The sequence below is a fragment of the Aquarana catesbeiana genome, linkage group LG01, assembly GCF_042186555.1.
Source record: "Aquarana catesbeiana isolate 2022-GZ linkage group LG01, ASM4218655v1, whole genome shotgun sequence".
Classification (NCBI taxonomy): Eukaryota; Metazoa; Chordata; class Amphibia; order Anura; family Ranidae; genus Aquarana; species Aquarana catesbeiana.
The window spans coordinates 651,740,139-651,884,317 of record NC_133324.1 but is presented as its reverse complement, the minus strand read 5'-3'; the positions used below and the strand labels follow the sequence as shown (position 1 = coordinate 651,884,317).

Sequence of the window (144,179 nt, the reverse complement as noted above, 5' to 3'; positions counted from 1 at the left end):
TAAATCAATCATTCAAAGAAGGGACTGTACCAACCTCCCTCAAGCAAGGCATCGTCAAACCCCTGCTAAAGAAACCCAACCTCGACCCTAAGGACCCTAACTGCCACAGACCAATAACAAGCCTCAACACCATCTCCAAGATCATGGAGAAAGCAGTAGTACAGCAGCTACAACGCCACCTGGACACAAACCAACTCCTGGACCCTCTGCAATCAGGCTTCCGCCCGGGCCATGGCACAGAAACAGCGCTCTTCAAAATATGGGACGACGCCCTCGAAGCAGCAGATGACGGAGAATCATGTCTCCTGGTACTGTTAGACCTCAGCGCAGCATTTGATACAGTGGACCACAATACTTTACTTGTCCGCCTCTCAGAAGTGGCAGGAGCTACAGTTCCTGCTCTAAAATGGTTTGCATCCTACCTAGAGAATCGCTCTCAGATAGTGAAACTAGGAACATTCACCTCGGAAACCCGGGCAATCTCCTGCGGAGTCCCTCAGGGCTCACCCCTGTCACCAGTGCTATTTAACATCTACATCCGCCCACTCCTCAATATCATCAGGGAAACGGACCTCTGCTTCCACTCATACCCTGATGACACCCAACTCCACTTTCGCATCACCGGACAAAAAAAACATCATCAGCAATTAGAATGTCTCACTTTGATAGATGACTGGATGACCATCAGCTCCCTCAAACTTAACTGTTCAAAAACACAACTTCTTCTCCTACACGCTAACAAAAATTCCAAAATGAAGACTCCGTGGACACCTCCCACCATCCTCGGACAGACCATCTCTCCAAGCATCAAAGCCAAGAGTCTCGGAGTCATCTTTGACTCAGGAATGACAATGGATGCTCAAATAGGATCAGTAGTTAGCGGATCCCACCATCTCCTGCGCCTGCTACGTAGACTCATCCCCTTCATCCCAGAAGAGGACAAAGCGGCAGTTGTGGGAACAATCATCAATTCCCGACTCGACTACGCAAATTCGCTCTATGTAGGACTACCCCAATATCAGCTTGCGCGCTTACAACTCATCCAAAACACGGCGGCAAGACTGTTAACAGGAAAAAAACCCTGGGAATCTATTTCCCCATCACTAAAGTGCCTACACTGGCTAACCGTAAAGAATCAGATCACATTCAAGACCCTTTGCCTCACCCACAAATGCATACAAGGAAATGCTCCGCTATGTCTCCAGGAGAAAATAAAACACTACACACCTAATCGCAGTCTTCGATCAGCTAACCAAAACCTCCTCATCATCCCCAAATACCGCTACAAAGCAAAGGGAGAACGAAGATTTGCAGTCCAAGGACCTCGACTATGGAACGCTCTTCCAACCCACATCCGCATGGAAGAAAACCATCAGGCCTTCAGGAAAAAACTAAAGACCTTTCTTTTCTAAGAAGCCGGCAACAGAGAACGCATTCTAGCGCCTTGAGGCGATTCAGTTCGCATTTGCAGCGCTCTACAAATCTTTCATTCATTCATTCATTCAGTGTACACACTTGGGTGGACTGCCAATGCAATGCTCTGTGCTCCAAGTCAACCTTTTTTGAAGCCTATGGCTCTAATCAGGTGCTTCAATAAAAACACCCCCCACCGCTGTAATTCAGGTGCCCGGCGTCTGAAATCTATTCATTCTACATAGAGGGGGTGGCGTGACAGAGGGGGCGGTGCCTGTGCACCCTTTATGGATGGGCCTCCCCTGTCCAGATCACTTCCAGGTCCCAGCTCTGCCACTACGGAGACCTCACAGAACAGCAACAGTCCCCAAGGCTGCCTCAGGGACAAAAGCCCACTGGGGCACTATTTATCAGCTTCCCAGCCACCATCTGGGCAAACCTCCCCATTGATTGGCTAGTTCCTGATCAATATTCAGGCTAGTTATTTGAATTCTCCCTCCCTAATCTCTGGAAACTTCTAGAGGTGGGGGAAGCAATTAAACTCCCAGCCTGTGAAACCCTGAACAGAACAGACTTAACAGTCATTGCTCCCTTGAGTGCAAAAGAAACCAAAAACTAAATGTACCTAGCATCCTACACTAGGAGGGTGCTACACTTGAAAAGGTCACTTTCTGTTGGTACTGCCTGATGAATGCGATATAGGTTATAATTTCTGCAGCAGCCATGAAGCAAAGCATTTAGGCAGTGGCATGTGTACAACATGGTCTGACAGCCTTTGCAGCCCTTTCCAGTTCTTAGGCTGTTTATAAAAGGTTGAATTAGTTATACTGGGATCATGGTTGAGGCTATGATCAGAGGAGAGATATGGACCCCAGATCTCCCCAAAAAGAGGAACTGTCACAGCCCTTGCTATCACAAGGGATGTTGTTCATTTTTAGGTTGCGTAATTTGGCACCGTTCCACAGGCATTCGCAATTTAAAGTAACTGTAATAATAAAAAATAAAGCATGACATGTTAGGTATCTATTTACTTGACACAACATCATCTTTTATATTTTACCAAACAATTAGGTATTATATTGTGGTTTTGTGCATTAAAATTCATTCAAGTGTTCATTCAAGTGTATTTTTTCCAAAAAATGTGCACTCGTAGAACTGAATATAATATAAGTATATTATAATGTTTACTGGTTCTAAGTAGTGTTTTTAGCAAAAAAAAATATGATTTTTTTCATGTAGGAGAGAAATGTCAGAATTGGAACAGACTGAAACTGGTTAATGGGGGTGGTAAAACCACACCTCAGACGCCTATTTTTACCACTGCATTACATTATCAGTTGCTAAAAGAGAGCACTTCTGTGTGCAAATCTCATAGTACTTTTCACTATGATTCACTAATGGTAGTACTGTCTATGTGAAGGAAACAAAACAATAATAGCATTTCCTCAGGCTGAGAATCTTGGAAAACATACAATATCCATTGAAATAATACTTCATATTTGGCACTCGTGAAATGAAATACTTGTCAGCATGGATTTATTACAGATGCTGTCAAACAAATGTAGTGCTTATCTGGATGGGCTTTTTTTTCTGAATGCTTCATTTTGCATGCAAACACAACCCCACTGGAATACATCTGTTTTGAGGTAAACCATTTGTTACATATTCTTAATCACATAGCATAACTTTGCAAGCAGATGCTTGCAAAGGGTTTTTCTTTGTTGTGTGTTTATTTCATATGTTTTTAATCATTGTAGTTTTTGCTTGTTGCTTGTTTATATTTCTTTGTGTAACTGAATATTCGAGGATGAGTATATTTGCATTGCTAACTAATGTTTGTCTGCCTGAGGTAATACTCCTTGGGAGGTAAGGTTTAACATTGCTGGTCAGTTTTTCCTGTGCTTTTGAGGGAAGTAATACCCTCTACCAGGGCAAACATATAAAAAGGAGATGGAACCGCCCCTCAGGGACGCCGTAATTAGTAGGGTGGCCAAAGGTTCGGTTCCAGATCCCCCAAATTAAAGGAACAAGATGTTGCTAAAAATGTCAACTGTTGTACCTCTTGTGGGAGCCCCGTGGAGGTTCCAGGGTAAGGACTCTTGCTTACTAAGGACTAATGGACTCACCTATTCAAGCAGCACTTAGGCCCCTTTCACACTTGTACATGTGGCACCCTGGTGTTTAGGAAGGGTTGGTAACCAAGTTAGTCTGCCAGGTAGTAATTGTCCTGGCTAATTGTTAGGAGATCCACTGATTCCCCCCTAATTCTGGAATTGCTGCACTTTTCTCTTTTGTCACTAGGTGGCATTGTGGCTTGTGACATTAGATTGACAAGGGCATTGCAAGGACAGATTATGAATGGATGGTCTGTCTCAGCCAATGAGCAAGGGTTTCTTTAAGCCCCTTAGCCTGCTGGGGGAGCCTATTTATTTGGGTGGAGTCAGGTGATCGGGGTTCTGTGCCACCTGGGCGGCTGTCTGGGTGGACATGTGTTATGTCATCCTGGGCTGCTAGGCCGGAAGCCTGAGGCCTATCCCGGGGACACCTGGCTGCTAGGCTGCCTGAGGCCTATCCGGGAGCAGGAGAAGCAGCGTAGGGTTGGGACTGCAGGATTGGAGCCCAACCGAGTTAAGAAGGTTCATCTGGATGGGGAACCAGTTGTGGTCGGAGGTAGAGTGGAAGCTGTCGCCACTAAGGGACCATCCACCTTGTTACCGGAGACTACTATGAGTAAGCTGAAGCAAGTACCAGAGCAGTCTTCTCACCAGCCAGGGATGGTGAAGAAGTGGGAAAGCATCAGCAGGTGCCAAGCCAGAGACCCAGCAGGATAACGGGGGGTGACACTTGAGGAGTATACAGTGGGATAGCTGTGGAAGAGCTCAGGGGATCCAATGATGACTGGGATCTAGAAGTCTAGTGAGAGACTGGGAGCTCAGTGAGTGAACATCAACAGTGGGATAATGTGAGATAAGTAAATAGACTGTTCCGTGTTACCAACAGTAATAGATAACTACTGTTAGTGACTGTTACAAGATTAGTTGCCATAGGTGACAGTGGCCCTACCTATACAGAAGTGTTATCCAGCTGGAGGCCTTCCACTGTATAGCTGTCAACCTATAGAAGTCTCAGAGTCTGCCAATTACCATTGCATTTACTCAAGGGTGTCCTGGCCCTAACCCTCTCCCCCCCAGTTCTGTTAAGAGACAACAAATCTCTGTTTGCATTAAAAAAGTGACTGGCGCCCATCATTCTTCTTGCATCACACCCACCATGCCTGTTAACCCACTCTACAGGGAAGGATGTCAGCTCTCCCTAACCCTTGAGGTCATCATTAGTCCTCTTGGGCCCCGGGACCATCCTACATACAAGCTGAAAGTTGTGTGACTTTAACACAATTTTGCGCCACCTTTTATGCAGCTTGAAGCAATGCCTGTGTAATCTTGAGGTCTGTGGACCTCAAGTCACATTAAAGTCGGACCAAAGTGGTGCAGGGACTACTTTGAAGTCGCTGTGACTTGACGTCGCACAGATATGAATGGTACTCATTGGAAATCATGGGGTATGACATGTCATGTGACTTTGCAGTCCCAAGTTGCAGGACAAGTCACACAAGTGTGAAAGGGGCCTTAGGAGCATCAGAATACTTACTAAGGGCACTTAGAAGATCATGTACAGTAATGTACATGTGTTGACTGTTCATTTGTTACACCTAAAGAATATTTACAGTTATTCAACTTGGCCTAGTCTAAAGGTACTTGAGGACAACCTTAAAGTGGTGCATGCATGTATGGCATGTCACAAAGAACTGGGCTTTAAAAGGGGACAAGACAAGATAGAGAAGGTACAGTACAAAGGTCTAAGATGCATTGAAGATATTCAGAGAAGGTTATATTGCCATTGCTAATGACTATTGTATAAGTGTATAAGCAACCAGCCAGTCATGAAGCGGTGATTTGGCAAAGGTGACAGAAGGCCCTGGTAGTGGAGGAACTTGTGTGCTTAGGCTGCTTCCCTAACAATTAGAACCTCAATATTGGGTCTGACGTTGTGGCTTAGGGCAACCTAGGGCCCTAGGGACCCAGCCCGAGAGTGCCAGGAGTTGGGGTGAGGTCTCAGAAGAAGAATATACACAGGTTTAGTACAAGAGTTCAGCATCCTAGTATTCATGAGAAACATATGAACTGATGTCACTGGGAGTGAGGGGATTGCTTACTGGCCTGGTGGAACCCGGTGCAGGCTCAGCAGTACTGGCTCAGAAATGAAGTGTATAAGAAAACTTTTATCACGAGTGCATAGAGTGTAATAAGGAACTGATATTTGGAGTAAAAATGTAAAGAGTGCAGAAGTTGGGTCACGGATTGCAAGGAGTTATTTATGTATACTTGTGGAGAAGCATTGCTTTTAAGTTGGAGTGCTGACTTTGTTGTTTGGCAGCCTCAGCCTGCCTTTTGGGGGGACCAGTGAGTGCTTTCTCTGAGTCCCCACTTGGGCGCAGTAAGCCCCTCCCAGAACCTTAAAAATATTTAAAAATTGCAGCCTACCTTACACTATTCTGGAACCTCCAGTACTGTAAAACCCTTTTATGCAGCGTACACGCGGTCGGACTTTTCGGCCGGACTTGTCTGACGGATGCCAACGGACCAAATCCGGCGGACAATCCAATCGTGTGTGGGCTTCACCGGACCTTCAGCGGACTTTTCCAGTCACAAATCTGATGGATTTTAGATTTGGAACATGCTTCAAATCTTTACATCGTAACTCCGCCGGACCCAGAAATCCGCTCGTCTGTATGCTAGTCCGACGGACAAAAACCGACGCTAGGGCAGCTATTGGCTACTGGCTATCAACTACTATTTTATTTCGGTGTACATCATCATGTACAAATCCGTCGGACTTTGGTGTGATCGTGTGTAGGCAAGTCCATTGGTTAAAAAGTCATCGGAAGTCCGACAAAAGTCCGTCGAAAGTCCGTTGGAAAGTCTGTCGAACAAATCTGGTCGAAAAGTCCGCCCGTGTGTATGCGGCCTTAGTTCTCTTTGTTTATGATGGGAGTGGGCAGCTGTGTTTGCCATAATTAACTCTGACAGTACTGTGCAGGTGGATCCTTATTATCAGCTGTAACAAGATTTGACTACTGTGGGGGTTATTTATTAATATTATTAATAAATGCAGAGCTGATTAGGTTCCAGGTTTTGCCAAATCTTAATCGAACAAGCTGAATTTAGAAGTTATATATAGAAAAAACCCTGCGCTACTCAACAGTGACAAAGAAGTAGGGATGGGCTATCTGTTCGAGTCAAACATGAGTTCGACTCGAACATTGGCTGTTCGCCCGTTCGCCGAACAGCAAACAATTTAGGGTGTTCACAGCAAATTCGAAAAGCTACGGAACACCCTTTAAAAGTCTATGGGAGAAATCTAAAGTGTTAATTTTAAAGGCTTATATGCAAGTTATTGTCATAAAAAGTGTCATAAAAGTTAGAGACCCGGGTCCTGCCCCAGGGGACATGTATCAATGCAAAAAAAAGTTATAAAAATGGCCGTTTTTTGGGGAGCAGTGATTTTAATAATGCTTAAAGTGAAACAATAAAAGTGAAATATTCCTTTAAATTTCGTACCTGGGGGTGTCTATAGTATGCCTGGAAAGTAGCGCATGTTTCCTGGGTTTATAACAGTCCAAGAGCAAAATGACATTTTTTAAAGGAAAAAAAATTCATTTAAAAGTACTAGCGCTAGTGCCGGCTAGTAATGAATTGTCGGTCCCGACAATACACATAAAAGTCATTGAAAGTCATTGAAGAATAAAAATGTGTGGGAGGGGTCCCCCAAAATTCCCTTACCAGGCCCTTCAGGTCTGGTATGGATATTAAGGGAAACTCCACGCCAAAATAAAAAAAAAATGGCGTGGGGTTCCCCCAAAAATCCACACCAGACCCTTATCCGAGCACGCAACCTGGCAGGCCGCAGGAAAAGAGAGGGAACGAGAGAGCGCCCCCCTCCTGAACCGTATCAGGCCACATGCCCTCAACATGGGGAGGATGTCCCCATGTTGATGGGGACAAGGGCCTCATCCCCACAACCCTTGCCCGGTGGTTGTGGGGGTCTGCGCGTGGGGGGCTTATCGAAATCTGGAAGCCCCCTTTAACAAAGGGGACACCCAGATCCCGGCCCCCCCCTATGTGAATTGGTAAGGAGTACGTTGTACCCCTACCATTTCACAAAAAAAAGTGTCAACATGTTAAAAAACCACAGGAGACGGCTTTAGACAAGTTCTTTATTAAAAATAAAAAAATAGAAAATAAAAAAGAGATTCCAGCGATGTAATCCAATAAATTCATGCTCCTACCCCAGCGATGTAATCCAATTCTCGATCTCCAGCGATGGATGATCTCCAGCGAGGAACACGCACAGGATCCTGCCTCCACCAGAGGCTCCCAGCCAATGACGCGGCGCCAGCTTGACAGCTCGTATGTAGCTGAGGGTGGGGCCACCCGTCACGTGACCTTGCCCCCCTCTGACAAGGGGAAACGTCGGGGTTTCCCAGTGACATTTAATGTGTGATGTGACAATATAGTAATAATGTAATGTGACAATATAGTCTCGAATGACCTACACAGCAAATGTATTCACTTATGGCACAGCTGGCTGAGGCTCAGAAGTCCAGAAACTATACAGGACATTATAAAGAGAAGACTTATCAGAAGATTTAACAATAGCGCCTTGCAAAGTGCTCATGAATTGCAAATGCTTATTGATGATTATTCCAGGTACACAACTACTTATCTGATGAAACACAAGAATGATGCACTCACCAAGCCTTTGTTGAATGAACGTCAGAGTTATTTACAGAAGAAGCTGAATAAAATTTGACAACGCACATGCTGTTGATAAGGGTTGTTGAAAGTACAACGGCATAGTTGCTATTAAACTGATAATACTGTATGCATTATACCTATCTATCCCGGAGGTGGCACTGCAGTGTTATTATGTGTTATTCTATGGTAATGTGATCACAGGATGTTCTGTCTATGTTCAGTGTAAGTACTTGTATGCTCCTTGTTCCTATTCCATGATGATAAAGACATGTTCTGATATTTCTCTATGACAGTAAAGTATTCTCTGCATCCAAGAAGCTTCCAGTGCAAGATTTCAATACTCAGCTAATAAGGATGATGTTTGTTAGACTTTACAATCACTTTAAGAGAGGAAAAAGGGAGATCATATGTAATAAATCTAGTTTAAAGATCAAACCTCAAATTACCTCAAACCTCAAATTACATTTGTCCTCAGTCATTGGGAAATTAACAGACTCATGCTGTGTTTATGAAAGGATTGATGTCCCACTCCACATTTACACCATGTGGAAAGTAGGACCTCAGTTCATAAAACCAGAAGGTCACCAATCTGGAAACCTCCCTTAGGTTAGAACCCAATATGTATTTCTCCTGTGGATCACAGGAGTGCAGTTAGTTCTGCACTTCTGTGACACGCTTACAGCAGACAGCGGGCTGAAGTCCGGCTGCTTCTGCCCCCTCCACAGCCCAGCGCTGAGCAGAGAGTTGCTGACTGATAGTTACCAGCTCCCTGCTCAGGGAGCTCTGTGAACCGAGCGTTCAGCAGTGTTAGATCCCTTGGTTCTCAGTCTTAGAGGTGCTGGGGGACAGATGCAGTATCGGACCGATGCGGCATCCACCTAGGTACTGTAAGTATGATCATTAAATAAAAAGAAAAACCATACTTTTCTTTTAACATAATGCACATTGTAATAGGACAGTCTGGAGTATGCCATGTGCAGTGTTTAGAGAGGTCATCCTACAATACAACCCATTGCACTCATTACAACTCATATACTTTATGTCCTCATATACTTTAGATCTCCGATTAGTGGATCAGCACATTGTCATTTATCAGGCTATAGGAAGATCTGCATATCATGGCCACCTGCTTCCTATAATGTCCCAGTAAATTTAATTTGCTTATGTTTTGCCTTCCCTGGTTTTTCCTTTAGCTTATCATTAACCACTTCAGCCCCAGAAGGATTTACCCCCTTCCTGACCAGAGCACATTTTACAATTTGGCACTGCGTCGCTTTAACTGCTAATTGTGCGGTCATGCAATGCTGTACCCAAACGAAATATGCGTCCTTTTCTTCCTACAAATAGGGCTTTCTTTTGATGGTATTTGATTACCTCTGCCATTTTTATTTTTTGCGCTATAAACGGAAAAAGACTGAAAATTTTGAAAAAAAATGATATTTTCTACTTTTTGTTATAAAAAAAATCCAATAAACTCAATTTTAGTCACACATTTAGGCCAAAATGTATTCGGCCACATGTCTTTGGTAAAAAAAATGTCAATAAGCGTATATTTATTGGTTTGCGCAAAAGTTATAGCGTCTACAAACTAGGGTACATTTTCTGGAATTTACACAGCTTTTAGTTTATGACTGCCTATGTCATTTCTTGAGGTGCTAAAATGGCAGGTCAGTACACCCCCCCCCAATGACCCCATTTTGGAAAGTAGACACCCCAAGGAAATTGCTGAGAGGCATGTTGAGCCCATCGAATATTCATTTTTTTGTCTCAAGTTATTGAATAATGACAAAAAAAAAAAATTTACAAAAAGTTGTCACTAAATGATATATTGCTCACACAGGCCATGGGCATATGTGGAATTGCACCCCAAAATACATTTAGCTGCTTCTCCTGAGTATGGTGATACCACATGTGTGAGACTTTTTGGGAGCCTAGCCGCGTACGGGGCCCCCGAAAACTAAGCACTGCCTTCAGGATTCCTAAGGGCGTAAATTTTTGATTTCACTCCTCACTACCTATCACAGTTTTGAAGGCCATAAAATGCCGAGATGGCACAACCCCCCCCCCAAATGACCCCATTTTGGAAAGTAAATACCCCAAGCTATTTGCTGAGAGGCATGTTGAGTCCATGGAATATTTTATATTTTGACACAAGTTGAGGGAAAATTACAAACTTTTTTTTTTTTTGCACAAAGTTGTCACTAAATGATATATTGCTCAAACATGCCATGGGCATATGTGGAATTACACCCCAAAATACATTCTGCTGCTTCTCCTGAGTATGGGGATGCCACATGTGTGGGACTTTTTGGGAGCCTAGCCGCGTACGGGGCCCCGAAACCAAGCACCGCCTTCAGGATTTCTAAGGGCGTACGTTTTTGATTTCACTACTCACTACCTATCACAGTTTTGAAGGCCATAAAATACCAAGATGGCACAAAACCCCCCCAAATGACCCCATTTTGGAAAATAGACGCCCCAAGCTATTTGCTGAGAGGCATGTTGAGTCCATGGAATATTTTATATTTTGCCACAAGTTGCAGGAAAATGACAAACTTTTTTCTTATGCACAAAGTTGTCACTAAATGATATATTGCTCACACAGGCCATGGGCATATGTGGAATTGCACCCCAAAATACATTCTGCTGATTCTCCTGAGTATGGGGATACCACATGTGTGGGACTTTTTGGGAGCCTAGCCGCGTACGGGGCCCCGAAAACCAAGCACCGCCTTCAGGATTTCTAAGGGCGTAAAGTTTTGATTTCACTCCTCACTACCTATCACAGTTTTGAAGCCATAAAATGCCCAGATGGCACAAAACCCCCCAAATGACCCCATTTTGGAAAGTAGACACCCCAAGCTATTTGCTGAGAGGCATGTTGAGTCCATGGAATATTTTATATTTTGACACAAGTTGCGGGAAAGTGACCATTTTTTTTTTTTTTTGCACAAAGTTGTCACTAAATGATATATTGCTCAAACATGCCATGGGCATATGTGGAATTACACCCCAAAATACATTTTGCTGCTTCTCCTGAGTACGGGGATACCACATGTGTGGGACTTTTTGGGAGCCTAGCTTCAGACAGGGCCCCGAAAACCAATCACCGCCTTCAGGATTTCTAAGGGCGTAAATTTTTGATTCACTCCTCACTACCTATCACAGTTTCGAAAGCCATAAAATGCCAAGATAGCACAAACCCCCCCCAAAATGACCCCATTTTGGAAAGTGGACACCCCAAGTTATTTGCTGAGAGGCATGGTGAGTATTATGCAGCTCTCATTTGTTTTTGAAAATGAAGAAAGACAAGAACATTTTTTTTTTCTTTTTTCAATTTTCAAAACTTTGTGAAAAAAGTGAGGTCTGCAAAATACTCACTATACCTCTCAGCAAATAGCTTGGGGAGTCTACTTTCCAAAATGGGGTCATTTGGGGGGGGGTTGAACTGTCCTGGCATTTTATGCACAACATTTAGAAGCTTATGTCACACATCACCCACTCTTCTAACCACTTGAAGACAAATCCCTTTCTGACACTTTTTGTTTACATAAAAAAATTAAAATGGTGGGTGTTTAATTTTTTTTTTTCACACAGTATTTGCGCAGCGATTTTTCAAACGCATTTTTTGGGGAAAAAACACACTTTTTTAAATTTTAATGCACTAAAACACACTATATTACCCAAATGTTTGATGAAATAAAAAAGATGATCTTAAGCCGAGTACATGGATACCAAACATGACATGCTTTAAAATTGCGCACAAACGTGCAGTGGCAACAAACTAAATACATTTTTAAAAGCCTTTAAAAGCCTTTACAGGTTACCACTTTAGATTTACAGAGGAGGTCTACTGCTAAAATTACTGCCCTCAATCTGACCTTCGCGGTGATACCTCACATGCATGGTGCAATTGCTGTTTACATTTGACGTCAGACTGACGCTTGTGTTCGCCTTTGCGTGAGAGCAGGGGGGGACAGGGGTGTTTTTTTTTTTCCTTTATTATTTTTTTTTAATCTTATTTTTAAACTGTTCCTTTCATTTTTTTATTTTTTTAATCATTTTTATTGTTATCTCAGGGAATGTTAATATCCCCTATGATAGCAATAGGTAGTGACAGGTACTCTTTTTAAAAAAAATTGAGGTCTATTAGAACCTAGATCTCTCCTCTGCCCTCAAAGCCAGACCACACCAAGATCGGTGTGATAAAATGCTTTCCCAATGGCGCTGTTTACATCCAGCGAAATCTAAGTCACGAAATGCTCGCAGCTTCCAGTTTCTTTGGCCATTGAGATGATTGGGGCCATTCTGGTCACTGATCATCTCTATGGTCAGATGGCCGAATCACCGGCCGCATTCTCGGGTTCCCTGCTGGGACAGGAGAGCCAGAGAAAAACCATGGAAGATGGTGGGGGGGGGGGTCATTCCCTCCCACTGCTTGTAAAAGAAGTCTAGAGGCTAATTAGCCACTAAAATTGCTTTTATATGAAAGCCAACCTCTGGCTGAAAAGAATGATACCAAGATTATACCTAAACCTGTAGGCATCATTCTGGTATAACCACTCAAAGTCCAGCAACATACCAATACATTGCTGGTCCTTGTTGGGCATATATTGTAAACTTTTTTTTCATGCAGCCTGTGGGCTGAACGAAAAAAAGATATTGATCGGTGGGTATGCCCACCATTAGAATACCTCCCTTCATCCACCCACTTCTAATGATGGGCATACATGCGCCGTTTATATATGCCGAAGCATGGGGGCATCCTCCTGCAAAAGGTAGGAGCAAATCGCTCCTCCACCCACTGCTGCCCCCACGCTTCGGCATATATGCTGAAGTATGTAACTGTGGTGGTGAAATCACCTCCGACAGCGCTGGAGTCACGGCTTTATGTATCGTGGGAGCAAACGCTGTTGCTGTCAAGATAAATAAATCCGCACTGCAACTGAATGGCATACCTGCTAAGCAAATAATGGTTAACAATAAAACAAAGTAACATTACAGTATAACAGTAAGACTTACCATACCTGCAAAGCAAATAAAAAAAAAACATAGTAAAAAATAAAACATTTAAACGCAACCTGTGCCTAAAATATATATATGCCGAAGCATGGGGGCATCCTCCCACAAAAGGCAGGAGTGATGTAATCGATGTAATTACATCACTCCCGGAGTCTTCTTCAGCCGGGCATTGAGAGCGCATATGCTGCTGACGTCAGCGGCTGCATGCATAGTGAATATCTCCTAAACCGTACAGGTTTAGGATATATTAATTTTAAAAAAAAATCTACAAGTGAGGATATACAACCACTTTAAAACTCCAGCCTTATCTTCAGTCTTGCAAAGTTTAGACCCTTGATATTTCACCAAAGTCCCCAGTGGAGCTCCTAAAAAAAACTGTAAAAAATAATAAAAAATACAATATTAAAAAAATAAATACAATGAAATGGTAAAAAATACAAAAATAGAATAACAAACATAAAAAAAAAAACAGACACCAGTGTTGGAACTACCAGGGTCGCAAAGGTCGCACTTGTGACTGGGACCTAGGGTCCCGCCACTGTGGGGGGCCCCACTGCAGAACATGAAAGGGTCCTACTGGGGAACCGTAATATAGCATCCCATGAAGGGATTTAAAGGGCTGGGGGTCAGCCTAAATGGTTCTATTTACATCTCTGGCTCCTCCCACTGATGTTTCCCTGAAGACAGGCTGGGAAAGAGCTGAGTCACATGACAGCTGTATATCGATTATGAAAAAGGTACTTAGATTTTTTTTTTTTTTTATTAAAATAAATACAATACCATCATCCATATACAGTGGATATAGAAAGTCCGCACACCCCTGTTAAAATGTCAGGTTTCTGCGATGTAAAAAAAATGAGACAAAGATAAATAATTTCAGAATTTTTTTCATCTTTAATGTGACCTATAAACTGTACAATTCAGTTGAAAACAAACTGAAATCTTTTTGGTGGAGGGAAGTAAAAATAAAAAAAAAATAAAATAATATGATTGCATAAGTGTGCACACCCTTAAACTAATACTTTGTTGAAGCACCTTTTGATTTTATTACAGCACTCAGTCTTTTTGGGTATGAGTCTATCAGCATGGCACATCTTGACTTGCAATATTTGCCGACTCTTCTTTGCAAAAACACTCCAAATCTGTCAGATTGCAAGGGCATCTCCCGTGCACAGCCCTCTTCAGATCACCCCACAGATTTTCCTTGTCAAAAGAAGTTTATTGAGTATACAATGTTATAAAGATACATAAAGTAAGTTTACAAGGATCTATAAAGTAAGCTCATTGTTTTACAGTAGGGATTATATAGGTAAATATCATGAAATTTCAAATATTAAACATTGGGTTCACGTAAACCTAAATTAAAGATATATATAATTTCCTTAGTTACTTTTGTAGGTATTTAACCACTTGACAACTGGGCACTTAAACCCCCTTCCTAACCAGACCAATTTTCAGCTTTTGGTGCTCTCACATTTTGAATGACAATTACTCAGTCATGCAACACTGTATCTTTATGAAATTTTTGTCCTTTTTTTCACACAAATAGAGCTTTCTTTTGGTGGTATTTAATCACTGCTGGTTTCTTTATTTTTTGCGCCGTAAAAGAAAAAAGACCGAAAAATCTGTAAAAAAATACATTTTTCTTCATTTCTGTTATAATATTTTGCAAATTAGTAATTTTTCTTCATATATTTTGGCCAAAATTTATACCGCTACATATCTTTGGTAAAAATAACCCAAATCGGTGGATATTATTTGGTCTTTTTGAAAGTTAAAGAGTCCAAAAGCTATGGTGCGAATATCTGAAAATTGATCACACCTGAATTACTGACGGCCTATCTAATTTCTTGAGACCCTAACATGCCAGAAAAGTACAAATACCCCCCAAATGACCCCTTTTTGGAAAGAAGACATTCCAAGGTATTTAGAAAGATGCATGGTGAGTTTTTTGAAGTTGTCATTTTTTCCCACAATTCTTTGCAAAATCAAGGTTTTTTTTTTACTTTTTTTTTTTTCCACAAAATTGTCATATTAGCAGGGTATTTCTCACAGACCGCATATGCATACCACAAATTACACCCCAAAACACATTCTGCTATTACTCCCGAGTACGGTGATACCACATGTGTGAGACTTTTACACAGCGTGGCCACATACAGAGGCCCAACATGCAGGGGAGCACCTTCAGGCGTTCTGGAGCACCCAGGCCAATTCTGACATTTCTCTCCTACATGTAAAAATCATCATTTATTAGCTAGAAAATTACTTAGAACCCCAAAACATTATATATGTTTTTTTAGCAAAGACCCTAGAGAATACAATGGCGGTCGTTGCAACTTTTTATCTCGCACAGTATTTGCGCAGCAATTTTTTTAACGCGTTTTTTTTGGAAAAAAAACTGTTTTGTACTTTACAAAAACCAAAATAATAAAGTTAGCCCAATGTTTTTGCATAATGTGAAAGATGAAGTTACGCCGAGTAAATAGATACCCAACATGTCACCCTTCAAAATTGCACGCGCTTGTGGAATGGCGCCAAACTTTGCTCCTCAAAAATCCCCATAGGCGACGCTTTAAAATTTTTTACTGGTTACATGTTTTGAGTTACAGAGGAGGTCTAGGGCCAAAATTATTGCTCTCGCTCTACCGATCGCAGCGATACCTCACATGTGTGGTTTGAACACCGTTTTCATATGTGGGCCGGACTTACGTATGCGTTCGCTTCTGCATGCGAGCACACAGGGACAGGGGCGCTTTAAAAATTTTTTTTTTTTTTTATTGTTCATTTTACTTTATTTATTTTAGTTTGATGCTTTTTTCCAAAAAAAAAAAAATTTTGACCACTTTTATTTCTATTACAAGGAATATAAACATCCTTGTAATAGGAATATGGCATGACAGGTCCTCTTTACAGTGATATATGGGGTCAATAAGACCCCACATCTCACCTCTAGGCTGGGAAGCCTGAAATTAAAAAAAAAAAAAAAAAAAAAGATCCTGGCTTCGATCGTAGCGGTGAGTCGGTAGAAGCACCACAAGGCGGCGGGAAGGGGGGACGTCCCCTCTCGCCTCCCGTAAGAACGATCAAGCAGTGGAACAGCTGCTATGATTGTTCTCATGGTGTAGGGAATCGCCGGCTGAAAAAGCTGATATCTGAATGATGCCTGTAGCTGCAACCATCATTCAGATATCTCCGCACAAAGTCAAGGACGTTGTATGACGGCCGGCGGGCGGGAAGTGGTTAAAACGCTTTTTTTTTTTTTTAACACAAAGTTGTCCATTTATACAATATTTCTACCACATAACATGTACATGCCAAAAATGACACCCCAAAATAGATTCTCCTACTCCTCCTGAGTACGGCGATACCACATGTGTGAGACTTCCACAGCCTGGCCACATACAGAGGGCGAGTACAGCTGAGCATGGCTCAGCATGGCAGGGTATGGCGGGGTATTGCGGAGTATGGCGGGGTATTGCGGAGTATGGCGGGGTATGGCAGGGTATTGCGGAGTATGGCGGGGTATGGCGGAGTATGGCGGGGTATGGCAGGGTATTGCGGAGTATGGCGGGGTATGGCGGAGTATGGCGGGGTATGGCGGGGTATGGCGGAGTATGGCGGAGTATGGCGGAGTATGGCGGGGTATGGCGGAGTATGGCGGGGTATGGCGGAGTATGGCGGAGTATGGCGGGGGCATGGCAGAGTATGGCGGGGGGCATTGCAGAGTATGGCGGGGGCATTGCAGAGTATTGTGGGGGCATTGCAGAGTATTGCACAGCATTGCAGAGTATTGTGGGGGCATTGCAGAGTATTGCACAGCATTGCAGAGTATTGTGGGGGCATTGCAGAGTATTGCACAGCATTGCAGAGTATTGTGGGGGCATTGCAGAGTATTGCACAGCATTGCAGAGTATTGTGGGGGCATTGCAGAGTATTGCACAGCATTGCAGAGTATTGTGAGGGTATTGCAGAGTATTGCACAGCATTGCAGAGTATTGTGGGGGCATTGCAGAGTATTGCAGAGTATTGTGGAGGTATTGCAGAGTATTGCAGAGTATTGTGGGGGTATTGCAGAGTATTGTGGGGGTATTGCAGAGTATTGTGGGGGTAATGCAGAGTATTGCACAGCATTGCAGTAGTGAGGGATGGCTGAGCATGGATGGATGGATGGATGGATGTCTCTGTGCAGCACTGTGGGCACTACACATACAGCCCACAGCGCTGCAGACATCCATCCGTCCCCCTCCCCGCTCACAGTGTACCGATCGGTACACAGGAGGGGAGGAGAGGAACCGGCGTCATCAGATGACGCCGGTCTGTTTACATGTGATCCCGCCGTCATTTGACGGCTCGATCACATGGTAAACGGCCGCGATCAGCGGCCATTTACCGGGATCCGTGATGCGCCGGGTCCCCTGGACCCGGCGGTCACGGATGTGTTCGGGTGCGCGCCCCAGGGGGCGCGCAAGAGGGGAATTCTGGGAGGACGTCATAGTACGTCCACCCAGAGTTATCCAACCGCCCTGCAGCCGTCATTCGGCTATGGGCCGGTTGGTAAGTGGTTAAATGATTTATACCTACTATACATATTGTTTACAAGTAGAGTGTATATAGGTCAAATAAATTCTGATAATGAGCTTTAATCGTAAGGTGGAGAAAAGGAAAGAGAAAGAAGAAAAAGGGTTGAAAGGTAGAGGTATGGTCCACAAGGTTGTCCCGCACGTCAGTTTATTATTCTTTTTAGTTCTCTTTGAAGCCTTAGAATGGGTGTCTCTGTAAGTCATTTAATCTGTTACCATGGCAACAGGACAGAGTCATTGAAGTTTGACAGGAACTGTTGTTTTATCCAAGGATGCCAAAGTTTTTCAAATTTTGGAATTTGATTTTGATCGATGGCTACCATCTTAGCATGGGACATTGTATTATTCATTCTGTGAATTGTTTCTGCTAGTACCAATGTAGGAGATTTCCATGCCTTGGCCACTGTTTGTTTTGCAGCCGTTATACCCCACAGATTTTCAATCGGATTCAGGTCTGGGCTCTGGCTGGGCCATTCCAAACATGTAATCTTCTTCTGGTGAAACCATTCCTTTGTTGATTTGGATGTATGCTTTGGGTCATTGTCATGCAAAAAGATGAAGTTCCTCTTCATGTTCAGCTTTCTAGCAGAAGCCTGAAGGTTTTGGGACAATATTGACTGGTATTTGGAACTCTTCTTAATTCCCTCTACATTGACTAAGGCTACAGCTGAAGAAAAACAGCCCAAAAGCATGATGCTGCCACCTCCATGCTTCACAGTGGGTATGGTGTTCTTTTGGTAATCTATAGTGTTGTTTTTGCATCAAACATATCTTTTGGAATTAGGGCCAAAGAGTTCAACCTTGGTTTCATCAGACCATAACATATTGAAATTGTAAAATATATATATATATATATATATATATATATATATATATATATATATATATAAAATTATAAAAATAAAAACTCAAATCTCTGCCCCACTGACACTGTCCATTGCCTTACTGACATCATCTTCTGCCCTACTGACACTGTCCACTGCTCTACTGACTAACTCTGTCCATTTTAAGGTAGGCTAATGCCGCGTACACACAAGCAGACTTTATGGCAGACTTAGTCCGGCTGACTGGAGTCCGTCAGATAATTCAGTTGTGTGTGGGCTCCAGCAGACTTTTTTTCCCCAAAAGTTCGACGGACCTAGAAATGAAACATGTTTCATGTTTAGTCCGACGGACAAAAATCGACGCTAGGGCAGCTTTTGGCTACTGGCTATGAACTTCCTTGTTTTAGTCCGGTCGTACGTCATCACGTACGAATCCGTCAGACTTTGGTTGATCGTGTGTAGGCAAGTCCATTCATTCGGAAAGTCCGTCGAAAAGTCCGCCGGATCAAGTCTGCCGTAAAGTCCGCTCGTGTGTACGCAGCATTAGTTTATATTTTTACAGTGACATTTGATTTATTATATTTTTCTAGGTTTTCCTTACTATTTAGTTAGGTCTTGCTGAACTCTCTTAGATTGTAAGCTCTAAGGAGCAGGGCCCTCTGATTCCTACTGTATCAAAGTGTATTGTATTTGTACTGTCTACCCTCAAGTTGTAAAGCGCTACGTAAACTGTTGGCGCTATATAAATCCTGTATAATAATAATAATAATAACTCTGATGATATTTGATCTCCACCTCTCAAAGATTGCTTACACCTGCCCTAGTGCAATGTTACAAGTTATTTACATTCCTGAGATAAAGGCATAATATTGCCACACTGATACATGGTTTACTTTTAACTTAATGACCAGTGCAGAGTTCTTCTCGTTTTTGTTTTGTACGTTCTTAATATATCGACTGCCTACTCCATTGAATAAATAACAACTTTTTGTTCTATTTACTTCACATATTGACTGAATTTGAGGTATTTACTGCAAATTCGAGATTTTACTTTCATGAATTGACTTTTCATTATTGCATACTATATTTGCAAAAAAACAAAAAACAAACATGCAATAACCATTAGTAAATTGATCCCTGGGTGTAAACTAGAGGGGCTGCAGGTGTAACTGAATATGCTCCAAGAAAGTTCTCAGTACTAGCTATCAGTGGTGGCAGCTGGTGGATTTTTTTTGTGGGGGGCAGCAGACAACCACCAATCCCCCCACCTTGAGCGGCCCACAACTACCCCCCCCCCCCCGAGCGGTACATAACTATCCACCCCCCCAAGCAGCACGTCCGGCACTTACCCCATTGTGGTGGGTGGCAAGCAGCATGTAGCGGCTCTGCTACGCTCCGTGTCCTGACCTCCATGGTGGCGGGTGGCAGGCAGCGTGTAGCAGCTCAGTTCAGCTTTGAGTTCTGTCCTCCATGGCGGTTTCCAGCTCCTCCCCTCCTCCTCCTAGGTGTCCAAACATTGAATGATCATTCACTGTTGTAACACACCTGGGTGGGATCGGAGCCCATTCTCTGCGACCCGAGCCCACCCTATAATGAAGCCCCCTCCACATTGGAATCCATGGTCCAGTGTCCTGAAAGGGGCCGGACGCATGGATAGGGGAGGCGGTGAGTGACGGGGGGGGTGACGCCCGTGCTCCCTTAATAGATGGGCTGCCCCTGCTAGCTTTCTTCCATTAATTTGAAGAGCCAAGACCCGGGTCATGTAATACTTGTATTATTCTCAATATGGAATTCAAAGTTTTTGCTATCAAATCTGTGTTTTTGGATGACTGATACAAAGTAATATAGTATTATGGTTTATCTGACATTTCTGAAGAAAGAAAATCAGGCTTTGTTGGTTTGTAAAAGTTTAATGCCCCGTACACACGAGCGCATTTTCCATCAGAAAAAACTTGGATGGTTTTTCCGAGGGAATTCCGCTCAAGCTTGCCTTGCATACACACTGTCACACAAAAGTTCTCTGAACTTTCGACCGTCAAGAACTTGGTGACATACAAAATGAAGTTCAGTGCTTCCGAGCATGCGTCTTATTGTTTCCGAGCATGCGTAGGAATTTTGCGTGTCGGAATTTGTACAGACAATCGCATTTTCGGATAGGAACTTTTCCCAAACGAAAAATAGAGAACATGCTCATGGCCCCTTCTTTTTCTAAATGAACACAGTGAGTAATCGGTACCGATCCCTCACAGTGTCCATTCATAACTGAAGCTTAGTAAACTGTGTTCTTCTTGGTCATTTACTCTGTGCAGCTGAGGCTGCAGAAATGAAAATTGAGGACCATGGGGGTTATTTACGAAAGGCAAATCCACTTTGCACTACAAGTGCAAACTACAAGTGCAAAGTGCACTTGAAATTGCACTGAAAGTGCACTTGGAAGTGCAGTCGCTGTAAATCTGAGGGGTAGATCTGAAATGAGGGGAAGCTCTGCTGATTTTATTATCCAATCATGTGCAAGCTAAAATGCTGTTTTTTATTTTCCTTGCATGTACCCCTCGGATCTACAGCGACTGCACTTCCAAGTGCACTTTACACTTGTAGTTTGCACTTGTAGTGCAAAGTGGATTTGCCTTTATTAAATAACCCCCTATGTCCTCAATCACTTTCTCTGTCTTAAAAGTGAGGCATGACATTTCATCAAAGTTCCCCAACAGGGCTGTTAAAAAATCTAAAAAAGAATACAAAATAACATTGTAAAAAATAATACAAATAATAAAATTGTAAAAGATAATAAAAAACTACAGACACCATCCACTGCTCTACTGCCACCAACCAATGCCCTAACAATATTGTCCACTGCTCTACTGACACCATCCTCTGCCTTACTGAAAACATCCACTGTTCCACTGACACTGTCCTCTGCCCTGCTGACAAATTCCACCGCCCTACTGACACCGTCCACTGCTCTACTGACACCATCCTCTGCCCTACTGACACCGTCCACTGCTCTACTGACACCATCCTCTGCCCTACTGACACCATCCACTGCTCTACTGACACCATCCTCTGCCCTACTGTCACTTTCCACACACCGTCACACTGTCCACAAACCTCACATACAGGGTATTTACCAAATATGAGATATTAACTGCAAGTTCGAGATTTTACTTTGATGAATTACACATCAGATGAGCTGCAGCTGTGACTAGGAATATGCTTAAAGAAAGATCTCAGTACTAGCTTTCCTGCATTTACCTGAAGAGCCAAGGCCCGAGTCATGTAATATTATTCTCAATATGGAATTCAAAGTTTTTGCTATCAAAACTGTGTGGTTTTTGAATGACTGATAGAAAGCATGGGAAGGTACACCAATATAGTATTATGATTTATCTGACATTTCTGAAGCAAGAAAATCCGGCTTTGTTGTTTTGTAGAAGTCTAATACTCAGTGGAATGGCTGGGAAAACCTGAGAAATTCGATATAACAAAGAGGTTTAAAAAAACATGTAATTTACTCAGCTTAGTTTTCTAATCTAGCAGGACAGCAGATGTTCTATGAATGCTTTTGTAGTACTGACCAAACATGTATTGATCTATTTGTTCAATGCACTGCTTCTCCAACATATTTATGCTATGTTCATATCTCTCAAATATCAGTGAAGTTTTACAAACATTTTGATTGATTTGGATTGATTGTATAATCTGAAAGCAAGTCTTCTCTGTTGTGCAAAGGATCTGGTATGGAACCTCACACATTTTTGTTTGCTTTTTGAGTTAGGCATTCCCTTAAAATCCATACAAGACTAAATGGTCTGGTATGCATTTTGAGACATCTCTACATATTTTTTTCATCCTTTCTGTAGGATCACTACAGCAAAATTGAAATTTACAAACAAATACAAAGAGACATAGTTTAAAGTGATTGTAAAGTCCGCCCTCTCCTCACAGGATTTGATTGACAGTGGCAGGAGCCAATGGCTCCCACGGCTATCAGCAAAGCCCATGAGAGCAGGAAAAGAGGAGAGAAGACCTGCAGCTGGGCAGAGCGCTGCATTAATAAAAGACCCAGGTAAGTGTTGGGTAGGGATAACAGGAAGTGCAAGATTTTTTAATTAAATGCAGAGAATGCATTAGGGTACAAAAAAGACCTTTAGTGTTAGAACCACTTTAAATTGCAGGTAAATTACATTTCATTGCAGGCTATAATAATAATAACAGACAGCACACACCTTAATTGTTAGTGCTTTAATAAAAAGCATTGCTGTCAGCCAAACTTAATTTAAAAAAACATTCTTCTGCACTGGTACATGTTCCTCAGGGCAGTGCCCACTCCCAAATGCTATTTTTTGATAACCCTTTGCCTATTAGCCCAGAAAACAGGCATTTTTCATTTGAAAGATTCAGATCATATCCATTTCAAAGGGGTTTGGGTTTGGCTTCCAAACCCCTTTGAAGTTTGTAAGACCCCACTCAAACTGAACCCAGGCTCATCCCCAGTGGCAACATAAGGCATACTCTAAAGCCGGCCATAAACAGATTCAAATTTGTCTGGTTCGGCAGGAACCAGACGAATTTTGATCTACACTAGGTTACCAGAAGTATTGGGATGCCTGCCTTTACAGGCACATGAACTATATTGGCATATCAGTCTAATAGGGCGTACACACGGTCGGACTTTGTTCGGACATTCCGACAACAAAATCCTAGGATTTTTTCCGACGGATGTTGGCTCAAATTTGTTTTGCCTACACACGGTCGCACAAAGTTGTCGGAATTTCCGATCGCCAAGAACGCGGTGACGTACACCACGTACGACGAGACTAGAAAAGGCCGGTTCAGAACCAAGCGCGGCACCCTTTGGGCTCCTTTTGCTAATCTCGTGTTAGTAAAAGTTTGGTGAGAGACGATTCGCGCTTTTTCAGACTCGTGGCTTTCAGATCGTTTTCTGCCGTTCAGTTTGTGCTTGTGGGTTTGTATCTGCTCTTCAGTGCGTGCAGTCAGTTCATTTCGGAGTTTTCTGTGTGATCTTGCCTGCTCGTTGCTGTTTTTCAGGTCGCTCTTCACAGGCCTTGCTGTTCTTCAGTGCTTTCTGTTACTTCGTTCTGAGCAGCCGACCGTTTTCTAGCCATGTTTATGCGTACTCCTCGTAGAGTTCGTGCTGTGCGGGGGCTTGGTGTTGGGGTCCTGACCTTGACACAAGTCCAGTCCATGAACAGGGTGGGGAGGAGTTCATGGACCAAGAATTGGTTGCTTCAGCGTGACCAGTTCTCTCATATGCTTTTGCTCCGTGAGATCCGTGAGAATAATCCTGATGATTTCAGGAACTTTCTCAGGATGACGGACCCCGTGTTTCACCGTCTGTTGGCTTCGCTGACTCCTTATATTAGCAGGCAGGATACCTGCATGAGGCAAGCCATCACTCCGGAGCAGAGGTTGGTCGCTACCTTGCGGTATTTGGCCACAGGGAGAAGTCTGTAGGACTTGAAGTTCTCGACAGGCATCTCCCCCCAGGCTCTGGGTATCATCATCCCAGAGACCTGTTCTGCCATCATACAGGTCCTACAGAAGGAGTATATGAAGGTAAGATTTTTATCCTTTTATATCACATTTTATTGTTTTTAATGTTTGATAATATATTGTATTTCTTTCCTCATTCCCTAATTACCATGATTGTAATATGCTGTGAATGTCCCCTTTGTCCTCATGCATGCTGGATTTTTATGTAATTATTATTTTCGGTCTTTCATACATATTTGCCCTTCAATAACCTCCCCAGCATGGTGTCTCTTGGCCCTATATTCACCTCATGTAGTCACTTAACAATGTATTTTATCTGCTCCATAGTAGTGCTTTACCCCAAACACCCCCTAAAATGTTTGGTAATGTTATTTTTGATTTAAATTCAGGCAGAGTGCCAGAGGCTTTTTTTTGTGGTGTCCCCAAACAATTTTTAGTAACCCTCCTTCCCCCAACTGCTAAGTCAGCTGATCCCAATTCTCTATCCTCAATCATCTATCTGCTGACTTTGCCAAACCCATACACACTATACCCATCTCTTTAGTGCTCTGATTTATGAATGAATTCCCCAAAGCATGTAGTGCAAGGGCCTGCCTGTATACTTTCAAATGGTACTGTTTCAAGTTTTTGTAATAGCAGAATGTCCAAATGTCCTCAAATGTGTACAGTGTGTATTTATATCTTTGTATTATGACACTTCTTACCTGTCCAGTGGGCTGCCAATAGTGTAACTAAGGAGGGGCTGTTCCAAGTAATACCCTGTATTTAGGCATTCATCTCTCAATGAAGTGAAGAGGGTTACCTGTCCAAGAGTTCCCCCCCCTATAATGTTAGAAATGGCCCATGAGAGGGGTGGAGGGGGAATATGATAGGTGTACCTTATACTTTGGCGTTGTTAAATTCCCCTTAATAAATGCTATCTGGAGGTTGCCCCATAATGTTTGTGTATAATCTGCTTGCCATGTTTCTGTGAAAAAATAGTAATGTTTATTGTTTTTTCCTCAACAGTTTCCTTCCACGCCACAGGAATGGCAGACTGTGGCCTCCCACTTTGCCCAGCGGTGGGACTTTCCTAACTGCGGAGGGGCAATTGATGGGAAACACGTCCACATCGTCCCACCACCCAACTCGGGGTCGTACTATTATAATTACAAGGGGTTTAATAGTATAGTGATGTTGGCGGTGGTGTCGGCTAATTACGACTTCTTGTATGTGGACGTGGGGAAGAATGGCCGGATGTCCGATGGTGGAGTGATCGCCCAGACGGAGTTCTACAGGTGTCTCCAGAATGGCAGCTTGGACTTGCCAACTCCAGAGGACAATGTGGAAGGTCTCCCATTTGTGTTCGTTGCCGATGAAGCGTTTGCGCTGGGGGACCACCTGATGCGGCCATTCCCAATGAGGACCCTCACCCCGGAACAGAGGGTTTTTAATTACTGGCTGGCCAGAGCCCGAAGAGTGGTGGAGAACACATTTGGAATCCTGGCCAGCCGGTTCCGACTATTTCTGACACCCATCCATATGGCGGAGTATGAACTGAACCATATAATACTGGCGTGCTGTGTTCTCCATAATTTTTTAAGAAAACATTCTGCCAACTATGCTGGCTCAGTTGGGCCAGAGGCCGGAGTCCTACATCCAACAACACTGACGGCGCTTGAAAGCGGCCGTCCTGGCTTGCCCTCCCTGAGTGCCCGTGATGTCCGGTTACGATACCTGGAGTTCTTTGCGGGTAGGGGGGCTATCAATATGCCAGACAATATGTGAAGCCTTTTTCAAATAAAAAAAAAAAAAGAAATTCTTTGAGGACATTTACTGCTTGTGTTTGTTTTAGCTGACCCTGACAGAAATGTGTGGAGTCCAGAAAATGTCGTGATTGTGTAACCGTATTATACAAAGCACTGTTGGCTGGTATTTCCTAAATGCAAAAACACATTTCACTCCAAGTGCACTTGCAACTGCACTGAACCTGCACTTGTAGTGCAAAGTGTATTTGCCCTTAGGAAATAACCCCCACTTTTGCATAAAACAGCTATTACATCACCCCAAAAGTGTTGTAGTGTTGAGACAATAATCCACACATTCTTGAGTAAGCCACTTTTTTATACCTGCACAATCACATGTGCATTTACCAAAGGTTTTTAAAACAAAGCAACATGTTTGTTGTATAACAATTTTTGCAGTAGCATTATCAAAAATCGAAATATCCATTTCAGATAAAACAGGCCTGTGTAAAACCAACAAGAAAGCCAAAAAACTTGAACTTACAAAGTTCACATTATGTAAAAGCTGAAGGCTATATCAGACATCAGTATTTAGGAACTGGGTTTGATATAGCGTTCAGATGGGGGGAAATCACCCCTGGAAAAGCCAAATTTGGAAGATGCACACAAATTTACGAATGTCAACATGTGCTATATGCCATCAGGGGGGATCAAGGGACGTGTATTGGGGGAGCAAGCCCTTCCTCAACGCTACTTTATAATTGAGGAAGGGGTTGCACCCCCAAAACGCGTCCATTGATCTCCCGTGATGGCAGATAGCACATGTTGGCACACTGTGTGCATCCTCCAAATTTGGCTTTTCAAAACATTGCAAAAAATTTTAAAAGATTGGACCACAATAAAACAAGTGATTTTGTGGGGTTTAAATTCGCCCCAAAACATCAATGATGTTATTATTTTTTATAATAACATCATTGATTTTTTGCTGGATGTTTTGCAGTTCAGCATTACACCCCATGATCTCCCCGATCAGGATCTGGGCACTTTCAGAAGTAAAGCGTTCTCTATCCCTCACATCACGATCACCTAAAAAGAGATAAAGAAAAAAAAAAAAGGTCTCAAAAATCTGCCACCATCCATCTCGTTTACCTGAGCCTGTGGTCGCAGACACTCACCTGTTGTGGTGCCAATCTCCACCACATCTTCTTCTTCCTCCTGCTCTTCTTCTTGAGTTGTTGGCATTTCACCTTCTTCCAGAGGTGGGGGGTCTGTGTTCTCCTGGGATGAGGGGTGTCCTCCGAGTCTTTTCTCCCCTATGTAAAACAAAAATGGTAGAATTAGCACACAGATATTTGATGGCAGAACTAGAAATAGGAAACATTGCTTGGAAGTGGGGTACAATTGTCTATTTTAGCCAAGTTCCAAGATGTATATTTTTTATTGGCCTTTGTCAAGCTGCATTACTTTACCTGTTTGGTACAAGCTTCACAGATGTAGCCCCCCTATAGTATACACTGGAGCACCTGTGTGGCTCCCTAATAAAAATGGTGTTCTGGGGTCCCACACTAGTGCTCCAGTGTCCAGATGTGAAAACAGCTGCTCAGTGTCCTCTCCTTACACACAATCTAGTTTGCATTTCATTCTAGTAACAAAGCCATCTACACAACCCAATTCTTTGAAGACAAGTATAGGGCCTCAAAATGCTGGCCAAATGCATATGGGCTAAACAATGGTATTTTATAGTCCGAAAGAAAAATGTGTGATCCGAACGAATAATGTGCCCATGAACATGAAAGTTGCCATTTTAAACTGTACAACAGTTCCTAAAAGCACATGGAGCAGCACGAACGTAATAAACATAAAGAATAGGAACACAGCACAACTACTTACTTTTTTGCAGCACTCTCCGGATCTTTCTGTACTGCTCATGTTCTCGTAATTTCAGGTCCGACCACCGATTCCTGAGCTGATCTTTCGATCGTCGTACCCCGAATTTCCGGTGCAGACTCCTGACCACTTTCGCCATGATCTTGGCCTTTCGGACATTGGAGTTGGGGTAAGGCCCATACTTTCCATCATAGTCGGCCTTCTTCAGGATGTCCACCATCTCCAACATCTCCCCAAAGGACATATTTGAGTCCTTTAATCTCCTTCTGGATCGGGACATTTCAGGCTCTGGCCTTTCCTCCTCCTCCTCCTCCTCATTGCTCCAATTATCACGATCATGCTGTCTATCCGCCATGTGCTCTTCCCCCACTGCGCCGAACGAAAAGGGGCGGGGAACAGACTAGAAAGAACGTCGGGGGCGGGCAGAGTTATACGCATGCGCAGTGTGTATAAAGCGTAACACACGTTTGTCTTACGTACGATCTGTGAGCGGAGGAAGGAGCATCGGAGACGCCGATCATGCTAACGAAGGTAGGATCTAAACTTGGGCCTATACTGCTTCGAAATGGAAGCCTATATTGTAACAAGATTAGGGGAGTTTGGCCTGACATTAGGGTTTGTATTGTGTTGTGCATTGCAGAGAAAATGGATGGGTTCAACGACCACAATTTCCTGCCCCTGTTCATAGACAAGTACAGGGAGCTGCCCTGTCTGTGGCAAGTGAGACACCCCCACTATAAAGACAAACAGAAGAGGCAGGCAGCGCTGGAGAAACTGCTGGACTTGGTGACGCCGGTGGTCCCCACGGCAACCATCCCCTATTTAAAAGCCAAAATTGGTGGCCTGAGGAGCACATATCTTAGGGAGCGCAAGAAGGTCACGGATTCCCAGAGATCCGGAGCTGCAGCAGAAGACGTTTATGTCCCCAGGCTGTGGTACTACGAGAGACTGCGATTTCTGTCAGACCAGACTGAAGTCAGGGAATCCCTCTCCACTCTTCCTTCCACTCTTCCTTCCACCCCAGCTGAGGCTTCCGATGTCCAACCTGGGCCTTCCAGCCAGGAAGAAGTGGAGGAGCCCAGCTGGAGTCAGGTATAGCATTCTTCTACAGATTTCAGGACAATAAATAAATGATGTTTACTAGATGTTATTATTAATCACTAATTGCTGATAAAAAAAAGTGTTTTACATATCAATAGACAGTAGTGGGCACCCAAAATTGGGACAAGAATGAAAACTGCTGGGCTCAGAAGGATAGTCTGTTATATTTGTTAACATTGAATTTGCAGCAGTCAGGAGGTGAAAATTGTGTGTGATTGATGACTAAAAATCTCAAACTATGTCCCTTTTTCATACACAGGAAGACCTCAGCCAGGAGGAGGTTGTGGAATGTGGCAGTCAGGAGGAGGTGGGGATTAGTGGCAGCCAGGAGGAGGCGGGGCTAAGTGTCAGCCAAGATAAGCCTGGGACCAGTCGCAGCCTGACTGAGTCTCAGGTTCCTCCCCTCCGCCTGCCACATAAACGAGCCAGGAAGACGACTCCGAGTCCCGTGCAGGATTCAGCATACAGGCTGATCCAGGAGGCTTCTGTGTCCCTCAGAGCCTTCCCCGGTCCTGAAGAGGCCTTTGCCTGCATGGCTGCCACAAAATTGCAGGGCATGCAAGAGGGTCAACGCAGGCTCTCTGAGGACCTGATTTATAAAGTCCTACGTAAGGGGTTGAGTGGGGAACTAACACCCAAGACGGATGTCATTGAGATCGACGATCCTCCTCCTCCTCCTCCTGCTGCCACAACTCCACCACCACAGCCACAGCGTGGAAGGAAGCGTGGAAAGAAGACCAAAGAGTGATGACCCTGGGTTCAGTCTGGTCTGACAGAAGATGCAGTCTCTCGTATGACCACAGCCTGGGGACACAGATGTCATCTGCTGCTTTCCGGATCTCTGGGACTTCTGGACCAGACTGCACTCCCATAGATAAGGACTCCTCAGGCCACCAATTTTGCTTTTAAATAATTGATGTCTGCCCTGGGGGTCCAAGGCTTCACCCACTTCTGAAGTTTCTCCAGCGTTGCCTCCCTCTTTGTTTAGTTGTGAGCTCTTAATAAAATTTTTTAGGTAAATTCTACTCTCCTGTGTGTGTTTTCATCCAAAAAGGACAGTTTGTTGGTGACGATTCAGGTACATTTCTAAAGTACAATGTGAAATTAACAAGGGATAACAACACGAAACAATCTCCTACAGATTAAATAGAACAACATATCAATGGTGTTGTGGGAACTTGTCACAAAAAACACACACAAACATTTTCGGGAGTACAAATCAAAATCACCAAAAAAAAAAAAAAAAGAGAAACACAAAAAAAAATCTACATTAAAGACAAAAAAAAAAAATAAAATATAAAAAAAATGTTGTCAGATGTGAGAAATCAAAATATATTGAGGGAATCCAGATAAATAGTAACAAAATAAGTTTGTGAGAAGTGTGTGTGAATATGAGCAGCAAAACGACTTAATTCTTGTCACATTATAAAGAAGAAGAGAGTGCGCTGTATTAAACCATTTTTAACATTGCAGCGTGACGAAAGTGCTGTATCCATTGCGAACGCTAAGTTTACCAGAACGAGCTGTCCCGTCTCTGAATTTCTTCTGAGCATACGTGGCACTTTGTGCGTCGCAACAGGCCACACACGGTCGGAATTGACGCGATCGGATTTTGTTGTCGGAAAATGTTATCTCCTGCTGTCCAATTTTGTGTGTCGGAAAATCCGATGGAAAATGTCCGATGGCGCCCACACACGGTCGGAATTTCCGACAACACGCTCCGATCGGACATTTTCCATCGGAAAATCCGACCGTGTGTACGGGGCATTAGTCCGTAGGGTTCATTGAGTTGGCCCACCCTTTGCAGCTATAACAGCTTCAACTCTTCTGGGTAGGCTGTCCACAAGTCTTAGGACTGTGTCTATGGCAATGTTTGACCATTGTTCCAAAAGACAGAGGGACTATATGCATGTATATATGCAGTGTGTTATTTCTTTTAATGTAGCAGGATAAAGATGCACAGGTCCATATTGATGCACAGGGCCAGTCCTGTAGAGCCTGTGTAATGACGTTCTGCCTACAGCCGCCCTAAAACATGCATTAGAAGAGGCAGCCGTATGAAGTAGGGCACCAGTGATAAAGAATTGAACCTGAGAATGAAATAAAGGAAATAAACAGGGCCTGAGTTTATTAATGTTCAGTATTGTGTCATGAACTCTCAACGACTTCTTGTGGTAGTTTGCAGAGTAATGTGTAACTGTTTTATAGCCATTTGCATCTGATAACACAGGGGTAGGCAACCTTTTGTGCACAGTGTGCCGAAAAATGTTTTCAAAGAAATTGAGCGTGCCGCTTTTATAACAAAAAAATGTCAACTTCACACTCTCAATCACAAAAAGGATTTTTTATAAAGTAAATGTTATAAACTACTTTAGTAGTGAGAAATTAACATCATGCACTCTCACCTCAGATCAGCCCTAATTCCTGCAACTCCACACTTCAGATCAGCCCCAATTCCTGCACCTTCACACCTCAGATCACTGCCCCCCCCCTCCCCCAAATCTGTTTCACCTCTGTAACCCCTTGCACATCTGCCCCACCACTGTACACCCCCTGTACATCTGCCCTACCACTGTACCACCCTGCTCATCTGCCCCACCAATGTACCCCCTTTCTCATCTGCTCCACTGCTGTAACCTCCTGCTCATCTGCCCCACCAATGTCCCCCCCTTTCTCATCTGCCCCACCAATGTTCCCCCTTTCTTATCTGCCCCACCACTGAACCATCTTCTCATCTGTCCTAACACTGTAACCCCCTACCTCATCTGCCCCAGGACTGTACCTCCTGCACATCTGTCCCACTTCTGTTCCCCCTGCTCTTCTGCCCCACCACTGTATCCCCCTGCTCATGTGTTCCACTGATATACCTCCTTTCTCCTCTGCACATCTGCCCCACCTCTGTACCCCCGGCCCCACCACTGTAACCCCCTGCTCATCTGTCCCACCACTGTACCCCCCTGCTTTTCTGTCCCATCGATGACCCCCCTTCTCATCTCTCCCACCACTGTACCTCCTGCACATCTGCCCCCACCACTGTACCCCCTTCTGTCCCACCACTGTAACCCCCTTGCTCATATGCCCCATCAATGTACCCCTTTTCTCATCTGCCCCACCACTGTACCCCCCTGCACATCTGCTCCAGTGCCAAATCCTTCTCATCTGTCCTAACACTGAACCCATCTGCTCATCTGCTGTACCACTGTAACCCGCTTTCTCATCTGCCCTCACCAATGTATTTCCTGCACATCTGTCTCACTTCTGTACCCCCTGCTTTCCTGCCCACCACTGTACCCCCCTGCTCTCCTGCCCCACCAATGTACCCCCCTGCTCTCCTGCCCAACCACTGTTCCCGCTGCTCTCCTGCCCCACCACTGTTCCCCCTGCTCTCCTTCCCCACCACTGTAACCCCCTGCTCTCCTTCCCCACCACTGTAACCCCCTGCTCTCCTTCCCCACCACTGTAACCCCCTGCTCTCTTGCCCCTCCACTGTAACCCCCTGCTCATTTGCCCCACCAATACACCTCCTTTCACATCTGCTCCACTGCTCTACCCCCCTGCTCATCTGGCTCACCACTGAACCCCCTTCTTATCTGGCTCAACACTGAACCCCACTGTCAGGAAAGGGTCCGTCCGCTGGTAAGATCTATCATTTGGCGTGCAGTACTAAGGTCCACCAGCAGGTGTCTCCTGGCAGTTTGGAACTGTCAGGGGAATCTTTCCCTGCTGGTGTTATGTCATCATTTGGCCGTAGTACTAGCGTCCACCAGCGGATGGATCCTGGCAGTATGGAGCAGACAACACTCCCTACGCTCAGGTGTTACATGAAGACAATTATTGTCAGTCCCATAAATACCCAGCAAGCCCTCACATGCTTGTCTTGGTATCTCTCTCCTTGAGACCTGACCTTGTTCTCCTGTTACCCGATCCTGAGCCTGCATCTGACCTTGTTCTGTGCTTATCCTGACCCGGACCCTCCTGTGTTCCTGTACCCTTTCCTTTACCCTTCAGCCCGATCCATCCCCTCCTTGTCCTGTTGGTTACCAGTCACTCATCTTCTGATCTTCCGTGTATGACCTTGGCCTGGCTAATGTTTATGTTTCTGGAACATCCCTTGTCTTTCTGCTGATGTGCTGTGTATGACCCTGGACTGGCTGACATCTGTGATTCTAGTACTGCCCCTTGCTGTATATACTGTTGTTGTTGGTGAGTTTGTTGGGTGGGTTGTGTACTGTTTGTATTTTCTTATTTATTACCTATCTTAATAAATATCATTACTATTCACTTTTCATGCATTTTTGGTTATCTCTGTGCAGTCCACACAGTCTGGTCTACTAACTCTTCTGACACCCTTGCTCATCTGACTCAACACTGAACCCCCTTCTCATCTCTTACAGCACTGTACCTCCTGCACATCTGCCCCACTGCTGTACCCTCCTGCTATTCTGTTCCACCTCTGAACTCCTCCTGCTCATTTTCCCCACCACTGTACCCTCTTCTCATCTATGATATGCAGAGTGGTGAAAAGAAGCAAAGATGAGACACATCTACCTGTCCTGGCACACTCATCCTGCTGATCCACCTCTCGCATCCAGCCCACATGCTTGTATGTAATGTATGTGATGTTACATACAAGATTCTAGAATGGATGCACAATGATGAGCTCAGGTCAGGGGCATTTTATGAAAGCAGAGGGCCTGTGTGCAGGATCATAAGTTGGTGAGAAATTGGTTGGGTGTGATTTTCATTGCACTGAATACTGGCTCTGGCTTAAAGGGACACAGAGTGCAGGGATTCAGTAGTAAGTGACGGAAAGGTTCAGGAATAATTTCAACAAAGTTCCCAGAAGCTCAACAGTAATTTCACAAACTGTCACCTGATTGTGGTTTTCTCAATCACAGTAAAATCCCTTCTATGAGATTGGTAGTGGCAACCAAGCGAGTCATCTTCCTCCAGATGGTGGATGGGGCTAGTAGGACTATGATTGGCTTTAGCAGTGGCCAATGACAGTCCTCCTCCTCCTGGAAACAGGGACTGCCCCCCCTACCAGAACTGCACCCAATCTCTTCCCCATCACAAAATCTGATGATCACAGCTACAACAAAGTTAGAGAACCAAACAATGTTTCCCATCTTTTACAATGTGTGGGGGCACAGTGCTTCCCCCTCAATGCAGGTACGGCATGGGGAACACTGAAATTGGAATGCATTAGTGTCTCACTGACACTTCCCTGCGCTGCTCTGCTGATGGGGAGGGAGTCGAGTGCCGGCAAAAGGGGCCTCGTGCACCGCTTGTGGCACCAGTGATGGGGGTTGCCTACCCCTGTGATAACATGTCATAGGTTATTCTTAGGGATGAGCTTCGTGTTCGAGTCGAACCCATGTTCGACTCGAACATCGGCTGTTCGATCGTTCGCCGAATTGCGAACGATATGGGCCGTTCGCGCCAAATTCGTGTGGCGCGTCACGGCCCATAATTCACTGCGGCATCGCAGTGCATTGCTTGCTGATGATTGGCCAAGCATGCACTATGACCCGCATGCTTGGCCAATCACAGCGCCGCCTTAACAGAGAGCCATAATTGGCCAAAGCCAAGGAGGCTTTGGCCAATTATGGCTCAGGGGATTTAGTACACGCCCCACACTATATAAGGCCGCCTGCACGGCGGCCCTGTGCAGTGTGTTCCGGTGTGCTTAGAGAGAGAGAGAGACAGTGTCGTTTCATTTGAGTTAGCTAGATTAGGCAGGACAGTCAGTCAGTTAGCTGCACTTAAAGTGTATTGTGTATATATATGCATCCCAGGTGTTGCATATATATATATATATATATATATATATATATATATATATATATACACTGTATTCAGTTTAGCTAGATCCGTTCCTGTTATCTTCTAGACTATTTACATTTAGTGCAGTGCGTCCTGCTCACAGTGTTCAGCTAGATCCGTTCCTGTTATATTCCTACTGACAGGCAGGCTTGTCTTGTTACAGTATTTTGAAGAAAATTACTGGTGTTCTTTTGATCCTATTAGTACCACAGTCAGGCAGCTAGACTATTTACATTTAGTGCAGTGCGTCCTGCTCACAGTGTTCAGCTAGATCCGTTCCTGTTATCTTCTTACTGACAGGCAGGCTTGTCTTGTTACAGTATTTTAAAGAAAATTACTGGTGTTCTTTTGATCCTATTAGTACCACAGTCAGGCAGCTAGACTATTTACAGTTAGTGCAGTGCTTCCTGCTCACAGTGTTCTGCTAAACCTACAAGTTAGTGGGGTGCGTCCTGCTCACAGTGTTCAGCTAAACCTACAAGTTAGTGGGGTGCATCCACCTCACAGTGTTCAGCTAAACCTACAAGCTAGTGGGGTGCGTCCTGCTCACAGTGTTCAGCTAGATCCGTTTCTGTTATCTTCTTACTGACAGGCAGGCTTGTCTTGTTACAGTAAATACAGCTACCTGAAGAAAATTGCTGGTGTTCTTTTGATCCTATTAGTACCACAGTCAGGCAGCTAGACTATTTACAGTTAGTGCAGTGCGTCCTGCTCACAGTGTTCTGCTAAACCTACAAGTTAGTGGGGTGCGTCCTGCTCACAGTGTTCAGCTAAACCTACAAGTTAGTGGGGTGCGTCCACCTCACAGTGTTCAGCTAAACCTACAAGCTAGTGGGGTGCGTCCTGCTCACAGTGTTCAGCTAGATCCGTTCCTGTTATCTTCTTACTGACAGGCAGGCTTGTCTTGTTACAGTAAATACAGCTACCTGAAGAAAATTGCTGGTGTTCTTTTGATCCTATTAGAACCACAGTCAGGCAGCTAGACTATTTACAGTTAGTGCAGTGCGTCCTGCTCACAGTGTTCTGCTAAACCTACAAGTTAGTGGGGTGCGTCCTGCTCACAGTGTTCAGCTAAACCTACAAGTTAGTGGGGTGCGTCCACCTCACAGTGTTCAGCTAAACCTACAAGCTAGTGGGGTGCGTCCTGCTCACAGTGTTCAGCTAGATCCGTTCCTGTTATCTTCTTACTGACAGGCAGGCTTGTCTTGTTACAGTATTTTAAAGAAAATTGCTGGTGTTCTTTTGATCCTATTAGTACCACAGCCAGGCAGCTAGACTATTTACAGTTAGTGCAGTGCGTCCTGCTCACAGTGTTCTGCTAAACCTACAAGTTAGTGGGGTGCGTCCTGCTCACAGTGTTCAGCTAAACCTACAAGTTAGTGGGGTGCATCCACCTCACAGTGTTCAGCTAAACCTACAAGCTAGTGGGGTGCGTCCTGCTCACAGTGTTCAGCTAGATCCGTTCCTGTTATCTTCTTACTGACAGGCAGGCTTGTCTTGTTACAGTATTTTAAAGAAAATTACTGATGTTCTTTTGATCCTATTAGTACCACAGTCAGACAGCTAGACTATTTACAGTTAGTGCTGTGCGTCCTGCTCACAGTGTTCTGCTAAACCTACAAGTTAGTGGGGTGCGTCCTGCTCACAGTGTTCAGCTAAACCTACAAGTTAGTGGGGTGCATCCACCTCACAGTGTTCAGCTAAACCTACAAGCTAGTGGGGGGCGTCCTGCTCACAGTGTTCAGCTAGATCCGTTTCTGTTATCTTCTTACTGACAGGCAGGCTTGTCTTGTTACAGTAAATACAGCTACCTGAAGAAAATTGCTGGTGTTCTTTTGATCCTATTAGTATCACAGTCAGGCAGCTAGACTATTTACAGTTAGTGCAGTGCGTCCTGCTCACAGTGTTCTGCTAAACCTACAAGTTAGTGGGGTGCGTCCACCTCACAGTGTTCAGCTAAAGCTACCTCTAGAAGGTTGGTGGTGTTCTCATACTACAGGCAGGCAGTTGATTTTGCTAGCTGCAGTATCAGTACATATATATATATATATATATATATATATATATATCCCAGCTTAGTGCAGCTACAGGCCATTAGTATGTCTGGAAGGCCAAGAAGGAGAGGCAGACAGTCACAAGCCAATAAGAGAGGGCAAGCAGGCTCTGTGTCTAGTGCTGGTCGTGGAGACGGTGCATCCTCATCAGCACGTGGCCATGGGACACGCTTGGCCTTTTTTTCGGCAGCTGGCCATGTTGAGCCGCAACATGCGGAAGACTTGGTCGAGTGGATGACCAAGCCGTCCTCATCCTCCTCATCCTCTCTCACCCATGCCCAGGGTACTTTGTCTGGCAAAGCAGCGGCCTCTTCCCTCGGCTCAATGTCATCAGTGACTCCTTCCCTAGCCCCACCATGTCCTCCTGAGGAGTCCCTCGAACTGTTTGACCACAGTGTTGGGTACATGCTCCAGGAGGATGCCCAGCGTTTGGAAGGCTCTGATGATGATACTGAGCTCGATGAAGGCAGTAACACGAGCACGGACAGAGGGGGTGCCCAAGAAGGACAGCAATCTGCCAGTCATGCTCCCCCTGCTGCAGCATACTGCCAGGTTTGCTCCAGTGATGAGGAGGGAGGGGATGATGAGGGCACTGACTCAACGTGGGTGCCTGATAGGAGAGAGGAGGAGGAGGAGGAGGAGGAGGCGGCACATCACCAACGAGGCAGGATGCCCTCCAGGGGCCAGCCTAAGGGCAGCACATTGACTGCATCACACCCCAAAGCTCCACATGTGCAGGGCGCTGCAGTCTCTGCGCGTTATTCCAAAAGTCCTTTGGTATGGGCCTTTTTTGAGACGAGTACATCAGATCGCACCGCTGCTATTTGCAACATATGTCTCAAGCATATGGCCAAAACATCTCCCGCTTGGACATCACTTGCTTGACCAGACATATGTTGACCTGCCATGCAGTTCGTTGGCAAGCGTATCTAAAAGACCCACACCAAAGAACAAAGAGGACCTCTGCTTGCTCCTCATCAGCTGAGATTTCCAACCCCACTAGACCTTCAGTCCTCTCTGAGACCTGCACTGAGAGGAATGAAGGTGTAGAATTAGGTGTGTCACAGCCACGTACTTGTGGGCAATCTGATTTTGGTACACCGACGTCAGATTGTACCAGGCAAATTTCCCTGCCCCAGCTGCTGCACCGCCGAAAGAAGTTTGCTCCCAGCCATCCACATGCCCAACGGTTGAATGCTAGCTTGGCAAAATTGCTAGCACTTCAACTGCTGCCTTTTCAGTTGGTAGACTCTGCTCCCTTCCGTGAGTTTGTGGAATGTGTGGTTCCTCAGTGGCAGGTACCCAAACGCCACTTTTTCTCACGGAAGGCGATTCCGGCTCTCTACCAGCATGTGAAAGGCAATGTCCATGCCTCGCTGGACAGGGCGGTCAGCGGTAAGGTGCATATTACCGCTGACTCATGGTCCAGCAGGCATGGACAGGGACGTTACCTAAGTTTCACCGCGCATTGGGTGACTCTGCTGGCAGCTGGGAAGGATGCAGGACAAGGTGCAGTAGTGTTGGAGGTTGTTCCGCCACCACGCCTCCAAAATGCTAATGATTGTGACACACCTCTCTCCTCCACCCCCTCCTCTTCTTCTTCCTCCATGGCCTCTTCCTCGGAACCAGCGGTGCTCCGTAGTCGTTCAAGGGGCTACGCAAGTACGCAGGCCAAAAGATGCCATGCGGTGCTTGAGCTGGTGTGCTTGGGGGACAGGAGCCACACTGGGGCAGAGGTTCTGTCAGCTCTGCAGGGGCAGGTTCAGAGGTGGTTGACGCCACGCCAACTTAAGGCAGGAATGGTGGTTTGCGACAATGGCACCAACCTCCTCTCTGCCCTCCGACAGGGACAAATGACCCATGTGCCCTGTTTGGCTCACGTCCTTAACTTGGTGGTGCAGCGGTTCTTGGGCAGGTACCCGGGCTTACAGGATGTCCTGAGGCAGGCCAGGAAAGTCTGTGTGCATTTCCGCCGGTCATATAATGCCAGTGCTCGGCTGACGGACCTCCAAAAGGAGTTTAACCTGCCCAAGAACCGCCTAATCTGTGACATGCCCATCAGGTGGAACTCAACGTTGGCCATGCTGCAGTGGCTGCACACGCAGCAGAGGGCCATCAATGAGTATCTGTGCGACTATGGCACCAGGACAGGGTCAGGGGAGCTTGTTTTTTTTTCCCCACGCCAGTGGGCCATGATCAGGGATGCATGCACTGTCCTGTCACCATTTGAGGAGGCCACGAGGATGGTGAGCAATGACAGTGCATGCATCAGTGACACTGTCCCCCTTGTCCACCTGTTGGAGCACACGCTGCGTGGAATAATGGACAGGGCACTTGAGGCAGAACAGAGGCAGGAAGAGGAGGACTTCCTTAGCTCTCAAGGCCCCCTTTATCCAGACAGTGTTCCTGCGTGCCCGCCGATCACACAGGAAGAGGACGAGGAGGAAGAGGAGGAGGAGGAGGAGGAAGATTGTGTCAGTATGGAGGTGGAGCCTGGCACTCAGCATCAGCAGCAGTCTTTAAGGGATCAGTCCCAAGAAACACATGGACTTGTACGTGGCTGGGAGGAGGTGGCTGCGGACCATGTCGTCCTTAGTGACCCAGAGGACTCCGGACCGAATGCCTCAGCAAACCTACGCTGCATGGCCTCCCTGATCCTGCAAAGCCTGCGTAAGGATCCTCGTATTCGTGGTATCAAGGAGAAGGACCAATACTGGCTGGCAACCCTCCTTGATCCACGTTACAAGGGTAAGGTTGTGGACCTTATCTTGCCATCGCAGAGGGAGCAGAGGATGAAACATCTTCGGGAGGCCTTGCAGAAAGGTCTGTGCAACGCGTTCCCAGAGACTGGGAGGTTACAAACTCCTGTTTCTGGACAACGTGTTGCTGAGGCTTCGGTCAGTCAAAGAAGGAGCGGTGGAGAAGGTGGCCGTCTGACCGATGCGTTCAGACAATTTTTTGGTCCGCAGCCCCAAGGTATGATCGGTTCCAGCAACCATCGCCAGCGTCTGTTTTACATGGTGCAGGAATACCTAGGGGCAAGATCAGACTTGGACACCTTTCCCACCGAAAATCCTCTGGGTTACTGGGTCTTGAGGATGGATCACTGGCCAGAGCTTGCACAGTATGCAATTGAGCTACTGGCCTGTCCTGCATCCAACGTTCTTTCGGAACGCACATTCAGTGCTGCTGGAGGCGTGGTAACCGATCACAGGGTGCGTCTGTCCACTGACTCGGTCGATCGACTGACCTTCATAAAAATGAATGAGTCTTGGATCACCACCAGCTACCAAGCACCTGATGCTGATGTAACCGAATAATTTTTTTTGAAATCTCAGATCCCTTCAAAGACTGCCTATGCTGATGCTGAGTGACTATCCCTGAGTAATTATCCTCTTCCTCCTCAATCATCACGCTGATAGCTTGTAAGAACATTTTTGGTTCTGGGTGCCACCACCAGTGCCTAAGGCACAATTTTTCAGCCCCTGTTTAACAGGGGCGTGTAATTACGATTTTTGATGTAATACTTTGCAGCAGGGCTCGTTCCTGCATTCCAACTAGAGTGTCTGTGAGGGGTTGCAGTGTTGTGGCACCAGCACCAGTGCCTAAGGCCCAATTTTTCAGCCCTTGTTTAACAGGGGCGTGTAATTACAATTTTTGATGCAATACTTTGCAGCAGGGCTCGTTCCTGCATTCCAACTAGAGTGTCTGTGAGGGGTTGCAGTGTTGTGGCACCAGCACCAGTGCCTAAGGCCTAATTTTTCAGCTCCTGTTCAACAGGGGCATGTAATTACAATTCTTGATCTAATATTTCACAGCAGAGCCCTGTGAGGGCTTACAGTGTTGTGGCCACAGCAACACCTAAGGCCCAAATTTCTGCTGAGTATATAGGGCAGGACCCTACTTTCAAACAACTAACTTACAAACGACTCCTACTTGCAAACGGAAGGAGACAACAGGAAGTGAGAATAAATCTACCCCTAGGAAGGGAAATTCTCTCCTGTAAGAGTTAATATGGGAAAAACATTTCTCCTTTCCACTGATGCTTTCCAATCCATTGGGACAAAAAGTGAGGTGAAATCTTCTGAAGAGGAGGAAAGACAGCAAAACAAATGTCACAGGGGTGATAACCCTTCCCTATGTTTTCCAAAAAGCTTAAAAAAGATTTTTTGGCTGGAGCTAAACACGTTAAAAATGTACCCGTTCAAAATTACAAAGAGATTCTACTTAACAACAAACCTACAGCCTGTATACTGCTGTTCAGAGTATATAGGGCCTGGTGGCCCCATACATGTCCCCTGGGGTAGGACCCGGGTCCCCAAACCCTTTTTAGGACAATACCATGCAAATTAGCCTTTAAAATGAGCACTTTTGATTTCGAACGTTCGAGTCCCATAGACGTCAATGGGGTTCTAACGTTCGTGCGAACTTTCGGTCCGTTCGCAGGTTCTGGTGCGAACCGAACCGGGGGGGGTGTTCGGCTCATCCCTAGTTATTCTGTGCATGCCAGAGGTCATCCTGCACCAGAACTAATTTTTATGCATGGTGTGGCTACTTTAGAAACGTGTTCTGCCTATTTTTATAATGTCTGTTGACCAATTATGCATGAGCATTCTACACTGTATAAATACCTGTCACAAAGCATCCATTGGCCTTTCTATGGAGAATGCCCATGCACGCGCACATGTTAATAAATCTACTTTCTGTAGTGTGTGCCTCGAATGCATCTCAATGGATGACTGTAATTGGCGGCAGCAGGTCCCAGGAATGCCATTACACAGGCTTTGCATGCTGCATGGCCCCCGTACGACTGTGTGCATGGAGCTTAACAGATCTTGAATTTGTTTGAAATGCTGTTTGCTTATATTTAAATTTGAATTCATTTTGAATTGTGATTTGTTTGAATTCAAAATGAATGGCACCACAAAGCATAAGTATGAATCAAGTCTTAAAGTGTTACTAAACCCAGAAACCTGCATTCACTATACCTGGTCTCCCACAGTACACAGAACATGGAAATGCTATAGCTTTAGTAAATATAAACTGCTAAATACCTTTTCTCATCAGCAGTCTTGTGACTTCTATCAGTGTCTGGTTAAAGCTTGTAGGAGGAGTTTTCATACTACCATCACTGTACTATAAGACTGCAGGACCCCTGACCCTCTGTCTGGACAGTGCTGATTGGTGCTGTGCTGATCACATGCACTGTCATGGTTATGCAATAGAGTTTTGTCTGTCATCTTACCTGTCTCCATGTGTTCATCTCTAAAGACCAGCTAAATCTCACCTGACTGCTTTTATAAACTCTCCTCTAGCATTGCTCCACCCCAGCTCCTATCAGAGAATTCTATATTAACCTTTGCACTGTAGGCCAGCCCTGCTGATCAACCTTTGTGTGTTTTGGCTTCCTGTTCCTACCTGCCATGTGCTCTACGTTTGTTTCTGTTACCGACCTTGGCATGTTCTCAACTATTCCTGTCTGCTCGTGACCCTGACCTTTGGCGTGTCCCCGACTATCCCTGTTTGCCTGTGACCCTGAACCTTGGCGTGAACTCTGTTGTCCTTGTTTGCTTGTGGCCCTGACCTTGGCTTATTCCCTTACTATCCCTATCCTCCTGTTGCCTACTGTGGGTGTGAGCTGGGGGACCCTGGGGGTCGCAACCTGGAGCCAGTTGCAGCCCAGTCCATCCTCACCACTAGAGGCTCTGGTGAACACCTGCTGGCTCTTAGACTCCGCGCCCCAGGGAATTTTATGCTCTAACCCCGGTGGGATCCGTGTTGGTGTTCCAGCGGCCCTGCCTTCCTTACCACCCTGACTCCCATCCGCAGCAGTCAGCCGTAGGGTCCACTACCTTGTGGTGCACTCCTGATCCCAACGGTGTGCATCTGTCACCTAGCCTCAAGGTGACCTGACATGCACTCTCCCAAGAAAACAAAAAAAACAACTCTCTAGCAATACACACCAAACTGAGCATATGCAGCTTGTACCCTACCCTCTGTACTGTCCGGGATGAGTCAGGGACAGTGGAAAAAGGGGAGGATCAGAGAAGACAGGATCAAACAGAGCCTTTTTACACAATGTGGAGGTTATACAGTGAGTATAACAAGCATGCTTAAGGCATATACAGACTGATTTTACTGTTGTGGGTTTAGTAACACTTTAAGGGCTGATTCACACCTCTCTGGTGTGGTACATTTTTGTAACATGTGCGGTAGTGTGTTGTAGTGCCATTCATTATAAATGACAACACAATTCCAATTCACATGCATTGCAGTGCACCACAACCAATGGTAATGCACTACAATGTGTTGTGGTGCTCTGCATTGCCAAAAATGGTGGATGCATGTCAATTGTTTGCACATTTTGGCGTGTTGTCTGCCTTAAGTGCACCCTATCGTATGTGCGTTAATGCAATGTGCCAGGACACCAAGGTCTGAATGGCCCCTAAGCCATTTTGGTTGCAGTCTGGGTATGTTTGAATGGGAATGCTGATTGTTGCTTCAAAGTAGAACTCCAGGATTTATTTTTTATTTTTTAGATCGCCCCTCCTGTATATAAATATATTGACAACATACAAAAAAAGAATGCTCAGAATGTGAGAGTGTCATAATGCAGCGGCGTCAGTATAATGCACACTGCATATACCACTTCGACCACACATTGTAAAAAATGGAATAATCTGATTTTCAGCTTCAGTGAACCCTTTATCTATAGGATTTTCCACATTCTTTTGACTTTTTACATAGTGATTTTTTTTTTTTTGAGAAAGAGACTTGCACAAAGTGCAAGCATAGTTGTAATCATTTACTTACAGCAGGAGCAGTAAGAGTGTTACCTTGTACTAAAGCAGTAATAACATAAAGCTGCTAAAAAAGAAGCTGCACATTGAAGACTTCTGATTGAAATGGATACCACTGGAAAAGTAAGAGTATTTTTTTTTATAAACAGTTGCTATTAAAATTGAAATAATGTTTGTCAGGCGTTTGACTGTTACCATGCCTGTGTGACCATGTGGCATTATCTAGGTACACATTTATGTAACGTGGCATGTGCATAGCTGTGAGTTTTACATGCTTTTCATTGGGAAACCTATTCTTTTGAATGGGCTGCCCAGTGCACAGAAAATGCACTACAGAAGTGCATGTACCATTAATTTTAAACTCATTGCACCAAAATGAATAGTAAAAACTTACTATGCACTGTGGTGCTACAAATGCACATGCAATACCAAGTTGTGAGGTCCCATTAGGAATGAATGGCACTGCAGCACACTTACAATAAAAACATACGTTCTGTGCATTGCTTGAATGCATGTAATTTCATACAAGTTCCCGCAGTGCCTAGATGCGATTGAGCACTTAATCTGTACTCATGCATGAAAAATGTGCTAGCAAGAAAATGTCTCACTGCCTATAGCAATCCGAGAGAATCCTTGTTTTTGTTTTTAAACCATGGGCTGTAGAAATGACATTTGAAAGCTGATTGGTTGCTAATACATTTTTACACTTTTCATACCTAGATACCCATAGAGTTTAGATACAGATACAGAAACTCGGAAGCAGAAAGAAATTGTATCTGGTGTAATAGTGATAGTGCATAGATACCTCAATACCGGGCCAATTCTGACACTTCTCATATACATGTAAAAATCGAAAATGATTTAGAACCCCCAAATATTATATATTTTTTTTTTTAACTAGAGACCCTAGAGTATAAAATGGTGGTCATTAAAATATTTTATGTCACACGGTATTTGCACAGCGGTCTTTTAAAGGCAATTTTTTGGGGAAAATTACAGTTTAACCTCTTGCTTACTGGGCACTTAAACCCCCTTCCTGCCCAGGCCAATTTTCAGCTTTCAACGCTGTCACTCTTTGAATGACAATTGAGCAGTCATGCAACACTGGGACCCAAATTACATTTTTATAATTTTTTTCTTTTAGTGGTATTTAATCACTGTTGGGTTTTTTATTTTTTGCTAAAAAAACGAAAAAAAGACCAAACATTTTGAAAAAAACGAACAGTTTCATAGTTTGTTATAACATTTTGAAAACAGGTAATTTTTCTCCTTCATGTGCGCTGATGAGGCGCCACTGGTGGGCACTGATGGGTGGCACTGATAGGCGGCACTGATGGACACTGATAGGTGACACTGATAGGCAGCACTGATAGATGGCGCTGGTAGGCATTGGTATGTGGCACTGGTGGGCAATGATAGGCAGCAGTGATATGCACTGGTAGGTGGTAATGGTGGGCACTGGCAGATGACACTAGTGGGCACAGATGAGGCAGCAGCTCTCCCTGTTTGGGACTGATGTCCCTCTGATGGAAGGCGGTGATCGGCTTTTCTTTTTCTCCTCACGCTGTCAGCGTGAGAGAAAAAAAAGCTGATTACTGATCTTCTGTTTGCATCACGTGACCAGCTGTCATTGGCTGACAGCTGATCACGTGGCAAGGGGCCAGGATCGGCCCCTTACTCCGATCTGTGATCTGCCAAATTTCATTGACGCACTAATCACAGAGCGTGCAGTGCGCTCTCCGCAATCTTGGGAGGACATACATGGACACCCTCCTGGCAATTAAGGCCTGCGCTGTAGCTGTCTTTCGGCTATAGCGTGGGCGGGAGGTGGTTAATGATTAAAAAAAAAAAAAACAGTAAAGTTAGCCCAATTTTTTGTTTAATTGAAAGATGATTTTATGCCGAGTAAATAGATACCTTACATGTCACGCTTTAAAATTGCGCGCGCTCATGGAATGGCGACAAAATACGGTACTTTAAATTATCCATGGGTGACGCTCTAAAAGCCTTTGCAGGCTACCAGTTCAGATTTACAGAGGAGGTATGGTGCTAGAATTATTCCTCTCGTGGTGATACCTCACATGTGTGCGATCACTGTTTACATATGCGTGTGGGACCGACATGTTAGTTTGCCACTGCGTGTGAGCATGGGGTGATAGGGGCACTTTAAAAAAAAAAAAATATTATTATTTTTACATTGTTTTAAGAAAAAAAAAAATGTGGTCACTCTTATTGCTGTCAAGAGGAATGTAAACATCCCATTTGACGGCAATAGCAATGACAGGTACTCTTTATAAAGATATGGGGGGTCTATTAGACCCCTCATCTCTCCTTTGGGTTCCAATGCAGCCGCAGTAGCAGCGGTAGCGGTGGAAGGGGGCTGGGAGTGGGACCCTCTTCCGACACCTGTAAAGGTATTCCAGTGGCTGCCCAGTCGCTCGGCAATACTTTTACATGTATTTTACATGTCTGTCTGTTGCCTGCTAGAATGTGTTTATTGTAAATAAGTCTAGTATGGGATCGAAGAGTCATTAGATCCCCATTGTTGTTTGTGTTAATTAACTCTGCTATTGTGTGAAGAAGAGTTCTGTGTTGATTTGTGATAATGTTGATTGTGTTTTCTGAGCTACAAGATGGCCAGTCTGGCCTAAAGGTCATGACTGAGTCATCTAGGCTGTCTAAAGAGATTAGTTAAATAGCCCATGTTAATTAGGTTTCTGGTCACAGGTGTATGTTCAGAGTAATATGAGCAGGAGGTATGCACCTCCTCTTTTACTGTATAAAAGAGCCTCTATTCCTTTCCATAAAATAGATTCCTGGTTGAACTTACATACAGCATGCCTGGTGTTAGTTCTGAGCTATCACAACTGGATTAGAACGGCACATAGCTGTAGTTCAATTCCCGGAGCATCGGATGACCGAACCATCAGACGTTGCAATCTGATTCAATAGCCACAGAGGAGTGTCAGGAGAGTGGAACCGAGAGAGCAGAGGCTCGTTACATTGGTGGCAGCAGTGGGATTTGCTCTCCAGTTACTGGGACACTCCAAACCAGCCTGCAGGAGAGCCTAGCTGAAAGACTTACTTGAGAGCCGTGGAGGGAATGCTGGGATCGTGCTTCCTTGCCGTGAACACATCCAAACCATCACCTGTATCCAAGGTCCAGATAGCAGGAGAGGAGAGGTACAGATACCAGCCACAATGGAAGAGGAATTCAGAAGGAGGTTGCGAGAGATGCAGATACAGCACAGAGGACCAGTATCAGAGCAGGTCCTGCTAGGATGGTTTGATTCTATCCGCTGCGAACTCTGGAAGGAAGTGCTAACCCGTGAGCAGCGAAACCAGGGAAAAGTTCTCCCCTCCATCCATGTAAGGTACTGGTCATAGTATGAAGTGCGAATGCTGTTATTGGGGGAACAGCCAAACCAGGAGTGGACAGCTGAGTTAAGCAGGCTGATCCGGGCAGAAATGCGGTTGGACGAGAGCTACAGAGCCCTCCAGTGGTATGTAGCCCAAGTGTGCCCGTGGACAGCGGATGACAGCCCCACAGAAGGCTTTGACTACGATGGCCTGGGATTGTTGTACTGGAGGCTGTCCAGGGACCCTGACTTTGGGAGCGATCGGGAGTGGCGTTTGGAGGAAATAATGGAGCACAGAGAGCAAAGACTGAATGTCTCGGAAGTGCACTGGGCACAGGAAGATTTGGAGTTTCTGGCCGTTCAGGAATGGGAGCTTGAGATGGCCTACAAACAGCTGCTAGACTCTGCTCAGCAGCAGGGTGGGGCTCCCTTTGCCTGGGACTATCAGGAAATACCAGTTGACAACTCTGAAATCCTGGCTGAAGAGTCGACAATGTGGCAGAGTAACAGTGTGCTTTGCCAACCTGCCCCCGCAGCTATGGACATGGAGGTCTTATGGTGGATGGAGCAAGTGCTGACTGACCTTGATGAACCTGTTTCTGCATTGGATGATCTTGGATGGAGGAATGTGCCTGTCCAGCAGAATGCCAGAGAATCGGCAGTGGAAAATCTGGAGATTGCTATCCCTAAAGCTGAAGTGCTGACAACTGCCCAGCACTGATAGCATCTTCTGGGTTTCCACGGAGGGGAGATGGTGAACCTTTATCTCCAGACACGAGTTGCAGAGACAGAGGATTTGATAGACTTTTCTGCTGAGGAAGAACAACCTGGTGAGCCTCCAGCAGAAGAAGAGCTGTTATTAGGGCCAAACTTCACTGTGCTCTGCCCAGCACCAACAGAAGTATCTGTGGAGTTACAAGGAACTTCCCCAGCTGAAGCGCTGGCAACCAGACAGAGGGTCCAAGATCTCTGCCTTACACCTGCGGCGGTTCCGGAGGCTCAGGGTGAGAAGGAGGTGGTCACTTCCCAGCAGCAGATCAGGATACAGGGGGAGTAGGGAGAGGAGGTGTTCGTCGTCCCTCCCCAACAGTTGGCCAGGGTGGAGGAAGTGGTCTTTCCTCCCCAGCAAAGATCCGTGCACCTGGGAGACAGTACCACAGACATATCGTCTCAACATGAGGAAATGCAAAAGGAAGCAGCCAGCTCACCTCCCCAATGGCAGTTACACAGTTTGGGAGTGGAGGAAGCCAGCCTCCTGCCCCAACGGTTAGCCAGAGCGGAGGATGTGGAGTCCCCAGCAGAAGGGCTGGCAACCGGGCAGAGTGCTGGTGGCCTCTGCCCTCAACTAACAGAAGAGGGAGTTCCTGTGGTAGTGGATGGGACTTCAGTCTCCACTTGTATACCCCAGGGATTCTGGGCGGCCGGCCCAGATCACCAAAAGCATGACGGAGTGAGCCCAGTCACCCTGTCTTCTCTCCAGCGGCTGAAAAGACTCCAGGGAGAAGGGCCAGTCCAGGCCTCTCCCCAGCGGCGGGCGTGTTCTCTGAGAGAGGCAGAGGTTGGCTGGGTAAGTAATGCTCTGTTTTGGACAATTTATTTGTGTGGATATCAGCATTGGGGGACTGGAACTATGGACTAACTTTGGAGTCAACCCGTCTGGGGTCTCCTCCTGTGTTAGTCTCCTGCCAAAAGGGGAGAAATGTGACAGACCTAGCCGGGAGAGAGACTTTTGGAGGGGACTGAATGCTAGCCTCTTTCCGATCGATCGCGGGCCCTGGCATTTGGGGGAACGGTGCTCTTTGTGAGCTGTATGCCCGAGGACCCTTGAGGTGGTGTTACTTTGGATTCAGGTTCATATCCCCCCAAGAGACACAGACTCTGGGGACCCTGGATTTGCCATATTAGAAATAGTGGCTGATTCATATTGCTGGGACAAATACTGTTAGGAGATGCTGATGTCAATTCCAGCCACCTCTCTGTCTGTTGCCTGCTAGAATGTGTTTATTGTAAATAAGTCTAGTATGGGATCTAAGAGTCATTAGAACCCATTGTTGTTTGTGTTAATTAACTCTGCTATTGTGTGAAGAAGAGTTCTGTGTTGAATTGTGATAATGTTGATTGTGTTTTCTGAGCCACAAGACGGCCAGTCTGGCCTAAAGGTCATGACTGAGTCATCTAGGCTGTCTAAAGGGATTAGTTAATTAGCCCATGTTAATTAGGTTTCTGGTCACAGGTGTATGTTCAGAGTAATATGAGCAGGAGGTTGAACTTACATACAGCCTGCCTGGTGTTTGTTCTGAGCTATCACAACTGGATTTGAACGGCACATAGCTGTAGTTCAATTCCCGGAGCATCGGATGCCTGAACCATCAGACGTTGCAATCTGATTCAATAGCCACAGAGGAGTGTCGGGAGAGTGGAACCGAGCGAGCAGGGGCTCGTTACAGTCAAAAGTACCGACCCGCCCTCCTCCCCTCATGTCTGACAGCAGCTTTGAAGGAGACAGCTGGTTCATAACGGCAGCTTATCTCGACTGTGAACACCTTCTACAGACAATACGTGGCAAGAGGAATGCAGAAACGGTCTTTCCGACGGACTTTCGACGGAGTTACGATGGACTTGCGAACGACCGGACTTACCCACACACGAGCGGACTAAAGTCCGTTCAAAAGCCCTAAAGTTCGTTTGAACGTGATGACGTACGACCGGACTAGAATAAGGAAGTTGATAGCCAGTAGCCAATAGCTGCCCTTGCATCCTTTTTTGTCCGTCGGACTAGCATACAGAAGAACGGATTTTTCGACCGGACTTGTGTCCGTCGGAAAGATTTGAAACATGTTCTAAATCTAAAGTCCGTCTGATTTTCGACAGAAAAAGTCCGCTGGAGGTCCAATGAAGCCCACACATGATTGGATTGTCCGACGGATTCGTTCCGTCGGACCAGTCCGGTTGAAAAGTCTGCCCGTGTGTACACGGCATAAGTGTGTGAGTTTGTAATGTCTTGCTGGTTGGGGTGTGGCAGAGGACATGGGTGATGTTAGTAATAATGGTGCCCAACAATGGACACCCAAAGACCCCCTTCTGGTTGCACTGTTGAATTTGTTTTATGTTATGTTAATATTATCTTTTTTATTTTTTTTTTTATAAATAAAATGGCTCCTGTGGCTGTTTAACCCCTTCCCGCCGACCGTACGCACATATGCGTACTCGGCTTTCCGGGGTTATACCAGGATGATGCCCGCAGCTGCAGGCATCATCCCGGTACCGTTGTTTTCAGCGGGCGATCGGCTACCCGAGTATAACAACCGATGCGGCTAAAAGCCGCTCGGCTGTTATACCGGAGGAGCGGGAGGGGACATCTCCCCCCTCCCGCCGCCTCCCGCCGCTGTTACCGGGCCTCCCGTGCGATCGGGAGGCCCGGTGTCCATTCGGCTGCCTTCGGCGGCTGGGGGCGGGCTGGAACAAAGCTGTGAGTGGCTTCGTTCCAGCCTTCTAATTGTAAACGCGGAAGCGACGTCATGACGTCACTTCCCGTTTACTCGGCTGCCAATGGCGCCGAATTTAAAAAAGTACACAGTATTCAGAATCGCCGTTTTCAGCGATCTGAATACTTTGAAGTGTAAAGGAGGGATGGGGGGTCTTTTAGACCCCCCATCCCTCCATAAAGAGTACCTGTCACCACCTATTACTGTCACAAGGGATGTTTACATTGCTTGTGACAGCAATAAAAGTAAAAAAAAAAAAAAAAAATTTTTAAACACAATTTATAAAAGTACAAAAATAAATAAAATAAATAAATAAAAAAAAAAAAAATTTTTAAAGTGCCCCTGTCCCCGCGAGCTCACGCAGCGAAGAAAACGCATACGGAAGTCGCGCCCGCATATGTAAACGGTGTTCAAACCACACATGTGAGGTATCACTGCGATCGTCAGAGCGAGAGCAATAATTCTAGCCCTAGACCTCCTCTGTAGCTCAAACCTGGTAACCGTAAAAAATTTTTAAAGCGTCACCTATGGAAATTCATAGGTACCGTAGTTCGTCGCCATTCCACGAGTGCGTGCAATTATAAAGGGTGACATGTTTGGTATCTATTTACTCGGCGTAACATCATCTTTCACATTATACAAAAAAATTGGGGTAACTTTACTGTTTGGATTTTTTAAAATTCATGAAAGTGTCACTTTTCCAAAAATTTGCGTTTAAAACACCGCTGCACAAATACCGTGTGATAAAAAATATTGCAACAATCGCCATTTTATTCTCTAGATTCTCTTCTATAAAAATATATATAATGTTTGGGGGTTCTAAGTAATTTTCTAGCAAAAAATACGGATTTTAACTTGTAAACACCAAATTTCAAAAATAGGCTTAGTCATGAAAGGGTTAAACCCATGTTGTTCAGTCTCTGTTATTATTTAAAAAGGTTATTAGCGGGACCAAGGTTGTCAAATAATTTCATCATGAGCAATACTAATTGTTTTATATATTTTATAACAAAAAGTAAGGAAAACTGTTTTTAGTTAAGCATTTTGGCCTTGTTTCCCCTTTTTCTAGTAAAAAAAAAAAACAGTGACTAGTAAATGCCACCAAACAAAAGCTCAATCTGTCTCAAAAGATAGTATCAAATTCTTTTGGACACACTGGGGTTGATTTACTAAAGGCCAATAGACTGTGCACCTTGGAAAGTGCAATTGCACTCTGCAAGTGCAGTTGCTCCAGAGCTTAGTAAATTAGGTAAAACTTCACTTTGCAAAGAATACCCAATCAAATGCAAGGAAAATAAAAAAAAAACAGCATTTTTGCTTGCACGTGATTGATTGATGAAAGTCAGCTGAGCCTCTGCTCATTTACTAAACTCTGGTGCAACTGCTCTTGCCGTATGCAACTGCACTTTCCAAAGTGCACAGTCTTTTTGCCTTTAGTAAATCAACCCCATAGTGTCCACAAAGTATGGTATATATACAGTACACTGGAATTTAAATTTTTTTTTTTTATACTAGAGTTGATCAGCAACTTATAGTGGGACTGTGATAGTGCGGCAGATAATCTGACACTAACTTACACTGGGTGGGAACTGACTAATTGCCACTGACATCACTTTTTCATTTTTATTGCTGCACTTCAAGCTTAATTAAAATTACTGCTCCTGAAAAAAATATTGTTTAAAAAAAAAAATTATATTGATACATGTCCCCCAGGGCAGCACTCAGACCCCCATACCCCTTTTATGACCAATTACTTACATATAAGCCTTCAAAATGGGCACTTTTGATTTTTCCTGTTCGGCTCCCATAGACTTCAATGGGGTTCGGTGTTCGGATTAGAACATTTCCCCTGTTCAGGAGTTCTGCTGCAAACCAAACAGGGGGGTGTTCAGCCCATCCTAATTTGGAAGTTTGTGTAAGGTTATAGAGAGCATTATACTGAGGGTTAGTGTTATGGCTGCAGAGTGTCGGTTTGAGGGAGCCTTAGGTTAAAGTAGAACTATGTGCAAAACTTTATTTTTTCATTTTGGATAGCGTAAGGAAGGGTAATTACCCCTGTCAGATTTTTTTCACCATCTCTGTCCCATTGTGGAGATCTCCCTTCACTTCCTGTCCTATAGCCAAACAGGAAGTGAGAGGATATCTCTGCAAATTAAAGGAATTTTTAGGGGACCCCCAGACCACCAGAACTAGTGTCCCCCATTGGAAGATTTACCATCTATTACTTTTCTGGGGACAACCCAAAAATTGTTTTTTTTTTTTACTTTCACTTTCAATGATAATGGTAAACAGGACACATAGAGCGGGTGAATCCCCTTAACAGGGGAACAGACAGCAATACAAACTGACAGGGGCTCTAATCCCTCTCCACTCTGACCAAAACAAAAAAAAAGTTTTGCCTAAAGGCATCTCTCTCTGTATCAGAAGCTTTGTAACCAAAATTACCAGCATCAAATTTCCCAAGGCCAAGAGCTAATGTAATGACATTTCATAGTTTGAAAAAAGTTACTACTGTAAAATCTAATTATCCTACTTTATTTAAATCAAGTTTTAGTGAATGAAAAATGATCCCCAACCCTCTGGGGTTCTTCATTCATTCTTGGACATTAGACTGCCAATGTTTTGTCACATTCTACAACATACACATGCACATTCTGTATAGTTAACATTTATAACTATTTGATAGCTACATATTTTAGATTTTCTATAGACTTTGATCTTAAGTTACCGGTAGTTAATCATTTCATAAAATATACATGTCTGTACTTAGCTACTCGAAATTATCAAGATTTAAAAGAAGATTGGAACAAGTAGATAGAGATTAAAGCTACCTTTTGCATACTTTTACTATGCTGTGGCTAGTAGTAGTTTATCACAACTGTCAGCTGGAGTTGCTTTGTAGTGTTGAAGATGTTGAAGATATTTTGCTGCTTATCCAAGCAGTGTCTTCAATGCTAATGTGTGTCATAAACATATCCAGCATTGATAGCTACAAAGGTAACTCACTACTATGTCCAAAGTGCACTGCCTATTTGCCTTTAGTAAATCAACCCCACTAACTTTCACGCAAACTAATCAATATGCACTTATTGGGATTTTTTTTTTACCAGACATGTAAGCGAGTACATTTTTTAACAACATTTTTTAAGAAATTAGATTTTTTTCATTTTTTTATTGGATATGTTCTATAGCAGAAAGTAAAAAAATTCTAGTTTTTGTTCAAAATGTTCGATCTTTTTTCATTTATATAATAAATAAATAAAAATAAACCCAGTGGTGATCAAATACCACTAAAAGAAAGCTCTATTTGCGACCGTGCAATTACCAGTTAAATTAGTGCAAAAAATAGCCTGGTCATGAAAGAGGTAAAATGTTCAGGAGCTGAGCTGGTTAAGCATGTGGTTAAATAGCAGAGCTATTGCCTCCTGTAAAAATGATCAGATAATGTCCGTGTACCAATTTTTTAAAAGCCAAATGTATATCAATTACATACTGCCCACCAGTAACTTTTAAGTAGTGACTAATGTAAAGTTGTGATTACAATGGTAAAATAGATATAAATCTATAATCTATAAATAGGGGAGACAATCCCTCGGGGTCTCTTCTCTATTTTTTTTTCAGGTCCTGCCATTGATTTGACAAAATGCAAGGTCCAGGTCACAGTGGTCCACGATGCCATCTAAAAATGCTACATTACACGTTAACAAAAAACACTTGAGGGGATATTTACCTTCATCAGAAACAGATCTATAGACACCACCTGTCCATTGCTTTAGTGTTTATCAGCCAAATTATGTCCTAGGAAGATGCAACCTTTTAATAAATCAGAGTTGAATATGCCATATAGGCAAACTAAATTTATTAGTGTCTGTCCTTAACCTCTTCACACCGACATAACATATATATATGCGGGCCCACTGCACTGTTTTTTTTTCTTGGGGCTACATATATGCATTTCAACCTCTGTGCTGGGAGCTCCCTGCACAGGGCACTCTCAGCACAGAGCCTTGGGCCCCGTACTAACGATCAGCTTCTACTTGGCTAACAGAGTGGTCAGTCACCGTGAAGCCTGCCGCTGTGTTTCTCTCTCTGTGAATGGAAAGGGAAGATAAAATGGGGTTGATTTACTAAAGGCAAATAGACTGTGAACTTTTGCAAAATGCAGTTGCACTCTGTAAGAGCAGTTGCACCAGAGCTTAGTAAATGAGCAGAAGCTCTGCTGACTTCTATCATCCAATCACATGCAAGCACAAAAGATTTTTTTTTAAATTTTCCTTGCACGTGATTGGGTATTCTTTGCAAACTGAAGCTTCACCTCATTTACTAAATTCTGGAGCAACTGCCCTTGCAGAGTGCAACTGCACTTTGCAAAGTGCGCAGTCTTTTTTTCCTTTAGTAAATCAACCCCTAAGTATCTTTCTCTTTCCTTGCAGATAGAAAAAAAAGTGTATGTAAAAAATAAATAAATAAGGTTGAACTGGATGGACTTGTGTCTTTTTTCAACCTGACTAACTATGTAACTATGTAACTATGTAAATCAATCATAATAAAAAAGAAAAAATACCTAGATCAAGGTTTGATCTAGGTCAGTGCCAGATTAGTGTTCGGTTCAAGTAAGGATGAAAGGTAAAGATCAAGTTCAAAGGTCAGGATCAGTATATTTTGTACAGGATTTGTTTTTTTAATTACCGGTAGTATCAGTGTCAGTTATTGTCAGTGTGTTTTAAGTAGGAAAAAAAAAAGTAAAATGTGCACTATTGCTTCTGGGCTGTACTACAGGTAAAAACAACAAATAAAATACACATATCGCTGCATTTGTCAGGAGCAGGAATGTTTATTTGGGGTTGTTCTTTAGTGTTAGGTTATGGTAGTAACCAAAAATATACAGCTGCATTTAAAAAAAAGATTTTTTTGAAAACTATTTTGGGCCAGTTTTCCTTCGATAATAAAAAACAAAATCAGGAAATATCGATAACCAAAACCCAATTTTCAGAAGTTAGAGCAGTCTTGTGACTTCTATCAGTGTCCAGCCAAGCACTGGTTAAAGCTTGTAGGAGAAGTTTTATGTCTGTCCTATGAGATTGCAAGACCCTTGACCCTCTGTCTGGACAGTGCTGATTGGCCCTGTGCTGATCACGTGCAATCTTCCAAGAAAAAAAACCCCTCTCTAGCAATACACACCAAACTGAGCATGTGCAGCCTGACTCCATATACACTGTGTTATCAGGAAATTACCAGGGGACAGTGATAGAAGGGGAGGATCAGAGAAGCCAGGATCAAACAGTCTTTTTACAAAATGTAGAGGATGAACCCCTTAGGTTCCACAGTGAGTATAACAAGAATGCTTTACTGCATATGCAGACAGATTTTACTGTTGTGGGTTTAGTAACACTTTAGGATTTGTTTTACCCTTAGGCGTGAAGGGGTTAAGGACAGCATAACTATAACTTTCCTGATTGTCTCCAAAATTTATGTGGGATTTACTTAGCAATACAACTTGGAAAGTAGGTTCACAAAAAAATGGAATATGCCTTCCATAGATCTGGCAGTTTATTATCTCAATAAGAATCTTACCTGTCCAGTGAATAAGGTGATGTTTAAAGATGCCTCGAGCAAACATCTGTGGGCACTATTTAAGGCCTCATTTGACCTGGTGTGGGCAGCTTTACAGCGGCAATAGCGGCTATAGGAATCTGCCAAAACCTTAAGGTTTGTGCTTGATGCACGATGAGGGAGAAGGTTTATTCTAGTGATACAGAGATGAGCAGAAACCTGGAGAATTCCCCACGTGTTCACTTTTTGTTCCATCTCAACCAAGATATTGTAGTAACATCTTTTTGACTTAACCCTCACATGACGGTGGACAAAGCTCTACACACCTTGGGTGTATCCTATCAGGTGTTACCCGAAGCCGACTGCTGCTATTCAACAGTCGGATTACCTCTGTGATTCCTGAAGACCCAAAGAAGGGTCACACAGCTTCTAAATCTACCAATTCTCGATAAAGAGTACTATGTATTTCTTAAACTTATGTCCTAAAGGGTGAGGTTCCACCTTTCCCAGTGAAAGCTCATTTTACTAGGAATGCTAGTGCCTTCCAAACTATTCATCATCAGGCTTCAGTAGCTGAAGTTTGTAAAGCTTCTAGTTGGTCTTCAATTCATATTTTTACCTAGTTTTACCAACTAGATTTACATACCACCGATGCTTCCTTTGGTCGGTGTGTTTTGCAGGCGGCCTTGTGAGGTTCTAACTCAGTCGGGCTGGTTGCCACATTGCCCTCGCCTCTATTTATTGGTTTGGGATGTCCCTATAATTGTGAATATGAAGATGTTTTGTGTCCCAGGATGTACAAAAAAGAAAGTTGGATTTTTGGTATACCTGTAAAATCCTTTTCTTGAAGTACATTGTGGGATCAGGAATGCAATGCTCAGAATTGAGAGATCAGGAGCATAGTTGCCAACATTCCCAAAACATTTTTAGGGACACTTTTTTTTCAGAAAGCCAGTTTAGGCAGAACTGTGTGCAAATAAGGGGCATGACAACCATTTTGTGGGCGTGTCTGAGCAAAAAAATATAGCAGTGCGCAAATCATAGCTTCAGTTATGTAAAATAGTGGGTGTGGTTTAATTGGGGTGTAGTTAAATAGAGTCTGAGATTCTCTTGGCCCCCCCATGCAATTTTGTTCTCCATCCCAAAAACAAAACACATATGCCACGTACACACGATCGGACATTTCGACAACGAAATCCTGTGATTTATTTCCAACAGATGTTAGCTCAAACTTGTCTTGCATACACACGGTCGCACAACTGTTGTCGGAAATTCCGAACATCAAGAATGTGGTGACGTACAACACGTACGATGAGCCGAGAAAAGTGAAGTTCAATAGCCAGTGCGGCTCTTCCGCATTTTGTTGTCGGAAAATTTGAGAACCAGCTCTCAAAATTTTGTTGTCGGAGATTCCGACAAAAAATGTCCGAAGGAACCTACACACGGTCGGAATTTCCGACAACAAGCTCCTATCGAACATTTGTTGTCGGAATGTCCGATCGTGTGTACGCGGCAATAAACTTGTCTCAAAAAACGAATGTAAACATGAAGAACTGGTTCACACTCACTGATTGGTTGGTAGAAGTTACAGTACATCATTACCGCTCTCTGGTTGCTAGAGATTACTGCAGTTAGTACAAGAGACTGTCAAAGACTGCAGACATGGTACAGAGGCTGCAGGCCTCGGTGTACTACAGAAGAGGGTCAGAGACTGCAGGGCATAGTACAAGAGAGGGTCAGAGACTGCTGGCGTGCTACAGGAGAGGGTCAGAGATTGCTGGCGTACTACAGGAGAGGGTCAGAGACTGCTGGCGTACTACAAGGGAGGGTCAGAAACTGCTGGCGTGCTACAAGAGAGGGTCAGAGACTGCTGACGTGCTACAGGAGAGAGTCAGAAACTGCTAACGTGCTACAGGAGAGGGTCAGAGACTGCTGGCGTGCTACAGGAGAGGGTCAGAGACTGCTGGCGTGCTACAGGAGAGGGTCAGAGACTGCTGGCATGCTACAGGAGAGGGTCAGAGACTGCTGGCGTGCTACAGGAGAGGATCAGAGACTGCTGGCGTACTACAAGAGAGGGTCAGAGACTGCTGGTGTACTACAAGAAAGGGTCAGAGACTGCTTGCATACTGCAGGAGAGGGTCAGAGTGCTGGCGTACTAAAAGAGACTACATAAGCAGCATGCAGAAACTCATTATTTGGTGCAAAACACCTCATAAAAAGGCAACAGATACTACAACACAACCAAGTGTATAATAAAGTGCAAACGTGACTAGTGCAAAAAATATGCAGCACAGTAATGACAATAATCATTAGCAAAATAAATCAGTCCATAATAAGTGAAAAGCCCATGGGTGAAGTAAATCAATCCATCCAGAAAGTGCCCTATGCATATGTAAACAGATAGGAGGATCCGTCACCAGCAGCACCCTCACAGGCAAGCCTCTTACCAGATTCACAGGACCATAAATTATATTGGTCAAACAAGCAAGGCAGCTGGGTATCCAAGGAGGGAGAGCGGCCGTCAATGGATCACAAGCCTCATATGGTGAATCAAAATAGTCATAAAAAGAAAACTACTATAGTGAAGCCCATCAAAAATGCAAAGTGTTTTTTTTTTTTTTTTTTTTAATTAGCAACAATTACCTCAATACAAACGGTAAACAGCATATAAAGTGCCGATAAAAAGTGCAGCAGGCTGTCTGCTCATGTAATACCGGCGTACTTCAGGAGAGGATCAGAGACTCCTGGCGTACTACAAGAGAGGGTCAGAGACTGCTGGCGTACTACAGCAGAGGGTCAGAGACTGCTGGCGTACTAAAATAGATGGTCATAGACTGCTGGCGTATTACAGTAGAGGGTCAGTGACTGCTGGCATACTACAGTAGAGAGTCAGAGACTGCTGGCGTACTACAGTAGAGGGTCAGAGACTGCTGGCGTACTACAGTCGAGGGTCAGAGACTGCTGGCATACTACAGTAGAGGGTCAGAGACTGCTGGCGTACTACAGGAGAGAGCCAGAGACTGCTGGCGTACTACAGGAGAGAGCCAGAGGCTGCTGGCCTAATACAAGACTGGGACAGAGACTTCAGGCATAGTACAGGAGAAGGGCAGCTGTTTTGGCCCCACAACAGTGACTGGGCCCAAGGCAGCTGCCCCTTTTCCCCTGTGTTAAAGACGGTCCTGAATCATATAGGTTTACAACTACATACTTTAATTTGGGCAAACTGTAGCTTGCAGGACCTGGCTGGTACAGGAACAAAATAGTTCTCCTCTACACATCTCCCAATGGCCTTTGAATTCCGTGCTTCATTGCCTTGCTGAGACCTGAGAGTAAGCAAGGGACAAGGGACAGACATTAGACATCCCCATGAGATACAGAGCACTCACCCCTGTTAATAATAAACCCCCAAACAACGAAAACTCCCCCATTACAGCCATTAGTCCCCATAATATGTCTGTCCCCTCTTGCACCTCTCCACATGCTCCCATGTTCAAATCAAAAGGTCAAGGCGGGCTGGTGAGAACACCCATGGCTAGCCACGCCCCCTCACTAGTATTAACCAATCACGCAAGAAGAAAGCACCACACAACTTCTTGCAAATGGAGGAGGTAGGGGGAAGATCTGGCTCGCTGTGTAAAAATTAACCTCTGTGTTACCCCCCCACAGCGCCGCTTTATTTTGATGGGATTTACTGTGGCAGACTTCCGTTGTCTTGGACAAAGTCCATCAACATGGGGACAACGTGCCTTGGGGTGGGGGGAGCAGAGGCCCAAAGGGCCTGGTATGGACTGGGGGGGACCCCACGCCTGCATTTTTTTGCTCGGCATAAACCGTTCGCCCAACACTATTTGCAGAAGTTGCTGAAAGCTTGCTGTTCAGACTGCTCTTACAACACTTACAAAACAGAAATGGAAGGCACGCACACAAATAAATAAATCAATAATGATAATTCATTCAAATCCATGATATATTGCACATTCATTTATATTTAGTCAGATGAATACAGGTGTAGGAACACATAAGCAAAAAAAGGGGATGCAGGATTGATAAACGGGTCAAGCCATGTCTCACCTCTACATGCCTGAAGTAGCTACGGGCGGAGAGGGGAAGGGGTTTGGGCACTCAGAGGTGTCCAAAAACCACATACTAGGATCACCCGACCGGAAACTTCAGAATTGCCTGGAACGGGGGAAAAACCCCAACAGACGCCAGAAGGATCATCCCTGCTGTAGTGCGCCGATGAGCGAACACACAATGTCACACAGGCACCTTACCAGACCCCAGGGAACCAGCTCAGTGCCAGGGGGATCCACTTCCTGGAAACTCAGGAAGACTCTTCATGACAACAAGTGACATCACTTCCGGGGCGGGAGCAGTACAACGGTATCCCCATGGACATGAATGGGCAAAGATAGATGGAAGAAAAAAAATAACAATAAACTTTGTTAACCACATGCCTACCGGGCCATAGCCCGGTTGGCTTATTCCATGGACACCCTCCCAGAATCTTGCTCTCGCACCCAGGAATATCCGTGACCACTGAGTCCCGAGGACCCGGCGCATCACGGATCATGGTAAATGGTCGCTGACAGCGTCACGTCCGGTTCTTCTCTCCCCGCCCCCTCTCTGTGAGGGGGGCGGGGAAACCCGTTTACGTAAAGAAGAAGAAGCCGGAGGAAGATGCCGGGCAAGAAGACCGGAGGAAGAAGCGGAGGAAGATAGAGGAAGAAGCGGGGGAAGAACAAGATGGAGGAAGAAGAAGAACTCCGAAGGAAGACCAGAAGAGGATGAAAGAAGAAGCGGGGAAAGAAGAAGACATTAATAAAGGTATTGTCAAAAATGTCTATTGTCTTTTTTAACATTTTTTTACACTTGTTAAAGGGGGCTTCCAGATTCCGATAAGCCCCCTGCCCGCAGACCCCCACAACCACTGGGCAAGGGTTGTGGGGATGAGGCCTTTCTCCTCATCAACCTGGGGACAAGGTGTTTTGGGGGCTACCCCAAAGCACCCTCCCAATGTTGAGGGCATGTGGCCTGGTACAGTTCAGGAGGGGGGCGCTCTCTCATCCCCCCTCTTTTCCTGCGGCCTGCCAGGTTGCGTGCTCGGATAAGGGTCTGGTATGGATTTTTGAGGGGACCCCACGCCATTTTTTAAAAAATTTTGGTGCGGGGTTCCCCTTACAATCCATACCAGACCTGAAGGGTCTGGTATGGATTTTAAGGGGGACCCCAACGCCATTTTTTAAAAAATTTTGGCGCGGGGTTCCCCTTAATATCCATACCAGACCTGAAGGGCCTGATATGGAATTTGGGGGGACCCCCACGCATTTTTTTAAAAATTTTGGTTTGAGGTTCCCCTGTGGGAGAATCCCATGCCGTTTTTATCAATGAACTTTTATGTGTATTGTCTGGGACCAACAATTCATTATAGCCGCGAGTAGTATTAAATTACTTTTTTTCCTTTTAGAAATATAATTTTTCTGTCAGAAACATGTGCCACTTTACAGGCATACTATAGACACCCCACAGGTACGAAATTTAAAGGAATATTACACTTTTATTATTTCACTTTAAGCATTATTAAAATCACTGCTCCCGAAAAAATTGACGTTTTTAAAACTTTTTTTTGCATTGATACATGTCCCCTGGGGCAGGACCCAGGTCCCCAAACACTTTTTATGTCAATAACTTGTATTAACCTTTAAAATTAGCACTTTTGATTTCTCCCATAGACTTTTAAAGGGTGTTCCGCGGATTTCGAATTTGCCGCAAACACCCCACATTGTTCGCTATTCGGCGAACGAGCGAACAGCCAATGTTCGAGTCAAACTCATGTTCGACTCGTACATAGAGCCCATCCCTACTCAGCAATACTCATCCATCCATCCATCCATGCTTAGTAATATTTATCCATACTCAGCGATACTCATCCATCCATCCTCAGCCATACCCAGCCATCCCATTCATACCCACTCAGCCATACTCAGCCATACCCAGCCATCCACATTCAGGGCTCAACCATGCTTAGCCATCCTCATCCACGGCTCATCCATGCCACTACAGTGCCTCAAAGTGTAATAGGTAGTCAAATTAGATTTGGCATTTATGCTCCTAGAACGCCTGATGGTGCTCCGTGCATGTTGGGCCTCTGTATGTGGCCACAATGTGTAAAAGTCCCACACATGTGGTATCAGCGTACTCAGGAGTAGTAGCAAACAATGTGTTGGGGTGTAATTTTGCCATGTACATGCTATGTGTTGTATAAATGGACAACTTTGTGTAAAAAAAAATTAGTTTTCATTTTCTTTCCACATTTTCCAAAAACTTGTAGAAAAAAAAATGACATCTTCAAAAGACTCGACATGCCTCATAGATTATACGTTGGGGTGTTTTCTTTCCATAATGGGGTCATTTTGTGGGCATTTTTATTGTCCTGGTGCTCCAGGGCCTTCAAAAGTGTAAGAGGTAGTCAAGAAATTAGATGTGTAATTTATGCTCCTAGAATGCCTGATGGTGCTCCCTGCATGTTGGGCCTCTGTATGTGGCCACGGTGTGTAAACGTCTCAAACATGTAGTATCGCAATACTCAGGACGAGTAGTAGAATGTATTTTGGGGTGTAATTTGTGGTATGCATATGCTGTGTGTGAGAAATAACCTAATATAATAATTTTGTGGGAAAAAAAAGAAAAAAAATCTTGATTTTGCTAAGAAATGTGGGAAAAAATTACAACTTAAAAAAACTCACCATGCCACTTTCTAAGTACCTTTGAATGTTTACTTTCCAACAAGGGGTCATTTGGGGGGTATTTGTACTGTCCTGGCTTGTTAGGATGTCAAAAAAATGAGATATGCCGTCAGTACTTCAGGTGTGATCAATTTTCAGTGATTGGCACCATAGCTTGTAGACTCTATAACGTTCACACAGGCCAAATAATATACACTGATTTGGATTATTTTTTACCAAAGGTATGTAGCAGTGTAAAATTTTGCCAAAATGTATGAAGAAAAATTACTAATTTGCAAAATTTTATAACAGAAACAAAGAAAAATGTATTTTTTTTTACAGAATTACCGGTCTTTTTTCATTTCACCAGCGGTGATTAAATACCACCAAAGAAAGCTCTATTTGTGTGAAAAAAAGGACAAAAATTTCATATGGGTACAGTGTTGCATGACTGAGTAATTGTCATTCAAAGTGTGAGAGCACCTAAAGCTGAAAATTGGTCTGGTTAGGAAGGGGGTTTAAGTACCCAGTGGTCAAGTGGTTAACCGCTTGCCGACCACCGCACGAACATTTATGTCAGCAGAATGGCACAGACAGGCAAATGGGCATACAGGTACATCCCTTTAAATTTGCCGCTAAATGGTCGCGTAAACCGCCGGCAGCGTGCGCGCGACCCTGCCGCGAGCTCCGTGTGATCATGGGGATACCCGTGATCGTCTCACGGAGAGGAAGGACGGGGAAATGCTGATGTAAACAAGCATTTGCCCGTTCTGCCTAGTGACACTGACACCAATCACAGCTCCCGGTGATCGGGAGCGGTGATCAGTGTCATGTCACATGTAGCCCACCCCCCCACAGTTAGAATCACTCCCTAGGACACACTTAACCCCTGCAGCGCCCCCTAGTGGTTAACCCCTTCACTGCCAGTCACATTTACAAAGTAATGAATGAAGTAGTGAATGGTCCCAAAATAGCGCCAAAAGTGTCCGATGTGTCCACAATAATGTCGCAGTCATGATAAAAATCATCGCCACCATTACTAATAAAAAAAAATATTAATAAAAATGCCATAAAACTATCCCCTATTTTGTAGACACTATAACTTTTGTGCAAACCAATCAATAAACGCTTTTTGCGATTTTTTTTTTTTTTTTTACCAAAAATATGTAGAAGAATACGTATCGGTCTAAACTGAGGAAAAAAAAAGTTTTTTTATATATTTTTTGAGGATATTTATTATAGCAAAAAGTAGAAAATATTGCGTTTTTTTTTAAATTGACGCTCTTTTTTTCTTTATAGCGCAAAAAATAAAAACCGCAGAGTTGATCAAACACCAGCAAAATAAAGCTCTATTTGTGGGGAAAAAAGGACATCAATTTTGTTTGGGAGCCACGTTGCACGACAGCGCAATTGTCAGTTAAAGTGGCGCAGTGCCGAATCACAAAAAACGCTCTGGTCTTTGGGCAGCCAAATGGTTCGGGGTGGAGTGGTTAAAGAAATTTTTTCAAAAATTAAATTTAAAAATTTTAAAAATAACAAAGAATTCTCAGACAAAACTGGACCACTAGGAAATAGTAAATAAATAAAAAAAAAAAATTTAAATGTTTTATTGTGATGAATTTTGCCCCCCTTCCCCCCGCAGCTACTTCAGCATGTAGAGGTGAGACGTGGATTGACCCATTTATCAATCCTGGATCCCCTTTTTTGCTTATGTGTTCCTACACCTGTATTCATCTGACTAAATATAAATGAATGTGCAATATATCATGGATTTGAATAAATTATCTTTGTTTATCTATTTGTGAATTTTTTATGGAGTTTTTTGTTTTGGATATAGGTTTTTGATATGGATTTTGTTGTTTTTACATCAGTGCAACTATTTATATATTATTCTTATTATTTTATTTTTTTCTGCCCCTTTTGAGAGCATGGCTCTTTTTGACACACAATTTTTAATTCCCTATAAAAGCGCTTGCCCATGGTGTACGAGACTAGCCTAGCTCTTAGGATGGGGGTGCGCCCCCGAAATGCGTTAGCTGTACCCCATGTTCTGTGCATGTCCTTGCACTGTGTTTATGGCCTTTTGTCAGTTGCATTTTGTGAGTACTCACTTTTATACAAAAATGTGTTATTATTAAATTATCTCTGGTAATGTACTAGGTGTGCGTGCCTTCCATTTCTGTTTTCCTTGTAGTTCCTTTCGGATTACCCCATCTGAGGAAGGCAGCATCCACCCAGTTTTGGGATACCATATATACCTTTCACACCACCATTTTATCTGACCTCTGTTACTCCACACCCTGGAAGACCTATTTTTGTATCACACTGCTCTTACACAAACTGATGCAAATAGACTGTGCACTCTGCAAGTGTAGTTGCTCTCTTTTTTTATTAGTAAATGTGAATGTGGTGAAGCTTCACTTTGTAAAGAATACCCAATCAGGTGCAAGGTAAAAAAAAAAAAAACATCTTTGCTTGTGCATGATTGGATGATGGAAATCAGTAGAGCTTTAGCACATTTACTAAGTTCTGGGGAAAATGAGTGCAACTGCACTTGCAAAGTGCACTGCCTATTTTTCTTTAGTAAATCAACCCTATAATGTTTACAATCTGTCCTTGACATTCAAAAGATCAACATATATCAAAATCTATTTACCTATGCCATTTACTGTTAACTGCATTTATTTATGGTTATATTACAATTTTCCAGGTTATCAAATGCAAGGCTGCTGTATTATGGGAGCCAAACAAACCTCTTAGCATTGAAGAAATTGAAGTTGCTCCACCAAAGGCTCATGAAGTCCGGATAAAGGTAAAATATATATATATATTTTTTTTTTTGGAGGGAGGGGTCAATTAGTTTGAGATGTTAGCATGTTATATATTTGATGCTCAAAATTTTGAAATGGAAAATTTGGCACATGTAAAAAAGTCTTATGAAATTGAGGTTCTATAAACACTGTAGCCCTGAGGCTGGATTAAAATGGTATGAAACCCAAAACCAAAAATGTAATATATTGGAACTTACTAATCATTAGATGTAGTGGCTGCATTGGGTTTTATTTGTAGCCTCCCTGGCGGTTTTCCCGAGTGTGGCTCGGGGTTAAAATTCAGGACCATTAGCGGTAACCCCGAGCCACACTCGGGATTACATCGCAGGATCCTGGTGTGGCTTTACTTACCTTGTCCCCGGGATCCTGCGATGTCCCCCGCTGTGTCTGCGGGCTCCGTCCTCCTCCGAAGCCTCTCCGTGCCAGGCTCCGTTCCCTGCGAGTGGCGCGACGCACGGGGGCGGAGCCTGGCGGCAAATTCAAAAAAGTGTAAAATCATAACACATACAGTACTGTAATCTTACAGATTACAGTACTGTATGAAATTATTTCACATCCCTTTTGTCCCCAGTGCTTTGTCCTATGCCCTGCATGCAGTTTTATATTATATATACTGTTCTTTCTGCCTGGAAACTGGAGATTGTCCATAGCAACCAAAAAGTGTCCCTTTACGTCAAAAGTGGCTTTAGACCAGCTAGAAAACAGCGATAGTAAATTAGAACACTTGCAGAATTGAGCGATAGTGAATCGTGGGGAAATTTATTTTATTATTAATTTTTTTTTTTTTTTTAATTATTTATTTTTATTTATTATATTATAATTTATGTTTTTGTGTTTCAAACTTCATCATACCCGGGATATCTACTAGACTCTTGTTTGGACAGATTTAGGTGTGTTATTGTTAAGAATTACAGACCTACAATATAAAACGCCAAATTTCCATGCAAAATAATTGTACTGCTTTCAGCACCTAAAATCCGAAATAATCATACCGCCAGGGAGGTTAAGGCTTTCCCTCTGTTTTTATCTGGTAATCTGGCCACTAACACACCTGCACTCTGGATGAATGAGCACAGCGGGCACATTTGGACAGCAGCATTCTCAGTCTGGAGGAAGGGGAGTGTAAGATGTATTAGCAGATTAAAATACACTAACAAATTGAAGCCAAACTTCAGCTAGCACTTTATAAGCAGCTACAGCAAGCATTTCATTTTCCTGTTGGGATAAAGGTTTTCCATGAATAAATAAAGGCTGATCACTGTAAACACCCCTGACGGTGTTAAATGGTTTGTTTTCAGTCTTAGACAGTGCTGCTTGGTGTACCATATAAAAATGAAACAATCTCTATGTCATCAATCAACATGTGAAAAAATCAATAAATCAAATACTGTAAATAAAAAATATCTCTACCAACATATGTGTACAAAATTCATATAGTCTGCTGATCCCTGCTGAGCAGGCGGATGACAGGTCCATGTCTGCTCCACCGATGCAGAGCGGACACAGACACAGCACGCTCTCCTTTATGGGTGGTCACATGTAAATGGATCACCTGTCCATATACACCCGACTTCCATCCGATCTGCTGGACGGAAGGGGAACACATCCCCTCCATCTATTCTTAGTGGATTGGATCTGATTGGATGCAGGCCGGTGTAAACTGGCATGTTTACATCCCCCCTTCATAGGAGGATAATGGAGGTTCCGATCGGGTTCACTTAAAAAGCTGACAGGAGGACCCGATCAGAACGTTCGCGTAAAAGGGGCCTAAAAAAATTCATGTACAAAAATCATGTGTAAAAATGAATTCATGCCAGTAAAGTGTTCTGTCCTTTCAATGTTGAAGTGCATTAATATCTGAAATGAAGTGTTCCATGCATCAAATTTAAAATGCCTCAATAAAATGCTCAAAAAAACAAATTGTCTGTGTCCAATACACTTCTTGAAGATATCAGTGAGATGAAACGCGTAGGGAGGGGCCTTTTGGATATGATGTCATCACATATTCTAGTGGCCAAGCTCATAGCCTGTGTATTGAGGCTGGAGGAGGTACGGTTTTAAAGTGACATGCAAGCTGACTGTTGGGTTTGACACTTGTGTTATGTTAGTGGATTACTTTTATTGTCTTTTAATAAAATAAGCTTTTTAACTCAAGTTTCTCTGTTGGGTTCCCCACTTTAATTGAATGAGAATTCAGGATATACTGGTGATATATGGGTGAGATCCGCTGAAGGCTGGAGGAGAGTGGATCGAGGGAGTGTATAAGGCTGATAATAACAACTCTTCTTGGTGAGATGCTAATGTGGACAGGTGGAGGCCACAGGAGGGGCACTTTGCAATGGAAGACTGTTGGAAATATTGACGATACAGGCACTTTTGTTTTTGAGAACTTTATTGGTACACTTTCAATTTGAAACACGGGACACTTTAATATTGATAATTTTAGCTGTTGAAGCACGGGACACTTTATTTCTATTGATGCATTTTTACATGAATTTTGATATTTACAGTATATGATACTATATGAATTTTGTACACAAACTGTATATTGGTGTAATTTGACCAGATATAATATTTACTTTATTTGTTGATTTTTTTTTTCACATATTAATTGACAACATAGGGTGTGTTTAATTTTTATTTGGCACACATAGCAGCACTGTCTAAGATTGAAAACCTACATTTGAAGTGTATTAGTTACACTTTCATGATAGCAGCTGCACACTAACTGAATTATTAGTTACAGTTACAGATTAATTACAGATTTATTAGATTGGTGTTAAATGGTTTGTCTCATCCCAGTAACTCCAAGAGAGCTTGTTCTTTTGAGAGAAAAACAGACATACTGGCTGGATCACCAGATGAAAATAGAATAAAAGCCTACAAATAAAACAAATGCAGCCATCAATTCTAATGCCCTGTACACACGGTCGGACATTGATTGGACATTCCGACAACAAAATCCATGGTTTTTTTCCGAAGGATGTTGGCTCAAACTTGTCTTGCATACACACGGTCACACAAAGTTGTCGGAAAATCCGATCGTTCTGAATGCAGTGACGTAAAACACGTACGTCGGGACTATAAACGGGGCAGTAGCCAATAGCTTTCGTTTTTTAATTTATCCCGAGCATGCGTGGCACTTTGTCCGTCGGATTTGTGTACACACGATTGGAATTTCCGACAACGGATTTTGTTGACGGAAAATTTTATAGCAAGCTCTCAAACTTTGTGTGTCAGAAATTCCTATGGAAAATGTGTGATGGAGCCTACACACGGTCGGAACTTTCCGACAACAAGGTCCTATCACACATTTTCCATTGGAAAATCCTATCGTGTGTACAGGGCATAACATTGGTAAGTTTGTGGGTAGGTGTGGTGTGTTGTGTGGCAGAGTCCAGTTGCAGAGAACAGAACTGCATTGAAATTGTAGTTCAGTAGTGCACAACAAGCCCAGCAGGAAGGCAACCTGACCAGGGACACTCACAGAATGCACAGCGATGCATAGCAACCGTAGGCTTTGTCAGTCTGCACCCAAGTGGTGAGGCTTCCATGAAAGGATGGCATGTCCCTGCACTTTCCCTACTCCTCCAGAACCTCTCTCTGACACTGAGCACTTTCCCTGCCAGAGGAGTGACCAGTCCATACTCTATACACATGCAAAATGTGCGCCAAAACCGGGAGCCAGGGTCTTAAACAAACTCTACCTGACCCAAAATGGCTGCCAAAATCACATGGGATGCCAGCATCCAATCTGATGCTGCCTCTGTGTAATCGAGGAGATCATAGAGGAGCGAGGCTCCTCTCGACTTCCTCCTTCAGCTGCATTGCTCCTACAGATGAGTGCCACTTGCCTACAAGCTGCAACATAATAAATGTTTACTTTCTTAGTTACATAGTAGGTGAGGTTGAAAAAAGACCATCAAGTCCAACCTATGTGTGTGATATGTCAGCATTACATTGTATATCCCTGTATGTTGTGGTCATTCAGGTGCTTATCTAATAGTTTTTCTAAACTATCGATTCCCCCTGCTGAAACCACCACCTGTGGAAGGGAATTCCACATCCTTGCCGCTCTTACAGTAAAGAACCCTCTACGTAGTTTAGGGTTAAACCTATTTTCTTCTAATTTTAATGAGTGGCCACGAGTCTTCTTAAACTCCCTTTCGCAAAAAAGTTTTATCCCTATTGTGGGATCACCGGTATGGTATTTATAAATTGAAATCATATCCCCTCTCAAGCGTCTCTTCTCCAGAGAGAATAAGTTCAGTGCTCGCAATCTTTCCTCATAACTAATATCCTCCAAAATATAATTACTTTCTGTAATAGAGCATATCTGTAGTGGAGTGTCCTTTTACACACCATGCTCAGATGTGGGCACAGGCACTTTAACTCCAATTCCTACACTTGCCTGGATTCCTGGATGTGCCCAGGAAGAATAGGTTCCTTAGTATTATTCCTCAACAGCTCAGAGGGGCCCCACCTGATGAAGCAGAGGTAGCTGGGCAAGTAACCTGCAGCCTTCCAATTGTCAGAACCTGCATTCACGCAGCCAGGAAGGAGTCTAAAAGCATGCAGCTACTCCTGACTTCACAGTCAGGTATGAAGTTTTATGAGAATAATCACAAATAGCAGTTTGTATTTTGAATTGTTTTTACTGAAGTGATTCTCAGCTTGACTCTTTATTGTTGTAGAGTCTTATAGAGATTATACTATGTAGCTGCATGTTACCCATTGTTTCTCAGAGACATTGCTTTGAAAAGTCTTTGTTTTCTGACCTTTCATAGTCTGGTTTGTCTTTTTCTGCAATGTATGGATGCTGCTTGTCATCCTAAACCTGTTTTGCATTATTGCTTCTAAATTTGCTCCTGTTTAGTAAAATGCAAGATACAGTTAATCCCTGTCTGATCATTTGCTAATTACCTGTGCTATTAAGTATCTAAAGCCAAAAGTATATATATATATATATATATATATATATATATATAAACTTTTGGCTTTAGCTGACCATGGATTATTTTCCTCTTACATGCCCCGACAGACACAATTTTCAATATTCTTAAATATGTTGACATGCATGCCAACAACCTCCCCCCCCCATCTCATACCCTATCTACTGTCCCTCTTCCTTCATCTATTTTCCTTTCTATCATCTATTCTTTTCTAACCCCCCTTTTCTATTCTTTTTCTTTCATCTTACTCTTTAACTGAAGCAACGTTTTCTCTTTTTTGTTTTGATTCAAATACTCACATAGATAGAAGCCTCTACCTAGTTAAGTTAATACACCAACTTGTATTTCCCCTTTTGTATTTTCAGGGGCAATTATTGGTTTCTAGACTAATGTTGTAAACTTGTTAGCACTGGAACCTATGCAATTTCTCTTCAAGAGTGTATATATATTTTTTTTATATATGTATATCTTTTCTCTATTTTACTTTACTAAAAGTTTATTAAACAAACAAAAACAAAAATTACAGGTTATTTGTTAATAGGCACATTACTAAACAATGCTTACTGATGTTTATATGATTGAGTATTAGAGCTAGCATAATCAGACCCACAGGACATTTTCTATTCTTCCAAGCATAAAAATCAAAGGATAAAACACCCTTTGGATGAATCCCAGCACTGCACCTCATAATCTGCCATATAGTCTACTACTGGTTGAAACTATAACATGCAGAGAATCCAGTTTCTACGTCTACATGCTTTACATTTAACATCTCATTGTTTCATTTGTATTTAGATTGTAGCTACTGGAATCTGTCGATCAGATGACCATGTGATAGAAGGACATGTAAAACAAATTACATTTCCAATTATTTTAGGCCATGAAGGTGCTGGAATAGTTGAAAGTATTGGTGAAGGAGTAACTACAGTTAAACCAGGTAGGCAATTTTTTTTTTTATAAATGTAAGCTTGCCTGCATTATAGGTAGGGGTGTATCTATAATGAGGATATTGTGAGCCTATGCCCAGGGAAGCAGGATAAGGGGCAACACCAAAGTGCAACATTTACATTATGTAGTAGATAGTTTTCTACTAGTGTGTAGGAGTGCAAATATTTTTATGTCTCTTATTCATTTCATGTCATACATTTGTAGCCCTGGCTGGTGGCTCCTTTATGTTGCTCCTTTATGTTGCATACACACAGCCTAAGCATTCTCACTGCCACACCTCAGCTTGCCTATCCTCCTCAGGCAATGCCTGACAGGTTGCAGGAAAGAGAGGGGAAGAAGGACTTTGACTGGTCGCATCAGTTACTGAGCATAGCCCTGCCCACAGACCGGAGGCATAACTAGAACCTTCAGGGTGTTCTGACATATACTGTCCTCCTATCGGATAGTGTCCGCTCCGTACTGCGCAGGCGCAGCGCTTGCGCAGTACGGAACAGAAGGAGATGCCGAAAGTTTCCGAAATTGATCAGCTGACCATCAGCTGTACACGGCGCTCGGGCACTTGTTAGCGATGGCTGTGTAAGAGGGCCCCTCGCGGGCTCGCTTCGCTCGCCACGCTTCGGGCACGGCCTCGCTGCGCTCGGCAACTATTTATTCTCACTCTATGTCCACTTGGATAGTAGGGAATGAACCTGGACATAGGGTGAGAATAAAAGCGCAGGCGCCGTGTACAGATGATGATCAGCTGTTAAACTTCGGAGACTTTCGGCGTCTCGTTTGTCCTCCGTACTGCGCCTGCGCAGTACAGGGCGGACACTATATGATAGGGGACTCTATTTGACAAGACAAGGGCCCCAGTGCAAGAAACCATGAAGGCCCCACCCCTATGTATCAGTGGCCATCATCACCACCACTGATGCCATCCCTATTCCCACCACCACCACTGATGTCATCCCTATCCACCCCACTCAGTCAATCGGTGTTTCCAATCAGTGCCACCTGTCAGTGCCAGCCAGTGCAAACCAGTGACACCTGTCAGTGTCAATCAATGCCACCTTTCAGTTCCAGTGTTTCCAATCAGTGCCACCTGTCAGTACCAATCAGTGCCGCCTAATATCAGTGCCAACCAATGCCACCTATCAGTGTCAAGCATTGTTTCCAATCATTGACACCTACCAGTGCCAATCAGTGCCAGTGCTTCCAATCAGTGCCCATCAGTGCCACCTATCAGTGCCCATCAGTGCTGCCAATCAATGCCCATGAGTGGTACCTATCAGTGCTCATCAGTGCTAACTATCAGCACTGTATGATGATTGGCCAAAGCATGCATCTGGCCTGCATGCTTTGGCCAATCTCAGCACCCTCTGCTAAGAGAGCCATAATTGGCCAAAGGTAGGTTGCCTTTGGCCAATCATGGTTTAGGGGGACTAAGTCCATGCCCCTCACTATATAAGGCTGCTTACACGGCGGCCGTGTGTAGTGTTGTTGGTGTGGACGGAGAGAGAGCTTGATTTAGATTAAGCAGGCAGGTTATTCAGTTAGTGGCAGTGTATTTGATATATATATATATATATATATATATATATATATATACACATACAGTCAGTCTAGTGTGTGTGTGTGTGTATGTATGTATGTCTATATATATATATATATATATATATATATATATATATATAGTGAAGGTATGCGAGGTGAGGTCATCGAGAATCTGTATATTTCACCTCGCATTTATTCTATTGTCAGAGACTGAACCAGTATCCAGCCCGGATTTTTCCAGCCTCTGTGGCAGGCTTGGTTCCGGTCCAGGTCTTGTGGTCCACTTGAGTCCATGCTCAGGTGGACTTTAAATGACCAGGAAGAGAGCACAGCAGTGCTCTGGCCTGAGACTCAGAAGGGAATCTGAGAGAGAGGAACCCCGTTTGTTTGGATTGAAAACAAAGGTTTGCTTTATCTCATGTTTTGTGGGTGACGGGGACCAGCCCCACACCTATAAAGAGCAGTCTACTGTTCAGTTTAGCGCCGGATGGCAAGGATTTGTTTTACTGTTTTGTTTATTTTTATGACTTTGCAAACCACCTATAAATAAAGCTGGCAACCCGCCAGATTTTAAAGAAACTGCCTGTACGCTGACCTTCATTTCAAGAAAAGGTGATCCCCACGAGCTAATATCCCCAATATATATATATATATATATATATATATATATATATATATATATATTCTGCATCCAGTGTAGCAGCCTAAATCTACAGTTCATTCTGTGGTGTACTGTTTCTAATACACTTCAGGTGGTTTACACAGTATCTAATACAGTGTGCACAGTGTTTACTACACTTCTGGTGGTGTACACAGTATAAAATACAGTGCAGGTGGTATACACAGTATATACAGTTTCTACTACACTTCTGGTGGTGTACACAATACAGTGCAGCCGTAGTACAGTTACTACTACTTTTCTGGTGGTGTACACAGTATCTAATACAGTGTGTAAGTTTCTATTACACTTCTGGTGGTGTACACAGTACACAATACAGTGCAGCCATAGTACAGTTGCTAATACAGTGCAGGCGGTGTACACAGTATCTAATACAGTGTGTACAGTGTCTACTACACTTCTGGTGGTGTTGCAAAACAAAATATACATCATGTACAGAAGGCCCCTAAGGAAAGGCAGGCACTCACAGGCCACTAAAATAGGGCAAGCAGCCTCTGTGTCTACAGTCAACAGTGCTGGTCATGGACATGGTGCATCCTCTGCAGGTGGCCGTGGGGCACGCTTGTCCTTTTTTTCTGCTGCTGGCCGTGTTATTGAGCCAGAACATGCAGAAGAGCTGGTGGAGTGGATAACAAAGCTGTCCTCAAACTCCTCATCCTCTGCCACCCAGGCTCAGAGTAGTTTGCCTTCCAATGCAGCTGCCAAAGTGGTCTATTCCACCGCCTCCTTGTCCACAGTCATTCCCTCCGTAGCCCCACCATCATGCACGGAGGAGTCCCCAGAACTATTTGACCACAGTGTATGGTACAAGCTGCTGGAGAATGTGCAGCAATTTGAAGGCTCCGATGTTGGTTTCCAGGTTGAGGAAGGGAGTAACGTGAGCCTTGAGAGAGGGGGTGCCCAAGAAGGACAAGAAACATGTTCCCCCAGCTGTAGCATACTTCCAAGTTTGCTCCAGTGACGTGGAGGGAGGGGATGATGAGGTCACTGACTCTACTTGGGTGCCTGAGAGAAGAGAGGAGGAGGCACAACTCCAACAAGATAGGATGTCCTCTAGGGGACAGTTTAAGGGCAGCCACCCTATTGCATCACACCACAGAGCTCCGCAGGTGCAGGGCGCTGCTAACTCCCTGTTGACTTTTAATAGTTCCTTGGTGTGGGCCTTTTTCGACACATGTGAAGCAGATCGCATCATTGCTGTTTGCAACCTATGTCTGAAGCGGATCAAGCATGGCCAGAACAGCAGCTGCTTGGGCACCACATGCTTGACCAGACATATGACGACCTGCCATGCAGTCCGTTGGCAACAGCACTTGAAAGACCCACATCAAAGAAAAAGGCGGACTTCTCCTTGCTCCTCATCTGGGATCTCCAACCCCATTATACCTCCAGTCCTCTCAAAAACCTGCACTGAGAGGAATGAAGGTATAGCAACAGGAGTCCCAAGTACTTGCAGCCAATCTGCTTTAAGCAGGCAAATTTCCCTACTCCAGTTGCTGAACCATAAAAATTCGGTCCCAGCCATCCACATGCTCAGCGTCTGAATGCTAGCTTGGCCAAATTGCTAGCACTGCAACTGCTGCCTTTTCAGCTGGTAGACTCTGCCCCCTTTCGTGAATTTGTGGAATGTGCTGTACCTCAGTGACAGGTTCCAAAATGTCATTTCTTTTCACAAAAGGCCATTCTGGCTCCCTACCGGCATGTGGAAGGCAATGTTTTGGCCTCGTTGGCCAAAGAAGTCAGCAGTAAAGAGAATATTACCGCTGACTCATGGTCCAGCAGGCATGGGCAGGGACGTTACCTTTCCTTCACGGCGCACTAGGTAACTCTGCTGGCAGCTGGGAAGGATGCAGGACAGGGTACAGTATTGTTGGAGCTTCTTCCGTCACCATGCCTCCAAAATGCTAGTGGTGATTCTGCCACAGCTCTCTCTCCTCCACCCCCTCTTCTTCTTCCTCTATGGCCTCTTCTGCAGATTTGTCCTCTGAACCAGCGGTGCTCCATAGGTGTTCAAGAGGCTACGCAAGCAGTCAGGCAAAAAGATGCCATGCGGTGCTTGATTTGGTCTGCTTAGGGGACAGGAGCCACACTGGGGCAGAAGTTCTGTCAGCTCGGCAGGGGCAGGCTCAGAGGTGGTTGACACCACCTCAGCTTCAGCCAGGAATGGTTGTATGCGACAATGGCACCGACCTTCTCTCCGTCCTCCAACAGGAACACTTGACCCATGATCCATGTTTGGCACACGTCTTGAATTTGGTGGTGCAGCGGTTCTTGAGCAAGTACCCAGGCTTACAGGATCTCCTGAGGCAGGCCAGAAAAGTCTGTGGTCATTTCCGCCGGTCATACAATGCCAGTGCTCGGCTGGCTGACATTCAAAGGGAATGCAACCTGCCCACCAACCGCCTCATTTGTGACATGCCCACCAGGTGGAACTCAATGTTGGCAATGCTGCAGCAGCTGCACATGCAGCATAGAGCCATCAATGAGTACCTGTGCGAGTATGGCACCAGGAGAGGGTCAAGAGAGCTTGGCTTCTTTTTGCCATGCCAGTGGCTACTGATCAAGAATGCATGCACTGTCCTGTCACCATTTGAGGAGGCCACAAGGTTGGTGAGAAGCGACAATGCAGTCATCAGTGACACTGTCCCTCTGGTCTTCCTGTTGGAGCAAGCGCTTCATGGAATAATGGAAAGGGCACTTGAGGCAGAACAGCAGGAGGAAGAGGAGGACTTCCTTACCTCTTAAGGTCTCCTTTATCCAGATAGCATTCCTGCGGGCCAAACACACAGGAAGAGGAGGAGGAGGAGGATTGTGTCAGCATGAACGTGGAGGATAACACTCGGCAGCAGTCTTCAAGGGATGGTTTTCAGTCCCCAGAAACCCAAGGAGTTGTACGTGGCTGGGAGGAGGTGGTTACGGATCATGTAATCCTTAGTGACCCAGAGGACTCAGAATCGAATGCCTCTGCAAACTTACGCTGCATGGCCTCCCTGATTCTGCAAAGTCTGCGAAAGGACCCTAGGATTTGTGCTATCAAGGAGGGGGATCACTTCTGGCTGGCAACCCTTCTTGATCCACATTACAAGGGTAAGGTTTTAGAACTCATCCTGCCTTCGCAGAGGAAGCAGAGGATATAACATCTTCAGGAGGCCTTGAAGAAAGGTTTGTGCAATGCATTTCCAGACCCTGGGAGGTTACAATTTCCTGGTGCTGGGCAACATGTTGCTGAGGCTTTGTTCAGTCAGAGGAAGAGCGGTGGAGAAGGTGGCTGGCTGACCAATGCCTTTAAACAATTTTTCAGTCCTCAGTGCCAAGGTCTGATCGGTTCAAGCAACCATCGCCAGCGTCTGCATTACATGCAGGAATAGTGCTTTCTATTAGTGTCTATCAGTGCCAATCATTGTTGCCTGTCAGTGCTGCCAGTCAGTGCACTGAATGCAGGGATGGGGCGATGTACTCAGCAGCCAGGCATATTGTAAATGGGGCCGGCCTGGTGGGGCACAACTAAAATCTGTTGATGTTTATTAATTCCACATGCCGATCTTTAGTATAATGCCGCGTACACACGAGCGGACTTTACGGCAGACTTTGTCCGGCGGACTTTTCGACGGACTTTCTGAATGAACTGACTTGCCTACACACGATCAACCACAGTCCGACGGATTCGTACAAGATGACTTACGACCGGACTAAAACAAGGAAGTTCATAGCCAGTAGCCAATAGCTGCCCTAGCGACGTTCTTTGTCCGTCGGACTAGCATACAGACAAGCAGACTTTTCGACCGGACTCAAGTCCGTCAAAAAGATTTGAAACATGTTTCATTTCTAGGTCCGTAGAACTTTTGGGGAAAAAAAGTCCGCTTGAGCCCACACACGATCGAATTGTCCCATGGACTCCGGTCCGCTGGACCAAGTATGCCGTAAAGTCCGGTCGTGTGTACGCGGCATTATAGGTAATCACCACACTACTATTTACAATAAACTACTGGAGGTAAAAAAAAAAAAGTGTCAGTAAAAGGCTTGCTGCTAAGCATATTATGTGTTCCCACACCACAAAAATAGAAAAGTGCAGCGCTAACTTACTGATCAATAACAATAATGGTGCAATCCTCTAATGTATGTAAATCTCAACAGGCTTCAATATTACGCCAATACCGGTCTCTGATACGTAACTTCACATATAATACACATCAGATGGAAATAAGACATACTGTATAAACCGAAACTTAGCAGGGATGGTGGAAACCCCTCCTACAGATATTGGCTATAAAAAAATGTCTTCATCAGATTAGGCCAATATGTATTCTGCTACATATTTTTGGTTAAAAACGCAACAAGCATATATTGATTGGTTTGGGTAAAAGTTATAGCGTCTACAAAATAGGGAATAGATTTATGGTATTTTTAATCTTATTTTCTGATAAATTTAATTTTAGTTATCATTATATAAAATAATGAATGTGGGGGCCTTTTGGTGGGCGTGATTTTTTTTTGGGGGGGGCAGCATTTCATTCTTGGGCCCAGGCAGCACAATGTCTTGGGTCGGCCCTGGGTGCAGCGACAAGGAATTCACACAGCATTAAAAATTTGAGCTGTGCTGAACTGGCACCCCCCATATCCTCCATCGCAGCACAACCCCAATTCCAGTACAAATCCTCCCCCACCCAATTCCACCTCTCCAAATCCTTCCAGCACAAATTCTCCATTCCCAGCACAACAAATACCCCAAATTTCTTCTTCCAGCAAAACCCCCCCCCCCCCCCCCCCACTTTAGCATAGTCCCCCCCCACAAATCCCTCTTCTTCTAGCACAGATCTTCCTCCCAGTTCTGGCACAAATCCATATCCCCCATCCCAGCACAAAACCTTCTTTCCCGCTTCAAATCCCCCGAAATACTCTATTCCAGCTAAAATCCTCTCCCCACTTCTAGCACAGATCCTCTCCCCCAAGTCCTCCATTCCAACTCAACCCCTCCACCATCCTGGGATGAATCACCCCCCCCCCCATCCTTCCCAGTACAAATTCTCTTTCCCCCAAATCCCCCGTGCCAGCACAAGACCGCTGCCCAGTTTGGTTATAAATCTTCCCACCCAAATCCCCCTTCCCAGTACAAAACCTCCCTCTCAAACACAAATCATCTCCTGTCTTATACAAACTAATCAACAATACTTCCCAACTGTGGGACCTTCCTTAGAGAAGAACAAAATACTGCAAATCTGGACTAAAGGCCAGTTCACACAAGTGTGAGTACGGAAAACCCGTGTTCAGTGTGCATTTCTTGCACTGCATTCAAAACGCACTGCAATTGCAATCTGCAGTGGGTGTCAATGCTAACTTAATAGAGACAAGATATACCTGTGCTTAAATCCCAATAGCTTGTACATGTGTATCAGGTACTAAAGCGGTGTGACCACATATTAACACTACAAATTCTGGATGGACCCTCTACACACTGCTACACCCTTCCCAGCAAACCATGCAATGGAAAACAGGGATATTTAGCTCATATATAGGGATGAGCCCGACGTTCAATGACTTTTATGTGTATTGCCAGGAACTACAATTCATTATAGCCGCGAGTACTTATAAATTACTTTTTTTCCTTTAGAAATGTAATTTTGCTCTCGGACCGTTCTAAACATGGGAAACATGCGCCCCTTTACAGGCATACTATAGACACTGTAACAAATGAGAAAACTCAAGATATGCCGCCCTCCTCGAGTTTCCACCACTGCGCTCAAATGCCCGGTGTAGGGGTGTTACCCCCCTAGAGAACAAATATAAAAAAACGTATTAAGCTGAGCTGCCACTTTAAAATAAAATAAAACTGAACTGATTGGTCTATTGTTCCCAAGGGCCCATGTGCAGCTCTTGCAAATCAATAAAAGTGGCGCTAAAGGCCAGTGTTTAAACTGCCAAGTGTGCAAAACAGCTCTATAGGCTAAAGTGATCTGGTGCTGTAAATGCTACATAAACAATACAAAACTATTACATAAATGTGCAAACGAAATCGTGACAGTGCCTCTGAAAGTAACCATACACGCAGCAATATTAAATCGTGCACTGATATCAATAATAGAATATAAGTGATTTAGTCCATAAAAAATCCATAGACAGGACACCGTGCAGGAAATGTGCAGTCTCTGGAAACAGTCCACCAATTCACTCAGTGACAGTGATTCCTCTCCCCTTGAACTCAACACTCACCAGCTCAATATGCCTCACACTCTCGTGTTTTGGCAATAAGGCATAAGTATAGTTGGTCAATGGAAGGCGGAAGATCCAGATTCCTTGATAAATCGAAGTGTCACCTCAATGTATAAAAGAACTCAAAATAGTGTGATACCGTAAAACATGTGAAATTTATTTGATTAAAAACCTTCAATCATTACACTCACAAGAAAACTTCTTGATAAAAGCCAAACTGACACTGCAAATGCAATCCAAACACAATCCTCCTCTGTGAAACGCCCAGCACCACTGTGGAAATGACGGTCACGGCGGACCTCAAGGGACAGCGTTAGATAGGTTCTCACCCAACTTCGCTGACACGCTCCTGGTATAGATATCCTGCTGTTAGGCAAGCCCAGGGGGCAGCTCCTCTGTCGCCCTCGAACTCTCCCGCCGGTGTGCGGAAGTATGCAGCCACGTCCCGTCCGTCACTGATTGTTACTGGTAGATGCCGTAGGGGCGTGGCTGTATTTACAGCACCAGATCACTTTAGCCTATAGAGCTGTTTTGCACACTTGGCAGTTTAAACACTGGCCTTTAGCGCCACTTTTATTGATTTGCAAGAGCTGCACATGGGCCCTTGGGAACAATAGACCAATCAGTTCAATACTATAGACACCCCCCAGGTACGAAATTTAAAGGAATATTTCACTTTTATTGTATTACTTTAAGCATTATTAAAATCACTGCTCCCGAAAAAAACGTCAGTTTTTTAAAAAAAAAAAATCCTTTTTTTTGCATTGATCCATGTCCCCTGGGGCAGGACCCAGGTCCCCAAACACTTTTTTTTTTTTGTTTCAAATATTTTATTGAAGATTATAAAGTTTTTACAGCAGTTGTGATACAAACAACAGTAAGCATAGCTTATGAAATCTAGTACAGTATAAGTTTATGTCTTGAGAGATATCCTAGCCGGGCCTAAAGATCGCATACATACTATTATAGATGCTAGGGGGTTGTGAACCCAACATGTAACTGTAACCGTGAGGTGTAATCAACTCTATACCTAAGACTCTTTTGCCATTTTTTCTGTTCACCGTCATATATTTTATATGAGGTAGAGAGTTGGTTTATTTTCATGGAAGAACTCAAGTCAAGGAGTACTTTTGTGTCAGCAATAGTATGGCGGGTCTTTCTTTCTTCTTCAAGAAAGCTCTCATGTGTCTCTGACATGTAATTCACAAGTTGGGTATTCAATTGGTATGTAGCGAGGGTGATCTACCAGCTTGTGATGGTTATATGCAGCCTGGCGTGGGAGAGAATGAGGATGGGGGAGGAGGGAAGGGTGGATAAGGGGGAGGTAGGGCCAGAAGAAGAGGGCAGGGAGGATGGGAGGGGTGGGGCTGAGATGTCTCCGACTCCTCTGGTTAATGTTATACTTGTCTAGCTATTTACATAGCATTTGAGTGTTTTTTGCCCAAACACTTTTTATGACAATAACTTGCATATAAGCCTTTAAAATGAGCACTTTTGATTATTCATGTTCGTGTCCCATAGACTTTAACGGTGTTCGCGTGTTTGAACAAATTTTTTGCCTGTTCTCATGTTCTGCTGCGAAACGAACCGGGGGGGGTGTTCGGCTCATCCCTACTCATATATATTGCAATACGCATTTAAGCTGACCAACTGCATCAAAGTAATCCCTCTTCTGCCCAGTCCTACACTGCCTTGCCACTGCAAATTCTACAGAGGACACAATGCCATCCTGGGGCATAGAGACGTAAGGTGGGGGGGAGCAATTAGGTTCAGGTCTGGTCACTGACAGCTTAAACATGTATTGCAATATATGTGAACTAAAAATCCCTGTTTTTTATTGCATAGTTTGCTGGAAAGAGTGTATAAAAGTGTGCAGAGGGTCCATCCAGAATTGGTAGTGTTACCTTCATTGACACCACAAACACACGTGGCAAATGTAATGCGTTTACCTGCATTGGCTCATTTGGTATAGTACCATGCGATTCGGTTCCTGTGTGACTTATCATTCTTGGTGCAGTCCAGCACAATTTCAGCCCATTCAAATGGTATGCAATGCATGTGAATTGCACAAGAACACGCAGTGTGTTCCTGTGTGATTTAATGGGTGAACTGGCCCTGAGTCCTGGAGCCCAGTGCTGGAAAAAGTTCTGCCACCTGGCTCCCTTAACTTGCCTGGCAAGGGGGCACTAGTGTGAGCACCTGGGGTGATTGCCCTGCATCTCTAGTGGGGTGCCCAGATGCAATAATTGTCCCCTGTGTAGCAGCAAGCAACTCTTTGATTGGAGGGTGGGTAAGAGGATACTGTAAGTGTTAGAGGGCACTTTGGGAGCAGAAAGGACTTGTGCTGGGGGGGCAGATTTAATATCCTAGCACCTCCTAAAGTGCCCCCTGCCTAGCACATATAGTATCCTTTTACCCCCCCCCCCCCCCCCCAAATTGCTGCAAGTACTTTTTTCAGCTTCAGGGGGGTCACTGCAAGTCAAGTACTCCTTTTCGTCAGCATACACCCCCCCCAAGTTTCAGAGTGTTTATTAATCACAGACCTCAGATCAGAGCCGCAGATGTAAATCAGGGTCTTCCCCCCCCCGGCTCTTCCCCCTCCTCCTCTATGTAGAGGAAGTCATCAGAGCCGAGGAAGAGGCTGCAGCTACAGTATGTTCTGCTATGCGTCAGTGTGAAAGTCACCCGGTGAGCTGCGGGGCGGGTGTGCCCACACTAGCGCCCCTGCCGGTAAGCCACTGCTCCAGCAGGATTCAGCCTGCAGTCACTGGCAGGCAGGGTCCCAGCTAGTCCCAGAGGTATGAGTCTCCCCCCCCATGCTGGCTCCCTAAGGCGGCAGCCTGGGCTGCCTTATGGTGGCGCCGGTTGCACATGTACATATGTGTGTTTTTTTTTTTAAATAAAGCTAAAAATGCAGGTTTTGTACTTTATCATTGCCTAGTAAGCCCTTCCCTGCTGAACTACATTTTGTACAAGTAAAGTTAGGTATCATTGTTCTTTTTTGAGCTCCTATATGATGCACCTCATATACTGCATAAAGGACCAGGTGAAGGGTAATTGGAGCTGGAAAACAGTGCAACCAATGATTTTTTTATTTTTTTTACTGTGATAGAAAGTAAATGTTAAACGTGGGATAGCCATATTTTTTGTTGGGGATTTTGTAAATTAATCATAAAATTACATCTATTATTTTTTTAGGTGACAAAGTAATACCACTAATTATCCCTCAGTGTGGAGAATGCAGGGGCTGCCATGATCCAAATGGTAATATTTGCCACAAATCAGAGTAAGTTGGTCATTTTTTTTTTTTGCAATCATTTATATGACAATAAAAAATGTACACTGCAGTTTGATCAATCCGATAACCTCTTTTAAGGCTCCATTCACACTAGCGCGTTTTTTGATGCATTTTGCATTTTGCAGAAATGCATGGGAATTTTTTAACATGGGTTCCTATGGAACATGTTCACATCAATGCTTTTTTGTTTCTCTGCATTTTTGGAAAGGGTCAGGGACTTTTTTCATGCAAAATGCAGCGTTTTGCATGTAATAGAATTCAATGGACAAGCATCAAAAACGCAAGTGCACCGTTTTTGCACCGTTTTTGCTGCGTTTTTGATGCGTTTTTGCCGGTTTTTTTTTTTTTTTAGACTGTAAAAAAAAACTGTAAAAAAAAAACCGCAAAACTCAAATTGCGGCAAAATCGCGGCAAAAACGCCGCAAAAACGCTGCTCAAAAACGTGGCAAGCATGAAAAAAAAACCTCCAAAAAGGCCCAAAAGCAACATGCATAGGTGTGAATCGAGCCTAACAGTTCAGAGTATTTATAATAAAGAAAAATCGTCTGTGTTTAAACTATGTTTTTTTTTTTACTGCACACTACTACTTATTTTAAAGTATTACGCAATAAACTTCTCTCAGGAGGCTGGATCTCACTTATCCTTAGAAATTGACTGGCATTAGACATGTGCAATTCGTTTAGTTCCGAATTTGTTTTTCGTCAAAATCCGACAAATTTGTTAATTCTGAAATATTCGAATTAACGAAAACCCCTTTAACAAATTTTTCAGTAAATTTGAAAATTAGAATGAAAATCCGAAAATTCAAAAGAACGATAATTCGAAAACCTGAAAATGTGAAAATCCGAAATAATAACTAACTAATAATAATAACTATTATTAACTATTAAATTATAGCTATTGGCATTTCCTTTCAAATTTGGCTGTTAGTGAATGTAACGAATATTAATTTATCCGAAGTAACAAATTATTCGAAATAACGAATGCCGCATCTGAACGAATTGAACGTAGCAAATTAATAATAATAAATAATAGTAATAAAAACTTTTTATTATTAATTTGTTACGTTCCATTCATTTAGATGCGGCATTCATTATTTTGGATAATTCGTAACTTCGGATAAATTTGTATTCGTTACGTTCACTAACAACCAGATTTGAAAGGAAATTCCAATACCTATAATTTAATAGTTAGTAATTATTAGTTAGTTAGTTAATATTTCGGATTTTCAAATTTTTGGATCTTCGTTCTTTCGAATTTTTGTTCGGATTGTCGAATTTTGGATTTTCGAAATTTTGAATTTTTCCGAAATATCAAAATAATGAATACCGCATCTAAACGAATGGAACATAACAAATTCGAATTTTTCTGAATTTACTAATTGATTCGAAATAACGAACTTCAATCATAACAAATGACCCAAAAAATGAAAAACAAAAAACCAATTAAACGAAAATGAAAATTAACAAATTTTTTTGGCAGTGCACATGTTTAACTGGCATGCAGTAAAATGATCAAAAGAACCCACAATTCCCCAATCCAGACACAGGAAACAATCAAAAACAGAACACACATTGGTATCAAAGCTACCAGCACAGGGGGTATGAGTGGACGGGGGTATGAGAGGTTAAGTCGGGGGGAGGAATGATGAGGGCAGTGGTGGGTGGTCAGAAAAATATGTTAAGGGTGAGGGGGTGCGGCAGAATGGCAAGGAACTAGAAGAAATGGTTCTCTGTAGGACAGAGTGGTGTGAGAGAAGGGGTGCAGTGTAGGGAGAGTGGAGGTGGACATTTAAGAGGGCCCAAGGATCCCTCTCCGGGGCCTCCTCCTATGTCCAAGGTGGATAGGCTGGCAAAGTGGCGAAAGCAGGAGGGGGGGTGGCAGAGGTGTGGGGGTGGAATAGTGTTAAGAGTAAAGGGACTGAAGGGGCAGAGAAGAATGGAGAGAGCAGGGTAGGTGAGTGGACACATCTCAGAGTGGTCGTTGGGGGCAGAGTTTTTAAAGAAAGAAGGTGGTGAGCTTGACTCTTGCACGTCTGAAAGGATCCCGAAGCATGTGCAGTAAAAATTAGGAGCAAGAGAGGTTGTAGGCAGTTTTTACTCCATCCAGCAGCATCTTGCCACTGTATGGATAGAGCGGAGGCCGAGAGGAACATTGTTCCTCTGTGGGCTCCATAGTCTTCACAGAGAGAGTAGCTGTCTGATTGGACACTGTTATCTCCAGTGACCTTTGGTGGCCATCTTAGGTTGGGCAACCCTTTTAAAAAAGGGAACCCAGCCAAGGTATGCTACACATTCTGCGAGTGGACAGGATAGGGACAGGTACCCTGTTTGCTAGGGAGGGAGATATACTAAAACTGGTGCGCACAGAATGTGGTGCAGGTGTGCATAGTAACCAATTGGACTTTGAGGGCATGTAGCCTGGTATGGTTCAGGAGGGTGAGGGGCAGTCAGTGTCTGTTAGTGACCCTCCCAGATTGTGTCTGTTAGCACAAGATCTTTTTTTAATGGATATGTTTTCAAAGTTAACTAAGTGGTTAATATAGTGGTGAAACCCCAGCCGCTGTACTGCTACTACTGCGCATGCATGAGATCTCCTCCTGAGTTCAATAGTCCCTGACACTGCTCATTTTTAGGGCAGGTGAACCTTTTTGATGTTCTAATCATGCCTGGCTTGTGATAATCAAGTGGTATCAGGCAGAAAGTACCTCTTTTACTCCATGCCAGACTAGCACTGAGACATGCAAAATGCTTCTCCTATTTCCTTTTGGTACAATTAGGACTGGAAGCAAAAGCAGTGTTTGTTGTCTGAGATACTTTACATATTATAGACCATGAAACATTTAGGACATGCAAAAGCTACTATCTATCTACAGTGTCTTGAAAAAGTATTTATACCCATTGAAATTTTCCACATTTTGTCATGTTACAACAAAAAATGTAAATGTGTTTTATTGGGATTTTATGTGATAGACCAACACAAAGTGGAAGGAAAATGATAAATGGTTTTCAAAGTTTTTTACAAATAAATATCTGAAAAGTGTGGCGTGCATTTGTATTCAGCCACCTTTCACTGCAATTACAGCTGCAAGTCTTTTTTGGGGATGTCTCTAACAGCTTTGCACATCTAGAGAGTGAAATGTTTGGCCATTCTTCTTTGCAACATAGCTCAAGCTCTGTCAGATTGGATGGAGAGTGTCTGTGAACAGCAATTTTCAAGTCTTGCCACATATTCTCAATTGGATTTAGGTCTGGACTTTGACTGGGCCATTCTAACACATGAATATGCTTTGATGTAAAACATTCCATTGTAGCTCTGGCTGTATGTTTAGGGTCATTGTCCTGCTGAAAGGTGAACCTCCACCCCAGTCTCAAGTCTTTTGCAGACTCCCATCAACTCTGACCAGCTTCCCTGTCCCTGCTAAAGAAAAGCATCCTCACAACATGATGCTGCCACCATCATGTTTCACAGTGGGGATGGTGTGGATGGTGTGTTCAGGGTGATGTGCAGTGTTAGTTTTCCTCCACACATAGAGTTTTGCTTTTAGACCAAAAAGTTCAATTTTGGACTCATCTGACCAGAGCACCTTCTTCCACATGTTTGCTGTGTCCCCCACATGGCTTCTCGCAAACTGCAAACATGACTTCTTATGGCTTTCTTTTAACAATGGCTTTCTTCTTGTGATTCTTCCATAAAGGCCAGATTTGTGAAGTGTAGGACTAATAGTTCTCCTGTGGACAGATTCTCCCATCAGAGCTGTGGATCTCTGCAGCTCCTCCAGAGGTATCATGGGCATCTTGGCTGCTTCTCTGATGAATGCTCTCCTTGCCTGGCCTGTCACTTTAGGTGGACGGCCATGTCTTGATAGGTTTGCAGTTGTGTCATATTCTTTCCATTTTTGGATGATGGATTAAACAGTGCTCCGTGAGATGTTCAAAGCTTGGGATATTTTTTCTTAACCCTGCTTTAAAATTCTCCACAACTTTATCCCTGACCTGTCTGGCCTGTTCATTGTCCTTAGTGATGCTGTTGGTTCACTAAGGTTCTCTAACAAACCTCTGAGGGCTTCGTAGAACAGCTGTATTTATACTGAGATTAAATTACACGCAGGTGGACTCTATTTACTAATTAGGAGACTTCTGGAGGCATTTGGTTCCACTAGATTTTAGTTAGTGGCATCAGAGTAAAGGGGTCTGATTACAAATGCATGCCACACTTTTCATATATTTATTTGTAAACATTTTTGAAAACCATTTATCATTTTCCTTCCACTTTACAATTATGTGCCACTTTGTGTTGGTCTATCACATCAAATCCCAATAAAATACATTTATGTTTTTGGTTGTTACATGACAAAATATGTAAATTTTTAAGGGGTATGAATACTTTTTCAAGGCTATCTATCTATCTATCTATCTATCTATCTATCTATCTATCTATCTATCTATCTATCTATCTATCTATCTATCTATCTATCTATCTATCTATCTATCTATTTGAATGAGGGGGACAAAAATCACAGTTGTGACCCATTGATGACTTTGTCCATCACTGCATCCTGTCATGTCATGCTATATGATCTCCACGAACTGAATATCTAAATGATACCTATTATATGAGCGGTTCAAAGAAACATAAATGCATTTTGTGGACTGAAAGTTGTTGATTTGTTTTGAGGGTACAAAGCTGAACCTCAGACAAACAGCTAAATACAGTATATATTATTGCCAAAAACATTTAAAGTTGTATATCCACTTTTGTGATTTACACCTATTTATCATGTTGCAGACAGTTTTTTTTTTTTTACACTTAGGTTTAATTTATGAAGCAGCGGTATGGCCTTTGGGACTACTAAACCATCAGGGGCTGACTGGGGCTCCACAGGCTTCACACCATGGCCTACATTTTATGAATAGGCCATAAAATGTGTGCCATGGTGTGTGTAACCTAATGTAGTATAATGGACAGATGACAGAGATCAGTTATAAATCAGCTCTTACTTACTGTATTTCGCTGTTTAACTGGTCATTAATGGTCACTCTATATTTTGAATGTTTACTAAATTTGTGATCATATTTGCCTTTTTTAATTCACATGTAAAAGTAATTGTATAACATTTTTTTTTATAGCTTTGTAAAACAGAGTGGTCTAATGTCTGACAACACCAGCAGATTTACCTGTAAGGGCCAAGTGGTTCATAATTTTCTCAGCACCAGCACCTTTACAGAATACACCGTGGTGGAGGAAATGTGTGTGGTTAAGATAAATGATGATGTACAACTGGATAAAGCTTGTGTAATTGGATGTGGGTTTTCCACTGGCTATGGCTCAGCTGTTAATGTGGCTAAGGCAAGTGACCATTCTTGTTTCAAACAGACATTTTATATACATTTTAGATTTGATACATGCATAGTTTTGTGTTATATAGACATTTTGTATATCTGCACTTGACAGTTTATCGCTTGGCTAAAGAAATATGCAGTCCTATAAAATTCTGGCTTGGAAGTGATAAAGTAACTTCTATAACACTATTATTAATGCTGAGACAAATATGTAGGCATATCTACCTACTTGTTCACCTATTGACCTTTTCTGTAAGTGCAAACAGCTTGGCTATCTTTTCTTTTCTTTTTCTATATTTTATGGCGTTAGTGACATGGAACAAGCTTGCGGAAAATGAAATCTGCCTGAATTCATAACAACATTTCTACACGCTTATTTCATGTCAATGGCTCAAAGTTCCAAAGCCACTGAATCAGAATGGCAATGCAACTAGCATTTTCAAACAAAAATTTCAGCAACAGTATCCCACATAGTTTTATTTATCCACACATATGATTTACATGTGGCTGAAAACAGTACAATATTGAAATGTACGAAATTGAACAATTAGTATCAATACTTGTGGTGCATGGTGCATTACCTTACCAAAAAAGACCCAGTTGTAGTATTTGGTTCACCTTACCACAATTGATAAGGGGGGCATGCAATCAGAGAGGCCAGCTAACCTAGCATCTATCAGCTCACTGGAGCTCATCAATACCCAAAAGCAACTCCAAAACATTTATAACAGGGGAGGGGAGGAAGAAAGGGACTTTCAGATCAGTAAAGTTTACCCACTCTAATGCCCTGTACACACGGTCGGATTTTCCAAGGACCTTGTTGTCGGAAATTCCGACCGTGTGTGGGCTCCATCACACATTTTCCATTGGAATTTCCGACACACAAAGTTTGAGAGCAGGCTATAAAATTTTCCAACAACAAAATCCGTTGTCGGAAATTACGTTTGTGTGTACACAAATCTGATGCACAAAGTGCCACTTATGCTCAGAATAAATTAAGAGACAAAAGCTATTGGCTACTGCCCCGTTTATAGTCCCGACGTACGTGTTTCACCACGTTCAGAACGATGGGATTTTCCGACAACTTTGTGTGACCGTGTGTATGCAAGACAAGTTTGAGCCAACATCCGTTGGAAAAAATCCATGGATTTTGTTGTCGGAATGTCCGATCAATGTCCGACCGTGTGTACAGGGCATAACTCTTCTTAACCTGACCTTAGGAATCACCTTGTTGGTACACTAAAGGGGGACATTTAGGATCCAAGATCATGGGTGTTGCTAGCGGCTGGTACCCAGCTCAGAATGCCTAGTCTGCTGTTGCCCACTATGTTTCTTTCCTTGTTGTTCTGGGTCAAGTGCTGAAATTAACCCTGGTTCCAGAAAATCTGTAACAGAGCGAGTGAGAAATGCTGGAGTAACCAGTTGAAAAAGGGTGTAGGCACTGCATGGGGATACAGAGGTGAATGCTTGAAGAGAAGTGCAGGGGGATGCAGAGTTAATTAATGAAAGATAGGTGAAAGTACTGCAGGGGGTATGGGAGATAGCATTGAATGAGGGGTGAAGTTACTGCAGGGAGTGCAGATGTAAGTGCTGCAGAGAGGGTGTAGCAGTGGTGCAAGGGGTACAGAAGAGAATGGTTGACATTGGGTGCAGGCTAGAGTGGTAAAAGAGGGGTTTCAGAGGTGAGCAATGATGCAGAGGTGCAGAAGGTACAGAAAAGAACACTGGATAAGGGGTGCACAGATGAGCAATGAAAGAGTTGGTTAGGGGGGAACAGAATAATCAGGGGTGGGAGGCGGAAAAAAGGGGGGCAGCAATTGGAAGAGTTTGGGGAGTTCGGTGTATATGTCAACCTTAGGTTTTTACTATGTCTTTGATATTCAGGGCTGGCATACAGTATACAAAATATTTTGTGTGCTTGTGAATTAAATTCTTGTTTTAGACAAGGCTTTTTTTATGTTGTTATCGGTGGTGGGTTATTTAGATGTTTGTGTCAGGCAGCAGAAGAGTTTAGATTACCTTTGCTCAGTAGCCATAGTTCCTAAAATGCATGCACCCACTACAGTGGTTCCAAGCATTTACTGGAAAAAAAAAGTAGATTGCATTGTAAGAAGTGTATGAGAAGCACTTGCATGTAGTTAAGAGAGACGTGAATACAGTTTGTAGTCAGTCACATTCAGTTGATATACTAGTGATTAGATATGTGCTTCCTGACCTAGTGTAATGTATTGACATTTAACATTTCCTTACATGATCACATTGAAGCCTCTTGGACCCAGGTTCCTCATCTAACATTGACAATGTAACTGGCTAATGCGCACGTTGAGATTAAAGTATACCTCTAGGCAAAACTTTTTTTGTTTTGGATAGACCCCCTGTCAAGTTTTCCTTTTTCTGTCTGTGTCCCTGTTGGGGAAATGTATTCCTCTGTTTGTTCTATGACCATGGTCACCAAGAATAAAAGTGAGGGGAAAATTCAACATTTTAGATTTGTCCCTAGACAAAGAAGTAAGTATAAATTTTCCAATTGGAACACATGTTCCATGAAAGCCTTTGGAGAGGGGAATTCGCCTCACTTTGGGATATTTACTTCCTGTTGCATCTCTGGAATAGGAAGCTAAGGGAAATCTTATTCGGATGTTAAAAATAAACCGGCATGGGTTTTAACCCTTTAGTACACAAAATAAAAAGGTTTGACTATACATACATGTTATTGTTTCTTTTTCTGTTGCAGGTAACTCCTGGGTCAACCTGTGTTGTGTTTGGGTTAGGTGGCATTGGCCTCTCTGTAGTAATTGGATGTAAGGTTGCTGGAGCTGCCAAAATCATTGGAGTTGATGTAAATAGTGATAAGTTTGCAAAAGCCAAAGAGTTGGGAGTTACTGAATGCCTCAATCCAAAAGAATTGGAAGCTCCTATCCATGAGGTGTTACTAAAGATGACAGATGGTGGAGCCAACTACTCTTTTGAGTGCATTGGAAGACCTGATATCATGGTGGGTACCTAATTTAGCTACTTAAATATTGATCCTAATAATGTCTCTTTTTTTTTTTTTTGAAAAATATTTATTGGGTTTTATGACATATATAAGTACAGGACTTAGTGTTACAAAAGTCACAGAGTAATAAACGTACATTCTATAAGTAGCATAACTTCCCATGGTAGTAGAAGTAAACTCTTGTCATATCAATTGGACCAGATGAGAAGTAGCAGAGAGACAAAAATAACATAAAAATAACAATAACAATAACAATAGGAAAAAAAAAGAAAAATTAAGGGAAAGGGGAGATGGGGGGGTTCATGTTTGCCATCCCTTCAACATTACGGGTAGAATTTTTCTCGAGACACAAAATCTTAACATCTAAGTACCTTCAGGAGTGGAGGCAGCGTCTGACTAAACTCAAGAGGGTGGATGTCAAGGGGTACCATAAATTTATGGATAACCTACGGTGGGTTAAAAATAAAAGAATCTGGGGTGGGAGGTATTTTGAGTCGACCTAGGGAATTGGTGACATCATTTGTTAAGTACCATTTCGAGTATCGAAATGGATTCATTATTTCGACCATAGCCTGCGGATCGAATGTAGCTTCAATGTATTTCCTCCATCTTTTGAAGAAACGGGAAGTTGATCGGAAATTAAGGGTGATGGTGTCCAGCCTTTCTAGATTAAAAAGTGATGTTAAAGCTGTTTTGAACGTTGTTAGGGAAGGAGGAGTAGCTGATATCCAGTGAGACATGATAGTCCTGCGGGCCACTAGAAGACACAGGTGAGCCCAGTGTGGAATATTTTGTGAGACCCTCGTTGGTGATGAGGGTGAAGGGGGTATGCTGAACAGGCATAGCAGGCGGTCCTTTGTGCACTGAAGTTTGTGGACCTCGTTGATATAGTTGATCACCTTAGTCCAGTAAGCATCGATCTTGTTGCAGTCCCAGAGTCTATGTAGTAACGTGGGTCGGGGCATGTTGCACCAGGGACATTGAGCTTGGGTGGGGTCTACCTTGTTGTAGCGGAAGGGGAAATAAGCTCTGTGAATGATCTTGAATTGCGTTTCCCTCCAAGATTCAGAAGAAGTAAGGTTGCGGATTGTCTTGTATCCCTCAAGGATTTTTTCTGGCAGAGATTCGTCACCCAAGACGTGTGTCCACTTTTGAAAGGGTTTGAGGGCATACTTCCTTGTTTGATGTTGTATAAGATAGGAGTAAATATTGGAGATGGAGTAGTTATTGCTTTTGATGAGAGTATCAATGCAGGATGTTTCAAGTGGGTTGGTATGAGGACCAGAACGTGATTTGAGGTAATTGATGAGTTGGTGATAAAAGAAAGCATGTGTTGGTGGTAGGGAATATTCCCGCATTAGGGTATGAAATGGTTTGAATTTGCCTGGCTTGTTGAGGTAGCAGGAGGAGACATCTGTGAGGCCTTTAAGTTTCCATTGGCCAAAAGCTTTATGAATGAGAGATGGAAGGAACATAGGATTGCCTTGTATTTTGAGGTATTTGGAAATGCTGGATGGAACTTTAAGTAATTTTCTGACTTCTCTCCATGCAATAACCGTATCTTTAATTATTACACTTGTTTTGAGGTGGGGGGGTAGTGTATTGGGATTAGAATGAAGGATGGCTGAGAGGGTATATGGGTGTACCATAGCCTCCTCCAAGTATAGGTTAGAGTATCTAGAACCTCCGGTTAGCCAGTCTAGGCCCTGTCTAAGTAAACATGCCAGGTTGTAAAAACGCATATTGGGCAGTCCCGCCCCACCCTCGCCCTTCGGGAGACATAATTTCTGTAGTGCTATGCGTGGTTTTTTGTGAGACCATATAAAAGTAGTTAGGGCCCTCTGGATTTTTTGGACGTCTGAATGTTTAATTAGGAGAGGTATGGTCTGCATTGGGTAGAGCAGGCGCGCAAAGGACACCATTTTGAATAAATGGCATCTCCCAAAGAGCGAGAGAGGTAGGGATCCCCAAGCCTCCAACTCCTTTACAATTTTGGTTATCAAAGGGGGGTAGTTCAAAGAATATAAGGAGGATGGCTCACGTCCTATTTTAATGCCCAGGTATGTAATGTGTTGGTTGGCTATGGTCAAGGGGGATAGGTGTTTCCATTTACTGGAGAGATGGGGGTGTAATGGTAGGATCTCACTTTTGTCAAAATTGATTCTGAATCCCGAGCAGAGTCTAAAGTCTGAAAAAAGTCGTTTGAGTCTGTCAAAGTCTGTGATAGGGTCGGTGGAAAATAGCAGTATGTCGTCCGCGAATAGCGCCGAACGAAGAGTGTGGTTTTCTAGAGTGATGCCACTGATTCCATCAGCCGAATTTAGTATTCTGGACAGGGGTTCGATTGCTAGATTGAACAGGAGTGGAGACAGGGGGCATCCCTGTCTCGTTCCTTTTGTTAATGGAATCGTGTCCGAAATGAAATCAGGGGTGACTAGACGTGCGGTGGGGGATGCATACATTTGAAGCAAGAATCTCATAATCGGTCCTGAGAATCCAAATTGTGTCATCACTCTAAAGAGCCAGGAGAAACTGATGTTATCGAAGGCCTTTTCCGCTTCTAATGACATGATGGCAATGTCTTGGTTGGGGTGAGTTTTGGCGTATTCTAGAGCCATTAAAACCTTACGGATGTTTAGGGTGGCCGATCTGCCCGAGACAAAGCCAGATTGAGCTGGGTGCAATAGAGATGGAAGTAAGGGAGCTAGCCGTGACGCAATTATTTTGGACAAGATTTTGACATCAACGTTTATTAATGAAATTGGTCGGTATGAGCCCGGTAATAGGGGGTCTTTCCCTTTTTTAGAGATTAATTTGATGTGAGCCTGTGTTCCCGTAGGAAGATAGGGCCCTCTGTCCCACATAGCTGCGTAGACATGTTTTAAAGTATCAGGGATGAATTCTTTAGTCATTTTATAGAATTCAGCGGTATAACCGTCGGGTCCCGGGGCTTTGGCCGAGGCCATGTTTTTGATCGTGAACCGAATATCATCGACGGTGATGGGGGCATTAATCGTCTCTAATTGTGTGTGGTGGAGTTTGGGTAAGCAAATTTTGTCGAGTAGTAATTCAGTGGTAGGTAAGTCAGTCGGGTCGGCTTTGTATAGATTGGTATAGTATTCCACGAGTAGGTTGCTTATTTCAGCTGGGGAGGTGGTCAAAGACCCTGTCTTAGCTCTAAGAGCTGAGATACGGGTGGGATGTCTGGGGCCTGAGCACATCTTGGCCAGCAGCCTACCAGCCTTGTTTCCAAATTTATGAAAATGTAATTGGGAGTAAGATGTTTTGGCCGCTTCATGTTGTTCTGCCCACAGGTCAAAAGTGCTTTTGGCCTGTCTCCATTTTTGTATGTTTTCTATGGTGTGATTTGACGTGAGCTGCTCATGAGCCTGTCGTAGGGCTTCGCTTGATTTACTATACTGTTGCTTGGCTTTCTTTTTAAACTGGGCTGTGTACGAAATTATTTTACCTCTTAAGAAGGCCTTGCCTGCTTCCCAGAACAGGTTAGGGTTCGTAATGTGTGCTCCATTAGTGGAGATGTATTCCTCCCAGGCGCAGTATAATGTATGTTTAAAGTCTTCATTGTCACTTAAATAGGAGGGGAAACGCCAAGTAGGGGAGGGAGATGAGCGAGCTGTTTGGGTGAGATGAATCACGATTGGGCTGTGATCTGAGATCACTGCGTCTTGTATGTCTGGTGCACTGATTATGGAGCTCAGGGATGGGGAGGCAAAAAAATAGTCTATACGTGAAAACGTGTTGTGCGGGGGCGAGAAAAAGGAGTATTCCCGTTCCGTTGGGTGCATTAGGCGCCATACATCCTCAAATTGTATGGAGGCAATGGTTTGTGCCAATAGGGTGGTTGTACATGATGGGGAAGTACGGGTTTGTGTTCTGTGTGTAGGGGGGCCCGAACGATCAGTCAGGGGGGACATGACTGAGTTAAAGTCCCCGCCCAATAGGTGTAGCGTCTCTGGTGTGGTCAGCACCCATTTCACTAAGTCCTGGAAGAAGGAGGTGTCAGGAGAGTTGGGAGCATAAATGTTAGTAAGTGCTATGTATTTGTCATCTATAGTCAGATGTAGAGTCATTTTTCTTCCCTCTGAGTCAACCTTGATATCTCTGACTCTGTGTTGTAGATTTTTATGCAGGAGGATAGCAACCCCTGCTTTACGCCCCACTGCTGGTGAGCCATATACAGAGCCCACCCACAATTTACGTAGCCGTTGCAAATCGTCTGCAGCCAGATGCGTCTCCTGAAGTAGAGCCACATCTGCCCGGAGACGCCGCAGGTGTCTGAGAATGGACATACGTTTGTTGGGGGAACGTAGCCCCTTAACATTCCATGAGACAAACTTTAGGTGACTCCCTGGTGTAGACTGTGACATAGTTGGCATTTGAAAGTGTTTTGGTTTAGGGGCTTGTATAGAAGCCCCTGAGTAGATGTATTATCTACCACCTGGGAGTCGCCAAAGCGCCTCGGAACCCCTGAAGATATAGGAATTAGGTTGGCAAACATGAACTTAAACTTCTCTAAGCAACAATAATATGTAAACATTAGTAAGGCAGTATATCGTGTAAGAAAATACAAATCTCGAGTTGTGGACTTCTCTTTTTTCCACATGAGGTCTCACCTATCTAACCAGCGTAGCTCCCATTGATTGCCAGCTCCTCAGCTAGGGGCAGGGCGGTAGCAACGGGGGGTGGGGATAGGGAGGGTGAGGGAGAGGAGGGGGGAATAGGGAGGGGGGGGGGGAGTAGGATAGGAAGGGGGGGTGGTCCGGGGGGGGGTCTCCTGAGGAGGTAGTGCAGGCATAAAGTAATCAATGGCGAGGTATACTGAACATAGGGGAGAGCTCTCCTCTTAAAATTAGGCTTGAGTAGCCGAAAATTAGAAAATACATACAAACATAACATTTCAAGTGTCTTTGTAAGGGAAGGTTTCCCGGGTAATGGGGGGTTATGGCAGTCATTGATTAACATGACTATAACATTATAACGTTATAATTCTTAACTGTGTAACTTTCGCCACAGGCTGGATGGGGTAGTGCTCTGTAAGGAGCATGTACGGGAGTTTATAAAACCCCTCAGAGAGAAAGAAGAGAAAAAAAAAAAAAAAAAAACGTCTTCATCTTAATGATAAAGATTTTTATAGGAAAAAAAAAATATAAAAGATGGGTTAATACTTCCCGTCCTAAGGTGACGATGTCAAAAGGGTGGTGATGTGGAGTCCACCATTAGTTCCTTCAACGATTCCCAGAACGGTCTTCCTGGGTGGTGAAGCGGCTGCGCTTATATGGAGGCTTGGTTGGGCTTCGGGGGTGTTTGGGGGGTCCATAGGTATGTTGTGAAGATGACGATGGTGACCCCTCTGCTGCGGCACTGTGTTCCATTTCGGAGCTTCTGTTAGTTAGGTAGGTCTCCGCCTCTTCTGGTGTATAGAAGGTGAGTTGCTCCCCTTCAGATGTTTGAACGCGGAGGACAGCTGGATAGGCTAGGGAGAATCGGATCTGATTGTGGTGCAGAGTGGAGCATACCGAGGAGAATGCCTTGCGTTGTTTCATTACCTCTATGGAATAGTCCGCGAAGAGTAGCAGTTTCGCGCCATCCACCACCAGGGAGCGTGTGCGACGGAATTTTTGCATTATGGCGTTTTTGTCGGCGTAGTTTAAGTATTTCACTATCACATGCCGGGGTTTAGCACGTGTGTCAGAGTATTGACCCATGCGGTGTGCTCGTTCCACCGTACACGGTATGCGGAGGCCAAGTTGTTCTGGGATGGTTTTTGCACAAATGTTTGTAAGGTGGGAAGCTGGGATCGACTCTGGCAGACCAATGATGCGCAGATTATTTCTTCTTGAGCGATTTTCCAAATCGTCCAATTTGTCCCATATGTCTCTGTGGGAAGCATTTATGCGTGCAAGTGCTGCAGATGAGGCAGTGCAGTCATCTTCTAATATTGAAATTCTTTCCTCCGTCTGGGAGATGCGCTGGGCCTGGGCCTGGAGTTCTATGTGTAGCTGTTCAAGCCCCCTGTGTACCGCTGCGTCCACAGTGGCTGTAAGGGATGGCCCCAGAAGTTGAACTACCGCCTGGGCAATGTTGGCAGGGGATGCGGGGTCGGATTCTGTCACAGCTGGGGCAGGGAGAGGCTGTGGCTGCTGCTGAGGCCGCTCTGTTAAGTCCGGAACGGTCGCCATCTTGGCTGATTCGGCCGCTGTGTCTCCCGCCGGCGGAGCTGTGGAGGGGGGCGAGGACAGCGCCCGAGCGTATGATCGCTCCACAAAGCGATCCATGCCTGCCTGGGATGAAGCGGGGGCGATGGGGGTTTCCCCGGTGCTGTGGCTGGCTTATATGCCGGTTTTGTGAGGAGCTGTGCGGGAGCTGGAGCCGCTTACCTCCTCCTCATGTGGCGCCGGAACCGGAAGTATAATGTCTCTTTTTAACAATGCTCCATATTTCTGCTCAATTAATCTGATACAAAAAGCCATTAAAAAAAAGCCATTAAACTGATGAACAAAAAAAAACTGTTGATATGCCTGACCTTGTAACTTCTTTCTTAAACTGACGACATACTGCTTTTGCTACTCTGAAGTTCCAAGCAATGTTACCACCCCTGCCAATTCTCAGTCTGTGAATTACAAAACACTTCCCTGTATGCAATAGAGCTAAGGAAATGGTGTTCTGTAGTCCTAACACCCTTACTGTCCTAGGGCGACAATGCTCCTCCGTAGATGCATTATTGTGTATGAGCATTGTCACCCTAGGACAGGAAGTGTGTTACAGGAAAACCAGGTAAAAATTAAAGTATAAACTTTGTGATGAAAAGGGGCACACACTCTATGAAGGCAAAGGACATGTCTCTGCTGCTGCCCCAGTTACACAGACCACAAAGATCTAATATGTTGCAAATTATTGGCTAAAACAATAGTGCTCTTTTCACCTCATTTTTTTATATTGGCTTTTCAAAATAATAAATGCAGTGATATAGAGGTTGGATAAAAGTTTACTGCAGCACAATACTTTTGGAAAATAGTACATTGTATATAGAGATGTACACTTCAGACCACAAAGAGGGACAACCAAGGCTGCATGGGGACAGAGGGCTTTTGTCCCAAATGAGAGACAATCAGGAGCTATGAATTATGCTGGGAAGGAACGCATGATTCAAATATTGGAGGGTTAAGCAGGAACTGGACGCAGGATTTGGACGGTGTGTACATTTGGCTGTCAGACAGTTGCTTGTCCATTCAATGACTGGCTTTTGTTGAAGGGACAAGCAAACAATCGGCATTGGTAGTCAATGGCCGTGAACGCTGAGCAGTCTCAGAACACAATAGCTCAACGGGGGAGATCGCTGTACTGAGATCGCACAGTTATGCCCCGTACACACGGTCGGATTTTCCGATGGAAAATGTGTGATAGGACCTTGTTGTGGGAAATTCCGACCGTGTATGGGCTCCATCACACATTTTCCATCGGATTTTCCGACACACAAAGTTTGAGAGCAGGCTATAAAATTTTCCGACAACAAAATCCGTTGTCGGAATTTCTGATCGTGTGTACACAAATCCGACGCACAAAGTGCCACGCATGCTCAGAATAAATAAAGAGATGAAAGCTATTGGCTACTGCCCCGTTTATAGTCCCGACGTACGTGTTTTACGTCACCGCGTTCAGAATGATCGGATTTTCCGACAACTTTGTGTGACCATGTTTATGCAAGGTAAGTTTGAGCCAACATCCGTCTGAAAAAAATCCTAGGATTTTGTTGTCGGAATGTCCGATCAATGTCCGACCGTGTGTATAGGGGAATTAGTATGGTGACCTCTCCGTTTTTTTTTGTTTTGTTTAGCCCACTGGGTTGAACAAAAAAAAAGACTAAACATGTGTAATAAACTTTAGATCTGAAACAAACAGGCAGGGCAATTAACAGAGAGCTCACCATGCAGTTTCATATCATTAGCACTCCCCCATGTGTGATACAACACAGAGGAAATGACTAGGCATGGGTTGAATGCCTTTCACAGATAAGGACAAGCTAGGTGAATGAATTCATGGACATCAGGGAATTGATTAGCCATGACACTATAAACTGCACTCACAACATGTGAGCCCATTTTTACAACGTAAGGCAACCAAACAACACAGGGATAAAAGCACCAATACCTAGTTAAAACAATGAAAACATTTGAAAGTGTACAATACCTTTAAGCAGATTGTTTTTACAATTATCTCTTAAAGTGGTTGTTACCCCAACACTTCATATTCTTGATATATGCCTGCTGTACCATGTACTTATATGAGAAAGTATCCTGTTCTCTTTTGTATTGCTTCTTTTATGTGAAATCCCTGTTGTTCCTGCTAGTCCCCTTGCTTTCCTCTTAAAAACTGACCACACTAAGCAGGAGAGCACATCGTGGCCAGTTCCTTAGCTATGCTGGCAACTCGTATACTCTCCTCCAATGATCAGACTTGTTCTGACACGCCCCTACTGCACAGCCATTCACTTGGAAGCTCAGTGTGCTGCTGCTTCTCCTCCAGCTCTTATGCAGCTGAGAACAGAGGGAATGTGATCACTTATAAAAAAGGGAAAAAAGGTATTAATAATGTTTTTTTATAGCTATAGAAAAATTGTTTTGCCTTTCATTTCTATTTTACACCGAGTGGGTTATCTTACAAAGCGATCGTTTTCAATCACTTTAAAGCAAGTAGTTAAATCACAATTTTGATCTAGTGGTGTGAATATATTAAAGTCCTGAAAATATATTATTTCCTTTGTTTTGTAATGTAGCCTCATCATTTCTTATGTGTTAACATAATTTACAGTATTATTAAACTTGGCCCTTTTAGCCCTTTTTATACTTTTAACCTGCTATACTTACACTTGCTGCAGGTGTCAATGTTATCTTAACAACACCCCGAAACAGATTGCAAAACGCAGTGTGATTGCCAGAATCGCATCATATTGGTAGGGGAGGGTCCTGCACCATTTTAGTGAGGATGTTGTGTGATTTCAGCCATAAAAAATGTATGGCTGAAATCGCAGCACACAGACATCGCATGTAATGTGCACAGGAATGCGGTGCGATTCCTGTGCGGATCACATGCAGTGTTTTTCATGCATCAGTGTGAACCTAGGCTCAATATTAGGCAATGTCAGTGTCCAAAAATAACAAATACTGTATGCTTTAGAGATAATATCAAGTTTGGTATCCCGGCAAGTGAGTGAAATGGTGAAAGATAAATTGGTATGGAAATTATTTGTTCCCAGCTGTGTTTTCTCTCCATGCAAAATAAAGGAAAGCTTGGTTTATGCAACGCAACAATAGTCAGGATATTATTTACTCTCTTTATGTTTCTGTCCTGTGAATGGCTTGTTCATTCCAGGGTCATCTACGGACATCTGTATTGTTATATACAGTATCTCACAAAAGTGAAAACATTTTTGTAAATATTTTATTATATCTTTTCATGTGACAACACTGAAGAAATTACACTTTGCTACAATGTAAAGTAGTGAGTGTACAGCTTGTATAACAGTGTAAATTTGCTGTCCCCTCAAAATAACTCAACACACAGCCATTAATGGCTAAACCGCTGGCAACAATAGTGAGTAAACCTCTAAGTGAAAATGTTCAAATTGGGCCAAAAGTGTCAATATTTTGTGTGGCCACCATTATTTTCCAGCACTGCCTTAACCCTCTTGGGCATGGAGTTCATCAGAGATTCACAGGTTGCCACTGGAGTCCTCTTTCACTCCTCCATGACGACATCACGGAGCTGGTGGATGTTAGAGACCTTGCGATCCTCCACCTTCCGTTTGAGGATGCCCCACAGATGCTCAATAGGGTTTAGGTCTGGAGACATGCTTTGCCAGTTCATCACCTTTACCCTCAGCTTCTTTAGCAAGCCAGTGGTCATCTTGGAGGTGTGTTTGGGGTCGTTATCATGCTGGAATACTGCCCTGCAGCCCAGTCTCCGAAGAGAGAGAATCATGCTCTACTTCAGTATGTCACAGTACATGTTGGCATTCATGGTTCCCTCAATGAACTGTAGCTCCCCAGTGGTGGCAGCAATCATGCAACCGCAGACCATGACACTCCCACCACCATGCTTGACTGTAGGCAAGACACACTTGTCTTTGTACACCTCACCTGGTTGACGCCACACACGCTTGACACCATCTGAACCAAATAAGCTTATCCTGGTCTCATTAGACCACAGGACATGGTTCGAGTAATCCATGTCCTTAGGCTTGTCTTCAGCAAACTGTTTATGGGCTTTTTTGTGCATCTTCTTTAGAAGAGGCTTCCTTCTGGGACGACAGCCATGCAGACCAATTTGATACAGTGTGCGGTGGGTGTTTGGTCTGAGCACTGACAGGCTGACCCCCCCACCCCTTCAACCTCTGCATCAATGCTGGCAGCACTCATACGTCTATTTCCCAAAGACAACCTCTGGATATGACGCTGAGCACGTGCACTCAACTTCTTTGGTCGACCATGGTGAGGCCTGTTCTGAGTGGAACCTGTCCTTGGTCATTGTGCTGCAGCTCAGTTTCAGGGTCTTGGCAATCTTCTTATAGCCTAGGCCATCTTTATGTAGGGCAACAATTCTTTTTTTCAGATTCTCAGAGTTCTTTGCCATGAGGTACCATGTTGAACTTCCAGTGACCAGTATGAGAGAGTCAGAGCGATAACACCAAATTTAACACACCTGCTCCCCATTCACACCTGAGACCTTGTAACACTAACAAGTCACATGACATCGGGGAATGGGTAAATGTGTAAATGGGCCCAATTTGGACATTTTCACTTAGGGGTGTACTCACTTTTGTTTCCAGCAGTTTAGACATGAATGGCTATGTGTTGAGTTATTTTGAGGGGACAGCAAATTTACACTGTTGAATCTGTACACTCACTACTTTACATTGTAGCAATGTGTAATTTCTTCAGTGTTGTCACATGAAAAGATATAATAAAATATTTACAAAAATGTAAGGGGTGTACTCACTTTTGTGAGATACTGTAAATGTATCTACCTGCCTGTACAATCATACACCTGCAATTATATGCCTCTATGAAAGTATGGCACTAATGGAGGTAATACTTTTTTTTTTTTCTAAATTTTATCTGGGACTCGGGAACCTGACACCGTGGGTATCTGTTAATCAGCGATGACCTTGTATAATTTAAGTATTTGATAATAATACTAAAAGTGTTATCAGATTTGGCATCAAATGACTAAATAAAACTGATTTTTTTTTTTTTTTTTGATTGAAAATGTATACTTTATTTTGCAAGAAAATATACAAAAAACAAATACTTAAACAGGGTACATTCAGTACTGCGACGCAGCGCATAAATACACTACATAACAGTACATTGCCAAGCATACAAATAAATTACATTCATCCTGCGGTATGATGCCTAATGTGTTGTGCAGAGTAATAATACCCCGAAACATCACGTCATGCATGACGCCGCATTACCCTGAAAGCAGTACTTCAAAACAATTTCACAAAAAAATTCGGTCATACTGTCAAATAACATTCAAATGGGCAACGGGTGTGATGGGGGGGGGGGGGGTGGAGAAGGTGGGGTAGGGGAGGGAGTAAAAGAGTTCACAGGCCCGAAGCTTTATTTGAACTGCCAAGGGATACACGGGTGGGAGGGGGGGGGGGAATGGGAAAATCTTCAGACCTCCTCTTCCTCCTTGAAGTCCATCAAGTGATAGTCTCTGAGCAGACTGTGAACCAGTCTGCGGCAGTCCTCGATGGACATCCTCTCCCGCTGGTAGATGAGGCGCTTTCTGGCGCACCATAAAGCGTCCTTAAAGCAGCACAGCACCCGCCAGGCACCGTCAATGTCCTCCTGTGAATGAGTTCCACAGAAGAGTCCGTTCAACACACCAAAGTGTGTGATAGCAGTCTGTGGCATAAAGTCTTTGAGCTCAGGTTCCAAGGCCCTCAACAGGTCCTGTGCAAAGGGGCACTCCCAGAAAACATGCAGAGCAGTTTCCTCCTGGATGATGCAAAAGGGGCAGTGCCTGTATCTGCACAGGTTTCTGGCATGCATGAATGTCCTGAGTGGCAACCCCCCTTGGATTGCCATCCATGCCAGATCTTTGTGCCTGTTGGTGAGTCTCTTTGAAGAAACATTCCTCCAGACCACTTTACAAGTGGCTGAAGGGAGGCCTGGAACAGTTTCAACAATGTCCGATGCTCTGATCAACTTGTGGATAGTTTTTGGCTTCCACAAGTCGGGCTTCACTCCATGTAGCCCCAGCTCCTTAATAAACTTGAAGGTGTCCAAGTAGTACCAAGGGGTGTCCCAGTTGTAGGGGATGGAGCTGTCCCATTTGTCCCAGCCCAGGGTCCTCCATAGAGGCAGGAGGAAAAAACGGGACATAGAGTTACCACCAGAGTCCACAGTTCTGTCCACCAATGTCCTGCGGATGCAGTTACAAGCAAAGCACACCCTCAATAGTGTAGCGATGTCGGGCACGCCCTTACCGCCCTTGAGGGGTTCCTTGAACATAACCGCCCGCTTCACTCTGTCCATTTTGGAGCTCCAGATGAAGTGAAACACCGCCCTGGTGATGACCTTACAGGTGTTAACCCGAGGGGGCCAGGCCTGGGCGAGGTACTGCAACACAGGGAGGATCTCGCTGCGGAGTACCAGTGTTTTGCCTTCGATGGTGAGTTCTCTGAGGCTCCAAAGTCCAAACTTCTGTCTCATCTTTGACAGTCTTTCTTCCCAGGACTTCAGGGCTGCGCCCTCAGCTCCAAACCAGACCCCAAGGATTTTGATGAAGTCCGTCTTGACGCTGAAAGGAATTGGTGCAGAAGAAGGCAGGAACCACTTTCCGAAGAGCATGACTTCTGACTTCCCGCAGTTGACCTTTGCCCCTGAAGCTTGGCCGAAGTCCTCACAGGTCTGGGCGAGTGTGTCGATGGAGCGCCGATCAGCACAGAACACCGTCACGTCGTCCATGTAGAGTGAGCACTTGACCTCCCGTCTGTCCGGTCCTGGTGCGGTGATCCCTCTGATCTCTGGGTTCCGTCTGATGCTTCGGGCGAAGAGCTCTATACAACAAACAAAAAGCAGAGGTGAGAGAGGGCAGCCTTGTCTGACCCCAGACAAAATTGGGAAGGGGTCAGTTTTCCAGCCATTTACCAGCACCAAACTAGAAATGTCAGTGTACATTACATTTACATACGAACAAAACATTTCCCCAAGACCAAACCTGCGCAGAGCTCTGCACATAAACTCGTGGGAGACACGGTCAAAGGCCTTCTCCTGGTCAAGACTGACCAGGGCCGCGTGCACACGGCGGCCATGAATGTACTGGACCGTGTCCCAGACAAGCGCAAGGCTGTCCGCAATCCTGCGACCAGGAATGCCGCAAGTCTGATCCGGGTGGATGATCTGTCCGATGACAGACTTCAACCTGTTGGCCAGGACCTTGGCGAGGATTTTGTAGTCCACGTTCAGCAGAGAGATCGGACGCCAATTTTTAAGATCCGATCTCTCCCCCTTCCGCTTATACAAAATCGTGATCATCCCCTCCCTCAGTGACGGAGGCATTCTGCCCTCCACCACCATCTCCTCATACAGCTCGAGCAGGTTCGGGCCCATGAGATCCCACAGTGCTACATAGAGCTCAACTGGGAGACCATCGCAGCCCGGGGTCTTGCCTCGCCTAAAGGATTTAGCGGCAGAGTGCAGCTCCTCCAGCACCAAGGGGGCGTTGACGGTTGATGAACCTGCAGGATCAATTTGGTTAGAGATACCTGACAGGAACCTGTCGGCCGCCTCCTGTGTGTCCGTTTCTTTCGGGGAGTAGAGGTTGGTGTAGTAGTCGCTGACCACTTGCATCACAGCCTTCTTCCCCTTCTGGAGTGTTCCGGTCTCGTCGCGCAACTCCGACAAGGGTGTGTGTCCTGAGTGAAGTTTCCTGAAAAAGAAAGAATTACACTTCTCACCTTTCTCAAGATTCTCCACCTTGGCACGGAAGACAATGTGCCTGGATTCTTCCTCGAAGTGTCCTTTCAGGCTCCTCTTGGTGTCCTCCAGGTCCTGCCTAACGTCCCAGCCACAGTGCTGAAGGTCCTGCAGGGACTGCAACTGATGCTGCAGTCTCCTGAGTTCCCTCCTCCTGGCACACACACGCTGGCGTCCCCTTGCCTGAAAGAAGCTACGCAGCTTAACCTTCACAAACTCCCACCAGTCACTTACCCTTCCGAAGAATCTCTTTTCCTCCGTCCAGGTGGCATAGGCTTCTCGGAGTTCCCCCATCCTCGTTTTCCAGCAGGGTGCTATTCAGCTTCCAGGAACCCGGTCCACGGGCAAAGCCCTCGCCCAGGTCACCCCGAAAGTGAATAGCCCTGTGGTCAGAGAAAAAGCAGGGGACCATGGAGAACTCACGATGCTTGACTGTTCTTGAAGTGAGCACGAAGTCAATCCTGGAACGCACAGATCCATCGGGTCGGCACCACGAATAGTTCACGGTCCCTTTCCCTATGGATCCCACGGCGTCCTGCAAGGAGGCCTCCGAGATCATCTCCTTGAGCAGCCTAGAAGTAGCATCAAGTTTTGCGTACATGCTGGAGCTGCGCCCATCCTCCTCAATCGGACAGTTAAAATCACCGCCGATCACTACTGTTCTGGTGGTGACAAGTTGGGTCCGCAGGGTCTGGAAAAGTTCCAGCCGCGCATTCTTGTCTGGGGGGGCGTACACGTTGATGAGCCTAACTGGCTCTTCCACCCACGAGCCGTCTATGACCAAAAGACGGCCACAGACTAGCTCATGGATAGAGTCAACCGTGAAACGCCCACCCCTGACCAGAATGGCTACGCCTGCAGACTTGCAATCGCCACCCCCGGACCAGTAGGAGGGACCAAGGGTCCACTGGGAGGACAGATGAGTGTACCTCTTCAAGGGAGGAAGGGCGCACTCCTGAAGCATGTAGACATCACTCTGCTGACTTGAAAGAAAGGTCAGGACCGCTTGCCTTCTAGATGTATCCTTGATACTCCTCACATTAATGGAAAAGATTGAGATCTCAGCCATAATGAAAAAGGGTATGAGGGTCTAGTTAACAAGGGTCAGAACTTACCTCCCCGGAGGGGGGGGTGGCTCTTCCGTTGCGTCTTCTGCCTGTCCTGTGTCCTAGGCCAGGCCCAGCTCCTCAAGGACAGACTCCATCATCTGCTGGCTGATGTGGACGTTGGGGGGGAGGTCATGCTCAGGGTCGACCACGATCTCCTCCCCTTCCTCCTCCTCTCCTGCAGACTCTAGGTCCTCCACTACTTGCTTGGGTCCCTCGCTGTCGCGTTGGACCCCGTTGGGCCGTTTGGTGGAGGTGGCGGGTTCCTCAGCTGTTGGGCTCTCTGGCTTACGTTTCCGGCTTCCTCTTGGGCCACTGGTGGGGGTGGAGGGGGGTGGGAGGGTGGGGAAGTCCTCCAGGGAGGACAGGTTGGGGGGGAGGGGTGGGGAGGGGCTCCTCCGGCACAGAGGGGGTGGGAGGGGGTGTGCTGGAGGTAGGGGATGGGGCAGGAGGGGCAGGGGCAGGTGGGGTGGGGGTGGACTTACCTTTGGCCTTTCGAGGTTCTTTTGGTTTTTCTGGCAGCTTTCTCCCGGATGGCTTACCCTGGCTTACAGCTCCAGCGTAGGTCCTGGTTCTCTGGGGGCAGTGTCTGAAGACATGCTCTGCCAGTCCGCAAAGGTTGCAGGCTTTGGACCTCGGACAGTCCTTGGTCTCGTGGCCTGTCACCCTACAGCAAGTTCTGTACAATCCTTCCCTATGTGTCCCGGCTGCCCACACTTGTTACAGTTGTAGGGTATGCCGGGGTAGAAGAGGATTCCTGCGGAGGATCCCAGGGAGAAGAAAGGCTGCAGGTGCTGGATGTCCCCCGAAGGGTCTTTCCTCAGTTTGCAGATCACAGACCACTTACCTATCCAGAAGCCGTTGGCATCGAAGATTTGGATCGGGTCCTTCACCACGGTGCAGAACCTCTGGAGGTAGGTGGCTATGTCCTTTCCACTGGTATGGGGGTTCCTCATGGCCACTGTCACCCGCTTTTCGTCCCGTGTTATGGGGCAGTTCGCAGTGAACTTCCGGAAAGGGGATTCAGGGCCACTGGTCTTCACCATCTCCCAGTATCTTCTGCAGACCTGGAACGACACAAAAGTTATAAAGAATATACCTCTTGTGAAGGCCTGCACAGAAAGCGTCTTCGCTTTGCTGAACCCCTGTTCCAGGATCATCTTCTTTCCAAAGATCTCCGGGGTCATGTCGGGGACTCTTCCGTCCACCTCCTTCAGCTGCAGCACGACCGTCTGCTTCATCCATGGCTCCAAAGCTGGGAGCCTGTCTGCAGGCTGGTCTGGCTTGGCTGGTCCTGGTCGGCTGGTGCCGGCCGGGGTAGGGGCGGGGGTTGAGGCAGCGGCCTTCCCGGGCTTGGAGGAAGTGGCTGGGACGGGGTTCTTCTTCTCTTTTCCGGTCTTCTTTTCGCTCTTCCCCATCGTCAAGGATTTGGATGTCGCTTCAGATGTTTCTTAGGCGGCTTCCTTCTGGTTCCTCGACGTCTTCGCTCTTTTTCGTAGCCTTTAAAAAGGCTCTAGCATCTACTGCCCGGAGGTAGTAATGCGAGTGGGGAAGGAGGGAAGACCGCAATCTCGTTCCCTGTGGGGGCTAAGCCTCTAACCCAATAGCAGCAAGTAGGTGAAGCTGAATTTAATCAACGATCCTACCAGGCCGAGCAGAGGGTACCCCACAAGGACCAATTAGCTTGGATAGATACAAGTGGTTCTCAACGTCCTAGCTGTGAAGCAGAGACACCCCTAAGGGCTAAAGTCGATACTACACTTGATCTTAGCCAAAAGGCCGAGAAGCGATAAAACTGATGTCTCAACAGCTGTCAAGTCCAATAATAAGTTTTAATCTTCTACCTAAATTTCAATTTTAGTCTACAATTAAAACCATTTGACTTGGGCTTATAGTTACATTATTTGATGGATCTACTTATTTGTACTGGCTCCTAAATGGTAACATTACTACATGCTGACAGGAACAATCAATTTCCAAGGCAAGCTGAAAATTTGCTCACACAAATTATACAGATATGAGGCCAACATTTTTGTACTTTGAAAAAAATACTCAGCATCAGTATTACTATGAACAACTCAGCCTTGTTTATAAAGCCAAATGTGGAAGCCAAAAGTCATTTTATTTTTGCTGTCTGCATCCCACTATGGAGATTTTCAATCATTTTTTTTGTACTGAATACACAACAGAAATTGTGATGAAATCTCTTTAAAAAAAAAAGAGAAATCCCCTCTTAGACAGTTACCATCAATAAAGATCTCCCCATTAGAAGATTAATAGTGATGGGCCAAACACTCCCCTGGGTTTGCACCAGAACTCTGGAACAGAAAAAAGTTCTGACCCGAACCACAAACTCTATTAAAGTCTATGAGAGCTGAACATGTAAAATCAAAAGTCGTCATTTTGGCTTGTATGCAAGTTATTGGCCATAAAAAGGATATGGGGATCCGGGTACTGCCCTGGGGGGACATGTATCAATGCAATTTTTTTTTTTAGATGAGCAGTGATTTTAATGATGCTTAAAGTGAAACAATAAAAATGAAAAATTCCTTTAAATATACAGTAGTGCCTGGGGCTCCTCTTAGTCTGTCTGTAAATTGGCGCATCTGTACCGTGTATAGAACCTACTGCAGCAAAACTGACATTTGTAAAGAAAAAATAATTACATTTAAATTGACTCATGGCTGCAAGCCATTGCCGGCAATATAGCAAAAAAAAAAGAACAGAAAAAAAAAAAAACAGTGTGCCCTACCCATGCATACCAGGCCCTTTGGGTCTGGTATGGATTTTAAGGGGAACCCCACGCCAAAATTAAAAAAAAAAAATGCGTTGGGTCCCCCTCAAAACCCAAACAGGACCCTTATCCAAGCATGCAGCCTGGCAGGAAAGAGGGGGGAAGAGCGAGTGCTCCCTCTCCTGAACCATACCAGGCCACATGCCCTCAACTTGGGGGGCTGCTTTGGGGCAGTGGGGCTTTGCTTATGGGAAACTGGAAGCCCCCTTTAACAAGGGGGGCCCCCAGATCTCGCCCCCCGTGTGAATGAGTAGAGGTACATTGTACCCCTACTCATTCACCAAAAAAATTATCAAAAATAAATAAAGACAGGAGGCAGTTTTTTAGCATTTCCTTTATTAAAAAAATATAAATTAATATCCCCCAACGTAGAGCTATCATCAATCACAATGTCCACCGCACCACTGGAAAAAAAAAACACTCTGCTTGCGACGAAGGCTAACCACCGAATGCCTTCTCTGCCGTGTAACAGTTCTTAAATAGGTAAGGGGTGGGGCCACCTGGTGACATCACCCACCAGGCATCCCCTGCAACAAAAATGCCATTTTTGGTGAGATACTTCCAATAAGAAAAAAAAGTCTAAAGGGATGCAGGCCCAGCAGCTTCACTCATTAGTGCCCTGCAGGTGCACAGCTGATTGATAATTATGAAACCACTCCCATCAGACTCCCTTTCCCACATGGATACAGACAAACACACAGGGATTTCTTCAGAATAACAATGTACATAGATCACCCAGAGGGGAATGTTTTTGTTCTCAATAATCAATCTTTGAGGACGCGGTGCCTGGCTTTCTGGCTCCACTTCTTAACAGCCTATTGATTGTGTGCTCGGTGGGTGATCATCCTGCCAAGCACATAGAGAATTTGGGTGTTCAGTGAAGACCCGAGCGGGCGATGTTCGGGCCAAGCTTATGCTCGGCCCGAACCGTTCGCCCATCCCTAAAGATTAACCTTCACCTGCTATTCCAGTGAAATTTTGGGTTTACCATCACTTTCTAAACAGGATGAATTTTTCCATTGGGGACACAGACAGCTACAAAAATGTGATATGGATGTTAAAACTAAAGCTGGAACAAGCTTTTACAGGAGATATAAAATTTGCCAAATGATAAAGTAGAACTTCAAGGAAAGGAAAACCTTTAACCTTGCAGTGGGTCCCATCCCCATGTCATGGGTTAACGCTTTTTTTTCCTAGGGGATGATGAATAAGGTAATATACCTACCTTATTCTTCATTCCCCCAGCACTCTGGTCCACTTTGCTATGCTTCAGAATGTGGCCGAGCCCTTGGCCTCCTCCAATATAATGTAGGTCTGCTGAACCTACATTGTATAGTATGATATCAGAGAGTTACAAGCAGAAAGGGGGAATCCAGGGACCTGTTGCATTAAAAGGAGCAATCCTGCATCAGTCATGAATAAGATAAGCATATCACCTTATTCATCACCCCCTAGGAAAAAACAAGCCATTAACCCTTGCAGTGGGAAGGGGACTCGTTTTAAAGGTACATTTTTTCTGACATCACATACAATGTAGGACCGGCAGTCCTGCATTGTGAGTCAGCATGGTGAGGGTCCGTCCACAACCCAAAGCGTTAGAAGAAAAAGTTGAGCATCAGCTCCAAGAGGGATGAGGTGCAAGATAAGTAAAAACTGCATTTAAAGCTACCCTAGGCAAAAAATTAGCATTTAACTCTTACGTTGCAGGGGGGGAGCGCCACAGCAAGAGTAGTTTTAATTTTTTTGCATCAAATTCAGCGTTAAATTGTATTGTAGCTAAATTGAATGTAAAGAAGTAATCTCTATATTGTTTTAGGTTTCTGCAATTTTGTCCACATATGCTGGCTCTGGCACTACAGTTATTATTGGAGTATCAGCTGAACAAATCTCATTTAACCCAATGATACTTCTAATGGGACGGACTTTGAAAGGCGCTTTATTTGGAGGTAATGGAAATGTAATTCAATTAATATTTCTTTTATGTGATTTGAAGGACTTTTGACAGTGTGTAATTCCAAGTTACTGTTAATCATCCAGCAGTAGGAGAATTATGTTTAGTAAATATTTATAAAAGAAAACTTAAAAAGGACTAAGATTAAAAAATGTGTACAGGTAAGTCTTTTATTGTTTCATAGATAAAATGTTAATGGATTGGAACCTGTGTCAGAATTGCTGCTTGTGGGGAAATTACCCCATGCCAATAACAGCTGTCTAAGAGGCGTTGTCCTTAATTGGGTGGTTTGCTTTCTGTTGCATCTCCAGAGCTAAAAGTGAAGGGAAATCTCCTCAATAGTACAGACATTAAAAGCCTGACAGGGGTTCCAACTATCTTCTACTAACGATAAAAAAGGTTTGCCTATAAAATGGAAAATTGTATACACACCTTTCCGTAATTTTCCTTTCCTGACGCATCTTCATGGCAGCACACACTGGGTTGTGACTCCGCCCCCACAACCTGACAGGATTGGTCTAGCTATAAAAGTTGAAGAGAGATGACCCCCACCATTCTCTGTATATATCATCTAAGACGGGGTGGGAATCTGTGTGCTGCCATAAAGATGCGTCAGGAAAGGAAAATTACGGAAAGGTGAGTATACAATTTTCCATTTTCCTGACGCCTTCATGGCAGCACACACTGGGAAATAACTCGCCAGTCGGGAGGGTGCAAAAAATTAAAGTTTTATTGTTCTAAAGAGCTGTGGAATTGGCTCTAATAATGGATCTGCCAAAGTCCGCTGTAGTAAGTTGCGCAGAGTTAATTTTGTAGTGAGAAGTAAATGTATGTCTTGACGACCAGGTTGCTGCCTTACAGATTGTTTCTGGTGAAACCCTGCAGTATGCTGCCCATGAAGTTGCCACTGCCCTGATGCCTTCTGGGATGGTTAGCTGCTGAGACGAATATGCCTTTTTTATGGTGTTGACCAGCCAGGATGCGATTGTTCAGGAAGTTGCTGGATGACCCTTCCTAGGACCGTGAGGGATTATGAGAAGAGTGTCCGACTTTCTGAAAGAAGCTGTAGTTTCCAAATAGCTGGTAATGATAGTTTTAACATCCAATGCATGAGGTTCGCCCTGGTCGTTAGTAAAGGATGGAAGGTTGATATCCTGATTATAATGGAAAGAAGATGATACCTTGGGAGTGAAATGTTGCGAGGGTCTCAATACCACTCTATCGGGATAGAGGACTAGGTATGGTTCTGTTATTAGTAGTGCTTTAAGTTCTGAAACTCTTCTCACAGATGTAATGGCGATAAGGAAGGTTACCTTTAAAGTCAGGTTCCAAAGTGAAATTGACTCAATCGGCCAAAAAGGAGGCTTAGATAATGCATCAAGTACTGTAGACAGATTCCATGCTGGAAATGTGGGTTTTTTTGGAGGTCTGATTTTTAAGCAAGCCTTCATGAATTGAATCACTAGAGGATGTAGTGCCCATCTGATGCCTGTTTTAGCCGAAAGGGCAGAAATCTGGACTTAAAGAGTACTTGAGCTTAAGCCTTTGGTAATACCCAACTGAAGGAATTCCAGAACTTGCGGTGGCTCTGGTGATACTGGGTTCCATTTTTTTTGTTGGGCCAGAGAACAAAACCTATTCCAGACTTGCGAGTATGTCTTGTTGGTGGTGCTTCTTCTAGCCTGTAGAAGAGTAGAAATGACCTTCTGAGAGCATCCCTGTTCTAACAGCCGAGTCCTTTCAATTTCCATGCTGTCAAGTGTAACTTTTCTGGAGCTGGGTGTAGGAATTGACCCTGGGACAGGAGGTCCGATGTTACTGGGAGAGGAAGCGGTTGCTGTAGGCTGAGTTGTAGTAATGTTGTGAACCACGGCTTCCTCGGCCAAAAAGGAATTATGGCTATTACTATCGCTGATGATTTCCGAAGCCTGGATAGGAACCTCGCAATTAAGGGTACTGGTGGAAAAATGTAACCCAGCTTGAAATTCCACGGATGGGTCAGACAATCCGTCCCCTCGGCCGATGGGAAGGCTGCTCTTGACAGGAATCTCCGACATTTGGTGTTCACAGGGGTAGCTGCTAGGTCGATCTCTGGTACTCCCCAAGTTCTCGAAAGAAGGGAAAAGGCCTGTTGGCTCAATGACCACTCGTTGTTTGAGAGAAGTTCCCTGCTCAAATAGTCGGCCAGCATGTTCTGAGCTGCTGGGACATATACCGCTTTCAGGTCTATTAGGTGCACTTGAGCCCATTCCATGATAGGGCGTACCTCCTGCATTAATGTGCGACTCCTCGTACCCCCTTGCCTCTGGATATACGCTACAGCGACTCTGTTGTCCATTCGGATCACAACGTTTTTCCCCACCAGGTATGGGGTGAAGGCCAGAAGTGCTTGAAAAGCCGCTCTGAGTTCTAGTATATTGGATACTATCCCATGGGCTTGAAACTTCCACTGCCCTTGGGCTGCTAGATTTTGGTAATGAGCTCCCCATCCCTTCTGGCTGGCATCCGAAGTGACCACCTCTGGCTGTGGAGGAACTAGAGGTTTGTATCTCTTGAGATTGCTGGATCGTGTCCACCACCACATCGATTGATTCACATACCTGTGTATGTAGATGCTCTGAAGCATTGATACTCCATTCCACTGCCTCAGAAAGGAATTCTGTAAGATTCTTGTGTGCCATTGGGACCACTGGATCATGGGCAGAGTTGCAGACATGGAGCCCAGGACATTCATACATACTCTGGCTGGTAGGTGTGTAACCGAGATTAGCCTCTGAATTTTCCAAATTAAGAGGCATGATTTTCTCCTGAGGAAGCTGTACTCTGTTCTGGATGGTGTCTAGTTCTGCACCTAGAAAAATCATCTTCTGAGTGGGCTGAAGCTTGCTTTTCTGCCAGTTCACTAGCCAACCGAAAATTTGCAGAGTTGATAGTAGGATCTCTCGGTGTTGTATCAAGACCTGGCGACTTTCTGCTAGAAGTATATCGTCCAGATAATGATGTACTCTTAGACCTCTTTCCCTGAGGTATGCGATGAGAGGCAGAAGAACTTTGGTTAAGGTCCTGGGAGCTGATGAGATGCCGAAGGGTAGGCATTGGAACTGGAAGTGATGTTGTTTGATTGAAAAGCGGAGAAATCTTTGGAAGGCAGGATGTATTGGGATGTGAAGATAGGCATCTGATAAGTCTATGGACAGCATCCAATCTCCTAGATTCACCGCTAATAGTATGGACTGTAGGCTTTCCATCTTGAAGGTTTCTAACTTGATGTTTTTGTTTAGTCTCTTTAAGTCCAGCACTGGCCGTAAATCCCCCGTTTTCTTTTTTACCAAAAACAGAGGGGAGTAGAATCCTCTGCCTCTTTGACATAGCGGAACCTCCAAAATTGCCTCCTTTTGTTTTAATTCCATTATGTATTTCAGAAGTATCCTTCTCTTGTCTGGAGAAGACGGGAGTTTGGTTGGCAGAAAGTGGTTCCTGGGGATCTCGTTCAGGAATCTCCACCTGTGACCGAACTTGATCGTAGAAATGGTCCAATGGTCCCTGACCATATTTGTGTGAATCTTTTTAGTCTGGCGCCCACCCTTGGAGGATGGGCGTGCGTACCTTCAAAAGGACTTCTGCTGCTCGACAGAAGGGGTGGCCTTGGTTTTTCGCATCCTCAGAAAGGATGACTGTGTGTTCTTCCAGTTCCTCTTAAACTCTTTGCCTGGTCTGTAGGTTTTGGCTTCTCTGTACCTTTCGGGAAGGTTACCTTTGTAAGCAGGACCTCTTGGTCTCTTGGGTCTCCTGTCAGAGGGAATGAGGCCCGATTTTCCCCCCGTCGCCTTAGAAATTGCTGTATCCAATTTGGAGCCGAAGAGATTGGAACCATCATAGGGAATTCTGCACCAATTTGTTTTCGATGCTGCGTCAGCTACCCAGGGTTTTAGCCACAGAGCTCGTCTTGCCATAACCGAGGCTAACATTGCCCGGGCCGAGCACCTAATAATGTCCACGGAGGCTTCCGCGATAAAATCGCCTGCTAATTTAAGTTCCTGTAGGGACGTAATTACTTTCTCCAAGTCTACTTCCCCCTGAAGAGATTTCTCAATATTGACAGTCCAGCCCGAGATGGCTCTACCAACCGCTGCTGTGGTGACTGCTGGTCTACAAGCGCCCCCTGCTGTGGAGTAGGCTTTTTTGAGTTCTAGGTCAATTTTCCGATCCAGAACATCACGGAAGGAGACGGCATCTTCAATGGGCAGGGTGACATGCCTTGCCAGACGCATCAAGGAGGCATCCACAACCGGAGCATTAATTAAGGAGGTGACTTTAGGTTCTTTTAAAGGATACATCTTTGCAAGTCTATTGTTTAGGTTAGGCCTCTTATCGGATCTTTCCCATTCATCTTTGATCAAATCATTCAACTCCTCAATGAAAGGGAAGGTTTCTGGATCCCTCTTCAGGTTTGGAAAATATTTCTGCGTTTTCTGAGGTGCTTCCTCAGATTCTTCCCAACCTATGGCTTCTTTGACAGATCTTGCAAAAGGTTCGACCAAGGTGAAGTCAAAACCTGTTGGCACTTCTGGATCTTTGTTCTCTGAAGGGGATTCTGGTTCTGTCCCTTCCTTGATCGCTGAGCGAGGAGGAGCCATGGAAGTACCTGGGTTTGACCTGGCCGGCAGGGGTGCAGTTGACTCCATAATGGATTCTCGGACTGATTCCCGTATCAGGTCAGTTACTTCTCTGACGTCCGATTCTCTTTCCTTCGTAGCTTCATTGAAGCACGAGCGACATGCTAATTTATCTGGCAAAGCAGTGGCACCACATACCCAGCAGCAATTGGCTGCGGGACGGGTGTGCTGGGTTTGTTTGCGACGTGATGAAGGTGATCTTCTATGATGAGATCGGCTACGTCGAGAATGACTGTGGCGTGAGTGACCATGACGAGAATGGCTGCGGCGTGAGTGCCTGCGACGAGATGAGGAGCGTGATCGGCTTCTGCGGGATCTTCTGCTCGAGGTATGGCTTGACCTCTCCTTGCGTCTTGATTCAGATCTGGAAGGACTGTTAGAAGGAGTCTTGTCAGAAGATGTCCGCACTTTTTTCCTCTCTTCAATACTTACCATAAAATGCGGACAGCCCCTTACCTTTTTGGTCGTGGATGGTCTGCTTGGGCAGTGGTCTCCATGAGCAGAGAGGAAGAAGGCAGGCAGGAACAGAAAAGGTCTGGAAGGGGTTAAAGAGGAAAACAAACATATACATATATATATTTAGTTCTAGATAATAATAAAACATTTTCTTTCCCTTTTTTTTTTTTTTAAGAAAAACCCTTGTAACGATGGATCAAGGAGGATAAAAGCACTTACCAGATCCCAGGGGAAATATTGACCAAAAGATGCCAAAAGGAGCTTAGCAGAAATGAGCAGAACACCAACCTTGCTTTTTTAGAAGCCAGAGCCCTTTTTTAAATCAGCCGCCGTCGCGGCAAAAATGATGCTCCGCGCATGTGCAGAAGCGTCGCGACGACTCCGGCGCCATCTTGGAAATTGGCAAAAGGGTTAGAACGTCCCCATCTCTCTCCACCGCGCATGCGCAATGCGGGAGGAGACACGCGGCGGCCATAATGCATGCCCTGACCGCTGTGGGACTACAGGTTCCAGGGCAGAATATAGGCAAAAATACAGAATAAAAAGGGGTGACGTCATATGCTAAACCCTGTCCAACATGTTTCCCCGTAACCAGCGTCTTCAGGGGATAAAGGGGATATGCCTTTTTGCCTATGTAGCAAGACCCTCTTGGGGACTGCTTGGATTTACCTGCTCATCTGCATCACCATGACCCTGTAAACATTCCAACCCACCTGACACTCTGGGTTCAGACATCTTTGCACCATCTTGAAATAATAAGTCAAACAACTCAGTGCGTTTATATTCTAATAACGTTTACTTGACTACTTTAAAGAATATCTTGTTGCACCGAGGCGGTAATAGATCAACTGAGCTTTGAATAACAATCCTAGCTCAGCAGAAGAATTCCTCTATAATAATACAAGTTAAGGCAGTTTGGCTATAACAGAATATTACTTACACGTATGTACAATGAAATACCACTTGAACATGACCTAAAAAGCTAAGCAGGAGTTAAGCATTAATTCTGGCAATACATCTAAAGGGAAACCCAGGCTGGCCTATTTAACCTTCAATCACAATGAGAGATTGAGCAAACAAGAATTGTATGGGGGCCCTTTAAGCAGTAATGGCAGCAATGTCCCAGCTGCAGGTCTGATGGTCTTCACCGGCATTTGGAGCTCATTAACTATATCCAATAAGGTGCAGTAACAGGGTAATGGTATTTCTTGGAATGGTTGAAGCTAAAGGTGTCTATGTACAGTGTTCAAATAGAAGTGCAGTAAAGTATTACCAAGGTAAAGCTGTCTGTACACAGTGTCCCGGTAAAGCTGTCTGTACACAGTGTCCCAGTAAAGCAGCAAAGAAAGGTTTGCAAAGGTGGGCAATTGCCCTCTCACCAATGACCAGGTCGATTCAATGCCTTCCGAACAGCGACTCCCGGAGAGGCGTTCTTACCTAGGATCCGCTTGTGACAACCACCTGATGCGAAGCATGGAGTGCGGGTTGTCGGACTGCCGAGTTGATGCTAGATAGATGTCTCACGAACAGCAAGCAGTGCTAGGCCCTTCTCGGTCGGGTTGGAATGTTGGGCACTGCGTGGTAGGCCGTGACCTCACTCTCCCTGTACAGAGGGGTCCGTCACATGCAGGGCCCAGAAAGAAGAGAGCGGGAGGCGGGTCTCTGGCCTCTTTTATAGCTCTTCCCAGCAACCTCTCCGATGGTAGCAAAGATCCCTGGGATATGTAGTCTGGGTATATAGTCATGCGGAGGAATAGCCATTCTGAGGCACTACTAATCCCACAATCCCTTTTGTTTGGCCCACAAATATGATGTCAGTTAGTGACGCTTGGTTCTAGAGGGACAATACAATCTATAGAAATGACAGGGAATCGCTTTACTTTGCAATTGTAGACCACACTGCTACATCTGTAACTGTTATGTGTACACCATTCTTTTACTGGACAGGGCATATATACAACCTATAAGATACTGTACAGGTGTTATTTGATTGTTCCTGAGTATATGATGTGAGAATATTGAAAATCGTCATTATTACTTTTTTTTCTTCCCTAGGTTTTAAGAGCAAGGATTGTGTTCCTCAACTTGTATCAGATTTGATATCAGAAAAGTTCAAACTGGATGCTTTGATAACTCACAGATTGCCTTTTACAGAAGTAAACAAAGGATTTGAGCTTTTGCATAAAGGGGAAAGGTAAGCTGCCAATTTCAGGAATAAAAAATAATCTGTTAAAAGAATTTGATAGAGTGCACAGTTGGGTCTTTTGTGCTTTACTTATATCACACATTAGCTGGAAAACCTGAACTGTATTATATGTGTGTGTACATACTGCATAGAACCCTTGTGCCTTGCACAGCATACACTTGGGGGTTGATTTACTAAAGGCAAATAGACAGGCAATAGATAGTTTAGACAGTGGAGACTGATGAGGCGGCACTTATGGGCACTGATTAGGTGGCACTGATGAGGAGGCACTAATATGCCACACTGATGGGCACTGATATGCGGCACTGATGAGCACTGATAGGCAGCACTGGTGGACACTGATAGGTGGCACTGGTGGGCACTGATGGACGGCACTGGTGGGCACTGATAGGCAGCACTGATGGGTGGCACTGATGGGCATTGATGGGCAGCACTGATGGGCACTGAGAGGCAGCATTGACTGGCATCACTAATGGGCACTGATTGGTGGCACTGGTGGGGCTTTACTATAATCAGGGCACTGATGATCAGTGCCCTGATTATCTGCCCTGGTCTCCCCTCCGAGAAGATACTGCTGATCGACACTGCTCGCCACACACTCTGTCAGTGTGAGGCAAGGAGAGCTGATTAACAGCACTTCCGCATTTACATGTGACCGTCTGTGATTGGACACAGCCGAACACGTGGTTAAAGAGCCACGCTATCGGCTCTTTACAGAGATTGGGGTTGCGCCATGTCCTAGAAACATGGCACAGCCGCGATTGCCGGCTGTGCACCCCCGGGGGTGCACAAGAGTTGCCGTTCTGGGCAGCCGCCATATGACATCCTCCCAGAACAAGAGCCGCACCGCTCCTCCGTCATTTTACGGTGGGCGGTCAGCAGTTGGTTAAAGTGGTTGTAAACCCTCACATATTCCCAGTGAAGTGAACAGCCTCAGATGATACACAGGGATGAAACAAATCCTTTTACAAGTTTTACTTGTTTATCTGCAGTCTTCTCCTCTCTACACCCCTTCAAAAGTGCAGATTGTGTTAAAAAATCAGCAGCAGCACAGAGGAAGGGGCAGACAGACTGCAGTTAGTGTGTGAGAGCTGATTGGAGAAAAGGAACACACCCCCCTCTACACAGCAAAAGAACTGTGTTGTGAATAGACAATCTCCATTCTGAGCCCCCCCTTCCCTCCTGACACTAATGTATCTCATATGTCAGGAAAACTTCTCAGAAATGACTCTACTGATAACAGAGGAACAAAGCACCAGCAAGAAATGACACTCAGAGCTTTGGAGAGAGAAGTAAACACTACAGATATATGTGCTTTGCGCAAATTCCATGACTGGAGTTTGCAACCACTTTAACCCTCAGCTCTTTTTCAACATACCATGTACATCCAAATAGCTGAACTAGGTAAACTCAGAAACAAAAATATAGTATATAGCAGCTTACCAGTCCCTAGATGTGGTTGGCTGCATTGTACTTCATAGACCATACAATAGCTCCCTCTATCCATATAGTAGAGTGAGAGTTCCTAAAAATGAGGTGTGTTATTCACAAGATCACCAGGTATAGGGGGAAAAACAAAGCCTGAAAAAAGCTAATGCAGCCACCACATCTATTGACTGCTTCCTTTATTCATACAGTATATAGTAAATTGGAGATAAAAAGAGTTAGGCCTAGGTCACATAACCAAAGCCACCACACCACTAATGAAGCCACCACATTTAAGAATATGTTCTGTGGTCCCATTAAGTCATCAAAGGGCATAGCAAACTCCTGAATTTTTTGAACACCTAAAGTACACACAAAAAAAAAGATTTTAAGAAGTTTTCTACTTTGAGGAAGAAAATAGAGTATCTCTTTATTGCAAAAAAATATGCCTAGTGTTTGAGATGTGTACACTCACACCATCAATAGCTCATTAACTGTGAGTAGATTTGAGTAGCCTAAAAAAAAAAAAAAAAAAAAATTACACAGCACTGATTACCCCAAAAGGAGTGGTTGAGTATATATATATATATACAGTATATATAATTTTTTTTTTAAAACAAAATTCAGGGTATCAGTCACTACAATATTGAGTTTTAAATGCTGCTATCTATAGTTTTGGGACCAGTGTGAAATCCATTCATGTTATATCCTGGCCTACAGTTTCCACTGGTTATCTGAACAGCATATTAGCCCTACTTTACCATTTCAAAAATGAAAATTTGTGTTTTTTTTTTTTTTTTCCAAATAACATTTTATTGTAATATTTGTTTTACAAGCATACATAATACGTTGAAAATGACAAGAGAAAAGAAGGAACATATAACGATGTACATGTATACAACAAATCCCTTCATTTTTCCCTGTTAAATTACTCAAAACTGTGCGAGTCATTAGAACACTTGGAGTGTAGAGAAATAGAAAGGAAGAAAAGAAAATGAAAGAAGAGGAGGGGGGAGGGAGGGGGGAGGGGGTCGTTGATGGTAGGGACTCATGGTGGATCCTCCAGAAGATGCCACAGCTCACATACTTTGTTGTGTGCTTCCAGCCTGTCCTGAATCCTGGCCGTCATCTTCTCCATCAACTCCACATCCTTGATTCTGGCGTATAAAGCTTCAGAGGTGGCGGGGAGGGTTTTTTTCCAGTGCAAGGCGATAAGACATCGTGCCGCTGTGAGTATGTGGCGCATTAATTTTTTGCTGGGTGTAGGAATTTTTAGTTGGGGATCTGTACCTCCAGAAGACCTGCCAGCAGCTGCTGAACCACAGCCCAGTAGGGGGTAATCAGTGGGCAGCTCCAAAAAAGGTGAAGGAGGGTCCCTCTTTCTTTTTGACATTGCCAACAGCGATCAGAGCTAGAAGGATATATGGTGTGGAGGGTGTCTGGTGTCATATACCAGTAGAGGAGGATTTTATAGGTGTTTTCCTTATATAGAGTACAGAGGGAACTTTTGGCTGCCTGGGTCCATATCGTCTGCCATTGCTCCAAAGGGAGTTCCTCTTCGAGGGCTTTTTCCCATTTGATCATATAGGCATGTTTACCTTTAGTTTCCAGTGGGTAGGCATTTATTATTTTGTACATATCAGAAATTAAGCCCTTCTGGGCCGTGCCCCCCAGGATTATGCTTTCAAAAGACGTTGGTGTGGAGAATTGTAGGTCAGGCGATATGGACAGGGCATAGTGGCGTATCTGCAGGTAGCTGTAGAAAACTTGATGTGGCAGGCCATGTTTAGTCTGAAGATCAGAGAAGGATAATAGCCTTCGTGATCTAGGATCTACTAGGTGTCCATAGTGAAAAAGGTTCCGTGACGACCATGGGTGAGACATCTGGTGAGTGAGGCTATCTGGAATTTTGGGGTTGCAGACGAAGGACGTTAGGACTGATTTTTCTGAGGACAACTCATGTAAGCGGGATAGTTTGATCCATAATTGACGAAGCTGGGACATAGTTCCCAGTAAGCGCTCCGGGGGAACCTCTGCTCTCGTGTTCCATAGTAAACTATTTGGGTGGATGGGGCTAACCATATCTTTTCTATTTCCGTCCATCTGTTGTAGGACTTTTGAGTGAACCACGAGGTTATTGCTCGTAGTTGGGTGGCTTGGTAATATTTAATAAGGTTGGGGAAGGCAAGGCCTCCATCTGAGCGCGCCGACATCATTACCGACTGGGGAATTCTATGTCGTTTATAATTCCAGGTGAATTTAAAAAGGTCCGATTGGAGTTTATTCAGATGATTGCGGGGGACTGGGATTGGTAATGTTTGGAAGAGGTAGAGTAATTTCGGGAGGATTGTCATCTTAATCGAAGCAATCCGGCCTAACAGGGAGATATGGTGTCTCTTCCAGGTTGTAAGCAGAGCTCTGACGGAACGGAAAAGGGGAGGAAAGTTTTCCTGGTATAGAGTGTTGAATTGTGTGGTGATGTGTACCCCCAGGTATTTCAATGATGTGGTTTTCCAATGGTATGTGAAATTTGCCTTTAGATGTGCTATTTCCGTTTCCGAGATATTAATTGGAAGGGCCTCTGACTTAGAAGTATTAATTTTATAGCCCGATAGTGCTCCGTATTTGTCAAGTTCTGCGTGTAGATTTGGAAGGGAAATTCTGGGTTGGGTTAGGGTGAGAATCACGTCATCAGCGAATAAGGAGACCTTAAACTCCCGGCCCCTGACTGAGATTCCTCGGATGTCCTGGTTGCCTCGAATAGAGGCCGCCAGGGGTTCGACACAGAGTGCGAATAGTAGGGGTGATAGTGGGCATCCTTGACGGGTTCCATTTGTTATGGAGAAGGTGGGGGAAAGGGCAAAAGGAGTCCTAACCTGGGATGTGGGATTGGAATAGAGGTGTTTTATGGCTCTCAGGAATGGTCCCTGAAACCCCACATGTTGTAATGTGGCGAACAGGAAGGGCCACCCAAGTCGGTCAAAGGCCTTTTCGGCGTCCAGACTAAGTAGCAAAGACGCCGCTTTCTCCCTGTTCGCCACATCCACCAGGTCAATCACCTTCCTGGTATTGTCCCCTGCCTGTCTAAAGGGGACAAAGCCCACCTGGTCTTTATGAATTAGAGATGGGAGGATCATGTTCAGTCGGATTGATAGTAGTTTAGTAAAGATTTTTAGGTCTGAGTTCAGTAGGGCGATGGGTCCATAGTTAGCACATAGGGTAGGGTCTTTGTCTGGTTTGGGGATCAGAATGATGAACGATCGTTGCATGTCTAATGGGACGGGGGAGTCTCGGTAAAAGGCGTTAAATAGTTTACACATATGTGGTACGAGAATGGGAAGGAAGGCCTTATAATATTCGTAAGGTAATCCGTCCGGTCCTGGGGCTTTGTGGGATGGGAGGGTCTTAATGGTCTGTTCTATTTCCTCCTCAGTGATCGGCATGTTTAGGGTTGTCAGGTCAGAGGTTTGGAGCTGTGAGATTCCACTCTGTGTAAGGTAACGTTGCATGCGCTGGAGAAGGTCTGGGGGAGTGGGGTTACTGGGAATATTAGGATTGTTGTAAAGGTCCTGGTAGTAGTCTGCGAAGGTGTTGGCAATGTCTTTGGGGTGAGTCAACAGGGTTCCTTTTTTATTCTTGATTTGGTGTGGTGTGGACATGTGAGTATTGTCTCTTAGTTTCCTCGCTAGTAAGGAGTGTGCTTTATTGCCTTTATCATAGTACATTTGTCTTAGTCTAAGGATGGCTTTTTCTACCCGCCCCATAGCTAAGTCACTCAGAGTTGTTCGCAAATGTACGATTTTTTTGAGAAGGGTTAGGGTGGGGGACCTTTGCAGTTGGTTTTCTAAGGCTCTAAGCTCTTTTTCGGTTTGAAGTTTAGTGGCCAGGGCATCTTTTTTCATAGCAGAAGATAGTGCTATGCATCTACCTCGGATTGCGGCCTTATGGGCTTCCCACAATGTGGGGGGGGACACATCAGGGGTATTATTTTCGGCAAAGTAGTATTTTAAAGTAGTTGTTAATTCCGTTGTCGATGGAAGGTGCTGGAGAAGAAATGTATTCAATTTCCAATTGTAGGGCCTACGGTTGTCGGAACCTAGTTCCAACTTAAGTAAGATGGGTGCAAGGTCAGACCATGAGATTGGGAGTATCCACGCTTCCCGTGTAATTCTAAGTGTGGAGTTATAATAATAATCGATGCGCGAGTGTGTTTGGTGGGGGGCTGAATAAAACGTATACTGCCGATCGCCTGGGTGGAGCGCCCTCCAGGCATCGAAGGGAGCATAACGTCTAGTGAGCTTGCGGAAAAGCTTCGAGTCTCGTAGGGCTCGAGCTGGTGTCGCCCTGGGGCTCACCACCTGACGATCTACAGTTGTTGAGTGGGTTAGATTAAAGTCGCCCCCCACCACCAAGATCTCGTGCTCAGATTTAAAGAGGCGAGTAAGTACTTTAGATAAGAAGTTATATTGCCTAACATTGGGGGCATAGAGGGTGCAGAGGGTAATTACCTGTTTTTGCCACTGTCCACGGAGGATGAGGAAGTGGCCGTGTGGGTCGCTGTATTGGGCCGTGCACTTAAAGGGAGACCCATTTTTAATGAGAATGGCAACCCCTGCTCGTTTATGTGGACCTGAAGAGTGATATACTTGGGGGAAGTATTTAGAAGCGAATGTAAATGAGCCCCCTTTGTCAAAGTGTGTTTCTTGGACAAAAATAATGTCTGCTCCAGATTGTCTGAACTCCTTTAGCGCCAGATGCCTCTTTTTATTGGAGTTTAGGCCGTGAACGTTTAGAGATAAGATCTTAGCCATGGTGTCATATTAGGGGGAAAAAGCGCCTTACCTGATGTGGAGAAGATTTTCTGAAGATTATGGGGTGGCTGTGTGCATGTAACGAGAGGAGAGCCAGGCAGGTTCTGCAGGACACACGGCGGGTTCCATGGTGATGGATATGCATGGGAGGGGAAGAAAGATGAGAGGAGGAATAAGAGAAGAAAAGGAAGGAAGAGACTGTAGTTAGTGCATATTAAACATGTATATAATCGATCAACTGTTATCATAGGACCTTGAGAGGCTGAGAAGCCTAGGTCGGAACGGGATTCCCGGGATCCCCCCAACAAAGGTCCGAAAGGGCCGGTCGGGTGGATGCAGGGGAGCCCTAGTTTGGTCATATAGAACATAAATTGTAGAATGGCTATAACTGCTAACATTTAACCAGGAGAGGGTGACCGGGCGTGATATCCCTTACTCTCTCTAGTCTCCTCAGAGACATGCCCATATAGTAAACTAGAATGTAAAGCTGGGGCGCAAGATGGGGGGGACTAAATATACTATACTGTCCAGGGCTGAGTCACCAGCAATGTCTGGTGATCGAGTGGACCTTCCACAGGTGTCTTGAGTGCTTCGTCAGTGCCGCTGGAGTCAGCCATTTCTGTGTTTGGTGCTCTTGCGTGGTGCCTCTTTGTTTCGGGGTCTGTTAGATGAAGGGACCTTCTGCCAGGTTGTAGGAGGTGTAGGTGGGGTGGTGACTAGATCCCATTCTGGAAGTCGAGGGACGGGTATTCCCACTGTGTCGCAGAAGGCTTGCAGATCTTTTGGGTATCTCAGGGTGGCAGTTTTGCCTTGATTTTTAGCTGTGAGGCTGAAGGGGAACCCCCAGCGGTAGGGGATATCTTCCTCTTGTAGGGTGCGCAGTAATGGTTGAAGGAGTCTGCGTTTTTGAAGTATGATCCATGAGAGATCCGGGTACAGCTGTACCTGAGCATCTTTGTAGGTCACTTTGCGCGCTAGGCGCGCCTGCCGCATAATGTCCTCTTTCAGGGGGTAGGAGTTAATCCTACATATAATATCTCTCGGTTGTGAAGTAGCATTTTTGGGGCGTAGGGCTCGGTGGGCTCTGTCCATTTCTATGAACTTAGTGATGGGCTCGCCCAAAAGGTTGTTAAACACATCTTGTAGGGTATGTTGTATGTCTTCTGGACCGTCAACTTCTTGGATTCCGCTCACTCGTATGTTGTTTCTGCGTCCTCTATTATCTAGGTCTTCCACGTGTCGCTGCATATCTCTTAACATAGTATGGTGGTCTGCTCCCTGGAGCTGTGTTCTGTGGACTGCTAGCTTGGTCTCTTGGATTTCTTCTTCAGCCATTTCCACTCTATCGGCTAAGTGTTTAAGGCCCGATTGGAGCACTTGTATTTCCGAGTGACACGTGGACTTCACATCTTCTATCAGTTGTCTAAAGTCCTCTTTAGTGGGAATCGCCTGCAAGTATGCTTGCCACTGTGGAGGTACTTGTTGGGGGTAATCTGGCGCTGCAGGCCATTGAGCTGGAGATGTGCGGGGGGGTAGAGGTTGGGGGCCAGGGATATTGAGGCCTAGGGTCTGATGCGCCGCTCTCGGTGGAAAGTCCCAGGGTTCACTCCAAGATGGGGTCTGAACAGTTGGGGTAGGCCCAGTTGCGGCCCTTCTCTGGGCATGGGGGTCAGGTAGGCTCATTTTTTGAGCGTAAGTGGCCTGTGGCGCTGACCGTTCTCTGGGTGGGCTAAGTGCCTGTGAGAGGACCAATCTTTGGGTCTTCAATGGTGGTGAGTTAAGCCCTGCGTGGCTGGGGGGTGCTGGTCTCCCTGCAAGTTCTGGCGGGGTCCGGACAGCCGGACGCACCGGGTCCGGCAGGGCTGGGAAGTCCATAGAGAAGACTGAAGAGGTAGGGGAGTCTGGCTCAGTGCCATGGATGCAGGGATCCGATGCCGTTCTCAGCAAGCGAGGGAACGCTTCTGAGCACTGTGTGTATTGCTGGGGGGGAGGGCCCGTCATGGCGCCATTTGGGCCTTGTGATGCAGCCTCCTGGGAGGGGGATCTGGAGGGAGGACTCACCGCTCCTGGAGAGGAGGATCCGGTGGTACTGCTCATCGGAGCCGATCCGACTTCCACGGGGTTTCGCTGTGGTGGATGGGGCGATGGAGGGGTCCGGGCGGAACTCCGGGAGTAGGCCGCGGGAGTGTCCGGCGCCATCTTGGCCGCTCCTGTCTGTGGCATGTCCGTCGGCGGGAAGTAGGACCGGAGGTCTACGGAGGATCCTGGCGGGGGTAAGGATGATCCCCTGGCTGCTGTGGATCTGGTGGTTCGAGATCTGCCCATGTAGAAGCGGTGTAATGTCCCCTTTGCGCTGTGTATTCATGGGCTTAGAGAGAGCAGATGGATCAGGCTGCCATCCAGAGCGGCTTCCGGTCACGCCCCCCAAAATTTGTGGTTTTAAAGCCAGACTCTACTAGTTTTTGACAGATTAAAAAAAAATAAATAAATAGATAAAATGTATTTAAAAATAAATAAATTGGCTAATAGCTGTAAAAATAAAGAACATCTTTTGTTACAATACTATGTTTGGCTAAAGCAGGAATCTGCTGTACTAAAAGAGGAAATGTGTGCATCGCCTGCCTGACTCAGCATTGTGGTAGAGATTTTCAAGCAGGGAAAACAGTATGTATTTCTACAGTTAACTTCCGTATGAGTTCTTTACATTACAGTTTTCAAGGTGTCAAGAGCAACCCCTCCAAAAACACCTAAAGCAACATAACTGTTAGCTGCTTCTAGGATATTGAACACTGCAAAATGTAAAATAATGATATTGCTGTCCTGTGTTTTAACATTAAATTAGACTTACATTCATCTGTATTGAAGTATATCAACATTTATAAAAACAAGAAAATATAGACAGTGCAATTTAAAGCCAACAGGGGGCAATGTAGTGATATTTGAAGCACTGAAAGTGAACAAGCCCAGAGCAAAGTAACACAAGGTGTGTCCAGCATTTCTTATCAGTAAGTTATTGGAATTGGAACCAAAATTACCCAAGAATGAATTTTCGGACAGATTAATTTTTTTTTTTAAGCCTTGTTTATATAACATGAGATTTTAGACAGTGACAAGTAACAAGATGTATTAAATTACCATATATAAACACAGAAAAAATGTGTTCTTGGAACAAAAGCAGGTAATGCAGCAACCTATATTCCAGACACAAAGGAATTACAAAAATAAATACTCTAAAAGGTGCACAAAACCAATATCTCTGTAGTGATCAACTCAACAATGTGTGTGTGAAAAAAAAGGGTAACTCATATTAATCTATAGTAAACAAAGTGCATCAAATAAGTGGTAAAATAGCAGTCCCATAATGTCTCATTCACTTATGCATAACAAAAAAGTAAACTTCAAAAGAGAAATATATAAAAGTCCAAGTGTGAAATCTTGAAAATGATGAAAGTCCACGTGTAAGAATGCCAAACCACCTCACAGACAAGTGTGCCAATTCCCTTTCCAAACAGTAATGATCACCAAATGAAAAAAGATCTACAGTGCAGAAATCATCCAATTGGGGAGCCACCACTCAGGATGCCACTGACTCCGCAGTCCTTCATTCGTTATCCAAAGCTAGCACGCCAAAGTAATAATGGAAGAAAAAAGAAAGAACCATAGAGTTGTATGCTAAAACCACATGATTTATTAAAAATAGATATACTCACAAAAGTCACACCACACCATGGATGAACAGCGGGTGTACAACATCATATGCCACTGGCCTCATCCAATGTGCATTTTGTCTGCTGCAAGGGATGTCTTCAGTGGATAAAGTAAAAGCTGCACCAGAAGAAACGTGTGTAAGGTGAGGTCAGTGGCATATGATGTTGTTCACCCGCTTTTCATCCATGGTGTGGTGTGACTTATGTTAGTATATCTATTTTTAATAAATCATGTGGTTTTAGCATACTACTCTAAAACCAACATCATATGCCACTGACCTCACCTTACACAGGTTTCATCTGGTGCAGCTTTTTCTTTATCCTCTGAAGACATCCCTTGCACCAGACGAAATGCACATCATATGAGGCCAGTGGCATATGATGTTGTACACCTGATTTTGATCCCTGGTGTGGTGTGCTTTTCCTGTGCTACTCTAACTGTGATTCTATATCTACTTTTAATAAATCACGTGGCCTTATCATACTACTCTATGGTTCTTTGTTCTTTCTTGCACTCTAATGCAATTACTTTTATTGCAAGAATGATGTCTTACTAAGCCCCAATCCTTGGATTAACTTGACTGTCTGGAACATCTAAGTAACCCAAGATGCGCATGCAGTATATGGGTTACATACCATCTTTTTTTTCTTAATTTGTTTTAATATTTTGAACCACATGTTTCTAAAATCTTTCTCAAGACAACTTGGAGATTCTTCAAAGTAGATGGATATGATTTTCCAGGCTCGACTACAAACAACAAAGTAAATGAGGGGTCATTAATGTCCCGTGAGTGATAAATAACTGGATTACTTTATGAGATGCAAAGGACACAGAGTAGCAGGGTGCAGGGATTAAAAACTTGTAACACTTTATTTTTAAACTATATTATCACTTACAGGGAGGTAGACTGTAGTAGGTTCATCATGCAGAGAGATGATGTGCCAACATGGTCCCTCGGGCTGAGTTGTACTGAGTTGCATAGAGAGCATCCACAGACACTATCCATCCATATCATCTAGTGATACTATTGTTTACAAATAACGTGTTACAGATTTTTAATCCCTGCTCCCTGCTACTCTGGTTCCTTTGCATTTTACTGGCTGGATTACCCACTGATCTGTTGGTGGAGCTGCAGGATTGTTTTTACTGCAAGTCATTTCCTTTATGACTTGTGGATGCATCACGAACTGTAAAGTGAAGTGAACTGTTGTACTGAACACCGGATACCATCTTTTATGTATCTCTGTGACAGAGGGAATTGCCTGTAGTACCTCTGACCACTCATCTTCTGAAATATTCAGAAATGTCTTGAAACTATAGCTCTCTACATTTCAAGGGATATATCACCAAATATTTATGTACTGAAGCATTGTACATATTACAGATAATACCCATGCTATCAGTCATCATTATATCCTCTATCGCCAGTATCCTTTTAATGTATCCTACAGGTCATTTTCTTTTTAAATCTAATTGTATGACTTTGTTGCAAACACTGAATAAAACAATTGTAGTATATATAGGAGTTGATTTAGTAAAGACAAATTGACTGCACACTTTGTAAGTGCAGTTGCACTCATTTTCCCCAGTGCTTGTTGAATGTGGTGAAGCTTCACTTTGTAAAGAATACCCAATTAGGTGCAAGTTCAAAAAAAGCATATTTGCCAACACATGACTGAATGATGGAAATCTTCACCGCATTTACTAAGCTCTGGGGAAAATGAGTGCAACTCCACTTGCAAAATGCATTTGCCTTTAGTAAATTAACCCCACAGGTATATATAGTATACAAATATAGAATATTATTCTTGCAACTGCTGAAATGACTCAAAGAACCATTATAATATAACTGTGTAAATGTCATAATACCCCTCCCTTTCCAAAGAGTAAATCCCTCCAATTTTTTCACTCCCTTATAAAGAGATGTCCTAACTAAGAGAAAAAAGAAGTGAATTCCTTAATCCCTACTGTACTGGCACTTTGCACACACACAGGTGTGTTAAGATAGAACAAAACTTCATGCACACGCCCATACACACCCCAGTCATTCCATTCCTTCATGTACTGTATAACAAAGAAAAACGTGTTGTTTACTCACAGTGTGTGCAGGGAAAAATATATGGTATGTAGAGATGCTTATTAGTAATCAATTAAACTTTTTTAGGCTGGTCAAAAGAGATAAAAGGTCCATTTTGAAAGATACGTGAAAGCTGACTAATGCTACAGCTTGACTACCACTTGGAATCCAGGTGTCCATATGGTTCTTGTAAGTTAGTGTTATTCCATATGGGTGTTCTAGGTGAGAAACAGGAACCTTGTCTTCAGCTATGAGCCATATTTTTACTGTCACACCTATAGAAGAGAAGTTATTTCAGGCTTTAGAAGTTTTAGTATATAATATACCTATTAGGGAAGTGTGTGCACCATATAGATCCACCTAACATATCCTGAACCAATCTCCAAATTTATCAGTTGAAGAATCGAGACCCCTCTTGACCAGCCTTCAATTTTTTTAAAGGATGTAGTTTAACTTTTATGCTTTCAATAATATGTGCAATGTGTAACTCAAACGTATGTAAAGCATTTGCAAAGCTTTTCAGCAAGATTTGAGCAGCTTTGTTAAAGCCTAACTCCATGTTTACATTTACTTTAAATAGTTTGTTTGAGCCAAGCTGGCTTCCGATGATTGCCTGAAATGGAGATTGCAACATAAACTGGCCACCTCTCCAGTTCAGCCATTCAAAAGAAGCCTTGTATTCATTGATAAAAATACAAGGCTTCCAGTGAATGGCTAAGCAATGCTCAACCTAATTCTACTTTGTTCTAGCAGCAGCTGGAACACAGCGCTGTATACTGTATAGACATGTGCATTTCATTTCGTTCCGAATCGAAATTCGGACGAATTTTTTATTATTCGGAAATTCGGATGCATCCGAATTTCCGAATTAGAAAAGTAAAGAATTTAAACGAATCCGAAAAAAACGAACGAATTCGAAAACATATTCGAATCGAATTCGAAAACCTATTCGAATCAAATTCGAAAACATATTCGAATCGAAGACAAATTCGAATCGAAGTCGAAAACATATTCGAATCATATTCGAAAACAAATTCGAATCGAATTCGAAAAAAATAGAAAACGTTTTTCTAAAAAAACCAATAAGATAGAATATAAAATAATAAAGCAATAGAATGAATATATATATATATATATATATATATATATATATATATATATATATATATATATATATATATATATATATATATATATATATATATAAAATTTTTTATTATTCTCTTCTATTTTTTTTTATGCTTTTCTTTTCTATTATTTTATATTCTATAATAGTCTTTTCAATTCAAATTCATTCTATACGAAATTCGAATTTCGGAACATGGCTTCTGAAGTTTGAATTTGAATAATAGAAAAGAAGACTAGACAAACAATAATAATAATAGACTAGACAAACAATAGAACAGAACAGAATAAAATATAATATATATATATTTTGTTCTATTCTGTTCTATTGTTTTTCTAGTCTTTTCTCTTCTACTCTATTGTAATCTTTTCTATTCAAATTCAAATTCATTTTATAAGAAATTCAAATTTCGGAAGATGGTTTTATATATATATATATATATATATATATATATATATATATATATATATATGGTTATACAGAAACAGAATGAAATAGAATGAAATCAAATTCTAATAGAAAAGACTAGAACAGAAAAACAATATAACAGAATAGAAATAAATATATATAAAAAAATATATAAAACCATCTTCCGAAATTGGAATTTGGTACAGAATGAATTCAAATAGAAAAGATTAGAATAGAACAGAAAATAATATAAAGGAATAGCATAGAAAAACAATAGAACAGAATAGAAAAAAAAAATATTCTATTCTAATCTTTTCTATTCAAATTCATTCTGTACCAAATTCCAATTTTGGAAGATGGTTTTATATATATATATATATATATATATATATATATATATATATATATATATATATATATATATATATATATATAAAACATCTTCCGAAATTCGAATTTCGTATAAAATTAATTTGAATGAGAATAGAAAAGATTAGAATAGAGTAGAAAGAATAGACTAGAAAAACAATAGAACATAATAGAATAAGATATAATATATATATTATATTTTATTCTGTTCTATTGTTTTTCTAGTCTATTCTTTTCTATTATTTTCTATTCAAATTCGAATTCATTCTATACAAAATTCGAATTTCAGAAGCCATCTTCCGAAATTCGAATTTCGTATAGAATGAATTCAAATTTGAATAGAAAAGTTTAGAATAGAATAAAAAAGAATAGCCTAGAAAAACAATGAAACAGAATAGAAAAAAATATAATATATATATTATATTTTATTCTCTTCTGTTCTATTGTATTTCTAGTCTATTCTATTTCTATTATTTTCTATTCTAATCTTTTCTATTCAAATTCAAATTCATTCTATATGAAAATCTAATTTTAGAAGCCATCTTCCGAAATTCGAATTTCGCATAGAATTAATTCAAATTCGAATAGAAAAGTTTAGAATAGAATAGAAAAGAATAGCATAGAAAAGTAATGGAACAGAATAGAAAAAAAATATAATATATATATATAACCATCTTCCGAAATTGGAATTTGGTACAGAATGAATTCAAATTCGAATAAAAAAGATTAGAATAGAATATATTATATTTTTTTCTATTCTGTTCTATTGTTTTCTATGCTATTCTTTTATATTTTCTATTCTATCCTAATGTTTTCTATTGGAATTCGATTTCACTCTATACGAATTTCAAATTTCGCAAAATGGTTATATATAGTTTACTTTTTCAAATTCAGTTAATGTTTTTTTTCGAATGTGGTAGAATTTTTTCGAATTTGACAGTTTTTTTCGAATGTGGTAGGATTTTTTCGAATTTGATAGTTTTTTTTCGGATGTGGTAGAATTTTTTCGAATTTGATAGTTTTTTTCGAATGTGGTGGAATTTTTTCGAATTTGATAGTTTTTTTTTCGAATGTGGTAGAATTTTGTCGAATTTGATAGTTTTTTTCGAATACGGTCGAATTTTTTCGAATGCGGTCGAATTTTTTTGAATTCGAATACGAAACGAAACAAATTCCGAAAACGAATGTAACGAATGCAACAAATTTAACTAAACGAATTTAGTTAAATAACGAATCTAAACTAAACTAAACAAATTTTTTCATCCTGCACATGTCTAAACTGTATAGCTAATGCTACATACAGTTTATACAGCGCTGACCGTGGGCTTATCTATTAGTAAAGGAAACAGTTCTTTTGCGCCAGCTTGGCCCAAAGAAACCATTTAAAGTGAAAGTAAAACTACACTTTAAACTATTTATAGAGAAAGTAAAACTTAGGCTTTAAAGCCTTTACCAAATTCTTCAGCTCCAGTTTGGGAATGTTAAACACAAAACTTATTGGTGTGCTGATTGTCATGTTAAATACGTTACTCTCAGGCTTCAGCAGGATTTCAACAATGTTTGCCATTCCTAAACTGGAGCTGAAATAGTACTTTAAAGGCTTTATAAAAGCTGACTGTGCACGCTGCTCTTTTACAAGCAAAATCCTACATGAAAAGGGGCTTGCAAAGGGCTAGATAAACTAGCCACGCCCTTGACAACGTCAAACGTATGACAAAACACACAGAGTGGTGCCTAATGTGACGTCACCATGTACAGGGGCCACCGGCAGAAAAGAACCCGTCGCAGACATTTTTCTAGGCTTTCATGACGTTGTGATGTCTATCATTTTCTTCTCAAATGTGAGTGGATTCTCTTTTGTTTTTAATAAACTTTCATGAGAACATACTACACTATAAGTTTTTTTATTATCTACATGTCCCCATGTATTGAGAGTGGAGTCAATAGGCCGAGGGTTGTCTTTTCAATGATTGTGGATCCATTCTGGGTTTATCCCCTAAATTGCTTCTGGCTTTTCATTTGTTTGAAAGCCAATAATCTCTGGTAAGCAGCCACCTTCACCTTCACTTTCACTGGATGTTTGGGGAGTTTTTTCCTGTTTTCTTTTTTGGAGCTATTCTGGAACTGTGTCTTCTGGCTAATGATCGTGGGAAGCACATTTTTTTGCACATTTGTGGAATTTATTTCATCACTTAACCACTTGCCGACCGCCCACCAGCGGCAGAATGGCGGGAATCACTGTAGCTGTACGGCAGGCGGTTTAAGGGGTATAGGGGGCGCGTGCATGCGCCGCAGTACTGAGGAGCTGATGCGCTTCCCGGTGGCCGCGATGTCCGCCGGACACCCACTCATCTCTCCTGACGGAGCCCTAAACAAAAATCTCTGTGTGTAAACACACAAATCCACGTTCTGGCAGGGGAGAGGAGACAGATGGTTTGTTCCTAGTATATAGGAACAACAATCGGTCTCCCCCAGGCAGTCCCTTCCCCCCTACAGTTAGAACACGCTGAGGGAAAACATTTACTCCTTGATCGCCCCTATTGTTAACCCCTTCCCTGCCAGTGACATTTATACAGTAATCAGTGGCTATTTTTGGAATATACTCCATGCTCAGGATGATATCAGGTTGCAGCCTCCCCTAATCAGTTCCCAAAGAGGAACTTACAAAGAATATGTGACAAGAAAGTTGGGGTGAGTGGCGCTACCTTACTAGTTATCAAGTGAGGGTGAGTCAAATAGGTGTGTATGTGCACAAATATATCTGCCTATAAGGGAAAAAGTTTACCCCAATAATTTTTAGCTCTGATCGCTGTATAAATGTCAGTGGTCCCAAAAAAGTGTCAAAAGTGTCCGATCTGTCCGCCCCAATGTCGCAGTCCTGATAAAAATCACAGATTGCCTCCATTACTAGTAAAAAAATAAATAAAAATGCCATAAATCTATTCCCTATTTTGTAGACGCTATAACTTTTGCGCAAACCAATCAATATACCAATCAATATACGCTTATTGCGATTTTTTTTTTTTTACCAAAAATATGTAGAAAAATATATATATCTGCCTAAACTGAGGAAGAAATTATTTTATTTTTTTTAAATTTGGGGATATTCATTATAGCAAAAAGTAAAAAATATTGTGTTTTTTTCAAAATTGTCTGTCTTTTTTTGTTTATAGTGCTAAAAATAAAAACCGCAGAGGTGATCAAATACCACCAAAAGAAAGCCCTATTTGTGGGGAAAAAGAACGTCAATATTGTTTGGGTACAACGTCGCATGACCGTGCAGTTGTCAGTTAAAGCGATGCAGTGCCGTATCGCAAAAAATGGCCTGGTCAGGAAGGGGGTAAATCCTTCCGGGGCTGAAGTGGTTAAAGCGGGATTCCGGCCAGCGAAATTTTTTTTTAAAGTCAGCAGCTACAAACACTGTAGCTGTTGACTTTAAATAAGTACACTTACCTGTCCTGGGTGCCCGCAATGTTGGCCGCCCGAGGCCGACCCATCCCTCGGCTCTCTGGTCCCGGCACCGCCATCCTAACTAAGGGAAACAGGCAGTGGAGCCTTGCGGCTTCACTGCCAGTTTCCTACTGCGCATGCGTGAGCGGCACGGCGCTCTGTGAATGGCCCCATGGTTTTCTGGGAATACACATAGTTCCCAGAAGGCAATGGGGCCACTCACCAAGGAACAGGACACGCCGCGGAATAGGAAGAGGCAGATTAGAAAGACTGCCTAGCAACAAGGGTTCAGGTAAGTTTAAAACATTTTTTTTTTCAAATTTTTTTTTTACATTTTTTGGGGATTTTTGGTGCAATTTTTTTTTTCAGGGTGGCCCTCCACTGTAAGGATGGATTTTTTTAAAGGATTGGATCTTTAACTAATCAATTTTTATTTTATTTAAAGGGGTTGTAAACCCTCAAAGTTTTTCACCTTAATGCATTTTATGCATTAAGGTAAAAAACCTTCTGTAGTGCAGCAGCCCCTCAGAGCCCCCCTTTTACTTACCTGAACCCAATCGTTCCGTGGACGAGCACAGCAGCTCCAGTCATTGTCTCGGGTACCCATTGGATAGATTGATAGCAGCAGGAGCCATTGGCTCCCGTTGCTGTCAATCAAAACCAGTGACACAGGAGCCGGGGGGCAGGGCCGGGTCCTGCTGTCTGTGTCAATGGATGAAGCAGCAGAACTCAGGAGCGTGCACACAAGGGTACCCTATGGAAAGCGGCTCTCCATGGGAGCACTCTAGAAGAGGAGGAGCCAAGAATGCCGCTGGAGGACCCCAGAAGAGGAGGATCGGGGCCATTCTGTGCAAAACCCTTGCACAGAGCAGGTAAGTATAAGTATATGTTTGTTATTTAAAAAAAAAAAGAAAAAAACCTGTACAACCCCTTTAAGTTTTTATGTGTTTATGATAAGCGCTGCACTTAGTATGAATTAAATGAGATAAACATATAAGCTGCCTTTGCTGGCCACCTTCTTAAAATGTTAGTTGTGCTAGATAGTGGTGGGCTGGTGGCAGTATGTTCTGAGCCACTCACCTGGAATAAGTATGCAGATGAGGCATCATGACTTCCCGTGCTTAGTGGTTGTTCTGGGTCAGTGACTCATAAACCATATATTGAAGCCAGAGGCAGCCAGGCCGCTAGCAAATTCAAAAGGAGTTCACCGAAGACTGTCACCTTATGTCTTTCATTACAGATTTATTTTAAAAGAACTCATTTATGCAAAAAAAGAGAATTACAATTGTGTTTATTGGATCTACAGGTTCCAAGGCTGTTATCCAATTCCTTGTTTCACTGTTTAGTTTACTTACTGACCTGGAAAAAGTATGTGTGTGTCAGGTGTCCAATCCTTGCTATGCATTTGCTTGTTCCAGGTTGGTTACTAATACTAACCAAACATTGAAGGATGGATGACAGTTGTGGTACTTGCATCATCAAAAACAGTTCAACAATGATATTTCTCATAGTTTTGCAGAGATGGCTTCCTTTTTAAACACGTGTTACCTTAGAGCTAAATTGAAAAACATAACAGGAAAATCGGTAGAACTTGCAGGATGCAGACTTTTCTTAATATTAATCCATTGGCACCCTGAACATAATCCCAGTCATACTGTTTAATAGTAGTTGCTGAACCTAGGAATTCTTTAGACACATCTCTGTATAAAGTCGCTCTTCACTCGTAAGAGCTTAACAGCTTATCATACACCCATTAATTACATTAGTCATCTTGTGCCAATAGAGAGCCAAGCTGCTTGTTATTTTCAACCAGAAAGAAAACAAAGAAAATATTCCAGCTGAAACATGATCTTGGCTATGTCTACCTTAAATGACTTGTGAACTCTTTAGAACACAGCATGTGAAAACAAATTTGATGTGTATGGGGACTGACAATTGCAGCAGAGATCAGAAAAAAACAATCAATTAGTTTTGTGTTTAAAGTGTTTGTATACTCTAACAATGAACTTCTTTTATTGGTTACAAGTGTTTTGTTAGCTGTGAAAAAAGTAAATGCACAAAAATAACCGTTGTTCCCAATAGAAACAGTTATTGTACGCTCTGCTGATCTGAAATTAGTGTTATCAGCCCTACCCAACTCTCATCTGGGAGCTAGTCCATATAGGAGTGAGCAGCCTAGGATAACAATACTGCTCTTAAAGTGATTGTAAAGTCATAAGGTTTTTTTTAATGCATTCTAGGCATTAACATAAAAAGCCTTCTGTGTGCAGCAGCCCCCCCCCTCCCCCTTAGCCCCTCTAATTCCCCATACACACAGTCGGACATTGATCGGACATTCCGACAACAAAATCCTAGGATTTTTTCTGACAGATGTTGGCTCAAACTTGCCTTGCATACACACGGTCACACAAAGTTGTCGGAAAATCCGATCATTCTGAACGCGGTGACGTAAAACACGTACGTCGGGACTATAAACGGGGCAGTAGCCAATAGCTTTCATCTCTTTATTTTTTCTGAGCATGCGTGGCACTTTGTGCGTCGGATTTGTGTACACACGATCGGAAATTCCAAAAATTTTATAGCCTGCTCTCAAACTTTGTGTGTTGGAAAATCCGATGGAAAAATGTGTGATGCAGCCTACACGCGGTCAGAATTTCCAACAACAAGGTCCTATCACACATTTTCCGTCGGAAAATCCGACCGTGTGTACGGGGCATAATACTTATCTAGATCCAGCGATGTTGTAGGATTGTCTCGGCTGCCCAGGAATCCCCTCCTCATTGGCTGAGACGGCAACGCAGCGCCATTGGCTCCTGCTGCTGTCAATCAAAGTCAGTCAGCCAATGAGGAGAGAAAGGGGGTGGGGGCGGGCCGCACCTCCATGTCTGAATAGACACAGGGAGCTGCAGCTTGGCTAGGGTGCCCCCATAACAAGCTGCTTGCTGTGGGGGCACTCTTCAGGAGGGAGGGGCCAGGAGTACAGAAGAGGGTCCCAAGAAGAGGAGGCTCTGCACTGCTCTGTGCAAATCCACTGCACAGAGCAGGTAAGTATAACATGTTTGTTATCGTTAACTAAAAGAAAATTGACTTTACAATCACTTTAAGGTAATACAGTACAGTTAGAGGAATATTGTAATCCCAGGACAGGAAATGTGTTATTACCATCAGGTGAGAATAAAAAAACTGGAAAGAAAAACGAATTCAGTCACAACATCTAAGGTCTGGTATACAGCAAAATAGGGCATTTTTGTTTTTTTAGTGCATGCTAATGGTGTCTTCGAAGTACAGGCCAAGCACATAATCATGCTTTGTAATTAATGAAACTTCTGAAATCCTGGTATGTATATATATGAAATGTGTATAGAGAGAGAGATAAACAGTCTATTAAATGGGCCATTGACCATAGAAGATTATGTAGCCCCGAATGCACACACATAGCTCCCAACTGTCCTTGATTTCGAGGGACTGTCTCTGATTTGGAGCAATGTCCCTGTGTCCCTCATTCCTCCTCATTTGTCCCTCATTTTGGTCTGATCTATATAGCTGTATATAAAATTCACTTTTTATCTATCAAAAAGTGTTTTCCAGTGCTAAACGTTTCATCTGATTTCTAAATTGTTGCATTTGTAAATTCCAAAAGCCAATATGAGCCCGGTTCACACTATAATGCGCTGCGGACCGCACAGGAGCTATGTGCGTCCCTGTTCACCATTTCAGGGACGAATCAGGGCCGATTCTATGCCTGAATTCGGCCCTGAAACGCAGCCAAAGACGCACAGCGTTTTTGTGCAGTGCGCACCGCAGCCGCCCCGGAGATATGTGAACCGGCTCCATAGGAAGCCAGTCACATTCTGCTACTATGAGAATTAGATGTGCGGAAACGCACATCTAATTCGCATAGGTGTGAACCCGGGCTAAAGGAATAGTAGTGGTAAAAAAAGCACTTGTAGTGCAAAGTGGATTTGCCTTTAGTAAATAAATCCCATAATCACACACATAGGTTGGACTTGATGGACTTGTGTCTTTTTTCAACCTCACCTACTATGTAACTATGTAACTATGTACTTCTGTTCTCACAACATCCTATTATCTTATCATATTCATGAGACGCTTAACAGACAGATAAGCGGCGGATATATAGAAAGTCTGTAGCTTAGTATTATATAAGATTGGAAAGAGTGAAATAAACAAAACAATATCATAACATAATGCACACCATTACAACACTGAATTATATTTGCTGTAAGTGCCATACCTGGCCAAACCCTGTGGAAGCTGGAAATCACTGTAGCATATGCCGCTACTACAGCAATCACCAATGGCTTTCGGGTCATGCTGGGCGACTGATCTGCTGCCTAATGAACACAGGAAGTTGTTTGCTCAGTCAGAGAATATTTTGGATTCCCCCACTGAATGTAAAGGGTTTTCTGTTTGGACAAGGTGGAAAGGTGGAGAGGTGGAGTAGTGATGTCACAATGTCCACCTTGTCCAATCAGAGAGTGCTTTGCATTTATTGAGAAAATGCATAGTGTTTTTTGTATGGTGCTCATGCTGAGTCTCCTGCGTTCAGTAAGCAGCAGGGAAGCCGCTCGCCACGGAAGCTAGAAGCTAGCAGCAATCATTGTAGTAGCAGTAACTAAATATACAAACACAAGATTTGACATTACTATAATAAACAAATTAGTAACAATTATAAAATCATATAAACACGATGACCTCCTGAAAACTGCCACCTTGGTCAAACGCGTTGAAAGGTACCCTTCAGTGCGACAGTGTCTACTATAGTGATTTCCAGCTTCCCGAGGAATTATCCAGGTATGATAATTTATTAATTTTATACAAGTTTAAAATTAATTCATCTATATTACTGTGATATTCCTTAAGAATGTGACAATATTAAAAAAAAAACAAAAAAAAAACAATTCCAAGCAAGTTAAGTTTTTTATAAGTTTAAAATTAATTCATCTATATTACTGTGATATTCCTTTAGAATGTAAGTGACAATATTTAAAAAAACAATTCCAAGCTGTAACTACTATCCTCCTAAACATCTAACTAAAATGTTTGAGTTGCTTATTTTGTGTAAGAGTCTTACTCTTTCTTTTTTTTTCCCTTTTTCTTGCAGCATACGCACAGTCCTCCAGTTCTAATTTTAAAAACCCCCCTTTTTATGATCCTGATTTGAAGGCTAAATGAGGAATATATTGATTTTTGGATTTTGTTTATTTCCCTTCACTTTACAAGAAAGATACTATCAACATTTTCAACTGTGGCAAAGGCTTAAATCTCATTATGGGTTCACATGTTTAAAAAACAGTTGTTCAGACATCAGCCCCAACCAAATACTGAAGATGAGGGTAATCTCTTTAACTACATACATATGTAAAGGGAACCTGTTATAGCAAAAGTCACCGACTGAGTCACTGACTTCACAGACTGCATTCTTGTTGCAAGTCAAATCAGAATAACCAGGGACAACCATTTATAGAAAGAGACAGCCTTTGCAGCATACATATCTCTCATGAAAGGTTCTGTGTAGATCAGTTTAGATTTCTTTTTCTGCAACAGTTTCCACCCAAAAATGGTACTTCCGCTTTAAGTGCTGGTGACCCCCTGACATGCCACATTTGGCATGTCATTTTTTTTTGGGGAAGGGGGTACCCTGTTTTTACAGGCACCCAGTTCCCACTTCCTCGCCGTGGCGCCAGAAGGAAGATCACCTCTCCTCCCTCCCTTCCTGCAATCTTCTGGGACATGTCACAGGTCCCAGAAGATTGCTTGGCCATTCACAGCTCCACAGCCAGGCACCCACAGTTAGAATGCTGTCGCTGCAGGGAGGAGGGGGAAAGGAGCTGCTTACCCTGTTACTTGCTTAAAAACAACGAGTAGATTTTTCCTTGTCATTTGGGTGTTGGGGAATTACGTTTACCATAAATAACCATATCTGTACTATGCTGGCTGTATATCCTAACAAAGGGTTCAAGATCTCAAAGCTTGGGTGGTACATTTTATGTCAATGTACTTAAAAAGAAAACTGTCACTAAGTTTTTCTGCTCAGTGTTGATGGGGGAATCTCTCTCGCAGAGCTATTGTGTGGAGCAGTGGGTGCCGTCCCTGCCGGGAGAACACAGTTATTATTGCTAGTGGCTACAGCTGCTGGCAATAATCGCATGGCGAAAATTCAAAATACTGGTTGTACCCAAGTTGATCGGTGGAAAATCTGGTTCAAAGTGGAGCAAATATATGTCTTTTAAAGGTATGAATGCAGCATTATATTTAAGACTATATATTCAGATTCCCACAGAAGCTTAGTCATAATATGAATATGGAAGCTGGCACTAATGACTTGTCACTAAGTAATTGAGTAGTGAAGGAAGGATAGAGACTGGGAAAACAGATAAGGCTCTGTGTGTAGGTGGGGTCTAATCAGGGTACCTGAAAATTGAGAGGAATCATTACACAGAGTTATATGAACGCTGTTAATATATTGTAGAAATTGAATAGGCAGAAACAAGGCAGTTATAGCAATGGTACTACTTGTAGACCATAAAGTCTTCAGGCAGAAAAAGTAATGCTTACCCATAAGGTAGTTTTCCAGCAGAGCACTTTCCTTGGAATAGGTATATTTTTACTGCATGACACTGCGATTCCCAAATGTCCCTGTGGATAACCGGCTGCCAGGGGGAGACAGTTTTAAGAATCTGACAGAGAAAACACGCTTTTATGGAAAACCTATTATTTCCCTCCTCAACAGGTACCTCTACCTAATGCTACTCCTACACTCTGCCTATCCAATGTGGGCTCTATCCCTATCTTACTCTCACATGGGCAAACCAAAACAACCAGAATGTCCTATGTAAGGAATTCCGCGCCAAGATGGCCACCCAAATTTCACAGCATTTCTGTATTCAATAAGATAAGCCGTTCTCCCCAAGATGGCTGCCTGGAGCCCATAGCAGGGAACAAGTTAATCTTCAATGGTCTTCTGCCAGTAGAAACAAAATGGTACAGTGCTACCTTTAGATTGGTGGATATACTGCAGCCAACACCTGCCTACATATGTACTGTATATCAAAAACTTAACTCACGTGAAAAAATTTGCTTTCTCAAATAAAAACAGTCATATAAATGTAAACAGCATTTGGTCAGAGCTTGGTAAAATTAACATAACTAAGTCTGTTCATTATTACATCGAAAGACTTTTGACAATTTGATTCGTACAATCATCTGTTTTACATGGAAAACATAAAGTCAAGGAAATTATGGTTTATACATTTTTGCCTGCAATTATGTTGATTAAATGTGTATTATCAAGTTTGATTAAAGGTATTGCAAACATTCTTATCTGCAACTTGTGTTTTTTATCTGCATACGATGTGTATTGATCATGTAGTGTTATGGTGCTATTTTTTGCTCTGTATGCCCAGCATATAGTAGAGTAAATCTTCACTTATTTATTTTCTGTTTAGAAGGTATTCGGCATGGCACTGCACAGGTCAATGCATGACCTCTGTCTGTAGTGAGACCTGACACTTCCCATGAAGATACAATCCCACAATCCCCAGGTCTCTCAGTCTAGTGCTGGTGCAGGTGTGAGCTACACAACAATTATATCAGACACAAACAGGCAGATCATTCACAGAGAGATCACTGATTCATCACATTAGCATGCCCATATTTATGATGGCAAGGCAATGCATTGGATGCTGTGTGACCCAGAATAGGAAGTTGCCCTTTCTTTTGTGAGATGGGGACAAACTAGGGAATAAATAAATGGACAGCTATGATATGACAAACTGCAGCCACAAAATGTGAGCCCATCATTGCAAAGTAAGGCAAACAATCAACCCAGGGAACATAACTACACTAATACCTAGTAACAACAACAAAAACATTTAAAAGTGTATAATGCCTTTAAGGCCCCTTTCACATGGAGCAGATCTGTGTTGACGGACTCCACTTGCTCAGCGGGGATCGCTCCGCTGATCCCCGCTGAGCAGACGGATGACAGGTCCGTCTCCGCTCACTGTGCAGAGACGAACGTGTCAGAGTTTGGCTCTCCTGTATGGAGAGATTGGAAGAAAACTAACAGCCTGTCCGTTTTCATCCGATCCCATCTGATCTGACCTGC

General features: G+C 43.7%; 1 protein-coding gene and 1 pseudogene across 1 annotated transcript; one reads left to right on the top strand and one right to left on the bottom strand.

Annotated features, from left to right (window-relative positions):
- Window positions 1–43,557: 43,557 nt before the first annotated feature.
- On the top strand, window positions 43,558–143,324 carry LOC141110080 (alcohol dehydrogenase 1-like). Its single transcript, XM_073601306.1, has 9 exons — window positions 43,558–43,686; window positions 65,396–65,497; window positions 71,264–71,405; window positions 83,037–83,124; window positions 88,266–88,485; window positions 91,213–91,473; window positions 111,202–111,331; window positions 118,524–118,662; window positions 141,174–143,324. The coding sequence occupies exons 1-9, from the start codon at window positions 43,669–43,671 to the stop codon at window positions 141,196–141,198; spliced, it is 1,125 nt and encodes a 374-aa protein (XP_073457407.1). The 5' UTR covers window positions 43,558–43,668; the 3' UTR covers window positions 141,199–143,324.
- On the bottom strand, window positions 108,214–108,382 carry LOC141124468 (U2 spliceosomal RNA; annotated as a pseudogene).
- Window positions 143,325–144,179: the final 855 nt, after the last annotated feature.

Bases quoted from the DNA above. Each gene is read 5' to 3' on its own strand.
- LOC141110080 (XM_073601306.1), top strand. The intron at 65,498-71,263 runs GTAAAATATATA...ATTTGTATTTAG, and splicing joins CTCATGAAGTCCGGATAAAG to ATTGTAGCTACTGGAATCTG. The intron at 83,125-88,265 runs GTAAGTTGGTCA...TTTTTTTTATAG, and splicing joins AATATTTGCCACAAATCAGA to CTTTGTAAAACAGAGTGGTC.